A 114,608-nucleotide genomic window follows, 5' to 3' on the forward strand; every position below is an offset into this window, starting at 1 on the left:
AGAGATCCTAAATCCCACAGATCCCAAATTGCATGGATCCCACATTCCAGGGATCCCAAAATCCACAGATCCCACATTTCAGAGATCCTAAATCCCACAGATCCCAAATCCCATGGATCCCAAATCCAAGAGGTCCCAAATCCCAGGGTTCCCCCACCCCACAGATCCCACATCCTAGAGATCCCAAATCCCACGGGTCCCCCATCCCAGGATCCCAAGGATTTGCGGGGTGGGCTCAGCCAGAGGAGGCCGAACTGGGTGGCATCTCCTGAGGGCGAAATTAACCTCAAATTAACCCCAAATTGACCCCAATTTGACCCCAAATTGTCCCCAAATTGTCCCCCCGATCTGTCTGTGGCCCCACAAGAAGGAGAAACCCCAAAGGGATTTCCCCCCCCCAGCCCTGGGGGATTCCTTTGGGATCCTCAGCCTGGAATTCCCAGCCCACGCTGGGATTTGGCCTTTCCTGCCCTGACAAAACCCATTTTCCTTCTGTGGGTGCTTTCGGGAGGGGAGCAGGGCTGGGAACGATCCCAAAACTCCGCGGGCCTTTAACCCCATCCCAACCCCTCCTTCCTTTGGGGTTTCCGTGTGGAGATCGCCCCAAAACGGCCCCGAAGGAGAGGGAGGGGATCCATGGGGAGGGGGCGGCTCCTGCGGCTCCAACGGGAGCGGCGTCCCCGGGAGGGGACAAAGGGACACCGAGCACCTGGGCCGGGGCACCCCGTCCCTCCCGAGGGCCATTGTTGTCCCCAAAGTCCCGGCACTGTCCCCAAATATTGTCCCATTGTTGTCCCCAAGGTCCCATTGTTGTTCCCGAAATTCCATTGTTGTTCCCAAGGTCCCATTGTTGGTATCAAATAACGCGTGAAGCTCCGGAGAGCGGAATGGGCCGGGAGGACTCCCCGTGTCCCCTCCCTGTGTCCCTGTCCCTGTGTCCCTGTCCCTGTGTCCCTGTCCCCGTGTCCCTGTCCCTGTGTCCCTGTCCCTTCTCTGTACCCCTGTCCCTGTGTCCCTGTCCCTGTGTCCCCTCCCCGTGTCCCTGTCCCTGTGTCCCCTCCCTGTGTCCCTGTCCCTGTGTCCCTTGTCCCTTCACTGTGTCCCTGTCCCTTCTCCGTACCCCTGTCCTGTGTCCCTGTCCCTTTCTTGTGTCTCTGGATCTCTGTGTCCCTGTCCCTTTCCCATGTCCCTGTCCCATCCCTGCATCCCTGTGTCCCTTCCCCATGTTTCTGTCCCTTCCCTGTGTCCCTGCGTCTCTTGCCCCGTCCCTCTGTCCCTTCCCTGGGTCCCCTCCCCGAGTCCCTGTCCCACCCCTGCATCCCTGTCCCTTCCCTCTGTCCCTGTGTCCCTCCCCCATGTCCCTGTCCCTCTGTCCCTTCCCTGGATCCCCTCCCTGTGTCCCTGTCCCTGTGTCCCTTCTCTCTGTCCCTTCCCTCTGTCCCTGTGTCCCCTCCCCGTGTCCCTGTCCCATCCCTGTGTCCCTGTGTCCCTTCCCCATGTTTCTGTCCCTTCCGTGGATCCCCTCCCTCGATCCTCTCCCTGTGTCCCTGTCCCATCCCTGCGTCCCTGTCCCTTCCCTCTGTCCCTGTGTCCCTCCCCCATGTCCCTGTCCCTCTGTCCCTTCCCTGGATCCCCTCCCTGTGTCCTTGTCCCTTTCCCATGTCCCTGTCTCCTCCCTGTGTCCCTGTCCCTGTGTCCCTTCTCTCTGTCCCTTCCCTCTGTCCCTGTGTCCTCTCCCTGTGTCCCTGTCCCTTTCCCATGTCCCTGTCTCCTCCCTGTGTCCCTGTCCCTGTGTCCCTTCTCTCTGTCCCTTCCCTGTGTCCCTGTGTCCCCACCCGGTGTCCCTGTCCCATCCCTGCATCCCTGTCCCTTCCCTGTGTCTCTGTTCCTGGGTCCCTGTCCCTCTGTCCCCTCTCTGTGTCCCTGTCCCATCTCTGTGTCCCTGTTCCCGTGACTCTGTCCCCTCCCTGTCCCTCGGTCCCCTCCCTGTGTCCCTGTCCCTGTCCCTCTCTCTGTCCCTGTCCCGTTCCCTGCCTGGCACAGGCAATCAGCACTCCCAGGTTTCCCCTAAAGGCTGAGGAGGGATTTGGGATTTGGGATTTCCTGGGAATGTTCCTGAGCATCCTCCCCTTCCCCAGCCCGACCCCGTTCAGTTCCTGCCCCTTCTCCCTTTTCCTTGGATCAGCCTTTCCCGAGGCCTGGGGGACTGGGGGGCTCCTGAGGTGACTTCCCTGGATCTGATCCCTGGATCCCATCCCTGGATCTGATCCCAGGTTCTCACCCCCAGATCCCATCCCTGGATCCCATCCCTGGCTCCTATCCCCAGATCCTGTCCCTGGATCCCACCCCTGGGTCCCACTCCCAGATCCCATTCCCAGATCTCATCCCCAGATCCCATCCCTGGATCCAGATCCAGATCTGATCACAGATCTGACCCCTGGATCCTGTCCCTGGATCTGATCCCAGGTTCCCACCCCCAGATCCCATCCCTGGATCTGATCTCTGGCTCCCATCTCCAGATCCTGTCCCTGAATCCCACCCCCAGACCCCATCCCCAGATCCCACCCCTGGGTCCCACCCTCAGATCCTGTTCCTGGATCCCACTCCCAGATCCCGTTCCCGGGTCCCATTCCTGGCTCCCATCTCCAGATCCCACCCCCAGATCCCATTCCCGGACCCCATTCCTGGCTCCCATTCCCAGATCCCATTCCTAGATTCTACCCCAGGCTCCCACCCCCATATCCCACCCCCAGATCCCATTCCCAGATCCCACCCTCAGATCCCATCCCCCGGATCCCATTCCCAGGTCCCACTCCCAGATCCCATTTACAGATCCCACTCCCAGATCCCACTCCCAGATTCCATTCCCAGATCCCACCCTCAAATCCCATTCCCAGATCCCACTCCCAGATCCCACTCCCAGATCCCATCCCCTGGATCCCATTCCCAGATCCAATCCCAGATCCCATTCCCGGATCCCACTCCCAGATCCCATTCCCAGATCCCATTCCCAGATCCAATCCCAGATCCCATTCCCAGATCCCACTCCCAGATCCCATTCCCAGATCCCACTCCCAGATCCCATTCCCAGATCCCATTCCCAGATCCCACTCCCAGATCCCACTCCCAGATCCCACTCCCAGATCCCATTCCCAGATCCCATTCCCAGATCCCACCCCCAGATCCCACTCCCAGATCCCATTCCCAGATCCCACCCCCAGATCCCATTCCCAGATCCCACTCCCAGATCCCATTCCCAGATCCCACTCCCAGATCCCATTCCCAGACCCATTCCCAGATCCCATTCCCCGATCCCACTCCCAGATCTCACCCCCCGATCCCACTCCCAGATCCCACTCCCAGATCCCACCCCCAGATCCCACTCCCAGATCCCATTCCCAGATCCCACTCCCAGATCCCATTCCCAGATCCCATTCCCAGATCCCACTCCCAGATCCCACTCCCAGATCCCATTCCCAGATCCCATCCCCAGATCCCACTCCCAGATCCAATCCCAGATCCCATTCCCAGATCCCACCCCCAGATCCCACTCCCAGATCCCATTCCCAGATCCCACTCCCAGATCCCACCCCCAGATCCCATTCCCAGATCCACTCCCAGATCCCATTCCCAGATCCCATTCCCAGATCCCACTCCCAGATCCCACTCCCAGATCCCATTCCCAGATCCCATTCCCAGATCCCACCCCCAGATCCCACTCTCAGATCCCACCCCCAGATCCCATTCCCAGATCCCATTCCCAGATCCCATTCCCAGATCCCATTCCCGGATCCCACTCCCAGATCCCATTCCCAGATCCCACTCCCAGATCCCATTCCCAGATCCCACTCCCAGATCCCATCCCCACATCCCATTCCCGGATCCCACTCCCAGATCCCATTCCCAGATCCCATTCCCAGATCCCACCCCCAGATCCCACTCCCAGATCCCACTCCCAGATCCCATTCCCAGATCCCACCCCCAGATCCCATTCCCAGATCCACTCCCAGATCCCATTCCCAGATCCCATTCCCAGACCCATTCCCAGATCCCATTCCCCGATCCCACTCCCAGATCCCACCCCCAGATCCCACTCCCAGATCCCACTCCCAGATCCCATTCCCAGATCCCATTCCCAGATCCCACTCCCAGATCCCACTCCCAGATCCCACTCCCAGATCCCATTCCCAGATCCCACCCCCAGATCCCATTCCCAGATCCACTCCCAGATCCCATTCCCAGATCCCATTCCCAGACCCATTCCCAGATCCCATTCCCCGATCCCACTCCCAGATCCCACCCCCAGATCCCACTCCCAGATCCCACCCCCAGATCCCATTCCCAGATCCCATTCCCAGATCCCACTCCCAGATCCCACTCCCAGATCCCACTCCCAGATCCCATTCCCAGATCCCATTCCCAGATCCCACCCTCAAATCCCATTCCCAGATCCCATTCCCAGATCCCATTCCCAGATCCCACTCCCAGATCCCACTCCCAGATCCCATTCCCAGATCCCACTCCCAGATCCCATTCCCAGATCCCATTCCCAGACCCCACTCCCAGATCCCACTCCCAGATCCCACTCCCAGATCCAATCCCAGATCCCATTCCCAGATCCCATTCCCAGATCCCACCCTCAAATCCCATTCCCAGATCCCATTCCCAGATCCCATTCCCAGATCCCACTCCCAGATCCCACTCCCAGATCCCACTCCCAGATCCCATTCCCAGATCCCATCCCCAGATCCCATTCCCAGATCCCATTCCCAGATCCCACTCCCAGATCCCATTCCCAGATCCCACTCCCAGATCCCACTCCCAGATCCCACCCCAGCTCCCTCCTGAGCTCCCCCTGGGCCGGGCCCTTCTCCCTCTGCCGGGAATTCCCAGGCTGGGATCCCGCAGGAAGGGACAGAACCCCCGATCCTCATTCCCAGATTTTCCTGGGATTCGCTGGCTCTGCCTTCCCAGCTCTGTCCCTGCTTCCAGCTGCACTTCTCCTTTTCCTTCCTAGAAATTCCCTCTCCTCGTGGTTTTGGGGGGGGGAAATCTTCATTTTCCCCGTTCCATCCTCATCTGTGGTGGGAATCCGTCAGGGAATGGGTGTGGGGGGATCCTTTGTGCCTCCTGCGTTTTGTCAGGAGTTTCCTGAGGGGAATTCACCTTCCAGCACCCAATTCCTTCCCTCAGGAATCCCAGGCAGGCAAGGAACTTCAGTGCCTTGTGCTGGGATTTTCCTTCTTCCAGGAAATCCACGGGAGACCCCAGCACTGATCCAGCCTTTTCCTGAAAGGGTGGAAATAAAGGAATTCATTCATTCAAAAAGGAAGGAGGGAAAGAAAGGAAGGTTTGCTCTCTCTGAGAATGCCTGGAGCCATCCCCAAGCCCCAGCTCCTGCTGGGAGGATTTCTCCGGAATTTGGGTTTTTCCCACTCTGCCTTTGGATAATGTGGGGCTGCCCCAGGCCAGGCTGGAATGAGCTGAGATAGTGGAAGGGTGGAATGAGATGATTTTGTCCTTTCCCACCCAAACCATTCCATGATTCCAAGCTGGAGAAATTCCCACAGGGATTAAAAATGGAAAGAGGTTTTTGGGGGGGAGATATTGATTCATTTCTCCAGAATTTTGCAGTTCTCAACCATTGGGAGAACTTCCCACTGGATCCCTGAAAAAAAGCCACATAGCCCTAAAATCCCTGCAGGTTTTTGGGATCTCCAGGATCATCTCAGCAGGGAAAAGGTTTTAGGGAGCTTTAAGTACAGAAATAATTTTTAGGGGGGAGATATTGATTCATTTCTCCACAATTTTTGGGTTCTCAACCATTGGGATCTGGCTCCTCAATCACCCATTGCAGGAATTTCTCACTGGATCCCTGAAAACAAACACAAGGCCCTAAAACTCCTGCAGGTTTTGGGGATCTCCAGGATCATCTCAGCAGGGAAAAGCTTTAAATACAGAAATAATTTTTTGGGGGGAGATATTGATTCATTTCCCCAGAATTTTGGAGTTTCTCAACCACTGGGATGTTCAATCACCCATTGCAGGAATTTCTCACTGGATCCCTGAAAGTGGCCACATGGCTCTAAAATCCCTGCAGGTTTTTGGGATCATCTCAGCAAGGAAAAAGCTTTTAGGGAGCTTTAAATACAGACATAATTTGGGGGGAGATATGGATCCATTTCTCCACAATTTGGGGGTTCTGAGCCATTGGGATCTGGCTCCTCAATCACCCACTGCAGGAATTTCCCACTGGATCCCTGAAAAAAGCCACAAGGCCCTAAAATCCCTGCAGGTTTTGGGATCTCCAGGATCATCTCAGCAAGGAAAAAGCTTTAAATACAGAAATAATTTTTTGGGGGGGAGATATTGATTCATTTCCCCAGAATTTTGGAGTTTCTCAACCACTGGGATGTTCAATCACCCATTGCAGGAATTTCTCACTGGATCCCTGAAAGTGGCCACATGGCCCTAAAATCCCTGCAGGTTTTTGGGATCATCTCAGCAAGGAAAAAGCTTTTAGGAAGCTTTAAATACAGAAATAATTTGGGGGGAGATATGGATCCATTTCTCCACAATTTGGGGGTTCTGAGCCATTGGGATCTGGCTCCTCAATCACCCATTGCAGGAATTTCTCACTGGATCCCTGAAAACGAACACAAGGCCCTAAAATTCCTGCAGGTTTTTGGGGATCTCCAGGATCATCTCAGCAAGGAAAAAGCTTTTAGGGAGCTTTAAATACAGAAATAGCTTTTTGTGGGAGATATTGATTCATTTCTCCACAATTTGGGGGTTCTGAGTCATTGGGATCTGGCTCCTCAATCACCCATTGCAGGAATTTCTCACTGGATCCCTGAAAACGGCCACAAGGCCCTAAAATTCCTGCAGGTTTTGGGGATCATCTCTTCAGGAAAAAGCTTTTAGGGAGCTTTAAATACAGAATTAGCTTTTTGTGGGGAGATATTGATTCATTTCTCCACAATTTTGGGTTTTCTCAACCACTGGGATGTTCAATCACCCGTTGCAGGAATTTCTCACTGGATCCCTGAAAACGAACACAAGGCCCTAAAATTCCTGCAGGTTTTTGGGGATCTCCAGGATCGTCTCAGCAGGGAAAAGCTTTTGGGGAGCTGCTCCCGGATTTGGGGAGGTCGAGTCGCCCCGGGGTGCGAACAGCGGGATGGGGAGGCAATGAGCCTTGCCAAGGAACTGCAAACGAGGGAAATTACAGCAAATGAGGGGAATTAGGGCAAATGAGGGGAATTAGAGCAGGCAGCGGTCCGTTCCCGTTCCCGGGAGCAGGGAGCATGACCGGCACTGCTCGGTCAAAGCCAGGTGTGTCCCAGGGCAGGGAAAAACCCCGGGAATGGGGCTGGGAGTGGGGCAGGGAGGGGATTCAGCTGGAGCTGGGATTTGCGCGGGGTTTGGGGTGACAAACCCACGTGCAAAGTGCTGAAAATCAGGATCCACGAAGGGCATCCCGAGTTTCCCAGATCCATTATTCCCTGTGTGATTCCAGGCTGGTTCCAAATCCCTTTTTCCTCCCCGGGTGCTTTTCCCTGGCTCTTACCCCGCTGTGGGACAGGAATTCCCTGAATCCAGGGGAGCCTCTGCTGGATTCCTGCTGGATGTTTCATCCCAGACTCTGCTGGATTCCTGCTGGATGTTTCATCCCAAACTCTGCTGGATTCCTGCCGGTGTTTCATCCCAAACTCTGCTGGATTCCTGCTGGATGTTTCATCCCCAGCTCTCCCTTCCATCAGCTGGAATTTCTCATGGATAAAACACCCTGCCCTGTCCTGGCCTGACCCGTGCAGGCTCTGGCACGTTCCCTTCTCCACGTCCCTCATTCCAGCCTGGAATTGCTCCTGCAGCTTCTCCTGGGACAGGAGATGTCCCCAGACTGGCTCTGCTGAGGGTCAGGATCGATTTGCCAGGGTTTGTCCTTTTCCCCGAGAATTCCTGGTGCAGGGAAAGGAGCTGAGAGCTCATCCCATCACATCCCCCTCCCCTATCCCAGGTCGTTCCAAATCCCAGAGATCCCAAATCCCAGAGATCCCACAGCCCAGAGATCCCTCATTCCAAAGATCCCTCGTCCCAGGGATCCCAAATCCCAGAAACACAGATCCCAAGCATCCCAAATCCCAGAGATCAATCATTCCAAAGATCCCTCATCCCAGAAATCCCACATCCCAGGGATCCTAAATCCCAGAGATCTCTCATTCCAGGGAATGTGGAGCAGCTGGAAAGTGGGATGCTGAAAGGTTAAGGGTGGGTGAACCCCAGGGAGATGAAAACTCTGGGAATTCCAGGGAATGTGGGGCAGTTGGAAAAGGGGATGCTGCAGGGTTAAAGGCGGGTGAACCCAGGGAAGTTGCAGCGCTGGAAATTCCAGGATTCTGCATCCCCTGGAATCGCAGGGATTGAATCACCTCAGACATCCCACAGCCCAGGGATCCCATATCCCAGAGATCCCTCATTCCAAAGATCCCACATCCCAGCATCCCAAATCCCAGAGATCCCATAGCTCAAAGATCCCACATCCCAGAATCACAAATCCAAAGGATCTCACATCCCAGAGATCCCAAATCCCAGAGATCTCTCGTTCCAAAGATCCCTCATTATAGGGAATGTGGAGCAGCTGGGAAAGGGCTGAAGGTATGGAAATCCAGGAATTCCAGGGAATGTGGAGCAGCTGGGAAAGGGGATGCTGCAGGGTTAAGGGTGATGCCAGCACTGGGAATCCCAGGATTCTGTGCCAGAACCCCCTGGAATTGCAGGGACTGAATCACCTCAGAGATCCCATAGCTCAAAGATCCCACATCCCAGGGATCACAAATTCCAAAGATCCCACATCCCAGGGATCACACATCCCAGAATCACAAATCCCAAGGATCCCACATCCCAGGATCCCAAATCCCAGAGATCCCATAGCTCAAAGATCCCACATCCCAGGATCCCAAATCCCAGAGATCCCATAGCTCAAAGATCCCACATCCCAGAATCACAAATCCCAGAGGTCTCTCATTCCAACGATCCCTCATTCCAGGGAGTGTGGGGCAGCTGGAAAGGGGATGCTGCAGAGTTAAAGGTGAGTGAACCCAGGGAGGTGCCAATGCTGGGAATTCCAGGATTCTGCACCAGAACCCCCTGGAATTGCAGGGATTGAATCACCTCAGAGATCCCATAGCCCAGAGATCCCTCATTCCAAAGATCCCAAATCCCAGAGATCCCTCATTGCAGGGAATGTGGAGCAGCTGGAAAAGGGTAAAGTGTGGGTGAACCCCGGGAGATGCCAGCGCTGGGAATTCCAGGATTCTGCTCCAGAACCCCCTGGAATCGCAGGGACTGAACCATCTCAGAGTCCTTAAACCTTAAAATTTCACCGCGGGTGCCGGGATAACTCCCGGGATTCATCCCCTGGGTACCCGCGGATCACAAACCCACGCTCCACACCCTTTTTATTTATTTAATTTTTATTTTTTTTGGGCAGCTCCGCCGCCCCCCCGGGCGGGCCCAGCCGGGAGGAGCGCTGAGCTCACGGCTCGGGGAGGGGTTTGCGAGCGAATCCAGTGAAATTGGGCAGGAAGCGGCGGCTCTGCCGCACATTCCCTGCCTGCAGCAGCGTTTCACAGCGCTCAGAAAAACCTGGGCGAGCCTGGGCTGAGCCGCCCCCAGCACCGGCACCGCCAATCCAGGTAAATCCGGGGCTGCGAGCCGCGTTTGGGCTTTATTGCCGCAAAAAAAATTCAATAATTTCAACATTTCCAAAACTTTTCTTTCTTCCCGGCTGAAAGTTTCATTTCCCTCCTTCTCTCCGAGTGTGTTTTTCTCCCTCTCCCATCGTGGTAAGAGACTGGAGGGGGGGAAAATGTATGTATCTCCTAATTCTAATTTAATTCTCCTAAATTAATTCTCCTAAGTTAATTCTCCTAAGTTAATTCTCCTAATCCCGAGTTTGGGGGGATTCTTCTCCCCGCATTTAGCCGGGCTGCGATGCCGAGGAGTTTCGGTGTCACTTTTTCAACAAGTCCTGGCCGAGCTGGAGATTTCATCCTTTTTTTGCTCCCAGCCATTCCCGACCGGAATAAAAGGCGAGTTGGAAGCTGGGCAATGGCCGAGCTGGGATTTTGGTAAAATATCCCGAATTTCCAGCAGAAAACCCATCAGCGTTGGGTAAATCGAGGGGGATTTGGGGTTCTCCTCTCTGGATAATTCCTGGTTTGTTTCCAGAGGGAAAACTCAGATGTTTGGCAGAAGGTGCTAAATATGTCCTTAATTAAGGATTTTTTTTTGTTTTTCCTGCTGTCACTGCTGGGGATCCTCTGAGCCTCCCAGCAGCTCCTTGAAAATCGCTTTATCCTGGTGATTTTTGGGATTACTTGGGGATATCCACCCGGAGAAACGTGGGATGTTCAACCCGAGCAGGGCTGAGCTCACCAATAATTTGGGATTAATATTTCCTCCCTCGTGAGTTTTTTGTTGTTAATCGGATAAAAGACCTAAGCTCAGATAATTCAGAAATTAGAGAGGAAGGTCCAAGTTTGGGTATCTGGGAGTGCAGCAGGAAAACAATTCATCATCCCCACAATCAGCCCGTAAAGGTGACAGCGCAGTGCTTCCAATTTTTCCTGGACATAGCCCGAAAATCGGGGATTTAGGGCTCCTCTTTCCCAGTTTTCTCTGCATTGAGCCACCCACGGTGGTGGAATTTCCTCGGCTGGGGAGTGGGGAGCAGTTAAAATAAAAATAAATGAAATAAAATGTGAATTGCTGGGATATCCGAGTGCTCACCTTGGAGTGGTGCTGGGTGCTCCGGGAGGGAATTCCGATGATACCCCCGGGCAGGAGGAGGTTGGGAAACATCCCCGAAAATGGGATTTTAAATTAAATTTAACCCTTAAATCGGGCGATGCTGGGCTCAGAATTCCTCTGCAGCCCGAGCCAGCAGAGCTTTGGGAGTGCAGAAATGAGAATTTGAGGGGGAAAAGCTCCAGGGACGTTTCAGCAGCTCGGAAAAGCCCCGGGGATGGCAGAGTTGGGTGATGGAGCCCAGGACGAGGATCCCGGGGGGATTTAATGGGAAATCTGGAATTTCACTGCTCACACAGGCTGAGACCCCAAAATGGACCCAGACATGAGGTTTTATATCCATAATTTGGGTTATAAATCTGGGGTTTTATATCCACAATTTGACTCTTTCCTGTCCCTGTGCTGCATTCTGCTTTCCTTTCTGTTAAGGAAATTATATTAATTAATATAATAATGAATATCATTTATATTCAATAATTAATATAATTTCTGTTCATTTTTCCCTTTTATTCCTTCCCCTCCTGAGCACTTCCAGAGCTTTCCTGGTGAGGTTTCAAACCAGAGCTCCCAGTTTGGGGCACTGGGATGAGCCCCAGATTTTGCCAGAATTGGGATTAAATGCATGAGACATTAATTCTTGTTTGGACTTGGATGTTTATTAGTTCTTACTTACATTATGTTTCCTTAGATGTTTAATTGTTCTTATTCATATTTACTTAGATGTTTATTGGTTCTTATTTATATTATACTTCCTTAGATGTTTATTTAGTTCTTATTTATATTACAGCTGTGAGTTTTACAGCACTTTAACAAACTAAAATGTTGAGCCCCATCTCTCTCTCTCCAAAGCTTGTTAAGGATAAATTGTCCAATTAAGAAATGACACTGTAGTTATTTTTACTTTTAACTTGTGGCCTGCTGTGTGGACTTTTCTATCCATTTACACAAAACCACTTAAACTCATGAAGGAGGTGAAGAGGGACCAGCCTCTGCCCTAAAACCTCTATCTTGATTTATATTTATACATTTATCTATATTTACATTTGTAGTTATGTTTGTACTTTGTAGCTATATACTTTAATTTTGTGTGTATATTTCTATTTTATGTAGATAAATATATATACACAAAAAATATGTATATAATAGAATGTATTACTATATTGTAATACTTTAAATTCCAGGTTTTCCCCCTGTGGTGTCACACACCTCTATCCAAACTCCACACCCACAATCCCAGTTCCATCATTCCATTTTGGAAGATTTCCCCCACGGCCTCAGGTCAAATGCAGAGTTCTCCTGGGGGTCAGTGCCTGACAGACAGACAGACAAAGCCTTTTTGGACACCCTCAGGGCCCTTTTTTGGGTGCCTTCAGGGCTTTTTTTGGCACTTTCCAGGCCCTTTTTGGACATTCTCTGAGCCCTTTTTTTTGACACCTTCCAAACCCTTTCTCTGGGCCCTTTTTTTACCACTTTCTGAGCCCTTTTTTGCCACTCTCTGGGCCCTATTTTGACCCTTTCAGGGCCCATTTTTGACACTTTCAGAGCCTTTTTTTGATGCTCTAAGGGCCCTTTTTTTACCACTTTCTGAGCCCTTTTTTGCCACCCTTAGGGCCCTTTTGGGACACTCTCTGGGCCCTATTTTGACCCTTTCAGGGCCCTTTTTTGACTCTTTCAGAGCCTTTTTTTGATGCTGTAAGGGCCCTTTTTTTTACCACTTTCTGAGCCCTTTTTTGTCACCCTCAGGGCCTTTTTTGGACATCTTCAGGGCTCTTTTGGGACACCCTCAGGGCCCTTTTTTGACACTTCTGGGGCCCTTTTTTGATGCTTTTTGAGCCCTTTTTTTGCCACCCTCAGGGCCCTTTTGGGACACTCTCTGGACCATTTTTTTGGCACTTTCTGAGTCCTTTTTAGGCACTCTCTGAGACCTTTTTGACCCCTTCAGGGCCCTTTTTTGGACACCCTCAGGGCCCTTTTTTGACACCGTTTTTGATGCTCTCAGGGCCCTTTTTTTGACTCCTTCAGGGCCCTTTTGTTGTGACTCTCAGAGCCCTTTTTTGGACCCTCTCTAGGCCCTTTTTGCCACCTTTAGGGCCCTTTTTTGATGCCTTCAGGGCTCTTTTTGACGCTTTCAGGGCCCTTTATGGACACTTTCTGAGCCCTTTTTTTGCCACTTTCAGGGCCCTTTTTGGGACTCTTTCAGGGTCCTTTTTTGACACTTTTGAGCCCTTTTTTGCCGCTTTCGGGCCTCGTTTTTGGACACTCTCAGGGCCCTTTATTGACACTCAGGGCCCTTTTTTTGAGGCTTTCTGAGCCCTTTTTGTGACTCTCAGGGCCCTTTTTTTACATTTCTAGGGCTCTTTTTTTCCACCCCCAGAGCCTTTTTCTGATGCCTTCAGGGTTTTTTTGTCACTTTCCAGGCCCTTTTTGGACACTCTCAGGGCCCTTTTTTGACGCTTTTTGAGCCCTTTTTTGCCACTTTCAGGGCCCTTTTTTGGACACCATTAGGGCCCTTTTCTGACACTTCCAGGGCCCTTTTTAGACACCTTCAGAGCCCTTTTTTTGATGCTTTCTGAGCCATTTTTTGCCACTCTTAGGGCCCTTTTTTGATGCCTTCAGGGCTCTTTTTTGGCACTTTCAGGGCCTTTTTTTTTGACATTTTCCAAGCCCTTTTTGGACACCCTCAGGGCCCTTTTTTGATGCTCTCAGGGACCTTTTTGGACATTTCCAGGGTCCTTTATTGACACTCAGGGCCCTTTTTTTTCAATGCTTTCTGAGCCGTTTTTAGACACTCTCTGTGCTCTTTTTTGGCATTTTCTGAGCCCGTTTTTTGCATCTTCAGGGCTCTTTTTTGACACCTTTTGGACACTTTCAGAGCCATTTTTGCCCCTTTTAGGGCTCTTTTTTGGCCCCTTCAGAGCCCTTTTTCGACACTTCCCAGTCCCTTTTTGGACACTCTCAGGGCCCTTTTCTGACACCTTCAGGGCGCTTTATTGACAGTCAGAACTCTTTTTTTTTGACACCTTCAGGGCCCTTTTTTGCCACTTTCTGTCCCACATTTCCCATTCCCATCCCCACAAACGCCCTGGGAGGAGGAAAAGTTCCACTCCTAATCCAGGGTGGAAATTTGTTATTCCAAGGGGGATTTCCCAGCAATAACAAGAGCCTGGTTTGGAGCCTGGCTGTCCCCTGCTGGATTAGGGAGATTAATTAAAACAGCATCACCCAGAGGGTCAGGAGTGATCCCCTCCTCCTTGGAGAACTCCAGATCCACCTGGAAATCCTCTCCATGGAAATTTGGGCTGAGCTCTGCTCCTTCAGCTCACTCAGGATCCTTCTCTGGGGTCAATTTTCCCCTTTAGATGAATTTTTGGTGTTTGATTTAAGTGGTTTCTGCTGTGTGGAGATAAAAAATAAAGGCCAAAAGACCAGGAGAGCTTAGAATGTGACAGAGCTTCTGGTTTTGAAATCTGGGAATGTAGCAGGAAAACTTTTCCTCATCTCTGTGAGGAGAAATTTATCTATCAGGATAAATTTATTGCTGTAAAGAGATATTTATTTCTACATTTATTTATATAAAGATATATTTATAAGGATATATTTATGAGGTTATTTATAAGGATATCTTTATGAGGATATTTATAAGGATATCTTTATGAGGATATATTGATGTTTATAAAGATAAATGCCCTAAAATTTGCAAGGACAGGGGAATTTTTTCTGGGGAATAACACCCAAATCCATTGCCAGACCTTTCCTGAAGGGGCAGCTCCCAAATCCAGGCCGTGGCCTCTTCCCAGATCTCCTCCAATTCCATTCAATTTAAATTTTAGCCCCTCAGTGCATCCCAGGAGGCTCAAAAAGCTCTCCTGGGCAGAGAGGGATGTGTGGAGCATCTTCTGCCGATGGCACAGCTGGATCCAGCTGTTTCACCTGCAGCTCCCTGGTGTCCTGCCTGGTGTGGGGGAAGGAGCAGGAGTGGAGATGTGGATTTGACACTTCCAGGGTCCAGGGCCGGCCCTGTCCTGGCTGCTCCAAGGAATTCCTGGAAATGGGAACCAGGAATTTCCAGGGCATGAACTGCAGTGCTGGGGAAAGGGGGTGGGTTCCAACTGAAAGGGGGAAATTCGGGAAGGAATTCACGCCTGGGAGGGGCTGGGATGGAATTCCCAGAGCAGCTGTGGCTGCCCCTGGATCCTGGAAGTGTCCAAGGCCAGCCTGGATCACCCTGGGGTGGTGGGAGGTTCCCTGGGATGGCACAGGTGGCACTGGATGGGATTTAAGGTCCCTTCCAGCCCAAACCACTCCAGGATTGTTTGATTTTATTTCCCAATCTCTCTGTGGGTGCTGCAGAACAGCTCTGGACACTGGGAATGTGCTGGGCAGGAGGGCCTGGAGGGACAGGGAATGGCTTCCAGAGGGCAGGGATGGATGGGATATTGGGAATTCCTGGCTGGGATGGAATTCCCACAGGAGCTGTGGCTGCCCTTGGATCCCTGGAAGTGCCCAAGGCCAGCCTGGGTCGCCCTGGGATGGTGGAAGGTGCCCCTGCCATGGCAGGGTGGGATGGAATGGGATTTAAGGTCCCTTCCAGCCCAAAGCATTCCAGGATTGTTTGGTTTTATTTCCCCATCTCTCTCTGGATGCTGAAGGAACAGCCCTGGACACTGGGAATGTGCTGGGCAGGAGGGCCTGGAGGGACAGGGAATGGCTTCCACAGCCAGAGGGCAGGGTTAGGGGGGATATTGGGAATTGGGAATTCCTGGCTGGGATGGAATTCCCAGGGAGCTGTGGCCGCCCCTGGATCCCTGGCAGTGCCCAAGGCCAGGCTGGAGCCCCCTGGCACACTGGGAGGTGTCCCTGCCCTGGCAGGGGTGGCACTGGATGAGTTTCAGGTCTTTTCCAACCCAAACCATTCCAGGATTTTCAGATTTAATCAATCGGTGGTGACAAGGGGTTCCCTCGATCAGGGAGTTTTCACGGGGATTTTTCCACCCCTCTTTGCTCTCTGCCTGCTGCGGTTTCCCCTCCTTGGCTGGCAAACACTCCCAGATGCCCTGGAATGGGCAGCCAAGGTGGGGCCACCATCCCTGGGAACTCCAGGCACACCTGGACGGGGTTTGGGGGTGACCAAGGTGTCGGCCTGGACTGGGTGCTCTGAAACCCCATTTTCCAACCTGAACCATTCCATGGCTCCGTGGGCTATTCCAGAGCTCCTTTTCCAACTGGGAAATCTCTGCTCTGATTGTTCCCCTGGCTCAGGAATTTGGGATTTTCTGCCAGTGCTTGGTGCCTCTGATCCTTCCAGGGACCTTTGTGGCTCAGGTTTTCAGGAGTGGGAACAAGAAGGGATTTGATCCATGGGGATTGAACCCTTGGAGAGGCCCTGCTCTCCTGGAGCAGCAGGAGAAGGTATCCAACATCTCAGCCCAGGGAATGGTGGGATTTTATTCCCTTTAACAATTCTGGAGAGGCTCCCAGTGGAGAAGAGGCTGGAGAATTCCTCCTGTGGCACTGGGAAATCCTGTTCCCACCCTGAGCAACGCACCTGGGGTGATGGAGCTGGAATTGGGAATCCCTGGGATTCCTGCTCCCAGAGAAATCCTGTTTCCAGCCCCAGGAACGCACCTGGGGTGGTGGAGCTGGAGTTGGGGATGCAGGGATTCCCGGGATTCCTGTTCCAAGGGAAATCGTGTTCCTATCCCAAGGAATGCACCCGGGGTGATGGAACTGGAATTGCAGGGATTCCCAGGATTTCTGGGATTCCTGTTCCAAGGGAAATCCTTTTCCCACCCCCGAGGAATGCACCTGGGGCAATGGAGAGTGAAACTGGGAATTCAGGGATTCTCAGGATTCCTATTTTACACCCCGAGGAATGCACGTGGGGTGATGGAGCTGGAACTGGGAATGCAGGGATTGTTGAGATTCCTGTTCCCAGAAAAATCCTACTCCCATCCCGAAGAATGCACCTGAATGCACCTGGGGCAATGGAGAGTGAAATTGGGAATGCAGGAATTCCCAGGATTCCCGAAATTCCTGTTCCCAGAGAAATCCTGTTCCAAGAGAAATTCTGTTCCCAGAGAAATCCTGTTCCCACCCTGAGGAATGCACCTGGGGTGAAGGAGCTGGAATTGGGAATCCCTGGGATTCCTGTTCCCAGAGAAATCCTGTTTCCAGCCTGAGGAATGCACCTGGGGCAATGGAGAGTGAAATTGGGAATTCAGGGATTCCCAGGGTTTCTGTTCCAAGGGAAATCCTGTTCCCACCCTGAGGAATGCACCTGGGGCGAGGAGTCTGCCTGCTAGGATGGAGAGTGGAATTGGGGATGCAGGGATTCCCGGGATTCCTGTTCCAAGGGAAATCCTGTTCCCACCCCGAGGAATGCACCTGGGGTGAAGGAGCTGGAATTGGGCATGCAGGGACTCCTGGGATTCCTGTTCCAAGGGAAATCCTTTTCCCAGAGAAATCTTGTTCCCAGCCCGAGGAATGCACATGGGGCCTGGGGCCATGGAGCTGGCATTGGGAATGCGGGGATTCCCAGGATTCCTGTTCCCAGAGAAATCCTGTTCCCACCCTGAGGAATGCAGCTGGGGTGAAGGAGCTGGAATTGGGAATCCCTGGGATTCCTGTTCCCAGAGAAATCCTATTCCCAGCCTGAGGAATGCACCTGGGGCAATGGAGAGTGAAATTGGGAATGCAGGAATTCCCAGGATTCCCGAAATTTCTGTTCCCAGAAAAATCCTGTTCCAAGAGAAATTCTGTTCCCAGAGAAATCCTGTTCCCACCCTGAGGAATGCACCTGCGGTGAAGGAGATGGAATTGGGAATGCAGGAATTCCCAGGGTTCCTGTTCCAAGGGAAATCCTGTTCCCACCCCCGAGGAACATACCTGGGGAGATGGAGCTGGGACTGGGAATGCAGGGATTCTGGAGATTCTTGTTCCAAGGGAAATCCTGTTCCCACCTCGAAGAATGCACCTGGGGCGAGGAACGCACCTGGGGTGATTGAGAGTGAAATTGGGAATGCAGGGATTCCCAGGATTCCCAGGATTCCTGTTCCCACCGCGAGGAACGCACCTGGGGTGATGGAGAGTGAAACTGGGAATGCAGGGATTCCCAGGATTCCTGTTCCCACCCCGAGGAATGCACCTGGGGTGATTGAGAGTGAAATTGGGAATGCAGGGATTCCCAGGATTCCCGTTCCCACCCCGAGGAACGCACCTGGGGTGATGGAGAGTGGAACTGGGGATGCAGGGACTCCCACAATTCCTGTTCCAAGGGAAATCCCGTTCCCACTCCAAGGAATGCACCTGGGGTGATGGAGCTGGAATTGGGGATGCAGGGACTCCTGGGATTCCTGTTCCCACCCCGAGGAACGCACCTGGGGTGATGGAGAGTGGAATTGGGAATGCAGGGATTCCCAGGATTCCCGGGATTCCTGTTCCCACCCCGAGGAATGCACCTGGGGTGATTGAGAGTGAAATTGGGAATGCAGGGATTCCCAGGATTCCCGGGATTCCTGTTCCCACCCCGAGGAATGCACCTGGGGTGATGGAGAGTGAAATTGGGGATGCAGGGATTCCCAGGATTCCCAGGATTCCCGGTTCCAAGAGGCTGAGCACCAACGGTTCAGAGCCCCGGGGACAATCGGGACAATTGTCCCGGCTCCGGGGGATGTGGAGCGGGGGATGTGGAGCGTTTCTGCCTCCCCGGGCACAAAGGGCTCCCATCCCATTGCAGACTTTCCCTTTGTTGCTGGATGAGGAGGGAGCAGGGCAGTGTCTGGCTCTGGGCTCTGTCTGAGCTCAGCCACTGCTGGGGGGACTGGATGGGACCCAAAGGGGGAATTTTGGGCTGGATTTGGCTCGGGAGATGAGCGAGGCTCTGTTACACCTGGGAAAGTGATGGAGAAGGAAAAACTCAGGATTAGGAGCTTTGGGAGGTCTGTGAAAAGGAGGGAGAAGGGTTTTATACGGGCTCCATGCCAGGACAAGGGGTAATGGTTTTAAAGTGCCAGAGGGCAGGGAGGGATGGGACGTTGGGAAGGAATTCCCAGAGCAGCTGTGGCTGCCCCTGGATCCCTGGCAGTGCCCAGGGATGGACACTCTGGGACAGTGGGAGGTGACCCTGCCCATGGCATGGGCATTTAAATCCCTTCCAACCCAAACCATCCCAGGATTCCTGAACAATTCCATGTTTTTTCCTCTCCATCCCTGTGCCTCTGTTCCCTTCAGAACCCAGAACTGGAGCCCTGAAAGGGCTGAGTCAGCAGCCACCAGGTTCATGCCTGGCAGCCTTAAATTACACATTCCTGTGGGGATGGAGCTCAGCTCCCAGCCTGGAATACGGCACGGAGAACCAGGAGAGCTGGAGCGTTTCCTGCCTTCTCCACTGGCTCTGCTCGACGGGTTTTTAATGCTCTCACTTGGATTCCTTTGAATGGAGAGACCAAAATATTGCCCTGACGTCAGGGATAAATCTGGAGGTCGTTAGAGGCCGTGAGGGGAGCGCTGAACCCAACAGGAAGGGAAAATCCAGCCCAGACCAAACCTCCTGCAAACTTCAGCCTGGACTTCTCCTCAGGCGGCTCAGCACGTGCAGCTGCCCCAGACTGGAAGGGAGAAGGTGTCCAAGTGTGGCTGCCAGCAGCAGAGCTGTGGTTTTGCTGGAATATTTTCCATGTTCAGTTGTGTTCTTGCGGTTTCTGGTGCCCCCATAATGCGTGGGTGCTGCTGGTGCTGTAAATGTTGTTTTGGGTGAGGCTGTGGCTGAGCCATCCCTGAGCATGAAGGGCAGGGAGAGTTCTGGCTATCAGAGCCCTGAAATGTCTTGGAGCTGAGCAGGGAGATTTCAGGAGAGAATAAATCCAGGATTTCTGTGGAGTGAAGGAGCTGCTGGGCAATTTTCTCTGTTCTCAATCCTCCAAACCAGTCCTGGCCTCGAATCCCAGTGAGAAAGGATCTGGATGCTGGAGATCAGAGCCATGGAATGGTTTGGGTGGGGAGGGACTTTAAATCCCTTAAATCCCATCTCTTCCCACCCCCTTCCAGCACCCCTGGGTGCTCCAAGCCCCCTCCAGCCTGGCCTTGGATATTTCCAGGGATGCTGGAAGTGCCAGAATTCCCAATTTTCCCTCCTGTTCCCTCAGGATAGACAAAAGCTGAGAGTCCATTTCAGTGCTGAGCCCTGGGAGCTTTCCCTGGCTCTGCTGAGTTCCTCAATTTTCCCCTTGGACCTGGGCTGCCGTTTTTGTGGGAATCCCAAACTGTGGCTGTGGAATCCCTCTGGATTCTGCTTTTCCTGGCTTAATCTGAGGAAATTTTCCTGAGCCCCTCACTGAACAGGGGCTGAGGGTTTATTATGGGGGACGCAGACCCTGTGGAAGTTTTGTCTCCTGGTCTTTGGGATTGGAGGGAGCCCAGCCTTGTGCAGAATTCCCCCAGGATTTTTGCACGTGGAATGGGATTTCTGGGTGGTTTTCCAGTGCCTTCCCCTCGAGGAGCCCCTCCTGATCCCAGAATAAAGAAAGGACACGGTGCTGCTCCACCTGAGTGCCCTGAGCCATTTTTCCTAGGGATGGGTGGGGAATGTGTTCCTGCAATCTCGTTGGAATTCCTTTTCTCCCAGGCAGAGTTTCCTCAGTGGTGCTTTATCCTCTCTCTCCAGGATTTCTCCAGCTCTGTGAGAGTTTTCTCCTTTCCCTGTGCAGGATTTGGATGATCCCTGCGGGTTCAGGATCCTGATGATTCCCAAATCCCTGGGGAACAGCAGCAAACTCATTTTGGGCTCAGCCAGGCTTTTCCAAGAGTGAAAATTCCCCCTCCTGGATCTGCTCTAATCCCAATTAGCGTCTCCCAGGCTAATCTTGGTCCCAATTAAAGCGCCCTGGAGCTGTGCCGTGACCTTCCCCTCCCTCGCAGCTGCTCCCGAGGTCTCTCAGGGCCGGGATTCTTGGAAAGGCTCCGGCACCTGGCAGGGCTCGGCTCATTAACACCTCCGCAGGCTCCGGGCCATCCCCAGCCCTCCTGCCCCAAACTGTTGTGTCTTTTGGCTCCAGTCCTCCGTGAAACGGCTGCAGAGCTTGGGTTTGGGCAGGGCAGGGGAGTTCCGAGCTTGGGGGTGTTCCCTGATCCTGAGGGATCCCCGAAAACGGGGCTGACGCGGGTTCCTGTTTGCCTTGGCACGGGGCAGGCTCTGGGCTCTTTGCTGAGCCTTTTCTCCTCTCAGATATTCGGGTTTGGTTGACATTCTCCTCTCAAATATTCGGGTTTAGTCAACATTCTCCTCTCAAAGATTCGGGTTTAGCTGACATTCTCTTCTCAAATATTCGGGTTTGATTAACATTCTTCTCTCAAAGATTCGGGTTTAGTTGACATTCTCCTTTCAAATATTCGGGTTTAGTTGACGTTCTCCTCGCAAATATTCGGGTTTAGTTGACATTCTTCTCTCAAATATTCACATTTGGTTGACATTCTCCTCTCAAATAATCGGGTTTAGTTGACATTCTCCTCGCAAATATTCAGATTTGGTTGACATTCTCCTCTCAAATATTCGGGTTTGGTTGACAATCTTCTCTCAAAGATTCGGGTTTAGTTGACATTCTCCTCTCAAATATTCAGGTTCAGTTGACATTCTCCTCTCAAATATTCAGATTTGGTTGACATTCTCCTCTCAAATATTCAGGTTTAGTTGACGTTCTCCTCGCAAATATTCGGGTTCAGTCGACATTCTCCTCTCAAATATTCAGGTTTGGTTGACATTCTCCTCTCAAATATTCGGGTTTAGCTGACATTCTCTTCTCAAATATTCGGGTTTGGTTGACATTCTTCTCTCAAAGATTCGGGTCTAGTTGACATTCTCCTCTCAAATATTCACATTTGGTTGACATTCTCCTCTCAAATATTCAGGTTTAGATGACGTTCTCCTCGCAAATATTCGGGTTCAGTTGACATTCTCCTCTCAAATATTCGGGTTTAGATGACGTTCTCTTCTCAAAAATTCAGGTTTAGTTGACATTTAGTCAACATTCTCTTCTCAAATATTCGGGTTCAGTCGACATTCTCCTCTCAAATATTCGGGTTTAGTCAGCATTCTCCTGGCAAATATTCGGGTTTAGTTGACATTCTCCTCTCAAATATTCAGATTTGGTTGACATTCTCCTCTCAAATATTTGGGTTCAGTTGACATTGGGCTTTCTCAATGAAATAATGACAGCAAGCCCAATTTATCCATGATAATTTCAGGATGTGCTGTTATCCATGATAATTTCAGGAATGCTGTCACCTCCCCCTCATTGATGGGTGTATCTGTCCAAGCCCACCGTTATTGTATTTGTGGGGTGCTCTGTGGCAGGCAGGAATGATGAATCTGGCCCCATGTTCTCAGAAGTGTAATTTATTATTTTATATACTATATTATATTAAAGAATGCTATACTATCCTGACGAATAGGATACTTACAGAAGGCTAAAAAGATAATAATGAAAACTCGCGACTCTTTCCAGAGTCCTGACACAGCTTGGCTGAACGAATTCCCAGAGGGGAATTTGTTCATGTTCAGGTCAAGATGCTGAAGTGCTGCCTTATCTCTGACAGCTGCAGGGTTTGACTGGGAGGTTGCTCCACTCTTTATCTGCCTTTTCCTTCCCAAATTTCCCTCACGTGGCTGCAGGACCATCCAGATGCTCCCAGGAATAGAAATACAAATATTTACAAACAGAGCCCTGCGTTCCCAGTGTGTGGGACAGCCCTGGGAAAGATTTAACGACCCTTTAGAAACCCCAATAATGACCCTTTAGAAACACAATAATGACCCTTCCTAAACCCAAATAAGGATCCTTTCTTAACCCTGGGAGTTTAACCCTTAACTCCCCCAATCTGGGAGTTTGGGTCTAAATCAGCCTCCTCAGCTGAATTTTTCAGAAGAGCTTCTGCAGCCCAATTTTGTTTCTGAGGACGATTTGATGAGGGTTTAAAAATGCTTTAAAAATGCTTTAAAATGCAAGGAACAGCAACCACTGAGGATGGAGCAGATCAAACCAGATGTTTGGGGATGGAGCAGATCAAGACAGTTGTTGTTGAGGGATGGAACAAATCAAGACAGATGTTTGGGGATGGAAGAGATAAATACAGATATTTAAGGACTGAGCAGATCCAGACAGATGTTTAGGGATGGAGCAAATCAATGCAGATGTTGTTTAGGGGTGGAGCAGATCCAGACAGATGTTTGGGGATGGCACAGATCAATAAGATGTTGTTGAGGGATGGAACAAACCAAGACAGATGTTTAGGGATGGAACAAATCAATACAGATGTTTAGGGATGGAGCAGATCAAACCAGATGTTTCAAAATGAAACCTGAAGCTGCCCAGATTTTCCTGCAGCACTCGAGGCTCTGCTGAGGTGAAACTCCTCCCTCCCCTCTGGAGTCTGGACTGACAATTCCCACCCGTCCTTCCCTGCCGAGATCCATGGGGAATTTTCTCTCCATCCAGGAGCACCTCCCAGCCCCTGTTTGTCCCCTGGGTCCATGGGGATTTCTGGAATTTTCTCTCCATCCAGGAGCACCTCCCAGCCCCTGTTTGTCCCCACCTCATACCCATTCAAACATCTCCAGAGTTTGTTCAGAGCCCTGTGCTGCTGGGCTTGGGGTCAGGGCTGATGGCTGGGACCAGTCCTGGTACTGGATCCTGGATCCCTCTGGAGCTCCTGGATCTGAGATCCTGGATCCTTCTGGATCTCCTGGATCCAGGGTTCTGGATCCCTCTGGAGCTCCTGGATCCCTCTGGATCTCCTGGATCAGGGATTCTGGATCGCTGGGGCTCCTGGAGCTCCTGGATCTGAGATCCTGGATCCCTCTGGAGCTCCTGGATCCCTCTGGATCTCCTGGATCCAGGGTTCTGGATTGCTGGGGCTCCTGGAGCTCCTGGATCTGAGATCCTGGATCCTTCTGGATCTCCTGGATCCAGGGTTCTGGATCACTCTGGAGCTCCTGGATCCCCCTGGAGCTCCTGGATTGGGGATCCTGGATCCCTCTGGATCTTCTGGATTTGGGACCCTGGATCCCTCTGGAGCTCCTGGATCCAGAATAGTGAATCCCTCTGGAGCTCCTGGATCTGGAGCTCCTGGATCCAGGATTCTGGATCACTCTGGAACTCCTGTATCTCCTGGGTCTGGGATCCTGGATCACTCTGGATCTCCTAGATTTGGGATCCTGGATCCCTCTGGAGCTCCTGGAATTGGGATTCTGGATCACTCTGGATCTCCTGGATCTGGGATTCTGGATCCCTATGGATCTCCTGGATCTGGGATCCTGGATCCCTCTGGAGCTCCTGGGTCTGGGATCCTGGATCCCTCTGGATCTCCTGGATCTGGAATTCTGGATCACTCTGGAGTTCCTGGATCCCTCTGGATCTCCTGGATCTGGGATTCTGGATCCCTCTGGAGCTCCTGGATTTGGGATCCTGGATCCCTCTGGAACTCCTGGATCTGGGATTCTGGATCCCTCTGGATCTCCTGGATCTGGGATTCTGGATCCCTCTGGAACTCCTGGAGCTCCCTGATCCAGGATCCCTCTGATCCTGCCCTGCCAGCTCCATTCCCGTTGGACAATCCCCTCTCCTCGCTGCCAGAGGGAGCAGCAGCTGCATTTCCCTCCTCCCATCCCCTCCAGCCCTGCCCAGGCTGGGGCAGGACCTGATTTTATTCCTCTCTCTCAGCTTCACCTCCTGACCTACAAAAAAAATTGGCTCCTGGAAACCCAATGTTTGTTTTCCAAGATGTTTTCCCCTCATTTTCCTGCCCCATCCTGATTTATGAGATCTGTTGGAAAGCCTCCTCTGGCTTTTCCTGTTTCCCTCCAATCCTGGGCTGTAATCCCCGAGCTTCTGTTTCATTTCTCCCTTCCTTGGCAAAATCCTTTTCATTCCAGCAGGAATCTCCTGAGCCCCATCCCTGCTTAACCCACAGGGAAACTGAGGCACGGCCCTGGAAATGTCCTGGAATTCTGATCCATGTCCTCCTCAGCTTTAAAGGCTGTTCATGGATTTTGTAGCTTTTATGTGAGGATGTGATTTTTCTGGGGTTTATTTTTTTTTTAGGGATAGACCAGATTTAGCTGAAATCTCGGAGAATTTTAGTTCCTAGACATCTCCTTTGGAGCCAAATCCTCCCCCTTTCTCCTTCCCCTCTGGTGGCTGCCAGGAACCAGCGGAGCTCCGAAGGTCTGGGGAGGTTTTTCCCACGGAGCTCTGGCATTGCTTCACTTGGGAATGATGGAATCCTCATCCCCACGTGTCCTGCCTGACCACTCCACGTGCCTGGGCGTCAGTGGGGAGCAGGAAAGGGAGAGGATTTCACAGGATTCCGCTCCTGGATGAAATTCCTCTCATGAGTCACGAGAAGTTGTCTGTTCCTACCTTAAATTGTGCTCGTGGAGCACTTGGATGCCAATAAATCCCCATCCAGACTTACAACCAAAACTGGAGACGTTTTCCACTATTCCAAGGTCATCCAAGGCTTCTGCCAAGTGTCTGGTGATGTTTTGAGTTTCTACAGATGGAACCAGACGTGCAGGAACAGAAATAAATCTTTTATCCCACTGGGAACCCAGAGTTTGGGATAAATCCCTCACTGCTGGCCTCGAGATTTCCTCACCCTCCTGGTTTTCCACTGCTCCTGGTGGGTTTGGGTTCTCCATGGGGAGACAAAAGGGTTCAGTTCTGTCCTGGCAGGATTTGGGTGAAGTTTTCCTGCTGGATTTCTGGGGGAAATCAGGAAAATCATTTGCTACACCTCCCAACACAGAGAATTTTACCTGGGGAAAATGGATTTTTGGGGTGAAATGATGTGCCAAGTTGATCTAAACTTATAAACGGGGGAGGTTCCAGTTTGTTTGTCCCACTCCACAAGAAATAATTGAACTGACTTTGGTTTTTACAGGTGGTATTGGAGGTAATCCAAATTTCCAAGATAATAATGGAAATAATAATTAATAATAGAAATAATAATTAATAATGGAAATAATAGAAACTATGTAAATAATAATATAATAAAATAATAATATAATCTAATATCATAATATATAATAATATATATAATTATATCTTTATATAGTATAAATAATAATATATAATGTATATTATAATATTATAATAAAATTATAATATATTATATTATATTATATTATATTATATTATATTATATTATATTATATTATATTATATTATATATATGATATAATATAATGTAATATAATATAATATAATATAATATAATATAATATAATATAATATAATATAATATAATATAATATAATATAGAATAGTATAGTATAATATAATATAATATAATATAATATAATATAGTATAATATAAGGTAATATAGTATAGTATGATATGATATAATATAATATAATACAATATGACAATAAAGTAATAATAATAAAATATAATAATGGATAAAATTATAAATAATAAGCAATAAAATAAATAATAATATATAGAAATAAATAAATAACGATGAAATAATATAAATTATATAGATATATAAACCATATCAATTTTGTATCATTACAAACTTCAATTAAAACCTGATTTTCATAATAATGAATAATTAAAAATAAAATAAGGAACAATAAGCAACAAAATAAATAATAACAGATATAAATAAATAAATAATGATGAAAAAATATAAATTATATAATTATATAAACCATATCAATTTTGTATCATTACAAACTTTAATTAAAACCTGATTTTCATAATAATGAATGAATAAAAATAAAATAAATAATAACAGATATAAATAAATAAATAATGATGAATGAATATAAATTATATAATTATATAAACCATATCAATTTTGTATCATTACAAACTTTAATTAAAACCTGTTTTTCCTCCAGGACAGCCCTGCCTGCACCGTCTGGCTCTGCCTCTGAGGACTGTGAGCACTGGAAATGGGAAGATCCCGAGTTTTTCCCTCCAACCCCTGCGCGCTGCTGCTGCTGCTGCTGCTGGCAGGGCTGAGCTGTGCCCAGTACGAGCCCTGGCCGTACCTGCCCGGCTACCCCGAGCCACCCCCCCAGGCGTTCCAGCCGCCCCAGAGAGCCCCAAACGTGCCCAAAATCCAGCTGAGGCTGGCGGGGCAGAAGAGGAAGCACAACGAGGGCAGGGTGGAGGTGTTCTACAGCGGAGAGTGGGGCACCGTGTGCGACGACGACTTCTCCATCCACGCCGCCAACGTGGTGTGCCGGGAGCTGGGCTACGTGGAGGCCGTGTCCTGGCTGCCCAGCTCCAAGTACGGCAAAGGAGAAGGTGAGAACATCTTGGAGCATGTGGGGAATGTTTGCAGCTCCCTGATTTTTGGTATTGATCATCAATGATCAGTCTCATTGATGGCTTTTAGTGTTGGTTTCTTGTGCTCTGCTCTGTGAGGTCAAAAAGGTGTTTAAGTGTTGGAAAGCATCCAAAGGATGGACACAGGGATGGAGAAGGGACTGAAGCAGCTGAAGGACCTTGGATTGGGATCCCAGGGAATTGGGCGGGTCTTTCCATCTCCCAATAATCCCTAATTTCAGTCTCACTGATGGTTTTGGGGTGTTTCTCTCTTATGCTGGAGTTGGGCTATGTGGAGGCCGTGTCCTGGCTGCCCAGCTCCAAGTACGGCAAAGGAGAAGGTAAGAACATCTTGGAGCAATGTGGGGAATGTTTCCATCTCCCAAGAACCTCTGATTTTTGTTATTGATCATCAATGATCAGTCTCATTGATGGTTTTGAGTGTTGGTTTCTCGCACTCTGCTCTGTGAGATAAAAAAGATGTTAAAGTGTTGAAAAGCATCCAAAGGATGGACACAGGGATGGAGAAGGGCTTGGAGCAGCTGAAAAACCTTGGATTGGGATGCCAGGGCATTGGGAGGGCCTTTCCAGCTCCCAATAATCCCTGATTTCAGTCTCACTGATGGTTTTGGAGTGTTTCTCTCTCGTGCCGGGAGCTGGGCTACGTGGAGGACGTGTCCTGGCTGCCCAGCTCCAAGTACGGGAAAGGAGAAGGTGAGGAGATCTTGCAGCACTGTGGGAAATATTTCCAGCTCCCAATAATTCCTAATTTCAGTTTAATTGGTGGTTTTGGGAGTTGGGCCGGGAGCTGGGCTACATGGAAGCCATGTCCTGGCTGCCCAGCTCCAAGTATGGAATAGGAGAAGGTGAGGGGGTCTTGGAGCTGTGTGGGGAATGTTCCAGCTCTCAATAATCCCTGATTTCAATTTAATTTATGGGGTTTGGGTGTTTCTCTCTTGTGCTGGCAGCTGGGCTACATGGAGGCCATGTCCTGGCTGCCCAGCTCCAAGTACGGGAAAGGAGAAGGTGAGGAGATCTTGGAGAAGGGAAAGGGCCTTTCCATCTCCCAGTAATCCCTAATTTCAGTTTAATTGATGGTTTTGAGGGTTGGTTTTTTGTACTGTGCTCTGCAAGGTAAAAAAATGTGTAAAATGTTGGAAACATCCAAAGGATGGGCCCAGGGATGGAGAAGGGACTAAAAGCAGCTGAAAGACCTTGGATTGGGATCCCAGGGCTTTGGGAGGGCTTTTCCATCTCCCAGTAATCCCTGATTTCAGTCTCACTGATGGTTTTTGGGGTGTTTCTCTCTCATGATGGGAGCTGGGTTACGTGGAGGCCATGTCCTGGCTGCCCAGCTCCGAGTATGGGAAAGGTGAAGGTGAGGAGATCTTGGAATAGGGAGAGGGTCTTTCCATCTCCCAATAATCCCTGATTTCAGTCTCATTGATGGTTTTGAGTGTTGGTTTCTCATGCTCTGCTCTGTGCGGTAAAAAAGGTGTGAAAGTGTTGGAAAGCATCCAGAGGATGGACACAGGAATGGAGAAGGGCCTGGAGCAGCTGAAGGACCTTGGATTGGGATTTCAGAGCCTTCCTGTTCCCCGTAATCCCTAATTTCAGTTTAATTGGTGTTTTTCTATGTTCCTTTCTCAAGATGTGCTCTGTGAGGTAAAAAATGTGTGAAATTATTGGAAAGCATCCAATGAATGGACACAGAGATGGGGAAGGGCCTGGAGCAGCTGAGGGACCTTGGATTGGGATCCCTGGGAATTGGGGGAGCCTCTCCAGCTCCCAAGAATCCCTAATTTCAGTCTTCCACATCCTTTCTCACTCTCTGAACCTTGCACCTGGTGGAAATGTGGAAAATCCCACCTGAATCCCAAATATCTGCCGGGCAAACACTCGGAAAGGAGAATGTTTGTGTGTGACAGCTGGGAATTCCCGAAATCACCAAATTTGTGAGGGAAAACTCAGAAATAATCCAGGAATAACAACAGATCTGTGTAATAACGGGCACCCCATGGGATTGCTCGGGATTTATTGGGATTTGGGATTGAATCTTGTCCTGCTGAGGATTTTTCCTGCCCTCCCTGGAGCCTGGTGGATCCCACAGGGATGAAATTCCACTCAGGAGGCCGCAGGTGCTGTTTGGGTGGGTTTGAGCAGTTTCTGAGTGCTCACACCTATAAATGTCCCATAAAAGAGCGAGTGGGGCCTGAGGGAAATTGCAAACCTGGAATGTGCTCCCAAAGTTGTGGATTTTGGCTCCGGAGGCAGAGCGGGAGATTTCCAAGCGAGGAAGAGGCCATGACATTGGAAAACAAACCAGGCTGGCCATGGGGTCACACAGGAGGGAGAATTCCCAGGGAAATCCCAAATCCAGGGTCTGGGGGCTCTTCCCATTCTGGTTCTGAGGGGGTTCATTTCTGTATTAATTTATTATTTTAATATTTTAAATAAATTTAAATGCATCAACCTAATATATTATCTATAACATAATGAAATTATAATTTTATTATTAATTTAATATAACATAATATTATTTTAATTATTTATTTAATTACAGTGTTAATTTAATATATTAATGTAATAATATATGTAATAAATATAGTAATTTAATATTCCCATATGGATTGGAAAAGCCATTGGGTCAGAGTTTTTCCCAACATGACAACTTTCCTTTGGTCTTAAAATATAATTAAATTAATAATTTAAAAGTTAAAATTTAAAGTTAATTAATTCAGTTAAGGGGTACTGATTTTATTTTGGTATTTAATGAGGATTCTCATGGTGCAGCATTTTGCCAAGGTGGAGCACGCTGAAATGTACACTCACAATAGATCATGGATGGAATTTTACAGACTTTGCAAATTAGGATATTTAACAAAAATGTCTTAATGAGAGACTAGAATGAATAGCCTGATATTTTTTAAATTCAATTTTTAAAATTTATTTTGTTTTTATTGTATTTTTTATTCTCTTGGATGGGCTTAATCTTAGTTTGAAAGATGTATTTTAGAGAGACTTTAGTTTTTTAGGGTAGGGTTTTTCTGCCTCTAACTGTGAGGCTTTTGGGATGTTTGGGTTTTTGGTTTAACAGAATATCAGGATTATGTGGGGTTATCAGACTGAAGGAATTACAAGTGTGCATGCTAAGAGCACTGAGAATACATAAAAGGTGCATAAAAGAAAAGGCAAAAAATCGTCATGGCACCGAACTCAACAACCCCTGAGGTGCTGCTTTATTCACTTTGATTTTCACACCTTGATTTTTCACACTGGGAATTTTCATCACTGATCCCGGGGGCAGCACAGGCTGGAGGTGGATTTTTATTCCCAAATGGATAAAGGACGGGAAAATCCATGGGCCAGAGCTTTTCCCAATCCATCAATCCTTGAGGTGCCGCTTTACTTTCACACCAAGATTTCACATCTTGATTTTCACACCGAGAGTGAGACCCAGCACTTCCCTGGCTTCCAGATTCAGGGAATCCAGCCCCGATTCCTCCTCTTGGAATCTCAGCTGTGTTTTCCCCCTTTTCCAGGGAAAATCTGGCTGGACAACCGGCTTTACTTGAGGTGCTGCTTTATTCATCTTGATTTTCACACCAAGAACGAGACCCAGCACTTCCCTGACTTCCAGGCAAGGTTCCCTGGAATCCAGATTCACGGAATCCAGCCCAGATTCCTCCTCTTGGTATCCCAGTTGTGGTTTTTCCCATTCCAGGGAAAATCTGGCTGGACAACGTGCCCTGCTTGAGGTGCCGCTTTATTCACCTTGATTGTCACACCTTGATTTTTCCCACTGAGAATTTTCATCACTGATCCCCAGGGTAGCACAGGCTGGAGGTGGATTTTTATTCCCAAATGGATAAAGGACAGGAAAATCCACGGGCCAGAGCTTTTCCCAATCCATCAATCCTTGAGGTGCCGCTTTACTTTCACACCAAGATTTCACATCTCGATTTTCTCACCAAGAATGAGAACCAAGCACTTCCCTGGCTTCCAGGCAAGGTTCCCTGGAATCCAGATTCAGGGAATCCAGCCCAGATTCCTCCTTTTGGATTCCCGGTTGTGGTTCTTCCCATTCCAGGGAAAATCTGGCTGGACAACGTGCCCTGCTTGAGGTGCCGCTTTATTCACCTTGATTGTCACACCTTGATTTTTCCCACTGAGAATTTTCATCACTGATCCCCAGGGCAGCACAGGCTGGAGGTGGATTTTTATTCCCAAATGGATAAAGGATGGGAAAATCCACGGGCCAGAGCTTTTCCCAATCCATCAATCCTTGAGGTGCCGCTTTACTTTCACACCAAGATTTCACATCTTGATTTTGACACCGAGAGTGAGAACCAAGCACTTCCCTGGCTTCCAGATTCAGGGAATCCAGCCCTGATTCCTCCTGTTGGAATCTCAGCTGTGTTTTCCGCCTTTTCCAGGGAAACTCTGGCTGGACAACCTGCTTTACTTGAGGTGCAACTTTATTCACCTTGATTTTCACATCAAGAATGAGACCCAGCACTTCCCTGACTTCCAGGCAAGATTCCCTCGAATCCAGATTCAGGAAACCCAGCCCAGATTTCTCCTCTTGGAATCCCAGTTGTGGTTCTTCCCATTCCAGGGAAGATTTGGCTGGACAATGTGCCCTGCTTGAGGTGCCGCTTTATTCACCTTGATTTTCACACCTTGATTTTTCACACTGAGAATTTTCATCACTGATCCCTGGGGCAGCACAGGCTGGAGGTGGATTTTTATTCCCAAATGGATAAAGGACAGGAAAATCCACGAGCCAGAGCTTTTCCCAATCCATCAATCCTTGAGGTGCCGCTTTACTTTCACACCACGATTTCACATCTTGATTTTCACACCGAGAGTGAGACCCAGCACTTCCCTGGCTTCCAGATTCAGGGAATCCAGCCCAGATTCCTCCTCTTGGAATCTCAGCTGTTTTTTCCCCCTTTTCCAGGGAAAATCTGGCTGGACAACGTGCACTGCACGGGCAAGGAGAGCAGCCTGGCCGCCTGTGGCTCCAATGGTTGGGGCGTGAGCGACTGCAAACACACCGAGGATGTGGGCGTGGTGTGCAGCGAGAAGAGGATCCCTGGCTTCAAGTTTGACAACTCCCTGATTAACCAAATTGAGGTAATTGGGGTGAAAATGGTGATCCAAAGTGTCCTCTGTGGAGAGGGATGGTTGGAAGTGATGGAAATTGTTATTTATCATGTGTTTATCCTGCATGTTTGTTCATATTATCCATTCATCTCATGTTTATCACATGATATTTATTCATATTATCGATTTATCCCATATTTATTTCCAGTATTTATTCACCTTGATTTGCATACCAAGAATGAGACCCAGCATTTCCCTGACTTCCCATATTTATTCACCTTACCAATTTATCCTACATTTATTCACATTATCAACTTATCCTGTATTTATACCACATTATCAATTTTTCCCATATTTATTCCACCTATTCACGTTATCAATTTATCCCATATTTATTCCCATTGTCAATTTATCTAATGTTTATCCCTCATTATCTGTTTATCCCATATTTATCCCACCTATTTATTCCCATTATCAATTTATCTCATATTAATTCCCATTATCAATTTGTCATGTTTTTTTATCCCACATTATCAGTTTATCCCATATTTATCCCACAAATTTATTCCCATTATCAATTCATCCCATATTAATTTCCATTATCAATTTACCCCACATTTATTCCCATTATCAATTTATCTCATGTTTATCCCACATTATCAGTTTATCCTATATTTATCCCACATTATCAATTTATCCCTTATTTATCCCATCTATTTATTCACATTATCAACTTATCCCGTATTTATACCACATTATCAATTTTTCCCATATTTATTCCACCTATTCACGTTATCAATTTATCCCATATTTATTCCCATTGTCAATTTATCTAATGTTTATCCCTCATTATCTGTTTATCCCATATTTATCCCACCTATTTATTCCCATTATCAATTTATCTCATATTAATTCCCATTATCAATTTGTCATGTTTTTTTATCCCACATTATCAGTTTATCCCATATTTATCCCACAAATTTATTCCCATTATCAATTCATCCCATATTAATTTCCATTATCAATTTACCCCACATTTATTCCCATTATCAATTTATCTCATGTTTATCTCTCATTATCAGTTTATCCTATATTTATCCCACATTATCAATTTATCCCTTATTTATCCCATCTATTTATTCACATTATCAACTTATCCCATATTTATTCCCATTATCAATTTGCCTCATGTTTATCCTACCCATTTATTCACATTATCAATCTATCCCATATTCATTTCCATTATCAATTTATCCCACATTTATTCCCATTATCAATTTATCTCATGTTTATCCCACATTATCAGTTTATCCTATATTTATCCCACATTATCAATTTATCCCTTATTTATTCCACCTATTTATTCACCTAATCAATTTATCCCATATTTTTCCCTCATTATCAATTCATCCCATATTTATCCCACTTATTTATTCCCTTTATCAATTTATCCCATATTTATTCCACCTATTTATTCCCATTATCAATTTATCCTATATTTATTGCACATTATCAATTTATCCCTCATTTATCTCACCTATTTATTCACCCTATCAATTTATCCCATATTTATTCCTCCTATTTATTCCCATTATCAATTTATCCCATACTTATTCCACCTCTTTATTCCCATCATCAATTTATCCTATATTTATTGCACATTATCATTTTATCCCTCATTTATCTCACCTATTTATTCACCCTATCAATTTATCCCATATTTATTCCTCCTATTTATTCCCATTATCAATTTATCCCATATTTATTCCCATTCTCAATTTATCTCATGTTTATCCCATATTTATTCACACCATCAATTTATCCCATATTGATCCCATCTCTGGGCTGGGCTGGAGAGACAAAATTCAGCTTTCAATTTCAGAAATTCAGATAAACAATAAGAATTTGAAACTTTTTACCATAAATTATTCAGGCTCCTCAATCATTTTTTTTCAAACCTGAAAGCCGTTCTGTTAATATTTCAAAGACTGAATTTAAAGAGAGAAAATCCGTGTTGTGCTCACAGAACTTTCTGATGTTTTTAGTTCTAATGGACAAAAATCCTGAATTTTCTCTCTTCTTTTACCACTGGGACCAGTTTGGAGCTCTCTGGGCTAATGGGGGCAGTGGGAAGGGTTGGATTTGGGGTGGAATAATTCCTGCAGCCACGCTGGATTTAAAGGGAAGATGGAAAGATATTTTTGTGTTGTTTGCATGAGCAATGATGGAGAAGCCATGATAAAAATATGGGAATATTTGTGGGAATGTGGGATTAGGGCTGGAAGTGGGGAAGGTTCTGGGCTCTCACTGGGAGGCTGAGGGGGAGATTTGGGGAAATGACAGAACCAGAGGGGAAATGACAGAAATCCCATGGGATTTCTGCAGGATACAGAAATGCAGGAATGCTGGGCTGGAAGGGAGCTGGGATGGGGGGAAAGGGATTTTTCAGAGGGAGAAAAAAGGAATTTTTTTTTCCTTTATCTCCTTAGCTTGGGGAGTCTGTGGTGCCTCAGGCACCTCTATTCTCTTGGATTTTTCACTGTCTCAATTTCCTGGCTGCCCTTGGCCAAAATTTATGGAAAGACCCCCCCCTGTAAGGGTTTCCAGAGCTGCTTTTGAGCATCCAGGGAAAATCCAGGATGTGCTGAACATCCCAGTGTGGATGAACTCTGGAGTTTGTCTGTGAGCTGAAGGGGGATGAGAGGGAAGGAAAGGGGAAAGGGGAGGAAAGGAGAGGAAAGGAGAGGAAAGGAAAGGAGAGGGAAAAGGAAAAAGAAAGGAAAGGAAAGGAAAGGAAAGGAAAGGAAAGGAAAGGAAAGGAAAGGAAAGGAAAGGAAAGGAAAGGAAAGGAAAGGAAAGGAAAGGAAAGGAAAGGAAAGGAAAGGAAAGGAAAGGAAAGGAAAGGAAAGGAAAGGAAAGGAAAGGAAAGGAAAGGAAAGGAAAAGGGGAAAGGAAAAGGGGAAAGGAAAAGGGGAAAGGAAAAGGGGAAAGGAAAAGGGGAAAGGAAAAGGGGAAAGGAAAAGGGGAAAGGAAAAGGGGAAAGGAAAAGGGGAAAGGAAAAGGGGAAAGGAAAAGGGGAAAGGAAAAGGGGAAAGGAAAAGGGGAAAGGAAAAGGGGAAAGGAAAAGGGGAAAGGCTGCAGCTCCAGGATCTGAGCGATTCAATTCCTTTCCTCTCCCTGACCTCGCCTCCCCTGCCTCGGGAGGGATCATCCCCAGCTGCTCCATCAATGGCTCCCTTGTGTCCCAGGGAATGGAACACCAAGGGTGGCTTTGGCTCCTCTGAAGCCACAGAGAGTCCTCAAAACACCTGGAAGAAAATCTGCTTTAGTCTAGACAGAGGTCACCTCACCCCGAGCTGCTCCAGGCATGAATCACGGCAGCTTCGGAGGGCTCTGCCTTTCCATGAGCTCAGCACGGGGCTGGGGGAGTGGAGCTCCTCAGATCATTGGGAATGAGCTCGGCTGCTGCTCTGGGGGTGCTGAAACTTCAGATGAATCATGAGACTGAAGTGATTCCTGCAGCAGAAGGCTCCAGATCAGCAGGAGGAGGGGATGGATGGAGAAGTGGGTTTATTTTTAAGGGGCTGTGCTGAGTGGGGTGGAAGTGCTGCATTTCCTGGGCAGAGGCTGCTGCAGCCCCTGCTCATCCCCTGCCTGCCTCACACTGACAGAGAGCAGGTTAAAATTAGAAATCAGGGAGAAAACATTCCCTGAGAGGCCGGGGAGGGGCTGGAATGGAATTCCAGAGAAGCTGTGGCTGCCCCTGGATCCTTGGAAGTGCCCAAAACCAGGCTGGAGCAACCTGGGAATTGTCCCTGCCCATGGCAGGGGTGGCACTGGGTGACTTTGAGCATTCCAGGATTCTGTCTCTCCCTAAATGATTTTGAGCTCCTTTCCCACCCAAATCGTTCCCAATTCTGTTTCTCCCTGAATGATTCTGAGCTCCTTTCCTACTAAATCATTCCACAATTCTGTTTTTCCCTGAATGGTTTTGAGCTCCTTTTCTATCCAAACCCTTTCAGGATTCTTTATCTCCCTGAATGATTCTGAGCTCCTTTCGCACCCAAATCATTCCAGGATTCTTTATCTTCCTGAATTATTTTAAGCTCCTTTCCTACCCAAACCCTTCCATGATTCTGTTTCACTCTGAATGATTTTTGAGCTCCTTTCCTACCCAAATCATTCCAGGGTTCTGTCTCTTCCTAAATGATTTTGAGCTCTTTTCCCACCCAAACCGTTCCACGATTCTGTTTTTCCCAGAATGATTTTCAGCTCCTTTCCCACCCAAACCCTTCCATGATTCTGTTTCTCCCTAAATTATTTTTGAGCTCCTTTCCTACCCAAACCATTCCAGGATTCTGTTTCTCCCTGAATAATTTTTGAGCTCCTTTCCTACCGAGACCATTCCAGGATTCTTTATCTTCCTAAATGATTTCAAGCTCCTTTTCCACCCAAACCATTCCAGGATTTTGTTTTTCCCTAAATGATTTTGAGCTCCTTTCCCACCCAAACCATTCCAGGATTCTGTCTCTTCCTAAATGATTTTGAGCTCTTTTCCTACCCAAACCGTTCCAGGATTCTGTTTTTCCCTGAATGATTTTGAGCTCCTTTCCTACTTAAACCATTCCAGGATTCTTTATCTCCCTGAATTATTTTCAGCTCCTTTTCCACCCAAACCATTCCACAATTCTGTTTTTCCCTAAATGATTCTGAGCTCCTTTCCCACCCAAACCCTTCCAGGATTCTGTTTCTCCCTAAATTATTTTTGAGCTCCTTTCCTACCAAATCATTCCAGGATTCTTTATCTCCCTGAGTGATTTTGAGCTCCTTTCCTACCCAAATCATTCCAGGGTTCTGTTTCTCCCTGAATAATTTTTGAGCTCCTTTCCTACCTAGACCATTCCAGGATTCTTTATCTTCCTAAATGATTTCAAGCTCCTTTTCCACCCAAACTATTCCAGGATTTTGTTTTTCCCTGAATGATTTTGAGCTCCTTTCCCACCCAAACCATTCCAGGATTCTGTTTCTCCCTAAATGATTTTGAGCTCTTTTCCTATGAAATCATTCCAGGATTCTGTCTCTCCCTGAATGATTTTCAGTTCCTTTCCTACACAGACCATTCCAGGATTCTTTATCTCCCTGAATTATTTTAACCTCCTTTTCCACCCAAATCATTCCACAATTCTGTTTCTCCCTAAATGATTTTGAGCTCCTTTCCCACCCAAACCATTCCAGGATTCTGTTTCTCCCTGAATTTCACCAACCTTCCCACAGCACCACTGCTTCCATTCTGCAAAACCCAGCTGGTTTTTCCTCTCTCCCTATAAAATAAAATCTCTGGAGCTGCAGGGCTCCTTCCCTGCTGCTTTCCCTGAGCAGTTTCAGGGCTGGAGGTGAGGAGCTGGGATGTTTGAGATGCCATCGTGGCAGCTCCTTGCGCTCACAACTGGCTGTCAAATGTTCCAGCTCCTTCCCCCTCTGAGTTTTGCCACTCTTATCTTTGCTTTATCTCCCCAGCAGCCAGTGGGGCACAGCTGGGGCTAAAAACAAGAAGAAGGGTGACCCAGGGGGTCACAAACCTGAATTGGGGGGTTCAAAGCCTTCTGTGAAGGCGAGTTTGGAAGTTTTTGCCCTTCCCAACGCTGGGAATTGTGCAGGTCGTTCCTCACATTCACCAGGGGAAACATTATCGTTTGTGAGCTCCTGGTTCCTGCTGCCGCCCAGAGCTTGTCCCAGTGATGTTTTCCCTTTGGAATGAGGGGTGAGGGGGCTGGAATTTCCTCTGAGCTCTGCTGTGGTCAGGAGTCTCCATGAGGTTTTGTGCTGACAGAGCAGAACCAGCGCAATCCCACCGGGCTTCCTGGGGGAACAGATCTGTCCGTTTGTCCTTCAGCTGCTGCTCAAGCCAGGCTTTGCTAAAACAGGCCTGGCTGGAGGTGCTAAACCGAGCCTGGGTGCTGGATCCTGGCTGTGATTCCCAAATGGATCTGACTGTGCCCAGCCCGAGGATTAATAGCAGTGATTAACAGGATTTTGGTGTTTGTGATCCAAGGAACAGCTGGAGCTGGGCCAGGGGAGTTCAGTTGGATATTGGGAAAAGTTTCTTCACCTTGAGGGCACTTCCAGGGATCCAGAGGCAGCCATGGCTCCTCTGGGAATCCCATCCCAGCCTCTCTGAGCTCTGCTGTGGTCAGGAGTCTCCATGAGGTTTTGTGCTGACAGAGCAGAACCAGCGCAATCCCACCGGGCTTCCTGGGGGAACAGATCTGTCCGTTTGTCCTTCAGCTGCTGCTCAAGCCAGGCTTTGCTAAAACAGGCCGGGCTGGAGGTGCTAAACCCAGCCTGGGTGCTGGATGGATCCTGCATTCTGTGATTCCCAAATGGATCTGACTGTGCCCAGCCCGAGGATTAACAGCAGTGATTAACAGGATTTTGGTGCCTGTGATCCAAGGAACAGCTGGAGCTGGGCCAGGGGAGTTCAGTTGGATATTGGGAAAAGTTTCTTCACCTTGAGGGCACTTCCAGAGATCCAGGGGCAGCCACAGCTCCTCTGGGAACCCCATCCCAGCATCTCTGAGCTCTGCTGTGGTCAGGACTCTCCATGAGGTTTTGTGCTGACAGAGCAGAACTGGCGCAATCCCACCGGGGTTCCTGGGGGAACAGATCTGTCCATTTGTCCTTCAGCTGCTGCTCAAGCCAGGCTTTGCTAAAACAGGCCTGGCTGGAGGTGCTAAACCCAGCCTGGGTGCTGGATCCTGGCTGTGATTCCCAAACGGATCTGACTGTGCCCAGCCCGTGGATTAACAGGAGTGAGGGTGGATTTTGGTGCCTGTGATCCAAGGAAGAGCTGGAGCTGGGCCAGGGGAGCTTCAGTTGGATATTGGGAAAAGTTTCTTCACCTTGAGGGCACTTCCAGGGATCCAGGGGCAGACACAGCCCCTCTGGGAATCCCATCCCAGCCTCTCTGAGCTCTGCTGTGGTCAGGACTCTCCATCAGCTTTTGCGCTGACAGAGCAGAACCAGCGCAATCCCACCGGGGTTCCTGGGGGAACAGATCTGTCCGTTTGTCCTTCAGCTGCCGCTCAAGCCAGGCTTTGCTAAAACAGGCCTGGCTGGAGGTGCTAAACCGAGCCTGGGTGCTGGATCCTGGCTGTGATTCCCAAATGGATCTGACTGTGCCCAGCCCGAGGATTAACAGGAGTGAGGGTGGATTTTGGTGCCTGTGATCCAAGGAACAGCTGGAGCTGGGCCAGGGGAGTTCAGTTGGATATTGGGAAAAGCTTCTTCACCTTGAGGGCACTTCCAGGGATCCAGGGGCAGCCACAGCTCCTCTGGGATTCCCATCCCAGCCCTCCCCTCCCTCAGAGCAGGAATTCCCTCCTAATACTGCACCTAAATCTCCCCTTTTCCCGTGGGAGCCATTCCCTGTGTCCTGTCCCAAATCCCCCTCCATGTTTCAGACACTGCAAGGCCACAGTGAGGTCACCCCAAAACTTCTGAACAATCCCAATTTTCCTCATCATTTCAAAAGTGTTAAAGCACCTTTGGTGCAGATTCCCTGGGGCTGGGAAGTGCTGGGAACATGGAAAACCAGGGAGGGGAATCCACCACAGTGACAGGGCCCTGCTTGGGGAGGTTTTGCCCAAATCTGGCCTGGTGGCCCAGCTCTGCCCCACAGGGAGCCCCCACTCCCTCAGAGCAGCTCGATAACCCCTGAGCTGAGCTCGTTTTCATTGGACACCAGCTCAGCTCCACTTCCCAGTTTGGAAAAGCTGCGGATAAGTGGGAGAGGATGAGATTTTCCATGGCCATAAATCACCCGGCCATTCCATATGGATGTGCTCAGACAGATCCCTTCCTATCACAGCTCGTGTTTGTGGGGTTATGTCACACTTCTTCCCATCCCTGAGCCCTTCCGTCCTCTTCCTGCTGGGAAGGGGCAGTGCTTGACCTCTGAAAGCTGGGAACATTTATTGCCAAGACACAACAAGGGCAGGAACACAGAATTAATTAAATTAAATCTGTGCAAAAGAGCTCCAAGCTCATTAAGCCCAACCTCTGAACAATCAGCACCTTCTCACCCAGACCATCCCACTCTGTCCTTAGGAGAAGTTCAATATTTGAACAGAAAAATCATCTTTAAAGGCATTTTCAACCCAAACCCTGAAGTGTTTTGGGGGAGGGTGAATGGTGGGAGCGTGGTGATAAGGAGGAGGGAGACAGGCAGGAAGGGGTTAATGATTCTGGCAATGCCAGAATTCCATCCCTCCCTTGTTAAAATTCCTTTTTTTGCTGTTTTCCACTTCCACTGCAGATTTTAGAGGATTTTTTTGGGGGCTGATGGAGCTGCTGAAATCCAAATTCCCTGTGTGCTCCCCGAGCTGGGAATGCCATCCCTGCTTTCCCAACAGTGCCTGCAGTCACTCTGTGCTATCCCAACCCATTCCAGACCCACCTGCAGCTGCTTCCCTGCCCTTTCCAGCCATTTCAAGGCCACAGTGGCTGATTCCTACCCTAATATATTCCTTCAATCAATGCACCAGAGGGATTTTATTGAATGCCCGCCCCAAAACATCCTGAACAAAATATTTGCTGTCCACCTCCTTCCTCTGCGTGCGCCCACACAGCCTTCAAACAGGCCAGGCTCTAAATATATCGAATTTCTGCAGCTCCCAAATAGCTCTGGGACCTGAGGCCAGCCCAGGGCTTTGGCCAGACGGTGGCCAGACAGGTCTGGCTGCTATTTTTGGCTTTCATTTCCCCTCTGGGTACTTGTGAGGCAGAAAAATCTCCCTTCAAAGCCCGGTGCCTCAAAGGCTTTGGTTGTGCTGGGTTAAAAGGGGGCTCAGCCGTGGCTGGAAGCGCCCAGGGCTTGGCTGGATGGGGTTTGGAGCAGCCTGGAGTGGTGGGAGGTGTCCCAGGGTGGGATGAGATGGGGTTGGGGTTCCTTCCAACATGAACCATCCCATGATTCTGGTTAGTTCCATTAATTATTGGAATTAATATGTTTAATATTAAGGATTTAATGAGGATTTTTAAGGGTGGGGGTGGGGGTTGCAGTCAAACCAGGCTCTGTGTGAGGCCAAACTGAGCTGGGGTTGCAGGAAGGAAAGGGGACGAGTTTGTGCCATGTAAATCTCCCCTTTTAGGATATCTCTGGTTGGAAGGAACCCCTAAGGATCATTGAGTCCAACTCCCTGCTCCTCGCAGTGCTCAACAATGACACCTCAGAATATTTAATTAAAGAAAACGCTGTACAGGACCTGGAAAAAAAAAATCTACATATTTTCCTTCTCCAAACACTAAAATAGGTGCAAGAGTTTCAATTCTCTTTTTCACTCCGCACTGCTGAGATTGAAGCACCTGAAGCTCTGTCCTCAGAGGAAAATTATTCTACAACAAAAAAGGGAATGGCAATCTCTGCCATTTACATTTTTAGATGATTACAACTTTTTGTTGTAATTTTCCAGCTTTTTGCCATGAAAATCCGTGGAATGTCTGTCCCCACTGTGGGGATTTGTCACACAGGTCACCCCCAGCCCATCTGTGCCTGCTGCAGCCCTCAGTGTTTAATTAGAAAAGTTTTATTTGCTTGTTTGTTGTGACAACAGGGTTTGAGTTTCCCCTTGCTGTAAATGTTTAATCCTCCAAACCAAAGCCCAAGTGCAGCAAAATTCTGCTGCTTTGTGTGTCTGGGAGGGTCTCCAGCATCTCTTCACCTCAGGAAAATGTTAATTAACCTGATTTTGGGGTGATCCACCACGTTTTAGTGCTGTGTGAGTGTGATCATTTGCCTCAGTGGCTCCTTTGTGGCAGGTCAGGGTGCTGGAATCAGGGACTCGTGGAAGGATTTGTGTTGGAAAGGCCTTTAAAGATCATTTTTCTGTTCAAATATTGAACTTCTCCTAAGGACAGAGTGGGGTGGCCTGGGCGAGAAGGTGCTGATTGTTCAGAGGTTGGACTTAATGAGCTTGGAGCTCTTTTGCACAGATTTAATTTAATTGAATTAATTCTGTGTTCCTGCCCTTGTTGTGCCTTGTCAATAAATGTTCCCAGCTTTCAGTGCCTGATCCAAACCCTTGGAGGGAGCTCAGCAGGAAGGACACCGGGGATGACAAAGGGAATGACAAAGCTCGGCCCACCAGGAGAACCCAGCCCTGGGGCTGCCAGGACAAAGCCGAGTCCTCCCTAAGCTGGGCCTGGCCTGAGCTCAGCCTGCCCTGAGCTGAGCCTGTCCTAAACTGGGCCTGTCCTAAACTGAGCCTGTCCTAAACTGGGCCTGTCCTAAACTGGGTCTGTCCTAAACTGGGTCTGCCCTAAACTGGGCCTGTCCTAAACTGGGCCTGCCCTAAACTGGGCCTGCCCTAAACTGGGCCTGCCCTAAACTGGGCCAGCCCTAAACTGAGCCAGCCCTAAACTGGGCCTGCTCTGAGCTGGGCCTGCCCTGAGCTGGGCCTGTCCTAAACTGGGCCTGTCCTTAGCTGAGCCTGCCCTGAGCTGGGCCTGTCCTAAACTGGGCCTGCCCTGAGCTGGGCCTGCCCTGAGCTGGGCCTGCCCTAAACTGGGCCTGTCCTAAACTGGGCCTGTCCTTAGCTGGGCCTGCCCTAAACTGGGCCTGTCCTAAACTGGGCCTGCCCTGAGCTGGGCCTGCCCTGAGCTGGGCCTGCCCTGAGCTGGGCCTGCCCTAAACTGGGCCTGTCCTAAACTGGGCCTACCCTGAGCTGAGCCTGCCTGTGCCAAAGCCTCTCCAGGCCCCCTGCTCTGCCCTGTCCCCTCCCTGGTGTCCCCAGCCATTCCCAGGGCTGTCCCCTCTCTCTGCCCCAGCTCCACGGAGCCTTTCCCAGCCCAGCCAGGCTTTTGGCAGCCCAGATCTGGGCTGGGTTTGCTCCTGGCCCCTAAGCCTGGCTCAGACTCTGCTCCCTCACCCTTTTGTGCAGCCCCAGCCCAGCTATGTCCCCAGGCCCTGCTGTCCCCCAGCTTTGTCCCATCCCGCCGTGTTTATTTAACAGCCAGGACCTTGGGGTGACTCAGAGGCTCAGCTCCAGATGTTGAAACCCAAACAGATCCCACCCATTCCAAGGCATGTGAAGGAAAAACTCTTTTTCCTCTGGTGGCTGAGGTTTTAGGGGAAGTGAAGGTTTTTATGGTGGACAAAGTCCCTGTGGAAAGATTTTTGTGTCGTGTTGCGGATTGGAGGAAAAAAAACAATTTCTTGTTGAAGTTTCAGCCTTAATTCCTGGTTGGAAGCTGAGAAATCCTGGAGCTCAGCTGGGAGTGAAAAAGGATTTCACTATTATTATATTATTAAAACCGATTTATGTAATTTTTATTTAAGGGGCACTGGAATAGGTTAGGCTCAGGGAAGGAAAGAGGAGTTTGAGGGGATCATGGAGCTCTTAAAGCAGGAGAGGAATGAAAATGGAAATGAAAAAATCCAAGGGCAGAGCAGAGAGAAATCCAAACTCCAGCGTGATTCAGCACCAGGGCAGTGTCTGAGCCGGGGATTTCGAGGAACAGGATCCTCTCCTTGGACTGATTCCTGAGCATCCTCAGGGCCCTTCAAAAGGAAAGGGAACAGCTGGGTTTGGGCACGGAGAGGACCCCAAAAAACCCATCCTGGGCATCACCCACAGCACCAAGCCCGTGGCACAGGGCACAGGGAACGTTCCCAAAGCTGGGTGGGATTTTGCCGCGGACCCGGAGCCGTGGGGAAGCGCTTGGTTCAGAGGGTGGAAACAAAAGCAGTCGAGGCTCATGTGAAAAGTTTTCCGAGCCAGGAATCCTTTTGTGAGGGTTCAAAACAAACCCTTTTCCCTGGGCTGGCCCCGGCTGTGTGTCCCTGGTTTCGTAACAGAGCTGCAGCCTCTGCCAGGGCTTTTGTGTCCCACTGGGGAGGAGCAGCTCTGGGGCCCTGGACGTGGCTCCTGGCAAGGAAGGGATGAGCAGAGGGAAACACGGCCCTGCATGGAAGAGTTTCACACGTTTTCCCCTCATTTTTCACTCATTTGTGTTGTAGGATGCTGCAAGTCCCAGCTGAGATCGTAGAATCCTGCAATGGTTTGATTGGGAAGGGAGCTTAAATCCTGTCCCCAGGAACACCTCAGATTGTCCCAGGTGCTCCAACCTCTCCTTGGGCATTCCAGGGATCCAGGGGCAGCCACAGCTGCTCTGAGAATTCCATCCCAGCCCTGGGACTCTCATCCCAGCCCTGGGAATCCCATCCCAGCCCTGGGAATCCCATCCCAGCCCTGAGAATCCCATTCCAGCCCTGGGAATCCCATCCCAGCCCTGGGAATCCCATCCCAGCCTTGGGAATTCCATCCCAGCCTTGGGAATCCCATCCCAGCCCTGGGACTCCCATCCCAGCCTTGGGAATTCCATTCCAGCACTGGGAATTCCATCCCAGCCCTGGGAATCCCATCCCAGCCCTGGGAATTCCATCCCAGCCCTGGGAATTCCATCCCAGCCTTGGGAATCCCATCCCAGCCTTGGGAATCCCATCTCAACCCTGGGAATTCCATCCCAGCCCTGGGAATTCCATCCCAGCATTGGGAATTCCATCCCAGCCTTGGGAATCCCATCCCAGCCTTGGGAATCCCATCCCAGCCCTGGGAATCCCATCCCAGCCCTGGGAATTCCATCCCAGCCTTGGGAATTCCATCCCAGCCCTGGGAATTCCATCCCAGCCTTGGGAATTCCATCCCAGCCCTGGGAATTCCATCCCAGCCCTTTCCTCCCATCCTATGCCTGCCCTCTTCCTATTCCAAACCATTTCCCCCACCCTGTCCTTCTCCCCCTTTCCCAAATCGCTCTCCATCACATCTCTGCCTCCCTCCATGGTTTAGGGTTCAGCTTTCTCTCGATCCCAGAGTTTTCCTCGTGGTGGGACCTCTCCATGTGTCCCTGGAGCACAGAGAAGGGGATTTTAGGAATCTGCTTTATCCATTAGGTGTTGTTTGCTCCCAGTTTTTCTCTGGGATCTGTTTTCCCCATCAGCCCAGAGGATAAACCATTTCTGCCTGCATTTGCATTATTGAACAGCCCTGCTGTAACAAAACCTCTGCAGCCAAAGGAAACCATTCCAACCCCAAAGAATTATTGGGAAAAAGTTCCCAAAAGAAACCATTCCAACCCCAAAGAATTATTGGGAAAAAAAGCTCCCAAAGGAAACCATTCCAACCCCAAGGAATTATTGGGGGGAAAATCTCCCAAAGGAAACCATTCCAACCCCAAAGAATTATTGGGAAAAAATCTCCCAAAGGAAACCATTCCAACCCCAAAAAAATATTGGGAAAAAGCTCTTAAAGGAAACCATTCCAACCCCAAAGAATTATTGGGAAAAAGATCCCAAAGGAAACCATTCCAACCCCAAAGAATTATTGGGAAAAAAAGCTCCCAAAGGAAACCATTCCAACCCCAAAGAATTATTGGGAAAAAAAGCTCCCAAAGGTAATCATTCCAACCCCAAAGAATCATTGGGAAAAAAGCTCCCAAAGGAAACCATTCCAACCCCAAAGAATTATTGGGGAAAAAGCTCCCAAAGGAAACGATTCCAACCCCAAAGAATTATTGGGAAAAAGCTCCTGGCAGCCCTGTCTCATGGAGAACCCTCAGTGTGCTCATTCTGTTCCTTTGTTCTTGAATTTTCCAATACAAAGCTGAGCTCTGCAGTGGCTTGAATTCCTCTCTGAGGTTTTGCTCTTTGTTCAGAGCCAAGCAAACCCTTGAGTTGCTCCATCAAAAATTCCCTGCTCTAAACCAGCTCTGGAAGGGAAAAGGGGATGGGATTGGGGTTGGTTTTGGTCCCATACAAAATTCCAAAATTCCCTGCTCTAAACCAGCTCTGGGAAGAAAAATGGGAAGAGATTGGAGTTGGTTTTTCTCCCAGACAAAATTTCCTGAGCTCCAGAGCTCTAAACCAGCCCTGGAAGGGAAAAGGAAATGGGACTAGGGTTGGTTTTCTCCCATACAAAATTCCAAAATTCCCTGCTCTAAACCAGCTCTGGGAAGAAAAATGGGAAGAGATTGGAGTTGGTTTTGTACCCAGACAAAATTTCCTGAGCTCCAGAGCTCTAAATCAGCTCTGGAAGGGAAAAGGGGATGGGACTGGGGTTGGTTTTGCTCCCATAAAAAATTCCAGAATTCCCTGCTTTAAACCAGCTCCGGAAGGGAAAAGGGGATGGGACTGGGGTTGGTTTTGCTCCCAGAAAAAATTTCCTGAGCTCCAGAGCTCTAAACCAGCTCTGGAAGGGAAAAGGAAATGGGACTGGGGTTGGTTTTCTCCCTGACAAAATTCCAGAATTCCCTGCTCTAAACCAGCTCTGGGAAGACAAAATTTCCTGAGCTCCAGAGCTCTAAACCAACTCTGGAAGGGAAAAGGGGCTGGTTGGTTTTGCTCCCATACAAAATTCCAAAATTCCCTGCTCTAAACCAGCCCTGGAAGGGAAAAGGAAATGGGACTGGGGTTGGTTTTCTCCCTGACAAAATTCCAGAATTCCCTGCTCTAAACCAGCTCTGGGAAGAAAAAGGGGATGGGACAGGGGTTGGTTTTGCTCCCAGAAAAAATTTCCTGAGCTCCAGAGCTCTAAACCAGCTGTGGAAGGGAAAAGGGGATGGGACTGCGGTTGATTTTGCTCCCATACAAAATTCCAAAATTCCCTGCTCTAAACCAGCTCTGGAAGGGAAAAAGGGGTGGTTGGATTTGCTCCCATACAAAATTCCAAAATTCCCTGCTCTAAACCAGCCCTGGAAGGGAAAAGGAAATGGGACTGGGGTTGGTTTTCTCCCAGACAAAATTCCAAAATTTCCTGCTCTAAACCAGCTCTGGGAAGAAAAATGGGAACAGATTGGAGTTGGTTTTGCTCCCAGACAAAATTTCCCAAGCTCCAAAGCTCTAAACCAGCTCTGGAAGGGAAAAGGGGATGGAACTGGGGTTGATTTTGCTCCCATACAAAATTCCAAAATTCCCTGCTCTAAACCAGCTCTGGCAAGAAAAATGCGAAGAGATTGGAGTTGGTTTTGCTCCCAGACAAAATTTCCCAAGCTCCAGAGCTCTAAACCAGCTCTGGAAGGGAAAGGGGGATGGAACTGGGGTTGATTTTGCTCCCATACAAAATTCCAAAATTCCCTGCTCTAAACCAGCTCTGGGAAGAAAAACGGGAAGAGATTGGAGTTGGTTTTTTCTCCCAGACAAAATTTCCCAAGCTTCAGAGCTCTAAACCGGCTCTGGAAGGGAAAAGGGGCTGGTTGGTTTTGCTCCCATACAAAATTCCAAAATTCCCTGCTCTAAACCAGCTCTGAAAGGGAAAACGGGACGGGAGTGGGGTTGGTTTTGCTCTCAGACAGACCCTAAAAATGTCACTGTGGCCTGTTGGAGCTATCAGGAGATGAATTCCCTCCAGGAATGAAATGTTGCCTCATTTTTTGCTGCTTTGCTCATTTTTTTTTTTTTTTTTTTTTGTCCTCCTTGGCAAACGCAGGCCAGAAAAAAAAAAAAAAAAAAAAAAAAGATGAAACGATGACAAAAGGGTTGGATGCACTAAACACAATCCCAGGTTGGAGCAGGATTTCTTTACGTGTCTGAGTCAGCATCTCTGAGGGAGAGGGATGAGATGGAAGAGCTTTGTCCAGAGCCTGAGGTGGCACATTGGACCTGGGAGTGTTTTCCCAAATCCAAGAGCAAGAAATTCCATTTCTACCTTATTTTTCACTGCTATAAAAAAAAAAAAAAAAAAAAAAAACAACAAGGGGCCAGCCCAGTCAGGAGGAAAGAAATGTCCAAATGCCCAGCCTGGAAGGGGAAAACCCAGGACTTTGAAATCCTGGAGGGGGAAATTGTGAGATCTTGAGTGCTGGAGTGAGAAATACAGGGATCTTGAGAGGGAGTGGGAAATACAGGGATTTTAAATTCTGGAATGGGAAATATGGGGATTTTGAGTGCTGGAATGGGAAATACAGGGATTTTGAGTGCTGGAATGGGGAATACTGAAGTGCTTGAGTGGGAAATACAGGGATCTTGAGTCCTGGAATGGGAAATACAGGGATTTTGAGTGTTGGAATGGGGAATACTCAAGTGCTTGAGTAGGAAATACAGGGATATTGAGAGGGAGTGGGAAATACAGGAATTTTAAATTCTGGAATGGGAAATACAGGGATTTTGAGTGCTGGAATGGGGAATACTCAAGTGCTTGAGTGGGAAATACAGGGATCTTGAGTCCTGGAATGGGAAATACAGGGATTTTGAGTCCTGGAATGAATAATACAGGGATTTTGAGTCCTGGAATGAATAATACAGGGATCTTGAGTCCTGGAATGGGTAATACAGAGATCTTGAGTCCTGGAGTCATGGATAGCCTACTCCTGCTGTGCTCAGAGCTCTTTCTGGAAACAGCTGGAACAACTTCTTTGGATTTGTTAAGCTGCAGAAATAATCGCAAAAATAACAGGCAAATCCCAAAGTAACTGCCAGCATTCCCAAGCTTCCCATTTTTAAAAGCTATTGGGGTTTTTTGCATCACTGTGACTTTTCTCCTTCTCAGCCTCACTGGGCTCTTTTCATTCTCTGCCTGATGCTCTGACACCATAAATCCCAGCAAGGCCTTCCCAGATCCATCCAGGGTTTTGGAATATTAAAATCCACCCTCTGGCTTGGAGAATCCATGAGGTGGAGGCGCCTGGAAGGTGCAGGAATGCAGCAGGGAGGGATTGTTCCTTGTCACCCTGCTCAGTGCTCTCCCCTCAGCCTCTGGCATCCAGGGACAGGCTGGGTGTGTTGGGATTTGGGAACAGAGCTCCAGCCCGGCTGGAGGAGTGGGAAGGAAAAGGAAATCCCAAATCTGTTGGATCAGGAGAGGAAAACCCAAATATTCTCAATGAGAACGTGGCTGCTTTAGGGGTTCTGTTGTTCCCTGCTGCAGGGGAAGCCTCAGGAGGATGTTGGAGCTGAATCCTCAGGATCCTGGATAGGATTCCCTGGTTTTTTTGGCCTTTGAAGAAGCACTTTGCTCTCTCTGAACCTGATTCCTGCACAGGAGGAGGTTGGAGCTGAATCCTCAGGATCCTGGATAGGATTCCCTGGTTTTTTGGCTTTTGAAGAAGCACTTTGCTCTCTCTGAACCTGATTCCTGCACGGAAGGAGGAGGTTGGAGCTGAATCCTCAGGATCCTGGATAGGATTCCCTGGTTTTTTTGGCCTTTGAAGAAGCACTTTGCTCTCTCTGAACCTGATTCCTGCACAGAAGGAGTTTGGGAATTGCTGCTCCCTCCCAGGAATCCTTAAGGCTTGGAAAGGCCTCCAAGATCAAGTCCTTCGACTCCTGTGTTGGCCTTGGGGGTTTTCCAGGTTTCCCACCTGGATGACATTCCCTGGGATGGCCCAGCAGCCAGAACAGGGATGTTCAATGATGAGGAAGAGGTGGAACATGGGAACGCTGATCCTGGGAAGCACCAGGCAGATGTTCAACATCTGGAATGACCCAGGACTCAAGAGGGCTGAGCTGTGGAGCAGCTTCCTCACAAAACCACAAAAGTCAGCACCTGGAGCAGCACCCCTGGGTGTGAACTGGCTGTGGCCTCCAGCTGGTCTAAATCCAAGGAAAAGGGACAGGGCTGTCCCTTTTGAAAACCATGTGTGGCCTTTAGCACATTGCTGATGCCAGCTCTAGAAGGAAAATGTCCCATTTCTGCCACTTTAATGTGCAGCAGAGCTGATCCTCACCTAACTGTGGCTCTCACACCTACCCAGGGCTTCCTACAGCATGGAAAAATCCCACAATCACAGATGGAAAACTCCCTCTCCCACTTCCCCAGCTGCCAGTGCAAATTTCCTCCTGTTTCTCATCTTTTCCCAGGTGCTTTTCCAGCACAGTTTGAAGCGTTGGCTCCCTGGCCTTTGGGTTAATCCTTTTTAAAAGCTTTTATTAAAAACACTTGGAGATCTTCAGCACCCAGAACTGCTTCCAAGCAGATTTAAGGCTTCGATTACTTTTTTTCCTGGTGAAGAAAATGAGGCAGGGTAGGAGAAACAGGGGAACAAAGTTCCCTCTGACAGCCCTGGGTAAACACAATTTCTCCATCAAGGCAAAAGCTGGAAACATTTCCTAAATTGCACCAGGGAGAAGCGGGTTGCAGGGTTTGGAAAGCAGCCTGGGGAGGCCTGGAATGCCCTGAGGCTCCGATACCTTCCTGACAGCACGTAGTCAAAAACTCTGCAAGATTTTAGGAGAAGCTGCCAAGCTCGGGAGAAACTGCCAAGCTCAGGAGAAACTTCGTGCTGCAAATGGATTTCTCGGGCTCCACTGGAGAGGTTTCAAATCCCCTCTTACATCAGACCCTTGGAACACCTGAAATTGCCTCAGATGTAACAAATTTAGGTATCACAGGGGTTATTTTTAATTCTTGAGGGCTACAAGAGCTTTCAAAACTGGAGCCCGGCCTATGAGCCCTATGTGAGTAGCACTTTTGGATAAATCCTGTTTTCCAGGAGTTGAGGGATGTTCCAGCACAGATTTTGGGGAACTGAATTCCTGCAGCTGAGGGGGAGAGGGGGAATCAGTGATTTGCAAAACTGGGTGGTAAATGTAGAAAAATAAAAGACAGAAAGGTGGAGGAGAAATAAGGAAAAGGAAGGGGGAAGCCTTAAGTGAGTTGTCTAAGGTGGTGTGGGCAGAGCTGAGGATGAGGAGGAGATGCCAACCCCATTCTTTGCCCCTTGCCCCACTCCCTGACCCATTTCCTCTTTCTTTGCCCTTCCCTGGGCTCTGTTTGTTGTATCAGCACCGGTGGAAGCATCTGGAGAATGGCTGAGCCACGGAATCTGCAGGAGCCAGCAGGTTCTGCTCCAATCTCCCTGTGAGCCCTGACCAGAGGCCCGTGGCCCTTTAAAGCTCCGGGCAATTTTCCTTTTCCGAGTGGCTGAATCCGAGGATTCCTCAGTTCTGATGTAACCCCGAGCGGCACCACGTGGGTTTGCACATATTTGACAAGGAAAGGGCTCCTGGAAGGGAATTTATCCATTTTTCAGAAGCTCTTTTGTAACCACTCGCCACAGAGGAACTTTTCCAGCCAGAATTCGCCTCTGTGGCTCTGCAGGGCTGCTTTGTGCCCTCGTGGGTATTTTTCAGCCAGGATTTGCCCTCAGGGATCTTTTCCAGCCTGGATGTGCCCCCTCCAGCCAGGATTTGCCCCTGAAGTCCTGTAAGGCTGCTTTGTGCACAAGTCTTTCCAGCCAAGATTTGCCCCTGAGGCCCTTCAGTTCTGATTTTTGCCCTCAGGGATCTTTTCCTGCCAGGATTTGCCTCTGAAGACCTGCAGGGCTGCTTTTTGCTTTCAGGGATATTTTCCAGCCAGGAGTTTCTCCTGAGGCCCTGCTTTGTACCCTCAGGGATCTTTTCTAGCCAGGATTTGCCCCCTTGAGCCAGGATTTGCCCCTGCAGGGCTAGTTTGTACCCTCAGGGATATTTTCCATCCAGGATTTGCCCCTGGGGCTCTACAGGTCTGGTTTGTGCCCTCAGGGATCTTTTACAGCCAGGAGTTGCCTCTGTGATTCTTCAGGTCTGGTTTGTGCCCTCAGGGATCTGTTCCAGCATGGATTTTCCCCCTCCAGTGAGGATTTGCCCCTGAAGTCCTGCAGGGCTGCTTTGTGCCCTCAGGGATATTTCCCAGCTAAGATTTGCCCCCTTCAGCCAGGATTTGCCTCTGAGGCTCCGCAGGGCTGTCTTTTGCCCTTAGGGAACTTTTCCAGCCTGGATTTGCTTCTGCGGCTCTTCAGGTCTGGTTTTCCCTCAGGGATCTTTCCCTGGATGTGCCCTGGATTTGCCCCTGAAGTCCTGCAGGTCTGCTTTGTGCCCTCAGGGATCTTTTCCTGCCAGGATTTGCCCCTGGGGCCCTGTAGGGCTGATTTTGCCTTCAGGGATATTTTCCAGCCTGGAGTTGCTCCTGAGGCCCTGCAGGTCTGGTTTTTGCCCTCATGGATATTTCCCAGACAGGATTTGCCCCTGAGGTTCTGCAGGTCTGGTTTGTGCCCTTAGGGATCTGGTCCAGCCTGAATTTGTCCCCTCCAGACAGGATTTGCCCCTGAAGTCCTGCAGGACTGGTTTGTGGCCTCACAAGTATTTTTCAGCCAGCATTTCCTTCTGCGGCTCTTCAGGGTTGGTTTTTGCCCTCAGGAATCTTTTCCAGTCAGGATTTTCCCCTGGGGCCCTGCAGGGTTGGTTTGTGCCCTCAGGGGTATTTTCCATCCAGCACTTGCCCCCTTCAGTGAGGATTTGCCCCTGGGGCCCTGCAGGTCTGATTTTTGCCCTCAGGGACCTTTTCCATTCAGGATTTGCCCCTAGGGCCCTGCAGGGTTGGTTGGTGTCCTCAGGGGTATTTTCCAGCCAGGATTTGCCTCTGTGGCTCTTCAGGTCTGATTTTTGCCCTCAGGGATATTTTCCTGCCAGCATTTCCTTCTGTGGCTCTGCAGGGATGATTTTTGCCCTCAGGGAACTTTCCCAGCCTGGATTTTCTCCTGGGGCCCTGCAAGGCTGGTTTGTGCCCTCGGGGATATTTCCCAGCCAAGATTTGCCCCCTCCAGCAAGGATTTGCCTCTGTGGCTCTTCAGGTCTGATTTTTGCCCTCACAGGTATTTTCCAGCCAGGATCTGCCTCTGTGTTTCTGAAGATCTGGGTTTTTTGCCCTCAGGGATCTTTTCCAGGCAGGATTTGCCCCCTCCAGCGAGGATTTGCCCGGTGGCCCTGCAGGTCTGATTTTTGCCCTCAGGGATCTTTTCCAGGCAGGATTTGCCCCTGGAGCTCTCCAGGTCTGGTTTGTGCCCTCAAGGAACTTTTCCAGCCTGGATTTGCCCCCTTCAGCCAGGATTTGCCCCTGAGGCCCTGCAGGGCTGCTTTGTGCCCTCAGGTCTTACACTCAGGGATATTTTCCAGGGAAATTTGCCCCCTCCAGCCAGGATTTGCCCCCGGAGTCTTGCAGGGCTGCTCTGTGTCCTCACGTAGGTGCCATATGTGAAATCCATTCACCTTCCATGACTCACTCGCTGTCCCAGGCCATGGAGGAGGAGCCAGACAAATGCTGCTGTCAGCACATTGGAATCCCAGATTCCACATGAAATCATGGCTTTGGATGAAAACCCCAAAGTCCTTCCCCTGCCGGGCTCCCACCTCCCTGCGCCCGGAATGATTCTGTGAGCAAGGCTGGCCCTAACAAAGCTGAGCTTGGTTAATTTACACAGGAGCAGGAGCTAAACTAAGGTGAAAACAGCGCTTGGAATTGAAGTGACAAAGCAGATTTGTTATAGGGCTACTTACAAAATAAATTAGAGCTTTTTTTTTAATGAGAAAAAGAATCTTCTTCCAGAGGATGGATTTACACAAGGTGGAAAGGTTTGTTTCATAAAACCCCAGAAAGGTTTTGGTTGGAAGGGAGCTTAAAAATCATTCCATCCCTGCCATGGCAGGGACACCTTCCACTATCCCAGGTTGCTCCAACCTTGCCTTGGACACTTCCAGGGATCCAGGGACAGCCACAGCTTCTCTGGGAATTCCATCCCAGCCCCTTTCAGGGAAGAATGTATTCCAAATATCCATCTAACCCTGCCCTCTTGAAGTCTGAATCTCTGTTTTCCTGTCACTTCTCTGCCTCCCTGCCCCGTCCCTTCCTCAACACCTCATCCTGTCTGCCCTACTTGACCACAGCAGTTCTGGGACCCCACCTGGAATTTCCAAAACCCATTTCCCTACAATCCAGCATCATTCCTGTTTATTTCCACCCACAGAACTTGACCACAATTGGGCTGTGATCTCACCTGGAAGCTCACAGCCCATTTCCCTCCAATCTGTCACTGACATATTTTATGAAAATCCTTTCGCTAGGATTTTTCTCCTGAGAAGCTGAGAGACCTCAGAAATGGAATGTAAACAATAATTTTCTGATTGCTGTGGAATGTGGTCTGAAGGTTGCTTACCAACAGGTGCATCTTTGATTGGTTGCATGTGAATTGTTTTTAATAATTGGCCAATGACAGCCAGCTGTGTCAGACTTTGTAGTCAGTCACAAGATTTTATTATTCATTCCTTTCTAGCCTTCTGATGTCTCCTTGCTCTTTTTTTAGTATAGTTTTAGTACATAATTTTCTTTTAATATAATATATATCATAAAATAATAAATCAGCCTTCTAAGAGTTGTTGGAATATTTACCAACATTGTGGACAGGACGTGCCTTGGCTTGTTTGAGCCTTGCTGCTGAACCAAATAGCAGCACTGTGATGTTTCACCCCACAGACACTTTTGGCCGGCTGGGTGTGTGGTGTTTCACCCTACAGACACTTTGGGCTGGCTGGGTGTGTGGTGTTTCACCCACAGACACTTTGGGCTGGCTGGGTGTGTGGTGTTTCACCCCACAGACACTTTTGGCTGTGGGTGTGTGGTGTTTCACCCCACAGACACTTTGGGCCGGCTGGGTGTGTGGTGTTTCACCCCACAGACACTTTGGGCTGGCTGGGTGCTGCACTGGGCACTGGGGACAAGTGCAGGCCTGCAGGAGCTCTGGTGGTGCTGGGATGGAGCTGCCCCCCATAACAGGGGCTGCTCCTCAGGTTTCCCTCTGTGGAGAAGCTTTGAGGCGATGGTGAAGGAAAGGAGTCGATTCTGATGGAGGGTTTGGATGCAGAGCTTTATTCTGGCCCACAGGCCTCTGAATGCAGCACCAGCTCCAACAGAACTCCCTGAGCCCGTGGTTGCTGCTCCTTTGAACCCCGGGGAGAGGGGCAGGGAAGGGGCAGGGAGCCACCAGGCAGGGACAGGACGGGAGGGACAAAGGGACAAAGGACACCTGGATGGCCCAATGCCCCCAGGGGTAGAGGGCATCCTTTGGATCTGCCAATTCTGGAATGCCAGGACTGACAGACAGTGCTGGGAGGGGGAAGGAGAGGTGACTGACACACCTGGCAGGGAATGATCAGGGAGGGATCCAAAGTTCTGGGGTAAATCCTGCAATCACAACGCAACAAAACATGGAGTCAAGATTCTCATCTCTTCCCTCATCCTGGGGACCCTCAGACACCACCACACCAATCCAGCGTCATTCCCATTTATTTTCCACCCGCAGAACTTGACCATGATTGGGCTGTGATCCCACCTGGAAACTCATTTCCCTCCAGCCCATTTCCCTCCAATCCAGTGTCATTCCTGTTGATTTCCCACCCACAGAACATGAACATCCAGGTGGAGGACATCCGGATCCGCGCCATCCTGGCCACCTACCGCAAGCGGGTCCCTGTCACCGAGGGCTACGTGGAGGTGAAGGACGAGGGCACCTGGAAGCAGATCTGTGACAGGCACTGGACCATGAAGAATTCCCGGGTGGTCTGCGGGATGTTCGGCTTCCCCAGCGAGAGGAAATACAACACCAACGTCTACAAGTAAGGGCAGGGCTGGGTGGAGCCACAGCCATTCCCTGGAACACTCAGGGCCTTGTTCCCAAGGCAGACTGGCAGGTGGGGGACCCTGGGGGAGGAACAGCTCCGACTACTTGGTTCCTCCAGATGGGATTTTTCGTTTGTGTGAATGTTTGGAATGTCCAGCGTTTCCTGGTGCAGGCAGGGGAGGCCTTTGATCCTCATCCATGGGATGCAGGCCTTGATGAGTATCAGTGTTTGACAGGGCCTGGGATTGGAGATGGGACACTTGGCCCAAAAAATATTTGTATTTTGTAATACCAGCTTGAGGATGAACATTTCCTCCAGCAGGGATGAGCTCTGTGTGGTGGGCAGGGCAGGGATGGAACCAAACTTCTCCCACTGTGCCAGTAAATCCATCAGCTGTGAGAAAATCATGGAATAGTTTGGGTTGGAGGGGATTTACAGCCCATCCAGTGCCACCCCTGCCATGGCAGGGACACTTGCCACAAGACCAGTTTGCTCCAAGCTGTCCTTGGACACTTCCAGGGATCCAGGGGCAGCCCCAGCTGCTCTGGGAATTCCCTGCCAGGGAACAATTCCTGCCCAATATCCCATCCATCCCTGCCCTCTGGCAGTGGGAGCCATTCCCTGTGTCCTGTCCCTCCATCTTTTGTCCCCAGTCCCTCTCCAGGGAATTCTGGAATGATTTGTGTTGGAAGGGACCTTAAAAGTCACCCTGTGCCACCCCTGCCATGGCAGGGACAGCTCCCACTGTCCAGCCTGGCCTTGGACACTTCCAGGGATCCAAGGGCAGCCACAGCTTCCCTGGGAATTCCATCCCAGCCCCTCCCCACCCTCCCAGGCAGGAATTCCTCCTCCATCTCCCAGCTCACCCTGCCCTCTGTCAGTTTGAAGCCATTCCCTGGGTCCTGGCATTCCATAATGTAAAGTCTCCAACTGCTCACCCCATCCCTGTGCAGAAATCCAGAGGTGGGACCAGTTCTGGATGTGCTGGGAGCTCCCAGAAAGTCACCTTGGAATGAAATGAGCCTTTTTGTGCTTCCTTGTACCCAGCTTCCTCCTTCCCACCCCGAGTGCAATTCCTGTCTGTGCATCCCAGAAGGTGCTGGGAAAAGGGTTCTCTGTGATCTCGCTGCTGCTTTTCCTGCCTGGATTTGCAGATTCCTTTAGAATGAAGGAAGAAAGCAGTGATTTACAGGGAGAACATTGTGTTTTCTGAGCTGCAGGCGGAAAGGTTTAGGCTGTGTTTCCTGTTCTTTGGGAGCCAGGAGCTTTTTTGTTGTCATTGCTTCTGTTTGCTTTTTGTCACCAAGCCTCATCCCAGACTGGGCTCTTCCCACACTGTTGCCTAGGAAAAACACCCTGCAGCAGATGTAAAAGAGTTTAAATGAAATTCTGTCTGGTTTCTTTGCTGCTCTGTGACCTGGGGAGTGGGGAAGCAGCTCCAGGGGAGGGCTGAAGGCCCCAGGCAGGGGCTGTGGTTTTCCTGCTCCTTCAGGCCTGTGGAATTGCTATTTCTGAACATTCCCCCTGGATCAGCCTGGCCATGTTTCGTTTCTTTCATTAGCAAGATCCCAATCTGCTGGAGAGGTCCTTGCCTTGGAATAACCCAAAGCCACACAGGGAAAATCAGGAATAAAGAACCCACTAGAATTCAGGGAGACAAGCAGGGAGTTTGTTGCCCTGGACAGCAGTTTCAGGTTTTGCTTCCACCAGTGCAGCACATTTCCCTCAAACCCATCCCTGAGATTCCCATCCCCTGCAGGAGCAGGGAATAAATCACCTCCAGACAGACAAAGTAGATTTTTCCTGCTTCCAGTTGTGGCCTTTCCAAGAAAAGCATTAACTGCAGCATCTGGAGCCATCTGCCTCGAATAAAAGTGTGCTCAGGAGCTGTCCTGTCTCTGGGACACATGGAAATGGAAAGACTGACAGAAGGTTGTTCAGCAGCAGCTCAGCACTGCTGAAAATCCCACTGAACTGAGCTGGAATTAGGAACATGAAGTGCTCCCAAATCCCAGCCCAGGAGATCTCTGCTGCTGAAGAGCCTCAGTGCCCCAAGAGCTCCCTCCCTTTCCTTGTTTTCAGCCTTGCTGGGCTCCAGCACCCACAAATATTTTGGAAAACACGCAGAACATTATCCCAGGTTGGGAAAAAAAACGGGGATGGCGTTTTATTGGGTGGGAGAGGCTTGGAAAGCTTTGGCAGCTGCACAGTTTTGTTTGTCAGCAGAGTTTAAAAGCTGAATTCTTCCTTGGGCCGGTTCCCTCTGTGTTCTGGGCGGGTGCATCGTGTTCAGCTGGTGTTACTGGGAAAGCTCCCAGTTCTGGGCTGGGAATGACCTTGGGTTTGTGGTCAAGGCACTGGGATGATGACCAGTGGCACCTTCTCACCTGGGCCAGGGGATGGTTTGTTTTGGAGAGGGAGAAGCTCATCCTGGAGCTAAGTCCCCTCTCCCTGTGAATGTGAAGCTGCAGAAAAGTCCTTTCTCCCCATTCCTCCCTTTAATTTGAGAATCCCCTTCTCCCTGGAGCAGATCTTTCCCCACTCCTCCTCCACAGCCAGGAGAAAAGCGGGGATCAGGTTTCTGCTGGCCAAGGCTGCCCCTTCCCACATCCCCCCCATCCCACTGCCCAGCTCTGCTCCTGCACAATGCTGGGAGATGAAATGATTTGCAGATGGATCTTGCTCAAAAGAAAACAAGTGAGTTCATCGTTGTCCCGCTGCCAGGGGTTTATTCCTGACTGTAACTCGGCCTCTGGAGCTGACAGCACAATTTATGTTCGGAAATGAAACAAATCTAAAGTTGAGTCCCTGCTCTTGTTCATTCCTCACAGTGGCTTTTATATAGGAGCTGCTGTAACTCCTCCTCCCAGTTCCTGCTCTGGCTGGGAAAGCAGGATTTAATGCATTTTGCTGATGGAGAGAGGAGAAATTTGGGATCAGTGAGACAGACCTGGTGCCTTTTTGAGATCTTTGTGACTTGACAAAGAAATGGCGCCAGGATCAAACAGCTACTCCCAGTTCAACCAGTGTGCTCACCCTGATACAAACCCAGTCAGAGGTGCTGGGCAGCTCCTCACTTCAGTATTTGCAGTAGGAACCCTCCTGGGTTTTTTCCCCTGGGAAATCCAGGGTCTGAAGAGTTTTGGTGGGCCTGGCTTCCCTCTCTCCTCCCTGAGGCTGAAGGCAGCACCTTGATAATTTCAGGAGTTTCCCAAGGGCTGAAACCTCTGCTCACAGCCCTGAGGAGGAGCTCCCCAGTCTCTGCTCAGCGGGATTTGGGTGAATTCTCCTGCAGTTTGTGTGCAATGATTTGTTCCCTGCTCCCCAAGTCATGGAATCGTGGGGTACCCTGAGTGCTCCTTAACCAACCCTTCCCACAGAGCTCCACCTGAGCTTTGCTCAGAGCTTTTCTGGGACGAAAATCCCTCTCTCCTCACCAGTAGAAATGGTTTGAGTTCCAGCTTGACCTGGAACTGGCCAAACTCTCCCAGCAGGAATGTTCATTCCCACCTCTGACCTGAGCAGCATCACCCTGGGCTCCCACTGCTCCCAGCTGGACCCTTTTGTGTTAAAAACAAAACATCAGCAAAGCCCTGAGATTCTGGCTGTAAAGATCAGCTGAATTCTGCTTTTTTAACATAGATTCAGTCTGGGGACACGAGGTGGGGTTTTATTTCTCCCCAGCCTCCCGAGGGCTGTTAATACCATCCAGATGTTGCTGCCTCATGAAATTTCCAGGATGAGGTCATTGTTTGCTATTCTAAGGCATCCCCAGCCCTGCTTCCCTAAGTCAGGCTGGTTCTTGTCTGCTCTGGAGTTCATGGAGCTCTCTGGACCTGTCTGTGAAGGATGAAAATGCTCCTCCAGGTCCTCCCTTCTGTCCTGAGCATGGCAGGGAAGTGGCTGCTTTTATTGCATCCTCCTTGGGTTTATTTTTTAAATTTTAACTCTATTCCTACTTTCCCATCATTTTTTTTCTCGGTTCAGGGAGTCCCTGACAGCTCTGCTGTGCCAGAGGTGGGTTCTGACAGCCACTGCTCCCCACAGGTCAGGCAGGGTCCCGCTGCTGCTCCCTGGGATGGATCTCAGCCCTGCTTCATCCTTTTCCAGCATCATGGGATGCAGCTGCAGCTCCCTCTCCAGCCTGGATCCATCCCCAGGCAGATCGGGTTCCAGGAAGGATTAGTGAGAGGCTGGGAGCCAGGAGAGCCTGGAGAAATGCTGAGCTGGGCAGCAGAGCTCAGAGAGCACAGGGGAGAAAAGTGTCCCCTCAAACATCCGTGACCCTGCAAAATCTAAAACCTAAATGGAAAACCTGGGAAAGGCTGGACCTGCTCAGTGGGGTCCCAAAAGCCCCCTCAGAAAAGCTCTTTGCCCCTCTCCAGCCACTCCCCAGGCTCTCTCTGCTGCAGCAAAGCACAACTGCTGCTTTCATCCCCAAATTCCACCCACCTTGCTGTGCCATTTATCACAGCTCATCCCTGCATCCCAGCTCTGCGTGGCAGAGACTCCTGGAATGAGGAGCAGCACTGGGATCACACAGAGCCACGTGGAGATCCCAGCAGGGCGTGGGCTCCCCTGAGCCTTCCCTGGTTTTAATTCCTTTTTGAGCCCGACCTGACCCACATTTCCATTCCTCTCCACCCCAGCAGCCTCCCAGTCAGGATGGAGCTGGATCCCTTCCCTTCCCAGTTGATCACACACGTGCCCCTGCCTCCTCAGGAGTGCCTGGAGCAGCTCCAGGAAGTTTGGGAGTGAGAAGCAGGAGCTGCTGCCAAGCTGCTCTGCTGTGAACAAGCCAGCAGGGGAATTGCTCGTGCTCTCGGAAATTGCTCTCAGGTTGTTAACACAGACTCGGAGAGGCTTTGGATTTTTCCCAATCCCAGCTGATAGCTGCTGGGCAGCAAAAGGAGAAGGTTTTTCTGGGGGCTCTCCAGCCCAGTTGTCAGTTTCTCGGCTGTTTAGGTGGCCTGGAAAGGCTCAGGGTGGCCTTGGACAGCCCGGCGCTTCAAAGGACGAGAAGAGACTTCTGATCTTGTCTCGGTCTCGGTGTTTATTAATTGTTTATCTAAAAGATTTTCTTTCAGCCCAACAGAGGTCTGCACAGCAGCCAGCCATGAGCACACTGAGAGCCCCCGGGGCGGTCACTTATCTTTATACCCAAAGTTACGTATACAATATTTATAATTTTTCCCCAATACCTTCTACCCTTATTAACCGGTGCACTTCTAGTAATAACCAATCCCAAAGTGCCACCATCACCACAGAAGATGGAGGCCAAGAAGAAGAAGAAGAAGGACAGGACACGCCCCAATTCCTCCATCTTACTTCTTTAGACCCCCCTGTACAGAAATCCTAAACCCTGTGTTTCACACTCTAATTAACCCATCCCTTCACCATTCACCCAGTGAGATCCTCCCATCCTCATACAGGTGTCGTCTCCCGTGCAGGATCAAAGTCCAGGCACCAGACACTTCTGGCAACATCCCAGGACCCCCGAGCCCCCCAAGGGTGGTCTCGGTGTCTCTGCACATCAGTCCTGAGGTGCTGAGATCCCACACCCAGTTATCTGCACAAATCCTCTTGGTCCATTTGGAATTAGCTGATCCCTGTCCCTGCCTTGGATGGGATCTGCGCTGCTGGGAATGTGTCATTTGCTAGAGCTGCAGCTTTGATTCCTGCTCAGACTTTTTAGCTCTTGCAGGGATTTATTTCCTTTAAAGTGGTCGGACTTGATGATCTTGGAGGTCTTTCCCAAGCTTAAGTGACACCTCTACAGAGTCATGGTGTGGCTGAACAGATCTGTTGAGAGTTTTTTGCAGATTGAGGAGTTTTTGTTAGACAATGGCCATATTCAGCCGATGTTTTGGCCATATTGTGTTTGAAATGATGGTTACATCTGCTCCAGTGTCAACTGTGAGTTTTAGTTCTTAGGAATAGAATCACCATTAGGATGTGTGAGGGTTACCTGTTTGTCTGGTTTACCTCTTGTGATGCCCATGGCCCAGTATACTTCTGGTTTACCTGTGGAACCAAAGCTTCCTGTTCCCTGTTCCTTGTAGCCTGTACAGGGGACACAGATCAGCCTCCAAATAATCCTGTCCAATCCTCACTTCATCCTAGGGCATTTTTCCTCCCAAAATGTCTTGGTTTGGAAAGACAGGAGTCTGCTAAGGAAGGCAGAAGCCTCCCCTGAAATGGAGAATGTAAACCCTCCCCACCCCTCCAAATTGCTATAAATTTTAAATTAAGGGGCTCTCAGGCAAAAATATGGGAGCAGGAAATCAGAGTTCTTTAACAGGGAAAAGAAAAAAAAAAAGATAAAGGATAAAATAATCAATGCAGTGAACTAAAACAACACTGCCAGATTCAGAAACCAAGCTGACACTCTGTGGGTCAGGATGTTGGCAGCAGTCCCATTGGAATTGTGGCTCAGCCCTCCTGCAATGTCAGGGCTGGTTCTGCTGGAGCAGGGATCCTGGACAAGGGTGGAGTCTTCCTCTGGAGATCCAGGGGCAGAGGCAGCTGCTGTTCCTCTGGGAAATCCAGTGGAGAAGCCGTGCTGGTGTTCCAGAATCCCCAGATTATATCCAGGCAGGAATGCTTGGCTGGTGTTCCAGAATCTCCAGATTATATCCAGGCAGGAATGTTTGGCTGCTGTTCCAGAATCTCCAGATTATATCCAGGCAGGAATGCTTGGCTGGTGTTCCAGAATCTCCAGATTATATCCAGGTAGGAATGCTTGGCTGGTGTTCCAGAATCCCCAGATTATATCCAGGCAGGAATGTTTGGCTGGTGTTCCAGAATCCCCAGATTATATCCAGGCAGGAATGCTTGGCTCCTCCCTCTGGGCTCACATCTCCCAATGGGATGCTGTGGTTCTTACCAGCCATGCAGTGACATTCAATGGCCTCTTATCAGCAGATGTCCCCTCCCAGGGAGGTGTGATTGTGGTCACTCAAAGAGAGAGATTAGGCAAACTGCCCACTTGACAAAGGCAATCTGCCATACAGATGGTAATTGAAGACATCTTGCATTGCAATCTTCAACAATTTAGCAAAATCCATTTGTTTGCAGATCCCTAACTTCTCCCCTTCCCCTTGACTCCTTTCAGGATGTTTGCCAGCAGAAGGAAGCAGCACTACTGGGCTTACTCCATGGAGTGCAGCGGGAACGAGGCCCACATTTCCAGCTGCAAGCTGGGGAACCACCTGACGGGCCCGGGGAAGAACAGCAGCTGTGACAACGGGATGCCCGCGGTGGTCAGCTGCGTGCCCGGCCGCGCCTTCGCGCCCAGCAGCCACAGCGGCTTCCGAAAGGCCTTCAGGCAGGAGGTGAGCAGGGAGCAGCCCCAAAATGGGCTGGAAAAACCTTAAAACTGTCTGATCCCACCCCCAGCTGTGGGCAGGACGCTTTCTGCTGGGTTTGTTCCAACCTGGCCTTGGGCGCCTCCAGGGATGAGGCAGCCACAGCTTCCCTGGGAATTCCATCCCAAAACCTCACTGCTGTTCCAGGGAAGAATTCCTTCCCAATATCTATCCCATCCCTCATTCCAGGGATGAGGCAGCCACAGCTTCCCTGGGAATTCCATCCCAGGACCTCACTGCTGTTCCAGGGAAGAATTCCTTCCCAAAATCTGATCTATCCCTTCCCTCTGGCAGTGGGAAGCCATTCCCTGTGTCCTGTCCCGTGACGGTGTTCACAGGTGTCCGAGGATGAGGGAAGAGACAAGGATATCTGTCTCTATGTTTCAGAAGGCTTGATTTATTATTTTATTATATATATTATATTAAAACTATGCTAAAAGAATAGAAGAAAGGATTTCATCAGAAGTCTGGCTAAGAATAGAGAAAGAAAGAATGATAACAAAGGCTTGAGTCTGAGCCAGCTGACTGTGATTGGCATTAATTACAAACAACCCCATGAGACCAATCACAGATGCACCTGTTGCATTCCACAGCAGCAGATAACCTTTGTTTACATTTTGTTCCTGAGGCTTCTCAGCTTCTCAGGAGGAAAAATCCTAAGGAAAGGATTTTTCATAAAACATGTCTGTGTCCTGTCCCTCCAGGCCTTCCTGCCCAGCAGATTCCCAGAGTTCAGGGCTGTTCCTGCAGCATCTGCTGAGAGATGTGAAAACAGAATTATGGGATGGTTTTTGGGTTGGAAGGGACCTCAAAGTCCATCCCATTCCACCCCTGCCATGGGCAGGGACACCTCCACTGTCCCGGGTGGCTCCAAGCCCTGTCCAGCCTGGCCTTGGGCACTGCCAGGGATCCAGGGGCTGCTCTGGGAATTCCATCCAGGCCCTCACCACCCTCACAGGGAGGAATTTCTTCCCAATATCCCATCCAGTTTCCAATTAGAGCAGGAAACCCCTGTGTTACCGCGCCTGTGTGGGTCGCTGGTGGTGAGAGAAAGATGGTGAATGTTGTTTCGTGATCAGAAGGCTGATTTATTAAGATATTATATATAATACATTATTACTATACTAATAGAATATAGAGAGAGGTTTGCAGAGCTGCTAGGCTAGGCTAAGAATAGATAGAAAAAAATCTATAACAAAGTTGTGTCCAAGGACTGAGTCCCTGGCTTACACTTTGTGATTGGCCCTTAATTATAAACAAGAAGCATGAGCCAATCAAGGTGCATCCCATTACATTCCACAGCAGCTGACAATAATTGTTTACCTTCTCTTCGGAGGCCTCTGCCCTCCAGAAGACGCAGAAATCTGAAAGAAAGGATTCCTGTGAAGAAATGTCTGCGACACCCCTGGGGGTGTAATGTTCACCACCACATTCATCACGGTGTTCCACCGAGGGGTGTAACATTCACCACCAATTCCCACAACGTCCCCTCTGCAATTCCCACCTCCCTGCACGCCCAGCTGAGCTCCCACCCTCCCAAATTCCAGGTTCTTCCCTCCATCTCCCGCCTCCAAAGGGTGGGTGAGCAGCTCCCAGGGCAGCTGGCAGAGCTGGGAGAGAGGAGTGAGGGAATCCCTGGGTCACGTTCCTGTTGGAGCTGCTCTGAGCCAGCTGAACCCGTGCCCGGCTGTGCTGTTCCACGGGCTCTGGAATTCTGCTGGAATCACCCTGTGGAAATCAGCTGGCATTTCCTCCACCTCCACGTCCTCAGCGAGGAAATGCCCTGGGGGGAGACTGGGAAAACACAGAGAGCTTGGAAAGCTGGGTTTGTTTAGTCTGGTGAGGAGGAGAGCGCTGAGCGGCGCGTAAAAATCCCAGGAGATGCGAAAATATTGGAAAACAAGGCTGGAGTTGGATATTCCCAGTGTCAGGGCTAGGAGAGGACAGCTTAACCAGCAGCAAACATGGCCTAGGTGGGTGCCAGGGGAAATATTCCAGCTGCAGCTTTGGGATGGATGGGGAATCTCTGAGGTTTCGATTGTAGAATTTTGTGGATTTGTGAAATTTGGATTTTGTGGCTGTTCCTGGGTGGCTTTAGGGGGTCTCTGGGCTCTTCCCAGGTGCCAATAATGGGAAAATAATGGGAAAAATTATTGGTGGGAATAATGCAATCCCTGCCTGGATCCCGAGCTCTTCCCTGCAGCAGAGCTTGCAGGATTTAGGCGCGGGAGGTGAAAGGTTTTGTAAATCATTGTTAATCTCCCGAGCCGCACGCGCTGCCAAGTAATTCCTTAAGCCTTTGTTTGGGCTTTGCACGTCCTTGGTGTGACCCCAGCGAGGGAAAAAGCTCCAGGCATGATCCCAGTTGGAAAAGCAAAGGATTTTTGGTGTTCCCAAACATAAAGCTGTGCTCTCACCACCTCAAGCCAGGTCTGGGGTGCAGCAGGAATTGGCAGCTCCCTGCCTGGCACTGGAGAGAGGAGTGATTAACAGATAATAACTAAATTGTATTTAACTATATTATATATATATTATATTATATTATATTATATTATATTATATTATATTATATTATATTATATTATATTATATTATATTATATTATATTATATTATATTATATTATATTATATTATATTATATTATATTATATTATATTATATTATATTATATTATATTCCCAGAAATGAGAGGAACTGGAGCTGCCACTCAGCCGGGCATTTCTGACTGCAAAAGTCAGATTTTCTATTCCACTTTTCATTTATTATTTATTTTTTCATCATTATTTATTATATATTGTTTATATATTATTATTGGTCAGAACTGAGCACTCAGGCAGGTTTTACAGGGCTTGAGCTCAACATGGGTGCTGGATTAAGCCAGGGCTGGAGGTGTGAACAGCAAATAAAGCTCTTTAGGGCAGCCAGGGGTGAGAGCTGGGCACTGGTGGGCTCAGGGCCATTCCCAACCCTCCTGCAAAGCTCCCAAGGGATATGAGAAATGTTTTTATTCCATTTTTTCCAGGATGGAAAAATGTTCCTAAATCCAACAACTGCAGAGAACTGGGATGGGTTTTTTTATTCTCTGCCCACGCGTGAGGTGTGAGAAACAAATCCATGCTCACCAAAACCTTTGCAGATAAAAATCTCCTTTCATCCAGGACTTTCAGGCATTGAATAATGTGATGGATTTTTTAAGGTGTCTCGAGTGATTCTATGATAATTTTTAGGCCCAGATTTCCATAAAAATCCCCTGAAAAGGGTGGAAGTCACCCCAGTGTTGCACTTTTCCCAACCTGGAAAGGAAAATCGAGACAATTTTAGTAAGGAAGAATATAAAAGAGAATCTTTATTTGAAGGCCTTCAAGGAGCAGTTATGGAAAGATATCCACAAAACACCCCCACAAGGATAAGTGCATCTCTACAGGGGGTATAGATAAAAAGCCTCTAATTTCATGGATCCCAACACATATTTATAAATATGTGGCCTGCCCAGGGAGGTGGTGGAGTCACCAGCCCTGGGTGTGTTTAAAACAAGCCTGGATGTGGCACTGGGTTTAGTTGAGGTGCTGGGGCTGGGTTGGACTTGATGGTCTTGAAGGTCTCTTCCAACGCAGTGATTCTGTGATTCTGTGAATTCTGCAAATTCTGTGAATTCTGTGAATTCTGCATTTGTAACAAAGGCCACACTCCAGCTCCACCACACTCCAGGAGCTCCAACACACTCCAGGGAGATCCACCACACTCCAGGGAGCTCCACCACACTCCAGGGAGCTCCACCACACTCCAGGAGCTCCAACACAGCTCCTGGGAGCTCCACCACACTCCAGGAGCTCCAACACAGCTCCTGGGAGCTCCACCACACTCCAGGAGCTCCAACACAGCTCCTGGGAGCCCTGGGCTCAGGAGAGTTCATCCTTGAACATCCTGAATATAAAAGAGAATCTTTATTTGAAGGCCTTCAAGAAGCAGTTATGGAAAGATATCCACAAAACGCCCCCACAAGGATAAGTACATCTCTATAGGGGGTATAGATAAAAACCCTCTAATTTTATGGATCCCAACACATATTTATAAATATGTGGCCTGCCCAGGGAGGTGGTGGAGTCACCATCCCTGGGTGTGTTTAAAACAAGCCTGGATGTGGCACTGGGTTTAGTTGAGGTGCTGGGGCTGGCTTGGACTTGATGGTCTTGAAGGTCTCTTCCAACGCAGTGATTCTGTGATTCTGTGAATTCTGCAAATTCTGGGAATTCTGCGAATTCTGCATTTGTAACAAAGGCCACACTCCAGCTCCACCACACTCCAGGAGCTCCAACACAGCTCCTGGGAGCTCCACCACACTCCAGGAGCTCCAACACACTCCAGGGAGCTCCACCACACTCCAGGGAGCTCCACCACACTCCAGGAGCTCCACCACACTCCAGGGAGCTCCACCACACTCCAGGGAGCTCCACCACACTCCAGGAGCTCCACCACAGCTCCAGAGAGATCCAACACAGCTCCTGAGAGCTCCACCACACTCCAGGAGCTCCAACACAGCTCCAGGGAGCCCTGGGCTCAGGAGACTTCATCCCTGAACATCCTGAATATAAAAGAGAATCTTTATTTGAAGGCCTTCAAGAAGCAGTTATGGAAAGATATCCACAAAACACCCCCACAAGGATAAGTACATCTCTACAGGGGGTATGGATAAAAACCCTCTAATTTTATGGATCCCAACACATATTTATAAATATGTGGCCTGCCCAGGGAGGTGGTGGAGTCGCCATCCCTGGGTGTGTTTAAAACAAGCCTGGATGTGGCACTGGGTTTAGTTGAGGTGCTGGGGCTGGCTTGGACTTGATGATCTTGAAGGTCTCTTCCAGTGATTCTGTGAATTCTGTGAATTCTGTGAATTCTGCATTTGTAACAAAGGCCAAACCCAAAGGGCATCACCCCTCCTGTGTCTGTGTCTTGCAGCAGCCCCTGGTGAGGCTCAAGGGAGGAGCCAACACGGGCGAAGGCCGCGTGGAGGTGCTGAAGAACGGCGAGTGGGGCACGGTGTGTGACGACAACTGGAACCTGGTGTCGGCCAGCGTGGTGTGCCGGGAGCTGGGCTTTGGCAGCGCCAAGGAGGCCATCACGGGGGCCAGGCTGGGCCAAGGTGAGCTCCAGCACACTCCAGCACACTCCAGGGAGATCCACCACACGCCAGGGAGATCCAACACAGCTCCTGGGAGCTCCACTACACTCCAGGGAGATCCACCACACGCCAGGGAGATCCAACACAGCTCCTGGGAGCTCCACCACACTCCAGGGAGATCCACCACACTCCTGGGAGCTCCAACACAGCTCCAGGGAGCTCCAGCACACTCCAGGGAGCTCCACCACACTCCAGGGAGCTCCACCACACTCCAGGGAGCTCCAGCACACTCCAGGGAGATCCAACACAGCTCCAGGGAGATCCACCACACTCCAGGGAGATCCAACACAGCTCCAGAGAGCTCCAACACAGCTCCTGGGAGCCCTGGGCTCAGGAGAGTTCATCCCCAGACAACAGACACCAAATTCATCGCCAGACACCAAGTTCATCCCCAAATTCATCCCCAAACACCAGGCACCAAATTCATCCCCAAACACTGACACCAAATTCATCCCCAAAAACCAGACACAAAATTCATCTCTAAACACCAAATTCATCCCTAAACGCCAGACACCAAATTCATCCCCAAATTCATCCCCAAACACCAGACACCAAATTCATCCCTAAACACCAAATTCATCCCCAGACACCAAGTTCATCCCCAAACACCAGACACAAAATTCATCCCCAAACACCAAATTCATCCCCAGACACCAAACACCAAATTCATCCTCAAATTCATCTCCAAGCACCAAATCCATCCCCAAACACAGACACCAAATCCATCCCCAAACACCAGACACCAAATTCATCCCTAAACACCAAATACATCCCCAAATTCATCCCCAAACACCAAACACCAAATTCATCCCCAAACACTGACACCAAATTCACCCCTAAACACCAAATTCATCCCCAGACACCAAATTCATCCCCAAACACCAGACACCAGATTCATTCCCAAACTCCAGACATCAAATTTATCCCCAAACACCAAATTCATCCCCAGACACCAAATTCATCCCCAGACACCAAATCCATCCCCAAACATCATAGGTTTATGTCCAAAAAGGACACAGAGGAGTCCTGGTACTTTATTCCAATACAGGGAGCAGCCATGGGGGTCTCTTCATCCTCCAATAATTTGAGACTCCTTTCAATCCTAATTTCTCCCTCTCATTTCCCATTGGCTGAGGTACTTGAGAGGCACAGACTTCCCAAATCCCCTAATCCAAACCCCCTTCTAATCTATCCCCCTTTGTCTTTTCCTTGTGCCCATCAGTGGAATTCCCATGGAATTTCTGGTTCCTCCCATTGTTTCTTTCATCTCTCAGTATCCAGGTTTATTCATCAGCAGACCTACAGCTTGTTTGTAAAGAAAAATCCCTAATTTCTTTCACCAGTGCCGTGAATTAAGGAATGTCCCACCCCCAAGAACATCCCAGAATTCAGGGGCACAGTGGATTTTCATCAGGATGCTCAATTTGAGGACCAGGAATTTCTTCTCTAACCTTAATAAGCCTCCTGGGGCCAGACTGGAATTCTGTGACTTAAAAAGATTCCCTGAAAAAAACACCTGGGGATGATGAGTTTGACCTTTTGCTCAGGCAGCTGCTCCTGAGCAAAAGGTCAAATTCAGCCTCCCAGTAATTAATTCTTAACAACTCGTCATTGTTCCAGTAATTAATTTTTAATTATCTCATCTGCTGCTCTGAAATTCCCTTTGAGTTCTCCAGAACCACACCATGATGTAATGCATTACTAGAAGGTTCCTGGCAAAAAATGAGTCCTGGAGCCAGACTTCAAACGCTCCAATTTAAGAGCAGGACAGTAATTTAGCTCATTATAAATAGAAGGGCATTTGAACAGCTCAGAGCCAGGTCTGGGTTTGGATTTCCTGTCTTTGGGAGTTGGTTTAAATCCCAAAAGTGGTCAAAGGTGAATTGAAACCACCTGGTGATTCCCACACCCTGTTCCCAGGGTGGAAATAAAAAAAAAATAAATTAAAAAGCACACAAAATTCTTGTTGTGAGAATAAAAAAATTAAAAATTTCAATATTTAAACCAAACCCTGTTGTGAAAATAACCAAAGAAAAACAAACAAACAAACAAAACCAAAACAGAAGACACCATGACCTGGTGAGAATAACCAAAAAAAAGGACGCCAAACCCTTGGGAGAATAATTTTAAAAAAATTACACCAAGCCCTTGTTGTGAAAATAATCACAAAAAAAAGGACACCAAACCCTTTTTGTGAAAGTAACAAAAAAATTTACACCAAAACTTTGTTGTGAGAATAAAGGAATGGGGGAAATTTTGAGACTAAAGGAATGGGGAAAAATTGAGAGTAAAGGTATGGGGGAAAATTTGAGAATAAAGGAATGGGGGAAAATTTGAGAATAAAAGAATGGGGGAAAATTGAGAATAAAGGAATGGGGGAAATTCCTTCAGCTTAGGGAAGGGGACAGAAGGAAAAAACACGTGGGTGTCCTGAGTCTGGGAAGCTTTAAAATTTGACCAAATCCACTGGATTTGCCAAAAACCCTCTTTGTGGCGGGCTGGAATTTGCTGATGTGTTTAAGGGGATGTAGGAAACAGCTCCATCATCCTGGGGCTGCCACGTGAGGGAGGAGAACGTGGAACGCGCTGTCCCACAGCCTGGAATCTCCCTCTGCCTTCCCACACGCTTCCCTTCCCATTTTTTTTTTCTTTCCCTTCTCTCATCCATCAGTTCTCCCTGTCAGGAGTGTCCCTTGGGGTGGGTGATGTCCCTCCAGCAGCCACAGGGTCACGTTTTGGTTGGAAAAGGAGATTTTCATTTTCTGGCCGTGGATGCACAGGGAGCTCCCCAGGCTCTCCACGCCATGTCCCTGTTTACACTTTATTCTGTTCCAGCTGCACCCCAGGGAATTGGGGTTTTCTGAGGGTGCTTTGAAGGAGCAGCCTCACCATGGGCGTGGGAGGCTGGATTTTGCAGGCTAAATCAGCTCCCAGTGGCTGAACTGGGAGTCCCAGTTCACAGAATTCACAGAATTTCCAGAATCACAGAATCACTGTGGGTTGGAAGAGACCTTCAAGATCATCGAGTCCAACCCAGCCCCAACACCTCAACCAAGCCCTGGCACCCAGTGCCACATCCAGGCTGTGTTAAACACACCCAGGGATGGTGACTCTACCACCTCCCCGGGCAGAACATTCCGGAATTTATTCCATTCTTTATCACTCTTTCCATAAAAAACTTTTTCCTAATATCCAATCTATGATATTTCCCTTGGCTCAGCTTTGAGACCGTGTCCTCTGGTTCTGTCAGTGCTGCCTGGAGAAGGAGAAAGTTAAGGCAAAGTGGGAGAGCAGGGCCTTCCACCGAGCTCAGGGTGTGAGAAAGGATTTATCCACCTTTCATAGACCCACATTAAACAATTCACCCTTTTTTCCACAAAAGGAGGAGACACTGAGCCCAGAGCTCATGTGGTATTTTCAGAGACCTCCATCAAAGAGAGGAGTGATGCATCTGAATCCATGTTTTTAGAAGGCTTATTTATTATTTTATTATCTATATTATATTAAAGAATACTATACTAAAGAATAGAGAAAAGATCCAGACAGAAGGCTAAAAGATAATAAAGAAAAACTCGTGACTGCTTCCAGAGTACCAATACAGCCTGGCCATGATTGGTCATTAAATTAAAACAATTCACGTGTTGGATAAACAATCTCCAACCATGTTTCAAAGCAGCAAAACACAGGAGAAGCAAATCAGATAATTATTGGTTTAATTTTTTGAGGCTTCTCAGCTTCCCAGGAGAAGAATCTTGGGCAAAGAGATTTTTCAGAAAATATGACGGTGACACATGGATGTGTTGATATCCTGGAATTAAACTCCAAGGAGTTGGTGAAGGCAAATGTTGGATGGACAGGCCTAATCCTGGGGTTTTTAGTTATGGGAGGAAATACAATTTTCCTCACATTTCAGCATTTGGCTCCATTTCTGTGCCCCCATGTGCCATAATTTCCCCAAGAAGAGCAGCCCTGCCAGGGTTCTCTGGCTCAGAGAGAGGTTCTGCCCTTGTCCTTTGTCATCTTTGCCATCTTTGTCGTCCCACTGGAATGGCTTTGCCAGGCTGGGGACGCTGGCCTGGCTCCCTCCTGCATTCCTGGAGCTTCTCCCTCCAGTTCTGGTCAGGGCTTTGCTCCCCCTCAGCCCTTTGGGGGCTGCAGAATCACTGGGAAGGGCTGCCAGCTCTACATGGGAACCACAAACGGGATTTTAATGAGAGAGAGGCAAAAAAAGGGACAAGATTCCCATTCCCAGCAGCCTCCCCTAGGAATGTCCTCCCACCCTGCCCAGCTGTGGTGTGAGGGGTGGACACAGGGCTGGCCAAGCTGCCCAAACCCCATTAGTAAATTGTGGGTGAAATTAAACCCAACACATCCACAACTCTGCCTTGTTGTTCTTTCTAACCAGTTTTGGAAGCAGGAGCTGAGTTTTGCAGGAGGATCTTTTCTGACTGAAATTTCAATTTTCTGCTGCTGCTTATCCTGAGAAGACCCAAATTATTCCATTTTTCTGCCAGCACCTCGAGCCCATTCTCTGCAGCTGTTCTCTGCTGTTTCCCTCAGTGCTGGAATCCTCGACCTGCCCCAGATTTCTTTTCCTGACTCCTCATCCACCCTGTGGATGTTTCATTCACAGCCAACGTGTCAACGTCCCAGTTCTGTGTCAGGAATGTCAGGCCTTGACTGGAAGCAGATTCCAGCACAAAGACCCAGCCAAAAGGTCACAATTTGTGAAGTTTGTAAATTATGAAACAGTGGAAACTTGGTTTTTCCTGGGATTCTTGCATGCTTGAGCCGCAGAGAATGCTGGAAAGAATTTAACTGTGAAATTATAACAATAACTTCACAGATTTTTGTTTTATTTTTACAAAAAATCAGCAGATTTTTTCCAAGTTTAGAATGCTGGAGGTCACTGTGGTGTTCACAACCTGCTGGGGTGTTCCCTCACCACACAAAAGGGTTTTTTCCCCTGTTTTTTCCCCAAGGAATGGGTCCCATCCACCTGAACGAGATCGACTGCACGGGCTTTGAGAAGTCGGTCACGGACTGCAAGTTCAACACCGAGTCGCAGGGCTGCAACCACGAGGAGGATGCTGCTGTGAGGTGCAATGTGCCAGCCATGGGCTTCCAGAACCAGGTGAGGAGCTGAGGGACCCAGGTGGGAGGGAATTTTGGATGGGAATTTTAGGCAGGAATCATTTCACCCAAGCCGTGAGTATTTAATTCAGGTTTTAACTAAAAAAGGAGGGGAAATGAGGATGAGTGTCCCATTTTATGTGGGTTTTGGGCTCCCCTGAACTCGTCTCATGTGGTGGTGTGCAGGGGTCCCAGGACGAGGGAAGAGATGAGAATCTTGACTCCACGTTTCAGAAGGCTGATTTATTATTTTATGATATATATTATATTAAAAGAAAATTATGTATTAAAACTATACTAAAAGAATAGAAGAAAAGATTTCATCAAAAGGCTTGCAAGGAAAGGAATGGAATGATAATAAAATCTTGTGACTGGCCAGAGAGTCCCAAACAGCTGGACTGTGATTGGCCATTAATTAAAAACAACCCCATGAGACCAACCAAAGATGCACCTCTGGCATTCCACAGCAGCAGATAGTTATTGTTTTTAATTAATTAACAACTGGACTGTGATTGGCCATTAATTAAAAAGAACCCCATGAGACCAACCAAAGATGCACCTCTGGCATTCCACAGCAGCAGATAATTATTGTTTTTAATTAATTAACAACTGGACTGTGATTGGCCATTAATTAAAAACAACCCCATGAGACCAATCAAAGATGCACCTGTGGCATTCCACAGCAGCAGATAATTATTGTTTTTCTTTTCCTCTGAGGCTTCTCAGCTTCTCAGGAGAAAAATCCTGGCAAAGGTATTTTTCATAAAATATCATGGCGACAGTCTCAGAGTCCTGAAAATGAGGAAGGCCAGGTTGGAAGGGGCTTGGAGCAACCTGGGATGGTGGAAGGTCCCTGCCCATGGTGGAGGGTGGCACTGGATGATTTTTAACCCAATTTTTAACTCTTTCCTACACCACCATTCCATGATTCTGTTCTAACTGCATGAACCAAACACAGATTCCTCTGAGTGCTCCTTCCAAAGGTCTAAAGGAGCAGGGAAGGGAAGATTTCCCAGGGAATTCCTGCTGCTGGTCCAAGCCATTGAACTGCCAGGCTTGGCTGGACCATCCCCTGCCAAAGTGGGAGAAGAACTGAACTGGGAGAAAAACTCAACTGGGAGAAGAACTGAACTGGGAGAAGAGCTGAACTCCCTGAGCTCAAACCCAGAGGAGATTCCCAGTGCTGCTCCATCCCTGGATGGTTCCCCAGTGCCTTCCTTCCCCTTGGGGGGCCCCTCCTGATCCCACACAAAGATGGAACACGGTGCTGCACAGCCACAATGCCCTGAGTCATTTTTCCTATGAAAGATTTGGGAATGTGTTCATCTTTTCCTGACTCCTCATCCACCCTGTGGGTGTTTCATTCACAGCCAACGTGTCAACGTCCCAGTTCTATGTCAGGAATGTCAGGCCTTGACTGGAAGCAGATTCCAGCACAAAGACCCAGCCAAAAGGTCACAATTTGTGAATCCCAATGTGGTCAATGCCCACAGCTCTTCTTTTTGCCAGTCAGAGTGGGAGGGAAATCCCTCACCAGGGTTTCTCCAGCTCCGTGTTAAAGGGGGAGTTTTCTGCTGTGCAGCACCCAGGCCACTTCCAGCTGGGGACATCCAATGATTTCCAAATTTTTGAGGGAACAAAATCTTCTTCCCCACCTGTTTCCCCTTCCCTTGGAAGTTTTCAGTGGATTGAGGGGTTTCTGTCCTGCAGCTTCGCCTGAGCGGGGGCCGCAACCCCTACGAGGGGCGTGTGGAGGTGCTGGCCGAGCGCAACGGGACCCTGAGGTGGGGCACAGTCTGCAGCCACAACTGGGGCACCGTGGAGGCCATGGTGGTGTGCAGGCAGCTGGGGCTGGGATTCGCCAGCCACGCCTTCCAGGTGAGCCCTGTCCCACCCTAACCCTAACCCTAAACTTAACCCCAACCCTAACCCTAACCCTAACCCAGCCACGCCTTCCAGGTGAGCCCTGTCCCACCCTAAACCTAACCCTAAATTTAACCCTAACTCCTAATCCTAACCCTAACCAGGCCACACCTTCCAGGTAAACCCTGTCCCACTCCTAACCCTAACCCTAACGCTAACCCCAACCGTAACCCTAACCTTAACACTAACCCTAACCTTAACCCCAACACTAACCCTAACCTTAACCCCAACCCTAATCTTAACCCTAACCCTAACTCTAACTCTAACCCTAACCCCAACCCTAACCTTAACCCCAACCCTAACCTTAACCCTAACCCTAACTCTAACTCTAACTCTAACCCCAACCCTAACCTTAACCCCAACCCTAATCTTAACCCTAACCCAGCCCCTGCCTGGGCCTCACATCTGGATGGGTGGGCTGGGGGTGCTGGAGGAGGAGGAGGAGGAGGAGGAGGAAGGGTTGTTCCAAAAGGAGATCCAAGGTTGGAGCTGGAAAGACCCCAAGAGTAAAATCTCTTTGTGCAACACCTACATGGAGGTAGGGACTTGGAGTAGATGGAGCTGTGGAGGATAAAAAGTGAGGGAACTTCATCAGGAGCTGGAATGATGGGATAAGGGGGAATGTCTTCCTCCTGCCAGAGGGCAGGGTTGGATGGAATACTGGGAATAAATTCTGCCCTGGCTCTGTGGTGAGGAATTCCCAGAGGAGCTGTGATTGTCCCATCCCTGGAAGTGTCCAAGGCCAGGTTGGAGCAACCTGAGATAGTGGGAGGTGTCCCCGCCTGGGTGGGACTGGATGAGTTTTAAGATTTTTAAGGATTTGGTGATAAACATTCTGCTTCCCTGAGTTCTCTGTTGTTTTCTCAGAGCTCAGGTTTCCTGACATCTACCAATCCCTCCTTGGGCTGGTGCCTGCATGCAGGTTCTTGTCCCTCCTTGAAATGCAGAGGTCAGGTTCAAACTGGGGTCAGGTCTCCTGAAAAAATGGGATTTTGCCCCTGGAGTTGCTCCGGTGCAGCTCCATGAATTTTTGGTATTCCCTGCTCCTCCCTGCTGCTTCTGCATGGCCAGGAGTGACCCCTCAGTCCTGCCCCACCCTGGGAGTGTCCCAGGTGTCCCCTTGGAGCACCCTGGGATAGTGGAAGGTGTCTCTGCCCACGGCAGGGGTGGGATGGGATGGGATGGGATTTAAGGTCCATATTCCCATATGGTGAATTGTTCCCCCCCAGGCTTTTCCTGCTCAAACTCAGAGTAGAATTAGATTGGATATTCAGGACAAATCCTTCTCTGGGAGGCTGGGGAGGGGCTGGAATGGATTCTCTACAGAAGCTGTGGCTGCCCCATCCCTGGAAATGTTCAAGGTCAGATTGGACAGGGCTTGGAGCAAGCTTGGATAGTGGGAGGTGTCCCTGCCCGGGTGGGACTGGATGAGATTTAAGATATTGAAGGATTTCGTCATAATCCCAAATTATTTGGATTATTAATGCTTCCCTGAGTTCTCTGTTGTTTGCTCACAGCTCAGGTTTCCTGACATTCACCAATCCCTACGTGGGCTGGTGGCTGCATGCAGGTTCTTGTCCCTCCCTGAAATGCAGAGGTCAGGTTTAAACTGGGGTCAGGTCTCCTGAAAAAATGGGATTTTGCTCCTGGAGCTGCTCTGGTGCAGCCCTGGATGCAGCTCCATGAATTGTTGGTATTCCCTGCTCCTCCCTGCTGCTTCTGCATGGCCAGGAATGGCACCTCAGTTCTGCCCCACCCCTGGGAGTGTCCCAGGCCAGACTGGACAGGGCTTGGAGCAAGCCGGGCTGGTGGAAAGTGTCCCTGCCCATGGGATGAGCAATCCAAACCATCCCATGACCTCTGCCACCCTGGGCTCACGGACAGATCCCAGCCATTCTCCACGGCCAGGGAGGGATCTGCAGGTCCTCAGGGGACACTCAGGGCTGGGGCACCCAGCAGGAAGGAGGCTGGAGCTGCCCATGTGCTTCTGGGGCCATTTTCTGCTCCAACTCCTTCCTCCAGCTGATTTCCCCCATCAAACCCCGGGAGCTGAGGATCTCCACATCCCTGAGCGTGGCCTTTCCGACTGCCCGCCTCTGTTGACACAGCCCTGGGAGTCCAGCGAGGAAAAGGCATTTTTTCCCTGAGCTGAGGCTGCTGGAATTTGGAACAGAAAAGGCTCTTATGCTGCCCCAGCTCTGGAGCATAAAGCCCCAGTGTGCAGAACAGGGCAGCCCTGTGTGCTCCCAGCCTTCCCAAACAGCCGGGGGCAACGGGAGCCGGGGGACACCGGGGGTTTCTTTTCCTGGAAACTGCTCCCAGCTCGGGCACGGAGGGTTTTTTTAGATTCTCTCTCCCCTCCCCTTCTCCCACGTTCTGGGGTTTGGGAGTTGATGTTGTGTCATTCCCGTGAGTTTGATAAAACTGGAGGATGAGGAGAGGAGAGGAAGTTTCATCAGGAACTGGAATGGTGGGACAAGGGGGAATGGCTTCCCACTGGCAGAGGACTGAGTTAGATGGGATATTGGGAATGAATTCTTCCCTGCCAGAGGACAGTTAGATGGGATATTGGGAATAAATTCTTCACTGACAAAGGACAGATTTAGATGGGAAATTGGGAATAAATTCTTCACTGACAAAGGACAGAGTTAGATGGGATATTGGGAATAAATTCCCCACTGCCAGAGGAAAGAGTGAGATGGGATATTGGGAATAAATTCCCCACTGCCAGAGGACAGAATTAGATGGGATATTGGGAATTAATTCTTCACTTTCAGAGGACAGAATTAGATGGGATATTGGGAATGAATTCTTCACTTTCAGAGGACAGAATTAGATGGGATGTTGGGAATGAATTCTTCACTTTCAGAGGACAGAATTAGATGGGATGTTGGGAATAAATTCCCCGCTGCCAGAGGACAGAGTGAGATGGGATATTTGGAATTAATTCTTCCCTGCTAGAGGACAGAGTGAGATGGGATATTGAGAATAAATTCTCCCCTGGAACAGCGGTGAGGTCCTGGTATGAAATTCCCAGAGAAGTTGTGGTTATCCCTGGAAGTGTCCAAAACCAGGTTTAAACCACCTGGGATAGTGAAAGGTGTCCTTCTCTATGGCATGGGGTGGGACTGGATGGGATTCAAGGTTTTTAAGGATTTGGTGACAAAACTTCAGCTTCCCCGAGTCCCCTGTTCCAGCATCCTTTGTTGGATTATGTGGGGTCTTGCCCTGATCTTCCCTGGTGGAGAATCCCCATTTTAGGCAGGTAAATATCCCCCTAAGAGCCACTAAACCCCACTAAGGAATGTGTGAAACACCATTTCCTGCCATTTTTTTTTTGCCCAGGAAACGTGGTACTGGCACGGGGACGTCAGCGCCGACGACGTGGTGATGAGCGGGGTGAAGTGCTCGGGCACGGAGATGTCGCTGTCGCACTGCCGGCACGACGGGGCCCACGTGTCCTGCCCCAGGGGAGGGGGGCGCTTCGGGGCCGGCGTGTCCTGCTCCGAGAGTGAGTGACCCGGGGTGTGCCCACCGGGCCAGGGGATGTGCAGGGGGAACAGGGGAACTGGATATGCCAAAACAACACAGAGTTGTAACTCCCTGAACCTGAGAGGTTCTGGCTGGGGCTGCTCCATCCCTGGAAGTGTCCAAGGCGGCTTGGAGAGAGCTGGGATTGTGGGAGGTGTCCCTGCCCATGGTGGGGTGGGATGGGATGGGATCCATGGGGCAGGATGGGATGGGATGGGATCCATGAGATGGGATGGGATTCATGGGATGAGATCCATGGGATGGGATGGGATTCATGGGGCAGGATGGGAGGGGGTGGGATCCATGAGATGGGATGGGATTCATGGGATGGGATCCATGGGATGGGATTCATGGGGTGGGATGGGATGGGATGGGATGGGATCCATGGGGTGGGATGTGATTCATGGGGTGGGATGGGATTCATGGGATGGGATCCATGGGATGGGATGGAATCCATGGGGTGGGATGGGATTCATGGGATGGGATCCATGTGATGGGATCCATGGGATGAGATCCATGGGATGGGATGGGATCCATGGGATGGGATGGGATCTGTGGAATGGGATGGGATTCATGGGGCAGGATGGGATGGGATGGGATCCATGAGATGGGATGGGATTCATGGGATGGGATGGGATCCGTGGAATGGGATCCATGGGATGAGGTCCATGGGATGAGGTCCATGGGATGGAATGGGATGGGATGGGATCCATTGGATGAGATCCATGGGATCCATGGGATGGGATCCATGGGATGGGATCCATGGGATCCATGGGATGGAATGGGACAGGATGAGACGGGATGGGACAGCACAGCACGGCACAGCATGGCATTGCATGGCATGAGATTTAAGGTCAACTATTCCCATATCGTCAATGGTTCCACCCCAGGCTTTTCCTACTCAAACTCAAGAGTGGGATTCATTTGGATATTCAGGAGAAATTGTTCTTTTGGGGAGTGGTGAGGGAACTTCTGGCTGGCTGGGTGCTGCACTGGGCCCATGGGGACAAGTGCAGGCCTGCAGGAGCTCTGGTGGTGCTGGGATGGAGCTTCCCCCCATAACAGGGGCTGCTCCTCAGGTTTCCCTCTGTGGAGATGCTTTGAGGCGATGGTGAAGGAAAGGAGTCGGTTCTGATGGAGGGTTTGGATCCAGAGCTTTATTCTGGCCCACAGGCCTCTGAATGCAGCACCAGCTCCAGCAGAACTCCCTGAGCCCGTGGTTGCTGCTCCTTTGAACCCCAGGGAGAGGGGCAGGGAAGGGGCAGGGAGCCACCAGGCAGGGACAGGAGGGGAGGGACAAAGGGACAAAGGACACCTGGATGGCCCAATGCCTCCCAGGGGTAGAGGGCATCCTTTGGATCTGCCAATCCAGGATTGACAGACAGTGATTGTCAGGGGTCAGGGAAGGGAAGGGAGAGGTGACTGAAACACCTGGGAGGGAATCTTCAGGAGAGGGACCTGAGGTTCTGGGGTAAACCTTGAAATCACACCGCAACACTTTGGGGGTGATTTTATTTCATTTACCCCACCCATTGCTCACCGCAGCCGCCCCTGACCTGGTGCTGAACGCGGAGCTGGTGGAGCAGACGGCCTACCTGGAGGACAGGCCCATGTTCCTGCTGCAGTGTGCCCTGGAGGAGAACTGCCTGGCCAGCTCGGCCCACAACACCTCGCTGACCTCGGGCTACCGGCGCCTGCTGCGCTTCAGCTCCCAGATCCACAACAATGGCCAGTCCGACTTCAGGCCCAAGAACGGCCGCCACGCCTGGGTGTGGCACGACTGCCACCGGTGGGTGCCACACCCGGGGTCCCTGCCACCCCCTGGGGCTCCCTGCCACCCCCAGCCCCTCCTGCTGCCATGGGGAAGTCTTGTCCCAGCTTTGTTCCAGTTTTTTCCTGGTTTTGCCCCAGTTTTGTCACAGTTTTTTCCAGTTTTGTCCCGATTTTGTCACATTTTTGTCCTGGTTTTGTCCCAGTGTTGTCCCAGCTTTGTCCCGGTTTTTCCCAGCTTTGTCCCAGTTTTATCCCAGTTTCATCCGCGTTTTTCCCAGTTTCATCCCGGTTTTGTCCTGGTTTTGTCCCAATTTTGTCCCGATTTTATCCCAGTTTCGTCCCCGTTTTTCCCAGTTTCATCCCGGTTTTGTCCTGGTTTTGTCCCAGTTTTGTCCCGGTTTTATCCCAGTTTCATCCCGGTTTTGTCCCACTTTTTTCTCAGTTTCGTCCCAGCTTTGTCCTGGCTTTGTCCCAGTTTTGTCCCAGTTTTGTCCCAGGTTTGTCCCAGGTTTGTCCTGGCTTTGTCCTGTCCTGCTTACAAACCTTAACCTTAAACCTTAAACCTTAAAAACCTTAAACACCAGAGTGGTAAATCTTAAATCTTAGATTTCTTTATAATCTTCCCAAAGAGCTGAGATGTGCAGGTAGCACTGAAAAAGGGGAAACTTGGAGCAATTTTGGACACTTGGTGGAAGGGAGGTGGGATGGGAAAGGGTGAGGGAGAGGCCAGGAGCCATCTGTGCTCCAAACTGGAACCAGTTTAGATGGACAGGGATGAACTCAATCCCTCTTCAATCTTTCCAGTCTGTGAACAGCAGAGTGTAAACAGCCCAGGGAGTGACTCAGGCATAGCTCAGAATCTGAGTCAGAGAAGCTCAAACTCGCATCAAATTCATTGATTTGAGCCAAATCTGCCTCAAAACATCAGCCTGGCCTTGGCCTTGGGCCTCTGCTCTGCCTCCTGCCCTGGGAGCTCCTGTTTGGATGTGGAAGTAGAAGAAAAATGGGAAAGACCCCAAGCAGGGAGTGAAAAATGATTTCATTTTTCATTCTGGCAGATGGCAATTTCTGGATTGTTTTGGGTTTTTTTAGAGAGGGGAAACTCAAGAAAAATTTCCTCCCCTTCCCCCTTTGCTCATGCCCATCTGTAAATCCATGAGCAATGGTGGGGATTGGAAGTGTTCCAGCCTTGATTATTTTTACAGCTGGAAAGGAGTGGATTTATGCCCGTTTTTCTCCTTTTCTTTTTTTTTTTTTTTTTTTTTTTTAATCTTAAGCAACTGGTTCTGAGTTAGGCCCTGTCTGAGCCTTGCTTTGAGCTGAGCTTTGCAGCTGGGCCCTGCTGGGTCTCAGTGCAGGGTTCCAGGGCTGGCATGGGCATTCCCAAAGCTGGGATAGGCATTCCCAAAACTGGGACAGACATTCCCAAAGCTGGGATAGACATTCCCAAATTTGAGATAAGCATTCCCAAAGCTGGAATAGGCATTCCCAAAGCTGGGATTCACATTCCCAAACCTGGGATTCACATTCCCAAAGCTGGGATAGGCATTCCCAAATTTCAGGTAGGCCTTCCCAAAGCTGGGATAGGCATTCCCAGTGCTGGGACAGACATTCCCAAAGCTGGGACAGATATTCCCAAAGCTAGAACAGATATTCCCAAAGCTGTGACAGATATTCCCAAAGCTGGGATGCCCATTCCCAAAGTTGGGATGCCCATTCCCAAAGTTGGGATACCCATTCCCAAAGCTAGAACAGATATTCCCAAAGTTGGGATACCCATTCCCAAAGCTAGAACAGATATTCCCAAAGCTAGAACAGATATTCCCAAAGTTGGGATGCCCATTCCCAAAGCTGGGATAGACATTCCCAAAGTTGGGATGCCCATTCCCAAAGCTAGAACAGATGTTCCCAAAGTTGGGATGTCCATTCCCAAAGCTAGAACAGATATTCCCAAAGCTGGGATGCCCATTCCCAAAGCTAGAACAGATATTCCCAAAGCTGGGATGCCCATTCCCAAAGTTGGGATGCCCATTCCCAAAGCTGGGACAGACATTCCCAAAGCTGGGATGCCCATTCCCAAAGTTGGGACAGACATTCCCAAAGTTGGGATGCCCATTCCCAAAGCTAGAACAGATATTCCCAAAGTTGGGATGCCCATTCCCAAAGCTAGAACAGACATTCCCAAAGCTGGGATGCCCATTCCCAAAGCTGGGGCGGCACAGAGTGGTTTCAGGTCCCACTTCAATTGCCTCTCCCCGTTCCCTCATGCCCTGGATTTGCTCCCAGTTCCCAGGCTGGGCTCAAATCCAGGGTGTTGCCTCAGCATCACCCACACTGCTGTGCCCAGCCCTGACCTCGTGCAGCCCAGCTCGGCTAAAGCTCAGCTTAACTCTCTGCTGAGCCAGCAGTGGGGCTTAAAAACCCAATGTCACCCACACCCTGCTGGGTCTGGCTTTGCTAATCAGGGATCTAAACACGGACTCTGGGCTCTCTCCTGACCTGGAATGCTGGAATGTTCCCCAGGCTGGGCTGACACATCCCACTTTAAAACCAGGAAGCGTCTCCAGGGTGAAAACCCAGCTCTGAGCAGGGCGAAAGAAGCTGCTCCAGCTGTTGCTTTTTGCTGATAAATTCACATTCTGCTGCTTGAAAAGTTAATCAGTAAAAGCAGCCAGGCCTGGGCACAGCCAGCTCTGTGTGGAATATTCCTGGGAAATGATGGGGCTACTCCAAGGAATGATGTTTTTGGTGGATATTTTGCCCTTCCTGCCACTATAAAACATTGGGATCCCACAAAAGTTGGAGCAAGGGACCGAATAAATGTCCCAGGCCAGGTTGGACTGGGCTTGGAGCAACCTGGGATAGGGGGAGGTGTCTCTGCCATGGACAGGGATGGAAGAAAATGATCCTTAAATCCCTCCCTACCAAACCAGTCTGGGATTAAATGTAAATAAATCCCAGGAGGAAGCAGGAGGGGTGATGGAGCCACACAGGGTCATCCCCAGGGAACAATTCCTGGTTGGAGTTGTCCCACTCCTGCAGCTCCACTTGGCCTTTCAGCCCTGGTAATTACAGGGAAATTAATTAGAGGGGTAAATTAATGATCCCTTGGGAAAATTGTCCCTGTCTGTCCCCACAGGCACTACCACAGCATGGAGGTGTTCACCCACTACGACCTGCTGAACCTCAATGGCACCAAGGTGGCCGAGGGACACAAGGCCAGCTTCTGCCTGGAGGACACCGAGTGTGAGGCAGGTCTGTGCCAGGGTCCCCTGTCCCGGGAATTGTGTCCCCTTCCCGAGGAGGTGACAGCTCCTGAGGGGGGAACATGGCCTGGAGGAGCCAGGAACCAGCCCTGGATGGATGGATGGATGATGGATGGATCCATGGATGGATGGATGGATGGATGGATGGTGGATGGATGGATGGATGATGGATGGATGGATGGATGGATGGATGGATCCATGGATGATGGATGGATGGATGGATGGATGGATGGATGGATGGATGATGGATGGATGGATGGATGGATGGATGGATGGATGGATGGATGGATGGATGATGGATGGATCCATGGATGGATGGATGGATGATGGATGGATGGATGGATGGATCCATGGATGGATGGATCCATGGATGATGGATGGATGGATGGATGGATGGATGGATGATGGATGGATGGATGGATGGATGGATGATGGATGGATCCATGGATGGATGGATGGATGATGGATGGATCCATGGATGGATGGATGGATGGATGGTGGATGGATGGATGGATGGATGGATGGATGGATGGATGGATCCATGGATGGATCCATGGATGGATGGATCCATGGATGGATGGATGGATGATGGATGATGGATGGATGGATGGATGGATGGATGGATGGATGGATGATGGATGGATGGATGATGGATGGATGGATGGATGGATGGATGGATGGATGGATGGATGATGGATGGATGGATGGATGGATGATGGATGGATGATGGATGGATGATGGATGGATGATGGATGGATGGATGATGGATGGATGGATGGATGGATGGATGGATGGATGATGGATGGATGGATGGATGGATGGATGGATGGATGGATGGATGGATGGATGAGGGATGGATGGGTGATGGATGGATGGATGGATGGATGATGGATGGATGGATGGATGGATGGATGGATGGATGGATGGATGGATGAGGGATGGATGGGTGATGGATAGATGGATGGATGGATGATGGATGGATGGATGGATGGATGGATGGATGGATGGATGGATGGATGGATGAGGGATGGATGGGTGATGGATGGATGGATGATGGATGGATGGATGGATGGATGGATGGATGGATGGATGGATGGATGATGGATGGATGGATGGATGATGGATGGATGGATGGATGGATGGATGGATGGATGATGGATGGATGGATGGATGGATGGATGGATGGATGGATGATGGATGGATGGATGGATGGATGATGGATGGATGATGGATGGATGATGGATGGATGATGGATGGATGGATGATGGATGGATGGATGGATGGATGGATGGATGGATGGATGATGGATGGATGGATGGATGGATGGATGGATGGATGGATGGATGGATGAGGGATGGATGGGTGATGGATGGATGGATGGATGATGGATGGATGGATGGATGGATGGATGGATGGATGGATGGATGAGGGATGGATGGGTGATGGATGGATGGATGGATGGATGATGGATGGATGGATGGATGATGGATGGATGGATGATGGATGGATGGATGGATGGATGGATGGATGGATGGATGGATGGATGAGGATGGATGGATGGATGGATGGATGGATGGATGGATGGATGGAGGGATGGATGATGGATGGATGGATGGATGGATGGATGATGGATGGATCCATGGATGGATGGATGGATGATGGATGGATCCATGGATGGATGGATGGAGGGATGGATGATGGATGGATCCATGGATGTTGCATGAATGGATGATGCATGGATGGGAAACCCCGAGTCCCCCATTCTCTTTTCCACCCTCAGCTCCCTCCATCCCACCTCTGAGCTGCTCCACAACCCCAAATTGTGCATTTTCTGCTCCCCACCCAGTGAGGAACTCCAAAAGAAGCCTCCAGCTGCTGGAAGGCAGCCACTCCTTAAATCTCCCCCAAAACACCACCCCTGGAGTTCATCCCTGTCCATGGGGAACAAGCAGGGATTTTCTGGGAATTCCGCTGCGGATTTAACCCTTTTTGTTTAATTCTCCTCCCCCAGACGTGCAGAAGCAGTACGAGTGTGCCAACTTTGGGGAGCAGGGCATCACCGTGGGCTGCTGGGACGTTTATCGGCACGACATCGACTGCCAGTGGATCGACATCACCGATGTCCCCCCGGGGGATTACCTCTTCCAGGTGGGACAGACAGACCTGGGACACCCCCTCTGCTTTTTTCTAATCAACCAGATCCAGAATTCACCAAATTTGTTCATTTGACACCTCCAAATTCTGTTTATAAAGAGATTCTATTCCCAGATGCCTTAAAGATAAAGGATTATCCACCAGGATAATCAACACCTCTTCCAGGTGGGACAGACAGACCTGGGACACCCTCACTGCTTTTTTCTAATCAACCAGATCCAGAATTCACCAAATTCGTTCATTTGACACCTCCAAATTCTGTTTGTAAAGGGATTCTATTCCCAGATGCCTTAAACATAAAGGATTATCCACCAGGATAATCAATACCTCTTCCAGGTGGGACAGACGGACCTGGGACACGCCCACTGCTTTTTTCTAATCAACCAGATCCAGAATTCACCAAATTTGTTCATTTGACACCTCCAAATTCTGTTTATAAAGAGATTCTATTCCCAGATGCCTTAAAGATAAAGGATTATCCACCAGGATAATCAACACCTCTTCCAGGTGGGACAGACAGACCTGGGACACCCTCACTGCTTTTTTCTAATCAACCAGATCCAGAATTCACCAAATTCGTTCATTTGACACCTCCAAATTCTGTTTGTAAAGGGATTCTATTCCCAGATGCCTTAAACATAAAGGATTATCCACCAGGATAATCAACACCTCTTCCAGGTGGGACAGACAGACCTGGGACACCCCCACTGCTTTTATCTAATCAACCAGATCCAGAATTCACCAAATTTGCTCATTTGACACCTCCAAATTCTGTTTATAAAGGGATTCTATTCCCAGATGCCTTCAAAATAAAGGATTATCCAGAAGGATAATCAACACATGATCCCAAGGGAAAAATCAGGGCCCAGTTTGAAGATTAAAGTCTGTAAAAAATCCATGTCCAGCTAATCCTGGATAGGCCCAGCCCAGCTGATGTTGCTGACAGTGTTGTCACACCCCCAAAGCACAGCACCCCTCTTTGGAGCTGGTTGTCAGCAGCATTCCCTGAATTTTTGGGATTCCCAGGTGCTGGTTTTGGGGTTTTTGCAGGAATACTGGCCAGGCCCATGGGGGGAATTGTCCTGGTCCAAAACCAGCCAGTGGCGCTGGGAAGGAGGGAAAGGAGAGGAATTGTTTCTGTCTGGACTGTGTGAAATGGAAAGTGGGGGTTTGGGGGGACATTTTGGGGCACGGGGGAAGGGGTGGCTGTGGTGAGCTGGAGATGGAGCAGCTCTGCTGGGAGGAAAGGCTGAGGGAACTGGGAATGTTCCCCTGGAGAAGGGAAGGATCCAGGAGAGCTCAGCGCCCCTGGCAGGGCCTGAAGGGGCTCCAGGAGAGGGACTGGGGACAAGGGATGGAGGGACAGGACACAGGGAATGGCTTCAAACTGGGAAAAGTGAGATTGGGATGGGATATTGGGAAGGATCCCAGGGAGCTGTGGCTGCCCCTGGATCCCTGGAGGGTCCAAGATGAGTTTGGAGCACCCTGGGACAATGGGAGGTGTCCCATGGCAGGGGTGGCTCTGGATGGGTTTAAATCCCTTCCAACCCAAACCATTCCCTGATTTTTTTCACACCTGGGAGCTGAATTTGCACAGACAGGACATGGGAACTCTACACCTACCCACCAGGTGAGCGGTTTCTCACCTGGAAAAGGACCCAAAAATGCTGGAATTCTGCTAGGGAATGGCTTCCACTGTCAGAGGGCAGGGATGGATGGGATTTTGGGATGGAATTCTCAGAGGGCAGGGATGGGTGGGATTTTGGGATGGAATTCTCAGAGGGCAGGGATGGATGGGATTTGGGATGGAATTCTCAGAGGGCAGGGATGGATGGGATTTTGGGATGGAATTCTCAGAGGGCAGGGATGGGTGGGATTTTGGGATGGAATTCTCAGGGAGCTGTGGCTGCCCCTGGATCCCTGGCAGTGCCCAAGGCCAGGCTGGAGCCCCCTGGCACAGTGGGAGGTGTCCCTGCCATGGCAGGGGTGGCTCTGGATGGGATTTCAGGTCCCTTCCCACCCCAACCATCCCGGGATTCCCTGACTCAGCCTTTATTCCCTGACCTGCCTTTATTCTACTCCTTTCTCTCCCTTTACAAAACAAATAATCACATTTCCATTTTTTTTTTGCCTAAAAAAATGCCATAAAAACCAACTGATCCTGCCAAATCCCCCTTTAACAACCCCACCCCTGTCCCTGCACCCCTCCCAGGTGGTGATCAACCCCAACTACGAGGTGGCAGAGTCGGATTATTCCAACAACGTCATGAAATGCCGGAGCCGCTACGACGGGCAGCGCATCTGGATGTACAACTGCCACATAGGTGAGGGCTGGGATCCCCTGGAATGCTCCAAGGATTCCTCTCAGACCAGGAATTTCGTGTTTTACCCTCCATGAATAGCTCTGGTGCAATCCCAGCGTCCTGGGAAATTCCTTCTTCTCAAAATCCAATTATTTTGCCAAGTTGGGATCTCATGGGATCACAAATCTTCTCTTGGAAAGCAAACGAAGCAGTGGGAAAGAGAATTCCTGCTGGACCAGGAAGGAATTAAAATGTCCCTGGAATGTCAGGGAAATCTCTGTTTTCTTGGAAAAAATTTAAATTTTATCATTTAGTATTTTTCTTTTCAGTCCTGGAAATATCAAAGCCAAACTAATCTAAATTTGGATTATTCCATTGTCAAAACCATGGAAAATGGAATTAATTTGGGGGCTTTTCAGGACTGTTTTTACCACAAAAAATGAATTAACACAACTCCCTACCCAGCTCCAAAAAAAACCAGCTTTCAAAATTCCCTTCTTCAAGGAACGTTTTTCCTGGAAAAAAACAAAAAAAGTCCAGATTTTTCTCATTATTTTGTTGGGATTTCAGCAGAAAATTCTGGTCTTGTGTGTCACATTTCAGGCTGTGACCTAGTTCAGGAAAGTGAAGCCCATTCCAGCTGTTGTTTGGGCTCTGCAGCTGAGCTGGGAGATAGTTCTGGTTAAAAATAAAGGTTTTAACTTTCGCTTTGTCCTAATTTGAGAGAAATTAGGGTTCATTTCTGGTTCAGAGCAGAGCCCTCACACCCTCACAGGCCTTGTTGGGCCTCACTTTATTTTTTTAAGCACCAAACCAGTGAAATTTGGGTCATTCAGTCTTGCAAATCCTCATCCAGCTCTTCTGGGATCTCCTGGCTGTGCCAGTTAGGGCAAGATTTAATTAAAACTTCGTTTAATTAACCCCAAACCTTTGAGCCCTTCATTTCCAGGGCACTGGTTCCACCCAATCCTGATGTTCCCAAGTGCTTTTCCCTGTGCTCTCCTGGTGGTCCCAAGGGTTTTTTCCTCTCCCAGCGTTCCCAAGGGTTTTTCCCTCCTCACCCTGCACCTTCCCAATGTTCCCAAGTGGATTTCCCATGTTCTTTTGGTGTTCCCAAGGGTTTTCCCCACGTCCTCTCCATGTTCCCAAGGGTTTTTCCCTGTCTTGGTGATCCCAAGGGTTTTTCTCCATGCTCTCCCCATGTTCCCAAGTGTTTTTCCTGCGCTCTCCCAGGGATCCTGAGTGTTTTTTCCCCTGTTCCTGCTGACCCCGTGCTCTCCCGGTGTTCCCAAAGGTTTTTTTCCATGCTCTCCCCATTTTCCAAGGGTTTTTTCCTCTCCTGGTGTTCCTGAGTGGTTTTCCTGTGCTCTCAAAGGTTTTTCCTGTGCTCTCCCCATGTCCCCAAGGGTTTTTCCCTCTCCCAATATTCCCAAGTGTTTTTCCCATGTTCTCTTGATGTTCCCAAGGGTTTTCCCCTTTCCCAGTGATTCCAAGGGTTTTTTCCCATGTCCTCGCAGTGTTCCCAAGGGTTTTTCCTGTGCTCTCCCAATTTTCCAAGTGCTTTTCCCTCTCATGGTGTTCCCAAGTATTTTTTTTTCCTGCTCACCCTCTGCTTTCCTGGTGTTCCCAATCCCAAGTGTTTTCCCCATGCTCTCCCAGTGTTCCCAAGGGTTTTTCCCTCTCCTGGTGATCCCAAGGGTTATTGCCATGCTCCCCCCTGTTCCCAAGGGTTTGCCCAGTATTCCCAGCTGTTTGTTTTTCCCACCCTCTCCCAGTATTTCCAGGTGTTTTCCCCTCTCCCCTGGTGATCCCAGGTGTTTTTCCCACCCTCTCCCAGTATTCCCAGCTGTTTTTCCCTGCTCCTGCTGACCCTCTGCTCTCCTGGTGATCCCAAGGGTTTTCCCCATGTTCTCCCAGTATTCCCAGGTGTTTTTCCCCTCTCCCAGCGTTCCCAAGGGTTATTCCCATTCTCTCCCAGTGTTCCCAGGTGTTTTTCCCTCTCCTGGTGACCCCAAGGGTTTTCCCCATGTTCCCCCCTGTTCCCAATGGTTTTCCCAGTATTCCCAGCTGTTTTTCCCTGCTCCTGCTCACCTCTGGCTCTCTTGGTGATCCCAAGGGTTACTCCCACGTTCTCTCCATGTTCCCAAGGGTTCTTGCCATGCTCCCCTCTGTTCCCAAGGGTTTTCCCAGTATTCCCAGGGGTTTTCCCAGTATTTCCAGGCGTTTTTCCCTCTCCCCTGGTGATCCCAGGTGTTTTTCCCACCCTCTCCCAGTGTTTCCAAGAGTTATTCCCATCCTCTCCCAGTATTTCCAAGTGTGTTTTTCCCATCCTCTCCCAGTATTCCCAGCTGTTTTCCCCTCTCCTGCTCACCCCTGGCTCTCTTGGTGATCCCAAGGGTTACTCCCACGTTCTCTCCATGTTCCCAAGGGTTTTCCCAGTATTCCCAAGGGTTTTCCCACTATTCCCAGCTGTTTTTCCCTGCTCCTGCTGACCCCCCTGCTCTCCCCGTGGCCTCTCCAGGCGGTTCCTTCAGCGAGGAGACGGAGCAGAAGTTCGATCACTTCAGGGGACTCTCAAATAACGTCGTCTCTGCCCGGTAGGATCCCCCACCGACCACTCAGGGCAGCCAGGACTCCGCTCCAGCCCTTCCCAACCACTGCCCCTCTCCAGGAATCGGAGCCTCCACCAAACTCTGGATCCCACCCCAAGAAGCCTCTCCCTGCCCGGCTCGGGCGCTCCCAACATTCCAGCTCTCCTCAGCTCCAGCTCTTCACCATCCCAAAGGTTCCTCCCGCACTCTGCAGCGCTCGGGGTGGGTGCCAGCCACCCCGAAAGTGCCCTCACCCCTCACTCCCGAGGCGTCCTTTGGGAATTCTCAGCTCTTTTCCCGCTCCCCGTTTTGTGCTGCTGCTTCCCGCGCTCCTCCTCAGCACCGGCTCCGGCTCGGCAAGGAAACGGAAGGGAAAACTTAAAAGGAAAAAAAAAACCCCAAAAAAAACAACAAGGAAAAAAACGGGAAAAAAGGAGCAGCTTTGTGTGAGCAGAACAGTGAAAAGCTGAATTTAATACTGCAGTGAAAACGCTTGGATCCAACAACGGCCGCGCTCTGGAGGGGAGCAAACGCAGAACCTGGAATTTCACAGGGAATTTCAATTTCATAAGAAATCTCACAGGGAACTTCAGTTTCACAGGGAATTTCATATAGAATTTCACAGGGAATTTCAATTTCACAGGGAATTTCATATAGAATTTCACAGGGAATTTCAATTTCATATGGAATTTCAATTTCATAAGAAATCTCACAGGGAACTTCAATTTCACAGGGAATTTCATATGGAATTTCACGTGGAATTTTAATTTCACAGGGAATTTCAATTTCATATGGAATTTCAATTTCACATGGAATTTCATATGGAATTTCACGGGGAATTTCAACTTCATAAGGAATCTCACAGGGAATTTCAATTTCACAGGGAATTTCATATGGAATTTCACAGGCACGGCCATTTCAATTTCATAAGAAATCTCACAGGGAACTTAAATTTCACAGGGAATTTCATATGGAATTTCACGTGGAATTTTAATTTCACAGGGAATTTCAATTTCATATGGAATTTCAATTTCACAGGGAATTTCATATGGAATTTCATGGGGAATTTCAATTTCACATGGAATTTCACAGGGAATTTCGTATGGAATTTCAATTTCACATGGAATTTCATATGGAATTTCACAGGGAATTTCAACTTCATAAGGAATTTCACAGGGAATTTCAATTTCACATGGCATTTCAATTTCACAGGGAATTTCGTATGGAATTTCACAGGGAATTTCAATTTCATATGGAATTTCACATGGAATTTTAATTTCACAGGGAATTTCAATTTCATAGGGAATTTCAATTTCACATGGAATTTCACAGGGAATTTTATGGGGAATTTCAATTTCACATGGAATTTCATATGGAATTTCATAGGGAATTTCAATTTCACATGGAATTTCATATGGAATTTCATACGGAATTTCACAGGGAATTTCACAGGGAATTTCAACTTCATAAGGAATCTCACTGGGAATTTCAATTTCACAGAGAATTTCATATGGGATTTCACACGGAATTTCAATTTCATACAGAATCTCACAGGGGAATTTCAATTTCACCAAGAATCCCACATGGAATTTCACATGGAATTTCAATTTCATACGGAATCTCCCAGGGAATCAAAGCTCCCTGAAGCGACCCAGCACTCAGCAGATTCCCAGGGATGAGTGAGGCCCCTGGGCTGGGAATTCCCATCCCACAGGTGCTGTGTCCATCCAGGAATCACCTCCTGACTGGATATTCCATCTTTTCTTCACCTTGCAGAGGGAATTTCTGCCTCTCCCTCTGTTTGTCTGAGGACACACTTTGCTACAGAGCTCCAAAAAAAAAACCTTTTCCCTGGAAAAAGGAAATATCACTTCAGAAGCCCTTGGTGTATTTTCTCCTCACAATTCATGGAAGTTTGGGGGGTTTTCTGTCCTCTCCTATATCAATTCCAGCTGATTCCACAGGGAATTCCAAACTTCCCCCAAAACCTCACAGGGACGTTGTGAGGCTTAAAAATGCAGGAATATTTTTGAGTATTTGTCATTTCTCCAGTGCTCCAGCAGGTTTTAACCTCCTGGCAATGGGAAAATTCCAGTTTTCCCCCAGAATTCCAGCCTGGAGCAGGAGCAGAGCCTGGGATGGGGGTGGAAGCTCATTTTGAACCCAGCACAGGCAAATCCTGGAGGTTTTTTTTCTCCCTGATGAGCAGATCCCAACTTTCCTCACCAACAGGGAAGTTTCAGCCTCTTGAAACTCTGTAAATAAGGAAAAAAAAATCCCCTAAAACTTGGATTCACTGCCCGTCAGTGTTCTGGGATGCCCCAACAGCAACATCACAACAAACTCGGAACAGATTTTTCCAACTCCTGCCCTTGCTTGGAGTTGAACTTTGGCCCCAAAAAAATCCCAATTTTCTGACTCTCAATGCCTATTTTTTGTTGGAAAACAGAGCAGGAATGAGGAATAAAGAAACCACCTCACTCCTGCACCTTCCCCGGATGCTTTTTAAACCCCCAACGCAGAATTCCAGCACTTCCCAGGGCTCCAAAAAAAACAAAATAAAAACCCCACTAAAGGAAACACCCCCCTGCTCTGCATGCATTTAATAGCACGGCCATGCTCATCTTTACAGCCTCAACAGGGGTTGATTTTTGTTTTTTTGGGGGTTTATTCCTCCTGATCCAGGGGTTCTGGCTGGAAATCCTCATTCCCTGAGGGCTCCTCCTGCTGCCGCTGCCTCCAGCCCAGGGCGTGGGACAGGAGCCTCCTGGCCACGGCCGTGTCCGTCTGGGGCCTCTCCTTCCCCAGCTGAAGCAGCTCTAGGGGAAAAAAAATAAAAAATAAAAATAAATTTTACCCACCTGGGGAACGATCCGGGAGAAGTTTGCGCTTAAATCCCCCAAAAAATCAGCTTTTTTTTTTTTTTTTTTCCCCTGCTGTTCTGTTCCTTCATCGACCTGAAGCTTTTCTGTCTCGGTGAGTGAATTGGGGTTTTTTTCAGGATTATGGAATTTTTCAGGATATGGAATTGGGTTGGACTCGATGATCTTAAAGGTCTCGTCCAACCTGGGAATTCTGTGATTCTGTGATTCCGTGTTTCCCACTGGGGTTGTTTGGTCACCAAAAAGGTTCAGGGCTCTTCTTCTGCTGTGTGGAAAATTGTTCCCCATCCTCTTCCCAGGAATTATTCCTGGCAAAATTCCCAACATCCCATCCCTTTCCACGCCTGGAAAAACCCAGGCCATTTATCCATTTATCCAACTGAAAATCCTCAAAAAAAATCAGCTGCCAAAATCCTTGCAAAATTTTTAAAAATCTGCATTTAAAATGATATCTGAATATTTCAGATCATTTGGGAAGGCCCTTGCTCAGTGCCCTTCATTTTTTTGGATTGTTCCAATTCCATCTGCAAGGAAATCCACCAAAATCTCACCAAGTCCACCATAAATTAAATTTGAGGATTAATTAATTAATCCTTTATCAATTTGAAGTTGTTTTCTACACAGCAAGGGGGGCTCTGGTTGTTTTTCCTGAAGTTTCATTCATTAAGGGGAAAAAAAAAATTTAAAATAATTTTTAAAAGAGACACTGTCAGCTAATTAAAATCCAAATTTGTGTTTGGAAAATAATCAATTGAAACTGGATACCAACAGAATTTATGTTTGATTATTATATTTAGTAATTAGTTAATTGACAATAAATTTAAAATAATTATATTTCCATTTAACCTGATTCAGAAGAGCGAATAAATGAAAAAACAGATGAAGGGGAGATGCAAATAAACCAAATTTTTTTGGATCTTTCCTTTAAATCCAGCAGTGCTGAACCTCAGCAATTTGTCCCTGTGACAGTGTTCCCTTTAAAGCATTAAAATTGAATTTATTGTGACTGCAGTGAGCTGGAAAAAGCCAGGAATTGTTGGTTCAGAGTCTCTGCTGCTGCTGAGCTTCGTGGCTTTGCTTTCCTGTGGCAACTGGACCTGATCAATGTGATTGGAAGGCAATGAAATCAATCAATCAATCAATCAATCAATCAATAATTAATCAATCAATCAATGGTAATCAATCAATGTTCATGGCTCAGCTTCACCATTTCTCCTTCCTCAATAAAATTATGCCAACCACAAGATTGGGTTTGTCTGCTTTGGATTGCCAGGGGGGAGAGAGGGAAAATCCCTGGGGAATTTGATGCCAAAAAAATCCCAATTCCAGCTCAACCCTTCCCCTGCCAGCTGCCCAAAATCGCAGCAAATTACACCAAAATAAAAAAATTAAATTAAATCTGAATTCCAGCAAAATTCCACACCACAGAGCCAAAAAAAAAAAATCCATAAAAAAACACCAATCAGAAAGAAAAATAATTGAAATAATTGGTCCTGAATGGGAATTTGTCATGTGGACCAGTGAGGGGTGGGAAATGCAGAAGTGTGGGGTGGATTTAGGGAAATTCAGGGGAATTGGGGTGGATTTAGGGAAATTCAGGGGAATTGAGGTGGATTTAGGGAAATTCAGGAGAGAAGGGGATGGATTTAGGGAAATTTAGGAGAAATCTGTGGTTTAGAGGAATCCAGGAGAGGTGAGGTGGGTTTAGGGAAATCCAGGGGAACTGGGGTGGGTTTTCATGGAATTCCAGGACCAGTGGGGTGTGTTTAGGGAATTCCAAGGGAAATGGGGCGGATTTAGGGAATTCCAGAAGTGGGTTTAGAGAAAATCCAAGAGAAATGGGGTGGGGATTGAGGGAATTCCAGGAGAAGGGAGGTGGATTTAGAGAAATCCAGGAGAGAAGGGGATGGATTTAGGGAAATTTAGGAAAAATCTGTGGTTTAGAGGAATCCAGGAGAGGTGGGGTGGGTTCAGGGAATCCCAGGAGAAGTGAGGTGGATTTAGGGAAAATTCAGGAGAATTGGGGTGGAGGTGGGGAAATTCAGGGGAATTGGGGTGGGTTCAGGGAATTCCAGGGGAATTGGGGTGAATTTAGGGAAATGCAGGAGAAGTGGGGTGGATTTAGGGAAATCAAAGAGAAATGGGGTGGATTTAGGGAATTCCAGGAGAAGTGTAGGATGGGTTTAGGGAGATCCAGGGGAATTGGGGTGAATTTAGGGAAATTTAGAAGGGGGGGTGGATTTAGGGAATTGCAGGAGAAGAAGTGTGGTGGATATATGGAAATGCAGGAGAAGGGGGGTGGATTTAGAGAATTCCAGGGGAACTGGGGTGGGTTTATGGAATTCCAGGAGATGGGTGGATTTAGGGAAATGCAGAATTGGGGTGGCTTTAAGGAATTCCAGGAGAAGTCTGGGGTGGATTTAGGGAAATCCAGAAGGGTGGGATGGGTTTAGGGAATTCCAGGAGCAGGAGGGTGGATCTGGGGAAATTCAGGACAATTGGGGTGGGTCCAGGGAACTCCAGGGGAATTGGGGTGGGTTTAGGGAAATTTAGGACAAGTGGGGTGGATTTAGGGAATTCCAGGAGAAGTGGGATGGGTTTAGAGAATCCAGAAGTGTGGAGTGGATTTAGGGGACATTCAGGAGAAGTGGGGTGGATTTAGGGAAATCCTGGAGAGAAGGGGATGGGTTTAGGGAAATTTAGAAGCAGGGTGGGTTCAGGGAATTCCAGGGGAGTTGGGGTGGATTTAAATACAGGAGAAGGGGGGAGCATTTAGGGAAATTTTGAAGGAGGGTGGATTTAGGGAAATGCAGGAGAAAGGGGATGGGTTTAGGGAAATCCAGAAGTGGGGTGGATTTAGGGAAATCAAAGAGAAATGGGGTGGATTTAGGGAATTCCAGGAGAAGGGGGTGGATCTGGGGAAATTCAGGACAATTGGGGTGGGTTCAGGGAATTCCAGGGGAACTGGGGTGGATTTAGGGAAATGCAGAATTGGGGTGAATTTGGGGAAATCCAGAAGAGGGGTAGGTGGAGAAGTGTGGTGAATTTAGGGAAATTTAGGAGAAGTGGGGTGGATTTAGGGAAATGGGATGCAGGAGAATTGGGGTGGCTTTAGGGAAATCCAAGAGAAATTGGGTGGATTTAGGGGATTCCAGGAGAAGTGCAGGATGGGTTTAGGGAGATCCAGGGGAATTGGGGTGGGTTTATGGAATTCCAGGAGAAGTCTGGGGTGGATTTAGGGAAATCCAGAAGGGTGGGATGGGTTTATGGAATTCCAGGAGATGGGTGGATTTAGGGAAATGCAGGAGAAGTCTGGGGTGGATTTAGGGAAATCCAGAAGGGTGGGATGGGTTTAGGGAATTCCAGGAGCAGGAGGGTGGATCTGGGGAAATTCAGGAGAATTGGGGTGGGTTCAAGGGATTCCAGGGGTGGGCTCAGGGAATTCCAGGGGTGGGTCCAGGGGATTCCAGGAGCACTGGGGTGGGCTCAGGGAATTCCAGGGGGGCTCAGGGAGCTGTGCCTCACTCGGTCTCTGCAGGGCCTTGACCTTGGCCTGTTTGCTGGCGTGGAGCAGGGGCCGGATCTTCAGGCAGGGGTAGCGGCGGCCCAGGGCCTGCGAGGCTGCAGGGACACAAAAGGGCTGGAATTAACCCCAAAATTCACATCAGGCTGGGCTGCAACTCCAGGGGAGACTCCTCTGCCTGTCCTGAGATGTCCTGACCCCCAGGGGAACTCTGCTTTTAACCTTTGTCCGTGGAAAAAGCTGCCCAGGCTTTGGGATGAATGGGAATTATGAGTGTGTGAAATGGATTGTGGTGGAGTTCAGCACAGGGTGAGAAACTTGGGGGTTTTAGCATGGAAAAAGAAGAAGTTTAGCATGGAAAAAGAAGTTTAGTATGGAAAAGAAGTGTAGTATGGAAAAAAAGTGTAGTATGGAAAAAAAGTGCATAATGGAACAAAAGTGCAGTATGGAAAAATTAAATTAAATCTGAATTGCAGCAAAATTCCACACCACAGCTCAGTGCCAAAAAAAATCCATAAAAAACACTACATTACAAAAAAGTGCAGTATGGAAAAAAGTGTAGTATGGAAGAAAAAGTTTAACATGGGGGAAAAAGTTTAACATGGGGGGAAAAGTTTAACATGGGGGAAAAAGTTTAACATGGAAAAAAAAAACTTTAGGATGGGAGAAAACATTTAGTATGGAGGAAGAAGTTTAGTATGGAAGAAAAAGTTCAGTGTGGGGGAAAAGTTTAGTGTGGAGGAAAAAGTTTAACATGTGGAAGAAAAACTTTAGGATGGAAGAAAAAGTTTAGTATAGGGGGAAAATTTTAGTACGGAAAAAGTTTAGTGTGGAGGAAAAGAAAGTTTAATGTGGAAAAAAGTTTAGTGTGGAAGAAAAAGTTTAGGATGGAGGAAAAAGTGTAGTATGGAGGAAAAAGATTAGTATGAAAAATTTAGCAGGCAAGAAAAAGTTTAGTGAGGAAAAAAAAGGTTTTGTGTGGAGGAAAAGAAAGTTTAGTGTGGGGGGAAAAATTGAGGACGGAAGAAAAAGTTTGGGATGGAGGAAAAAGAAGTTTAGGGTGGAAAAAAGGTTTAGTATGGAAGAAAAAGTTTAGCAGGGAGGAAAAAGAAGATTAGTATGGAGGAAAAAGTTTCACATGGAAAAAAGTTTAGGATGGAGGAAAAAGTTGAGTATGAAAAAGAAATTTAGTAGGCAAGAAAAAGTGTAGTGTGGAAGAAACAGATTAGGATGGAGGAAAAGAAAGTTTAATGTGGAAAAACGTTCAGTATGGAAGAAAAAGTTTGGGATGGAAAGAAAACTTTAGTGTGGGAGAAAAAAGTTTAGGATGGAAGAAAACATTTGGGATGGAAGAAAAAGAAGTTTAGGATGGAGGAAAAGGAAGTTTAGTATGGAAAAAGTGTAGTATGGAAGAAAAAGTTTAGCATGGAGGAAAAAGATTAGTATGGAGGAAAAAGTTTAACATGGAAAAAAGTTTTAGGATGGAAGAAAAAGTTTAGTGTGGAGGAAAAAGTTTAACATGGAAAAAAGTTTAGGATGGAAGAAAAAGTTTAGTGTGGAGGAAAAAGTTTAGGATGGAGGAAAAACGTAGGACGGAAGAAAAAGTTTAGGATGGAAAGAAAAGTTTAGTGGGGGGGAAAAAGTGTAGGATGGAAGAAGAAGTTTGGGATGGAAGAAAAAGTTTAGTGTGGAGGAAAAAGTTTAGTATGGAAGAAAAATTCAGTATGGAGGAAAAAGTTTAGTGTGGAAAAAAGAGTTTAGTGTGGAAGAAAAAGTTTAGGATGGAAAGAAAAGTTTAGTGTGGAAGAAAAAGTTTAGTATGGAGGAAAAAGTGTAGTATGGATAAAAAGTTTAGCATGGAGGAAAAAGATTAGTATGAAAAATTTAGCAGGCAAGAAAAAGTTTAGTGAGAAAGAAAAAGTTTAGTATGAAAAAGAAATTTAGTAGGCATGAAAAAGTTCAGTGTGGAAGAAACAGATTAGGATGGAGGAAAAGAAAGTTTCATGTAGAAAAATGTTCAGTATGGAAGAAAAAGTTTGGGATGGAAAGAGAAGTTTAGTGTGGGAGAAAAAAGTTTAGGATGGAAGAAAAAGAAGTTTAGGATGGAGGGAAAAGTTTAGTAGGGAAGAAAAAGTTTAGTAGGGAAGAAAGTTCAGTATGGAAAAAGTTTCACGTGGAGGAAAAAGTTTCACGTGGAGGAAAACAAAGTTTAATGTGGAAAAACGTTCAGTATGGAAGAAAAAGTTTGGGATGGAAAGAGAAGTTTAGTGTGGGAGAAAAAAGTTTAGGATGGAAGAAAACATTTGAGATGGAAGAAAAAGAAGTTTAGGATGGAGGAAAAGAAAGTTTAGTATGGAAAAAGTGTAGTATGGAAGAAAAAGTTTAGCATGGAGGAAAAAGATTAGTATGGAGGAAAAAGTTTAACATGGAAAAAAGTTTTAGGATGGAAGAAAAAGTTTAGTGTGGAGGAAAAAGTTTAACATGGAAAAAAGTTTAGGATGGAGGAAAAAGTTGAGTATGAAAAAGAAATTCAGTAGGCAAGAAAAAGTGTAGTGTGGAAGAAAAAGTTTAGGATGGAGGAAAAAGTTTAGGATGGAGGAAGAAGTTTGGGATGGAGGAAAAGAAAGTTTAATGCGGAAGAAGAAGTTCAGTATGGAAAAAGTTTAATATGGAGGAAAAGTTCAGTATGGAGGGAAAAGTTTAGTGTGGAAGAAAAATTTAGGATGAAAGGAAAAGTTCAGGATGGAAAGAAAAGTTTAGTGTGGAGGAAAAGAAAGTGTAATGTGGGAAAAAAGTTTAGTATGGAAGAAAAAGTTCAGTATGAAAAAGGTTTAGTATGGAAGAAAAAATCAGTACAGAGAAAAAAGTTCAGTATGGAAGAAAAAGTTTGGGATGGAGGAAAAAGTTTAATGTGGAAGAAAAAGTTTAGTACAGAAAAAAATTTCAGTATGAAAAAAGTTTTGTATGGAAGAAAAATTCAGTATGGAGGAAAAAGTTTAGTGTGGAAGAAAAAGTTTAGGATGGAAAAGAAAAGTTTAGTGTGGAAAAAAGTTTAATGTAGAAAACGCTGAGTACGGAAGAAAAGCTTTAGTGTGGAGGAAAAAGTTTTTAGTATGGAAGAAAATGTTTAGTGTGGAAGAAAAAGATGAGTATGGAAAAACAGTTCAAAGTTTAGTATGGAGGAAAAACTTTAGTGTGGAACAAGTTTTTAGAATGGAAGAAAAAGTTTAGTAGGGAAGAAAAAGTTTAGGATGGAAAGAAAAGTTTAGCATGGGAAAAAAGTTTAGTAGGGGAAAAAAAAATTCAGTATGGAAGAAAAAGTTTACCATGGAGAAAAAAGAAGTTTAACATGGAGAAAAAAGTTTAATGTGGAAAAAAATTAAGCAGGGAAGAAGAAGTTTAGTATGGAGGAAAAACTTCAGTATGAAGAAAAAATTTAGGATGGGAAAAAAAGTTTAGGATGAAAGATAAAAGTTTAGTGTGGAGGAAAAGGTTTAGGATGGAGGAAAAGAGTTTAGTATGGAAAAAGTTTTGTGTGGAAAAAGAAGTTTAGTATGGGAGAAGTTTTTAGTATGGAAGAAAAAGTTGAGTGTGGAAGAAACAGATTAGGATGGAGGAAAAGAAAGTTTAATGTGGAAAAACGTTCAGTATGGAAGAAAAAGTTTGGGATGGAAAGAATAGTTTAGTGTGGAAAAAAGTTTAATGTAGAAAAAGCTGAGTACGGAAGAAAAGCTTTAGTGTGGAGGAAAAAGTTTTTAGTATGGAAGAAAATGTTTAGTGTGGAAGAAAAAGATGAGTATGGAAAAACAGTTCAAAGTTTAGTATGGAGGAAAAAGCTTAATATGGAAAATAAAGTTTAGTATGGAAAAAGTTCAGTATGGAGGAAAAACTTTAGTATGGAAGAAAAAGTTTAATGTGGAAAATAAAGTTAATACGGAAGAAGAAGTTTAGTATGGAGGAAAAACTTTAGTGTGGAAAAAGTTTTTAGAATGGAAGAAAAAGTTTAGTAGGGAAGAAAAAGTTTAGGATGGAAAGAAAAGTTTAACATGGAAAAAAAAGTTTAGTAGGGAAAAAAAAATTCAGTATGGAAGAAAAAGTTTACCATGGAGAAAAAAGAAGTTTAATATGGAGAAAAAAGTTTAATGTGGAAAAAAATTAAGCAGGGAAGAAGAAGTTTAGTACGGAGGAAAAACTTCAGTATGGAAGAAAAAGTTTAGGATGGAGGGAAAATTTTTGGGTTTTTAGTTTGGGGGTGGGCAGGAGCCAAGCTGGAGGATTTTGGGCACTGTCTGATCCCCTTCTTGTTCTTCACCTGCTCCATTTCCTGCAGTGCTGGGGGCACAGGGGGTGCATTAGAAAGAACCTCAGTGCAGATGTTGGACAGACAAATAATGAGTTATTGGTAGGGAGGTGGAAATAAAATACATCCAGGAGTTAATTGGACAAAACAGCTTTAAAAGAGCTCGAATCTGGGTCTGGTGACTTTTGGTGCCTCCTCTGTACCCTGAGGTGCAGATAGAGTGCTGAGATTTTAATAAGGGAAGAATAAACAACAACCTGAAGACCAAAATCCCAAAAATCCCATCCATCCCTCATTCCTAACACAAAACTCTTCAAAGATCTTTCCCATCAAAAACAAAAACCCACAAAAAAAAGCACAAAACCACTCAGAGATCTCAGCATTTGCTCAAGGCTTGGACTAAAGCAGCTGAAATCGTGGTGGGGACAATTCCCCATCAGGAATAATCCCAAAAAATTGAAAAAATGTTATTTTAGAAGAATCTTGGCACTTTTTAGGGAAAATCTCAAATAAAAGAGCAGAACCTGTTGGGATATGAGAGGAACCCCCCCAGGGCTGCACTTGGGGTTTTGTCCCCCCCAAAAAAATGAATTTATCCAGATTTTTGGTGTCATCCCCCTCCCAACATCCTTGGGAGGTGATTGGAATTTTTTTCAAGTCATAAAAGACCAAAAAAAAAGGGAAAAAAAGGTGAAAAACCTCTTGATTATCATTATTATTATTTGTAATTTCTAAGAGTACACACAGCTGCATCCAAGGCAATTCAAAAGCACTTTCCACATCGCAGCCCAGAAATTCCAGCTTCCCAAAACCCATGAGGATGGAAAGGAACAGGAAGAAAGAAACAGAATAAAATGGAATAAAATAAAATGGAATAAAATAAAATAACATATAAAATAAAATATATAAAATAAGTAAAATAAAAAACAAAAATAAAACAAAATAAAATGAATAAAAATAAAAATAAAAATAAAAATAAAATGTAATAAAAAATAAAATAAAATCAGTACCTGTGGAGGGGCTGGAGAAGATTCCCAGGGCATGGGTGTCATCCACCCACTGGATTTTGAAGCCACTTTCACTGAAAAGAAGAGAAAGAAAAGAAAATAATTTCTTTTTTTTAATGTCAAGAAAAACAAAGCCCCAACAAAACCCAGCAGCCCCACGAGGGTTCTCAGTGATTTATGGAGTTTCCCAAAGCATTATTCCCATTTTCAATGGGGGAAAGGGCAAAGCTCCTTTGAGGCACACAAAGAGGGGAAGGTGAAGCTAAAATTCAGAATTTGGGAGTAGAGCTGGGCTTTAAACGATGCCTAAACTGCAGCAAAAGCCCTTGAGGAACACAATGAGGGGAAGGTGAAACTAAAATTCAGAATTTGGGTGCCAGAGCCATGGAGTAAAGCTGGGCTTTAAACCAGGCCTAAACTGCAAGAAAAGCCCCTTTGAGGCACAGAATGAGGGGAAGGTGAAACTGAAATCCAGAATTTGAAAAGTGGAGCAAAGCTGGGCTTTAAACCAGGCCTAAACTGCAGGAAAAGCCCCTTTGAGGCACAGAATGAGGGGAAGGTGAAACTGAAATCCAGAATTTGAAAAGTGGGGTAAAGCTGGGCTTTAAACCAGGCCTAAACTGCAAGAAAAGCCCCTTTGAGGCACAGAATGAGGGGAAGATGAAAATAAAATCCAGAATCTGGGCGTTAGAAATGTAGAGCAAAGCTGGGCTTTAAACCAGGCCTAAACTGCAGGAAAAGCCCTTGTGGCACACAGAGAGGGAAAGGTGAAACTAAAATTCAGAATTTGGGTGCCAGATGTGTGGAGCAAAACTGGGCTTTAAACTGCAGGAAAAGCTCCTTTGAGGCACAAAGAGAAGGGAAGGTGAAGCTAAAATCCAGAATTTGGGTGCCAGAGCCATGGAGTAAAGCTGGGCTTTAAACCAGGCCTAAGCTACTGGAAAAGCCCCTTTAAGGCCCACAAAGAGGGGAAATAAAAAGTAAAATCCAGAATTTGGGAGCCAGAAATGTGGAGCAAAGCTGTGCTTTAAACCAGGCCTCAACTGCAGGGAAAGTTCCTTTGAGGAACACAATGAGGGGAAGGTGAAACAAAAATTCAGAAGTTGGGTGCCAGAGCCATGGAGTAAAGCTGGGCTTTAAACCAGGCCTAAGCTACTGGAAAAGCCCCTTTAAGGCCCACAAAGAGGGGAAATAAAAGTAAAAATCCAGAATTTGGGAGCCAGAAATGTGGAGCAAAGCTGTGCTTTAAACCAGGCCTCAACTGCAGGGAAAGTTCCTTTGAGGCCCACAAAGAGGGGAAGGTGAAACCAAAACTCAGAATTTTGGTGCCAATCCCAGCTCCCCGCCCTGCCGAGGCCCTTGGGCTGTCGCTCACTGGAAATCCGAGAACATTCCCAGCAGATCCTCGGTTTTCAGGGACGAGGGGAAGTCGTAGATCTCGGTGACGTGGGCCAGGTCCCCCTCGCTGACCTGCGCCTCCCCATAGCCAGAGTAATCCACAGAGATCCTCTCGATGCTGATGTCCTTCACTGACAGGTTCCCAACGATCTGGGGAGACCCAAACAAGGATTAAATACAAAACAATGAGCCCCAGGCTCGAGTTTCACCCCCTTGAGCTGCTTTGAGTGAGGTCTCACAAGCTCTCGGAGGTTTATTTCATATTTGAGCTAGCTCAGCCGCCTTGGCATAAAATCAGCAGGATGGCTTCTGTGGCAGTGCTGGGAACAAAAAGATTTTAATAAAGGCAAAATAACAAAACTCTTTACAAAGAAAAACTGATTTAGGCGCAAGAGGTTCTTTCTCCTGGTTAAACACCCTCACAAAAGCGATTAGTTGCTTTGTTCTCCTCTTTTTCTAGTGAATTGCTCAGGTGGGACTTATTGGCTTTGTCCAATTGGCTATCCTTAAGTTTGAGGTGAAGTCCCCCAGGTCTTTGAAATGCCTTTTTCACCTAATTGAGAGGAGGAAATTCTGGGCTTCTTTCCTTTTTGAGGAGACAAAAGCTAGTTTTGTGACTCAAAAACAAAAAGGAAAAACCATAACAAAAACAAAAAGCAAAGGCAAAAACAAAAAGCAAAAAAAACAAACCAAACCAAAAAAAAAGAAAAAAAAACCAAAAAAAACCACCCAAAAAGCCCACTCCTCACCCCCTCAGAGCCCAGTCCTCACCTCAGCCACTCCAGCCCCACCTGGACATGGGATCCCCTCCCAGGGGCACCTCCTTCCCCTTTTTCCCCAGGTTTTGCCCCAAATCACCTCAGCCAGGAGCTCTGCCGTGCAGTCGTCCTCGAGGCCGCTCTGCCTCGTCCCCTCTCTGTCCCCTGCAGCCAAATCCAGGCCCCTCCTCATTGCCTCGGCCACACCGGAGCCTTCCTTGTCCTCCTCTTCCTCCTTCCCCTGGATCCGCCCTGGATCTCCCTCATGGAGCGGCTCAGGGGCAGCCACAGCCTCGGCTGGACCTTCCAGAACCTTCTGCAGGGGCTCCTGCTCCACCTGCCCAGCGCCGGGGCTGGGAACAGCCGGGACTCCCTGGGAATTCCGGGAATGCTGATCTGCCACAGTGTCTGTCACACCCGGGGCTGTCACACCTGGGGCCGTCACACCTGGGGCTGTCCTGCTGCCACCGTGGTTCTCCAAAGGGACACAGCTCCTCCCACACTCCAACCATCTGGAATCCCGGCTGGATTGCTTCTCCTCCTGCAGCTGGGCCTGGAAGTCGCTGCCTTCTGGAATGGTGGTGCTGCCATGGCTTCGTTCTTCCTCTCCTCCCTCAGGTGGATGTTTGCTGTGCTCTGGAACAATGGTGCTGCCATGGCTTGGTTCCTCCTCTGCCTCAGGTGAGTGTTTGCTGTGCTCTGGAATGGTGGTGCTGCCATGGCTTGGTTCTTCCTCTCCTCCCTCAGGTGGGTGTTTGCTGTGCTCTGGAACGATGGTGCTGCCATGGCTTGGTTCTTCCTCCTCTGCCTCAGGAGGGTGTTTGTGGTGTGCAGAATTTGGGGAATGGGAACAGTCCTCACCCCGACCTTCCCGCTCGCAGGAATCGCCGCCATTTCCCGAGGACGGCACCTTCTCCCCACGCAGGGGATGCTCAGCGCTGCCTCTCCCAGGGACACGCTCTTCCTTCCCAGCCCCGCCCAGCTCCTGCCGCTCCCGGCTGGGATTCCTGCCGCCGTTTTCCCCTCCTGCAGCCGCCTCATCCCCGGGGCTGTCCCGCTCCCTCCAATTCGCCTTTCTCCGGCCCCCTCGGGGCACGAACGGGGCTCGCTCTGGTTTCCTCCGGGGCGGTCTGGAGATCCTGCCCGAGCCCACGGTGGCGCGGGCGCTGTCCCCGTGCGTGGTGTCCCCGGCGTGGCGCAGCCCCCGGGCCCCCCGTGCCCCCCGGCCCCAGGGCTGCGCCGGGCGCTGCGCACGGGCAGCGCTGGCACCCGGCTTGTGGTCGCAGGAGGGCTCGCTGGGAAGCCTGCGAAGGAGGGGACGGTGAGAGGGGAAACACAGGGGAAAAGCATCAAAAAGGGAATTCCCAAGAGGAAAAATTCCCAAAAATCCCACTGTTCTTGGGGTCTGGGGGATGCCATTGGTAATGGAGAACCTGAACGGGACACGGTGACTTTGTGCCTGATCCAAGGGCTGGAGACCTGGGAATGCTCCAGGGAGAGCTCAGAGCCCCTTTCAGAGCCTGAAGGGGCTCCAGGAGAGCTGGAGAGGGACTGGGAAGGAGAGGATGGTGAGAGGAGAGCAGGGCAAGCCCAGGGGAAAAGGAAGAGAAGCATCACATTCCCAAAAATCCCACTGTTCTTGGGGTCTGGGAGATGCCACTGGTAATGGAGAACCTGAATGGGACAAAGCAAGTTTGTGCCTGATCCAAGAGCTGGAGCCAGGCTGAGAGAGCTGGGAACGCTCCAGGGGCTCCAGGGAGAGCTCAGAGCCCCTTTCAGGGCCTGAAGGGGCTCCAGGAGAGCTGGAGAGGGACTGGGAAGGAGAGGGTGGTGAGAGGGGAGCAGGGCAAGCCCAGGGGAAAAGGAGGAGAAGCATCAAATTCCCAAAGGGAAAATCCCACTGTTCCTTGGGGTCTCGGAGCTGCCATTGGTAATGGAGACCCTGAATGGGACACGGTGACTTTGTGCCTGATGGATCAGGCTGGAAACCCTTTGGAGCCAGGCTGGGAGAGCTGGGAATGCTCCAGGAACTCCAGGGAGAGCTCAGAGCCCCTTCCAGAGCATGAAGGGGCTCCAGCAGAGTTGGAGAGGGACTGGGGACGAGGATGGAGGGACAGGACACAGGGAATGGCTCCCACTGCCAGAGGGCAGGGATGGATGGGATGTTGGGCAGGAATTGTTCCCTGTGAGGGTGGGATGGAATTCCCAGTGAGCTGGGGCGGCCCCTGGATCCCTGGAATGCCCAAGGCCGGGTTGGACATTGGGGCCTGGAGCACCTGGGACAGTGGGGGTGTCCCCAGAAGGTGACAAGGGTGGCACTGGGATGAGTTTCGGGTCCCTCCCAAACCATTCCAGGGTTTTGATGGTTGCCAGCCCTGACCCAGGGGATCACAGCTCACCTGACAGCAGAGTGACAAATGACTGTCCTCCTCCTCCAGCCCTCTCCCACCGAGAAGCTGCTCAGCAGCTCCATGTTCTCCACGGTCCTGTGGATCAGGTACCTGAGGCGGCTGGACAGGGGTGGGAAGAGCAGCACCCTGCAAGGAGAGAGGGCTCAGGGCAACAGGAACGTGCAGGGAGGGATGAGGATGGTGGAAACATTCAATAACCTCATCCCTGAGGCATCCCCAGCACGGGGTTTAAATCAGAAAAAAAGGCAAGCAGGACTTGGGGGTATTAAAGGCACAAATGACTTGTCAGATTTGCAGCCAGACACATTTTACACATTAAATGGAGTGTGGGGAATGCCTGGCCCAAGGCCTTGGCCTGGACTCTCCTTCCTGCTGTATCCATATGGGAAAAGCTGGGAAGCACCAGCAGAAAGCTGCTACAGATGCCCTCCCTCCCAGGCTGAGCCTCATTTCATTTCTCTCTCCACAATATCTTATTCTGTAACATTTCTAAATCAGTATTTATCCCAAAAATTACATACAAATATATACTACATAAACCTCCCTTATATACAAATATATACTATATATAGTATATATTTAGTATATATATATTTAGTATATATACCATATATATAGTATATATTTAGTGTATATATATTATATATTTAGTATATATACTATATATATAGTATATATTTAGTATATATATATTATATATTTAGTATATATACTATATATATAGTATATATTTAGTATATATATATAGTATATATTTAGTATATATATAGAATATATTTAGTATGTATACTATATATATACTATGTATAGTATATATTTAGTATATATAGTATATATACTAAATATATATACTATATATATACAAATATATATATACATACATATACATTCTTTATATACAAATATATACCATATAAACCTTTATATAGTATATAACTATATATATATATAGTTATATACTATATATAACTCTTTATTTACAAACACATACTATAAATATATAAACCTTCTATCAAACTTTATAAATCACAAATTTATAAATATATAAACCTTCTATCAAACTTTATAAATTATAAATTTATAAATATATTAACCTTCTACCAAACTTTAAAATTCCTCTACAAACTCATTTCCCACCTGGAAGCCAGGAATAAAGCAAGAATGGATAAACAAACTCCACGTTCAATGTCACTGCTGCCACCTGGTTTGTCCCCGACTCTTTGCCAATGGCACAGGGAATTTCCTTGCCAAACATTTTATTTTAAAGAAGGGCTGAAACAAATATTTAAGGTCAGGAGAAGCTGGCAGGGAGCTCAGCTCAGCTCCTGTCCAGCACCCTGGGCTTGGCCACCCCAAGGGCTCCAAAGGTCACTGGGTTGGGAACAGCTCCAGGTGAACCCAGGACGAGCAGAAAGCCACCAAAGGCCACAAAGCCCTGCCTGAAGGTGTGACCAGGGGAGGGGATCCCACAGCCAGACCCCCAATGCTGCTGCTTTCACCCCAGAAAATCGATGCCAAGCACAGGCCCAAGGTGCCCAGGTGTCCCAGGCGCTGCCCAGGTGTCCCCGGGGACAGTCAGGGACCCACCGGTGGTGCTGGCCCTGCTCCATGAAGTGCTCCAGCTCCTCCACGATCCTGCCCACGAACTCATCCTCGCTGGGCGACAGGAAAACGCCATCCATGGGGCACAGAGCCAGGGGACAGCCTGCCGGGGGACAGGGACACAATGGAGGGACAGGGACACACATGGAGGGAGGGACTGGGGCACACCTGAGGGACGGGGGCACACGGAGGGACAGGGAGAGCCTGCCAGGGGACAGGGACACATCTGGAGGGACAGGGACACACATGGAGGGACACACCTGAGGGAGAGGGGAACAGCTAGAGGGACATGGACACGTGGAGGGACAGGGACAGCCTGCTGGGGGATAGAGACACACCTGAAGGACAGGGACACCCGGAGGGACAGGGAGGCACTTGGAGGGACAGGGACACATCCTCCAGATGTGGGCACATGGCACGGGGGCATATGGGGCGGGACAGGGACACACGTGGAGGGCCAGGGGCACACGGAGGGAGGGACAAGGACAGCCTGCCGGGGGACAGGGACACATGGAGGGACAGGGACACACGTGGAGGGACAACGGCACATCTGGAAGGACGGGGGCACATGGAGGGACAGGAACACACCTGGAGAGACTGGGGCACACCTGAGGAAGAGGGACACACCTGGAGGGAGGGACGCACGTGGAGGGGCAGGGACACGAGCACATGGAGGAAGGGACAGCCGCCAACCCCCGCCCACGGGTGCCCAAATCTCACCCGCCCCTGTGCTGGCTCCGTCTGCACCCCGCTATCCCCAAAATCCCAGGGCATCCCAAAATCCCCCAGCCCCGGGCACTCCAAAATCCCCCAGCCCCGGCCATCCCAATCTCCCCCACCCCTGCGCACCCCCAGCCTCTCTGCCCTCCGTTATCCCCCTATCCCGGACACCCCCATCCCGCTCTCTGCATCCGCCGGCCTCCCCATGTCCCAGCGCCACGTGCTGCCTCCCGTCCCCACCACCACCACCATCACCATCATCACCATCATCACCCTCACCCCGACCCCCCCATCGCCCCCATCCCCGCTCCGGGCCCCGCCGCGCCCCCGTTCCGCACCCCCGGTGTCCCCCCCGGCCGCGGCCGCCCCGGCCGGGTCCCCCCGCGCCCTCACCGCCAGGCCCGGCCGAGCAGCGGATGCCGGAGCGGCGCCTGCGCCCGGTTCTGGCTCCTCCCGCCCGGCTCTGGCTCCTCCCGCCCGGTTCTGGCTCCTCCCGCCCAGCCCCGGCTCCTCCCGCCCGGTTCTGGCTCCTCCTTCCCGGTTCTGGCTCCTCCTTCCCGGTTCTGGCTCCTCCCGCCCAGCCCCGGCTCCTCCCGCCCGGTTCTAGCTCCTCCCGCCCGGTTCTGGCTCCTCCCGCCCGGTTCTGACTCCTCCCGCCCGGTTCTGGCTCCTCCTTCCTGGTTCTGGCTCCTCCCGCCCGGTTCTGGCTCCTCCCGCCCAGCCCCGGCTCCTCCCGCTCGGTTCTGGCTCCTCCCGCTCTGCCCCGGCTCCGTCCCGGCTCCGTCCCGGCTCGTCCCGCCCGGTTCCGGCTCGTCCCGCTCTATCCCGGCTCCTCCCGCTCCGTCCTGGATCGTTCCGACCCGTCCCAGCTCCTCCCGACTGATCCGAACTTTTCCGTCCCCGTCCGTGCTGGTCCCGCTCGGTCTGGGCTCCTCTCGGCCTGTCCCGGCTCTTCCCCCTCATCCCGATTCTCTCCCTCTCGCTCCCGGTTCTTCTTCCCTCTCGCTCCCGGTTCTTCTTTCTCCTCATCCCCGGTTCTTCCTCCCCGTCCCGGCCCCATCCCCGGCAGCGCTCCTGGCCCTGCTGTCCCCAAACCCTCCCGGGCCGGGTTCATCCCCTGTCCCCGTTCGGCTCCGGGTGCTCCAGAATCGGAGCTGCTGAGGCCGGGACGGCCGGGGCTGATTTCAGCCTGTCCGGAGCTGCTTTACCGGGAAACAACCCCGGCCTCGGCTTTCCCGGGATATCCCCCGGGCCTCGGCTCTCCCGGGAAACAATCCCGGCCTCGGCTCTCCCAGGAAACAATCCCGGCCTCGGTTTTCCTGGAACATCTCCGGGCCCTTTCCCGGGCAAGAGGAGCGGGTTCCAATCTGGAAATAAAGCCAGGCAAGACATCAACCCCCAGCAGCCACATCCCCTTATCCTGTGCTCACTTCTCCCTTTCTCTGTTAAAGCCGTTCTTCCTAAAAGTCCCGATTTTTTCTGGCTGAAAAATCACTTGAAAGTCAGCAGTCATTCCCTGTCTCGCTGCAATTCCAGCTGGGAAAGCAGCACAATTCCCCATCACCTACTCAGGGTTAATTCCCACACTCTCCCAGCCCAGCACATTCAAATGTGGCTGGTTTGGACTGGTTTGGATTAGGAGGAACCTCCAATTTTTCCCCTCTGTCTGCTGATTTCCACGTGGAGTTGATGCTTTTCCTCCTTTCCCTCTTTTGCAAATATCACTTTTCTCAGGCCCCTCTGCTCCTCACCCAAAAACCCAGAACCTGTCCCCAGGTCACCCATGGCACATCCAGAGCTCCAGCAGTGACCTGTGGATTTTTTGGGATTACAGAGCAGAGTCAGGCACAAATCCTGCCCCAATCCCTGCTCTGGGATCAGCTCCAGCCTGGAATAATTTCACCCACCCCAGTGTGGAATTTGGGATAGGAGAAGGGAAAAGAGGAGGAGGAGAAGGAGGAAGACGCTTCCTGGTGTGATTACAGAGGAAACCTGTGCAGGGAAAAAGGGGAAAAGGAGCCACATTCTGCAGCCAGGTAAACAAGGGGGTCTGTGCCAAAGGCAGCCCCAGTCCCACCAGTTTGGAGCCGTTCCCGTTTCCCAGTCTGCCCACAGGAATGTCTGTAACACACTGGGATTCCTTCCCGAGCCTGGCAGGTTTGGGGCTGGCTCTGTCACCACCTGTCCCTCCTGGTGCTGGGTCAGAGCTGCTGCAGGCAAATTAACAATAATTAAACACATTAATTTAATGAAATAATTAAATACAGGTAATAATAGGACACACAATGGGTCACTTCGCCCTCTTTGTTGTCTTTCCTTTGCAGTTCATCGCAGACACACCGAGCTGCCTGCTTTCCCCCAACCCCTTTACAAACCATCCTGGATTAAGCACCAGAATTTTGCCACACGTATCAAGAAACTCTTCCAAAACAGTTCTGGGAAAAGCCGAGTGCTCCCTCCTCTCTTGTGCCAAGCCAGGAGTTCCAAGCACCACACAACACGCTGAATTATAAATATTAATTATAAATTAATACAGCAGAGTTCAGCATTCAGCATTCAGCCCTTTTTCCCACCCAGGCTCAATGGAAGGTGCTGCTGGCCAGAGGGGGAGCCAGATGGGGGTCCCACACTCAGGAAGGGGGATCTGAGGGGGAGAGGAGCCTGGAGAAACCCTCTCCAAGGCCACTTTGGGATGGGAGAAGGGAAAAGAGGAGGAAAAGGAGGAAGATGCTTCCTGATGGGATTACAGAGGAGGCTTGTGCAGGGAAAAGGAGCCACATTCTGCAGTCAGGTAAACAAGGCAGCCCCAGTCCCACCGGGCCAGTGACCAGCTGGATTTGGCCAGCTCCTCTCTCAGCTCCTCAGAGAACAGAAATGTCCTCCCTCCCCTCTCTGCTGGAGACCTTCCCACCCCTCTTTTCCCATCCAGGCTCAATGGAAGGCGCTGCTGGCCAGAGGGGGAACCCTCCCCAGCTGCATGGGCGTCCCACACTCAGGAAGGGCATTCTGAGATGGGGAGGAGCCTGGAGAAACCCTCTCCAAGGCCACCTCGGGGCTCTCCACCTGCAGCACGGCGTGGGGCAGCAGCTGGGGTGGGCTGAGGCTCTGCAGAGCCCTGTGCCCAGAGGTGTCAGGGTGGAAGGACACCAGCCCAGAGGTGTCAGGATGGAAGGACACCAGCCTGGAGGTGTCAGGACGGAAGGACACCGGCCCGGAGGTGTTGGGGTGAAAGGACACCAGCCCGGAGGTGTCAGGATGGAAGAACACCAGCCCGGAGGTGTCAGGACGGAAGGACACCGGCCCAGAGTTGTCAGGATGGAAGGACACCAGCCCGGAGGTGTCAGGGTGGAAGGACACCAGCTCGTTGCTGAAGGTCACCGTCTCCACGGCGCCGCCGCGGCACAGGCAGCCCCAGCCCAGCAGGGAGGTGAAAGCGGCGCGGAACTCAGCGTTGAAGGCGTAGATGATGGGGTTGAGGGCAGAGTTGGCCCAGCCCAGCCAGGTGAAGGTGCTGAGCACGGCCCTGCTGACGCACGGCGACGCTCCCGGGACGTGGAGATCGGGGTCGCAGAAGGGCACCAGGCAGTTGAGCACGAAGAAGGGCAGCCAGCAGCACACGAAGACACCCACGATGATGGAGAGGGTCTGCAGCACCTTGGTCTCCTTCTTGAGGGAGGTTTTCAGGGAGGTTTCCTGAGGGTGGTCGCTCTGTCCCACCGGTGTCTCCAGGGAGGAGATCCCACGGAGCTGGTGCCGGGCCAGGCGGAAGAGGCGCCCGTAGGTGCCCAGCATGATGGCCACGGGGATGTAGAAGCTGATGAGGGACGAGGAGATGGCGTAGGTCCTGCTGAGGCTGGGATCACAGCTCCCCTCCTCCGCAGAGCCGTTAAACCCCAGCTGCTCCCGGGCCTTGTGCCACTGCAGCTGCACGGGGAGGAAGGAGATGAGGAGGGACAGCAGCCAAGCCACCGCAATGGTGACGAAGGCCAGGCGCTGTGTCACCCTCCTCTGGTGGCGGAAGGGCTCGGCGATGGCCCAGTAGCGCTCGACACTGATGAGGCACAGGTGGAGGATGGAGGCCGTGCAGCACGTGATGTCAAAGGCCACCCAGAGGTCACAGAAGGCCCCGAAGGGCCAGAAGCCCAGCACATCACTGGCAGCTCTCCAGGGCATCACCAGCACGGCCACCAGCAGGTCGGACACGGCCAGGGAGACCACGAAGAGGTTGGTGACCTTGGAGCGCAGGTGTGGGAACCTGAGCACGGCCAGGCACACCAGGGCGTTCCCCAGCAGCGTGGTGAGGATGAGGAGGGCCAGGCAGGTGGCTGTCACTACCCGCAGGGACAGCGGGGAGTGGCTTTGTGCTGCCCAGCTGGTGGCACTGAGCCCGTCCTGCCCAGCTCCTCCTGCCGAGGGGTAAAACCCATCCATGGCTGCCCCTTGTCCTGGACTGTCAAGCAAATTGTGTTCTGTTCTGCTCGTCAGCTGTCTTCTGTTCAGTGCTTTTCCTTATCTCTTCCACAACCGGGGGGACGTCTGCTGATAAGAGGCCATTGAATGTCCCTGCATGGCTGATAAGAACTACAGCATCCCATTGGGAGATGTGAGCCCAGAGGGAGGAGCCAAGCATTCCTACCTGGATATAATCTGGAGATTCTGGAACACCAGCCAAGCATTCCTACCTGGATATAATCTGGAGATTCTGGAACACCAGCCAAGCATTCCTACCTGGATATAATCTGGGGATTCTGGAACACCAGCCAAGCATTCCTGCCTGGATATAATCTGGAGATTCGGGAACACCAGCCAAGCATTCCTACCTGGATATAGTCTGGGGATTCTGGAACACCAGCCAGGCATTCCTACCTGGATATAATCTGGAGATTCTGGAATGTTGGGGAAGATGAAACAGGAAAGCCTTATAAACGTGATTGTCTGGCAAAAGATTTTGAGAATATAGAAACCATAACAGAGATTGAAATGAAAGCAAGCTTTGAGATCCCTCAGTTACTGAACAACTGGAAAACAATGGTGTGGCTGGCTGAAGGTGATCCCCTTTTGATGGAACAACACCCTCTGCTTGCAGACAGCTCCAAGGGTCAGAGCAAACC

The 114,608-nt window shown here is 49.1% G+C and overlaps 3 protein-coding genes across 4 annotated transcripts; 1 reads left to right on the forward strand and 2 right to left on the reverse strand.

Annotated features, from left to right (window-relative positions):
• Window positions 1-26,765: 26,765 nt before the first annotated feature.
• On the forward strand, window positions 26,766-91,304 carry LOXL2 (lysyl oxidase like 2). Its single transcript, XM_058042488.1, has 13 exons — window positions 26,766-27,123; window positions 32,108-32,283; window positions 55,455-55,666; window positions 62,787-63,006; window positions 68,000-68,183; window positions 73,205-73,356; window positions 75,066-75,233; window positions 78,624-78,789; window positions 80,355-80,598; window positions 83,722-83,837; window positions 85,860-85,996; window positions 88,215-88,326; window positions 90,827-91,304. Exons 1-13 carry the CDS (start codon window positions 26,766-26,768, stop codon window positions 90,904-90,906), a joined length of 2,325 nt encoding a protein of 774 aa, XP_057898471.1. The 3' UTR covers window positions 90,907-91,304.
• Window positions 91,305-91,352: 48 nt separating this feature from the next.
• On the reverse strand, window positions 91,353-109,972 carry R3HCC1 (R3H domain and coiled-coil containing 1). 2 transcript variants are annotated; one of them, XR_009115812.1, is made up of 9 exons: window positions 109,891-109,972; window positions 108,763-108,880; window positions 107,164-107,301; window positions 104,865-106,068; window positions 103,984-104,156; window positions 102,612-102,682; window positions 97,304-97,399; window positions 92,347-93,715; window positions 91,353-92,052 (listed from the first exon to the last, which is right to left on the reverse strand). XR_009115812.1 is itself a non-coding variant. In XM_058042489.1 (8 exons), exons 2-8 carry the CDS (start codon window positions 108,855-108,857, stop codon window positions 93,564-93,566), a joined length of 1,929 nt encoding a protein of 642 aa, XP_057898472.1. In that variant the 5' UTR covers window positions 108,858-108,880; window positions 109,891-109,972; the 3' UTR covers window positions 91,353-93,563. The 2 variants fall into 2 exon arrangements, 1 of the variants encoding a protein (XP_057898472.1); XM_058042489.1 differs by having other exon boundaries at window positions 91,353-93,715.
• Window positions 109,973-112,428: 2,456 nt separating this feature from the next.
• Window positions 112,429-113,928, reverse strand: LOC131094901 (D(1)-like dopamine receptor). Its single transcript, XM_058042496.1, has 2 exons — window positions 112,823-113,928; window positions 112,429-112,612 (listed from the first exon to the last, which is right to left on the reverse strand). Exons 1-2 carry the CDS (start codon window positions 113,926-113,928, stop codon window positions 112,429-112,431), a joined length of 1,290 nt encoding a protein of 429 aa, XP_057898479.1.
• Window positions 113,929-114,608: the final 680 nt, after the last annotated feature.

The sequence above is a fragment of the Melospiza georgiana genome, chromosome 31 (genome assembly GCF_028018845.1).
Source record: "Melospiza georgiana isolate bMelGeo1 chromosome 31, bMelGeo1.pri, whole genome shotgun sequence".
NCBI classification, from domain to species: Eukaryota; Metazoa; Chordata; class Aves; order Passeriformes; family Passerellidae; genus Melospiza; species Melospiza georgiana.

Bases quoted from the DNA above. Each gene is read 5' to 3' on its own strand.
- R3HCC1 (XM_058042489.1), bottom strand. From the start codon at position 108,857: ATGGATGGCGTTTTCCTGTCGCCCAGCGAGGATGAGTTCGTGGGCAGG. The intron at 104,157-104,864 runs GTGATTTGGGGC...GGGTCTCCCCAG, and splicing joins CGGCAGAGCTCCTGGCTGAG to ATCGTTGGGAACCTGTCAGT. The intron at 102,683-103,983 runs GTGAGCGACAGC...TCTTCTTTTCAG, and splicing joins GGAATGTTCTCGGATTTCCA to TGAAAGTGGCTTCAAAATCC.
- LOC131094901 (XM_058042496.1), bottom strand. From the start codon at position 113,928: ATGGATGGGTTTTACCCCTCGGCAGGAGGAGCTGGGCAGGACGGGCTC. The intron at 112,613-112,822 runs GTCCTTCCATCC...CTCTGGGCACAG, and splicing joins CCTGACACCTCCGGGCTGGT to GGCTCTGCAGAGCCTCAGCC.
- LOXL2 (XM_058042488.1), top strand. From the start codon at position 26,766: ATGGGAAGATCCCGAGTTTTTCCCTCCAACCCCTGCGCGCTGCTGCTG. The intron at 63,007-67,999 runs GTGAGCAGGGAG...TGTGTCTTGCAG, and splicing joins GAAAGGCCTTCAGGCAGGAG to CAGCCCCTGGTGAGGCTCAA. The intron at 88,327-90,826 runs GTGAGGGCTGGG...TGGCCTCTCCAG, and splicing joins GATGTACAACTGCCACATAG to GCGGTTCCTTCAGCGAGGAG.